The following is a 114118-nucleotide window of genomic DNA, read 5'->3' as shown; positions in this document are numbered from 1 at the left end:
GCGCCCACATTACTAAGGAATTACATGGTTCACACACAACCGCACAGTCGTTTAGAGGAAACTGTCGCTCCTTTTCCCCCTCAGGAGGCTGAAAAGATTTGGCATGGGCCCTCGCATCCTCAAAAGGTTCTACAGCTTCACTATCAAGAGCCTCTTGAATGGCTGCATCACCGCTTGGCATGGCAAATGCACTGCCCTCGACTGCAAAGTGCTACATCCAGGACTTCTCTATCAGGCGATGTCAGAGGAATGCCCCCAAAAAAAGCCTAAGACTTCAGCCACCCAAGCCTTAGACTGTTCACACTACTACCGTCCGGCAAACGGTACCAGTATGGGCTCACGGAACAATAGGCTCCGAGACAGCAGTTTTATGGCTTGGGGTAGAAGCTAAATAGTTTATGAAATGGTTATCCAGACTATCTGCATTGACCCTACGAGAACAGGACACGAGGAGTATGCAAGGAGATCTTCCCATACACTATATACAGTACATTTGGAAAGTATTCAGACCCCTTTGGACTTTCTCAGAATTTTGTTGTTACAGCCTTATTCTAAAATAGATTTTTTTTTAAATTCCTCCCTCAATCTACACATATCCCATAATGACAAAGAAAAAAAACAGGTTCAGAAATTGAAGCAAATGTATAAAAAATAAACATTGAAATATCACATTTACATAAGTATTCAGACCCTTTACTCAGTACTTTGTTGCAGCACCTTTGGCAGCGATTACAGCATCACGTCTTCTTGGGTATGACGCTACAAGCTTGGCACACCTGTATTTGTGGAGTTTCTCCAATTCTTCTCTGCAGATGCTCTCAAGGTCTGTCAGGTTGTATGAGTGTTGCTGCACAGCTATTTTCATGTCTCTCCAGAGATGTATGATCGGGTACCATCCTTATGGTGATGCATGGTGGTTGGCAGGGACTGGGAGACAAGTCAAGATCGAGGCAAAGATGAACGGAGCAAAGTTCAGAGAGATCCTTGACGAAAACCTGCTCCATAGCGCTCAGGACCTCAGACTGGGGCCAAGGTTCACCTTCCAACAGGACAACGACCCTAAGCACACAGCCAAGACAACACAGGAGTGGCTTCGGGACAAGTCTCAGAATGTCCTTGAGTGGCCCAGCCAAAGCCCATACTTAGGGCTTTGCCAACCACCATGCATCACCATAAGGATGGTACCAGGTTTCCTCCAGATGTGACGCTTGACATTCAGGCCAAAGAGTTCAATCTTGGATTCATCAGACCAGGGAATCTTGTTTCACGTGGTCTGAGAGTCTTTAGGTGCCTCTTGGCAAACTCCAAGCGGGCTGTCATGTGCCTTTTACTGAGAAGTGGCTTCCATCTGGACACTACCATAAAGGCCTGATTGGTGGAGTGATGCAGAAATAGTTGTCCTTCTGGAAGGTTCTCCCATCTCCACAGAGGAACAATAGAGCTCTGCCATAGGGTGACCATAGGGTTCTTGATCACCTCCCTGGCCCTTTTCCCTTGATTGCTCAGTTAGTCTGGACGGCCAACTCTAGGAAGAGCCTAGGTGGTTACAAACGTATTTCATTTAAGAATGATGTAGCTCATGGCTTGGTCTTTGCTCTTTTTTATTTTCAATGTTTTCGCTTTGTCATTATGGAGTATTGTCTATAGATTGCTGAGAAATGTATTTGATTTAATCCATTTTAGAACCCTCTGGAGAGCCTTGCGGTTGACCTCTAAGACCTCGGTGAACCTGTCCTTCATCTGCAGGCGGAAACTGCTATACCACTCCAGCAGTCTCCTCCTCCTCTCAGTCCTCTCCTCCTGGCTCATCCCCTTCTCCTTCTCCAGGAAGCCTGGCAGCTCCTTATAGTCCTTGAGAAAGATGAAGAGGGCTCCTGCAGCTTTGAGGAGACGCAGTGGGGAGCTGTGTGCAGCAGAGCACCCACCTGGAGTCACAATGTCCTCCACCACGGGCACCGAACCATAGGCACAGCCTCGTAGATGCGGTAGCACTCCATGTAGATTTCCACCGGGCAGAGGGTGAGCTCGCTTTGGGCCAGGGCTGTCTGGTACCGTCTCAGACTCTTTGCTGTCTCCTGAGGAAGCCACCTGATGCAGGAATGACTGTAAGGAATAGTGAGCAGAGGGTTAATTTGATGTATTACACATTTAAAGGAGAAGTCAATAGAGTACTAACGATCAATGGAAAGTGTTTTTTCTGTAATAGGAGATTAATGAGCAATTGGTCTGAGATGTGGGAGAAATGTGTCTATACAGTGAGCCTGAAATAGGATACTTGTTATTTGGCCATTGGCCCAGTTTTATTGCAAGGAATTGTAATTGGTCAACCACAGGCTAGGGCTAGGTTATAAACTACATCCTGTCACTTTGTTCACTGGAGAGAACCACTGAGGACAGGGGAGCATGACAATCTACCATATACCTCTCAGCATAACATCTATGATTTATCCTCTTTGAATAAACCTATTTTCATACATCTGATTTGCTTTGTAGTCTGTGTAATTAAAGAACAACATCAACTGCTAACACAAAGATCAAAAGAGTTGAACTTTATTTGAGAATGTCAGAGTTGGTATTTTATTGGTAAACAAGGCCTAATAACAAGAGTATTTCCAGTGAAGTGAGCCAGGATGCAAAAATTGGACTGAAAACCATTACCGTGAACTGAAACAGACAGCGACAGCGACATACTTCTCTCAGGCAGTAATGATGCACTATTTGTACAGTCCTGTTTTTTTTCTAGATCCCCATTAGTGTTTCCCTCAAGGAGTTCTTGTAGACGGTTCCCAAAAAGTTACAGAGGAAGGGCCTGGTGGAGTTCACCATCTGGGAGTTTGCCGTGACTACAGGAAACTGCCTGTATCTGAAAAGAGAGAGACATAGAAATCCACAGTCAAATAACGCTTTTTTTTTCTGGTACAATGGATAGGTATGGTGTACTGAAATGGATACATGAGCTAAATAAAAGGTGTATGGTGAGGGTAAAAGACAAACAAGAAGAGAGGAACTCTAAGATCATGAGAAAATAAATCTGGGTCCATATTCAAAGTGCTAATCAGTTCCCCCGTCCATATAATTATATCAAACTGATCCTAGATCAGCACTCATACTCTAAAACCTTGTTACATGGCCCCAGATCCCATAAAAGAAGACATACGTGGCTACTCCAACGGGCCACTGGAAGACATCCTTGTCATTGACCCAGGGGCTTCCATAGACAAGGAAGAGCAGGTCCACGAAGACCCCATGCCTCCTCAGGTAGATGCTGATCCAGTCCTTTGTGCAGCGCTTGCTGCATAGCAGTACCACAGCTAAACAGTTTACCTCATTAACCCACATGAGGGTCTGGATGTGCTGCAACCACCGGGTAGCGCAGGGGATCTTCTGTTGCTCCTGGCCATTCAGCACCAGAACCACACTGTCTGTGTCCAAAGGAACGTGGCCCTGGATCACCGCTGGGCCTGTGTAGAAACTATAGACAAAGAAAAGAAAAAGGTAGAGAAAGAGATAGATAGAGAAAGGGTGGGGGGGCAGAATAACTGACATCAGCAAGATCATATGTATCTTTTATTATGACATAAGTCTAATTTGTGATGCCTTACGTGAAATCTATCTCCCCCTCTCTCCACTATGCTTGTTACAGTATGTTGGTGGGGTTGACGGGCCCTTCTAAAATATGTTCCCAAAGGTAAAGTCTTGAAAGAAGAGAGGAGTTACTTCGGTGTGACAATGTCCATAATAATTTGTGTTTTACACCATCATGTAGCTTAACTGTTACTGTAAGAGGAGATATCAAGCAATACTGGACAACTTGTCACAGAGCATCACTAAAAAGGCATGGCTTACCTATGGCAGCTTTCCCCCTGATTTGAACTTTGTATCTCTTGGGCCTGTTCTTGTCAATGAGCTCCTGGTATATTGTCTGAAAGCCTCCCTCCGTTTGAGAAGAGCAGAGATATCATCAGCCTGCTCATCCTCCGAAGGGTTCCACTCCTCATCCCCATTGTATGGAGCCACAACACCATCACCTGTAATCACCAAAACAACAGAACAATAACAATATTAGAGCTAGCTAGCTTTTGGCCTTCAGTAGCCAATTCACATGACCTGTCCAAAACCATCTCCAGGTATTCACGTGTTGTTTTTATAATTTTATATACAGTACCAGTCAAAAGTTTGGACACACCTACCCATTCAATGTTAAATTATTTATTTTTTTACTATTTTCTACATTGTAGAATAATAGTGAAGACATCAAAGCTATGAAATAATACTAATTGAATCATGTAGTAAGCAAAAAAAAGTGTTAAATTAAAATATATTTTACATTTGAGGTTCTTCAAAGTAGCCACTCCTTGCCTTGACAGCTTTGCACACTCTTGGCATTCTCTCAAACAGCTTCATGAGGTAACATGTAATGGATTTAATTTAACAGGTGTGGTGTGCCTTGTTAAAAGTTAATTTGTGGAACTTCTTTCCTTCTTAAATGTGTTTGAGCCAAACCAGTTGTGTTGTGACAAGGTAGGGGTGGTATACAGAAGATAGCCCTTTTTGGTTACATACCAAGTCCATATTATGGCAAGAACAGCTCAAATAGGCAAAGAGAAATGACAGTCAATCGCAGATTTTGCTGCGAGGAGGCAGAGTCATTAAATCATTTATTTTGGGACTGTCCATATGTCGCTCGTTTTTGGTCACAGGTCCAGGAATGGCTTAAGAATTGCAACAGTGAAGAGGTGACTCTGGGATACTGGCCTTCTAGGCAGAGTTGCAAAGAAAAAGCCATATCTCAGACTGGTCAATAAAAATAAAAGATGGGCAAAAGAACACAGACACTGTACAGAGGAACTCTGCCTAGAAGGCCAGCATCCCAGAGTCGCTTCTTAACTGTTGATGTTGAGGCTGGTGTTTTGCGGGTACTATTTAATGAAGCTGCCAGTCGAGGACTTGTGAGGCGTCTGTCTAGTTTGAGAAACACTCTAATGTACTTGTCTTCTTGCTCAGTTGTGCACCGGCGCCTCGCACTCCTCTTTCTATTCTGGTTAGTGCCAGTTTGCGCTGTTCTGTAAAGGGAGTAGTATACAGCGTTGTACGAGATCTTCAGTTTCTTGGCAATTTCTCACATGGAATAGCCTTCACATATCAGAACAAGAATAGACTGCAGAGTTTCAGAAGGAAGGTCTTTGTTTCTGGCCATTTTGAGCCTGTAATCGACCCACAAGTGCTGATGCTCCACATACTCAACTAGTCTAAAGAAGGCCAGTTTTATTGCTTCTTTAATCACGACAACAGTTTTCAGCTTTCGGTTTTCAGCATAATTGCAAAAGGGTTTTCTAATGATCAATTAGCCTTTTTAAATTATACACTTGGATGAGCTAACACACCGTGCCATTGGAACACAGGAGTGATGGTTGCTGATAATGGACCTCTGTAAGCCTATGTAGATATTCCATTTAAAGAATCTACCCGTTTCCAGCTACACTAGTCATTTACAACATTAACAATGTCAACACTGTATTTCTGATCAATTTTATATTATTTTAATGGACAAAAAAATAATAATATTAAAGCTGATCCACCCCCTAAAAAAAAAGAAGCATAAATCCCGCCTATTTATGCAATTTATACTCTTAAACGTGATCAACCTAACCACACTGCTAACCTTATGGCTAACCTTAAATAATAAGACCAAAAAATCACATTTTTGTTTAAAGGGTTTGTTACGATATAGCCAAAGATGAACTAACTACTGTATCTGCGATATAGCCATACGATACTTTGTGGCTGTAGTATCTAGCTAGTGGAAACATTCATAAAGCGACTGTTTACAGTTCAAGGACCCAGCTCAAATGCTGGCATAAGAATTGCCGGAGAAAAATTAGAAACTTTTTGGAATTAATCTACGTGAAGCATCTTTTTATTACGAAATAAGTCACCTATTTTATATTTTGATAATTAATGCGACTATTGAGGCATAATGGTAGCTAAATACTAAATAAATTGCTAACAGTATCCTAAAATATACGTCAGGATTTTACGCAGGCCGATCGACCTGCCAATAAATGGAGGAACTCACGGGTCTTTTCAAAGGTCGGTGTGTCCCCCAACCGAGTTAAATTACTGGTTCGGATAAAGATGCTGTCCTTAGCCGCTCGTTCTGGGGCTTTGTCCCCGTACTTGCAGGCGACCAATGTAGCTGTGAATGGATCCCTCAAAGCACTGCTCCCTGGAGCGGTGAAGGGAGATTCACTGCTGAAATCCAGCTCACAGAAGACGTCCGCTATTTCAGTTTGCGTTAGTGGTAAGGTCGCATTCAGAAAAATAGCTTGCTAACTGCTGATCTTGGGCAATGTATATTGTGATTTTTAACCCGCCTCAATGTCAGTGATTACATTTTTTTTGGGGGGGGGGGGGGTTGTCTCAACCAGACCTTTTGGTACTTTGCTCCTTGGCTTTAGTTTATATGGTTCGTCTTGTCAACTTCATGTTGTGACCAAGACATGGCGCCCAGAGTGGACTTGTCAACATCCTGTATAAGAAGCTTAACTATTACATATGAATAGAAACTCCTCGTAAAATCAGCTACATTATACATATCAAACGTTGCACTGAGGCAGCAGAGCCGACCGCCTGAGTCTAGGGGTAATAGACTTCCTGTGTAGATTAAGACACCGCGGTGCGGACGGGAGCTATGGCTCAGAAAATGTACCTCAATTCAGGGATGATGTTTCTCTCAGAATTATCCCAACTGATACACCGAGCAAAAAAACACTTAACTGTAATTTTTGTCTTCATGCTATGAAGCAGAAGCCACAGTAGCCATTTTGGAATGGCAGTGTCCGCCAATCCGCTCCTTTGTTGTTCAACGTGACGTTTCTCCGTAAAGGCTGCTGTGGCTTCTGCAAGGTCCGGAAATTCCGGAGGATGAGGGTCAAGGACCGGAATGGTCTGTAGTGGCAAGACATAGGAAGAAGAGATCATGATACCGAAAGCAGTGGAGCATCTAGTGAAGAAGGCCATGGTAGGAAGCAAGTGTAATGATGTGGTGATTGTTTGAGGCCACAGGGCCTCACTCACACCCTATTCGACTCACTTTTATTTTATTTTTTATTTTATTTAATCTTTTATTTAACCAGGTAACGTTAAGCTAGTTGAGAACTTGTTCTTACTTACAACTGCGACCTGGCCGAGATAAAGCAAAGCAGTGCGACATGCTGTAGCGAAAGAGGTAGAGGAAATTAGCTTGGTTCATTGGAAATTGTGGTAGCCAGGGTCAGCAAGAGATTATAAAAATGGATGTGCTTAATGGGAAGAAGATTAAAAACCATGTCCCTGGTGTTTATGCTAGATTGAGGGGAGTCCTCACTGGGCTCCCAATATGTCTGTAGACGATATTAAATAAAATGTCAAGGGAGAGAGCGATTGAGGCCAAAAGGTTGATCAGTAGGCAAGGTCAGGTGTGAAAGCCTATCAGTGCTACAGAGGTTTGAGGAGGTTTTGCCTGGGAAAGTACAGATATAATTCCTTAGTTTCAATGTCAGGATTTATCCCATCCCCATTGCAGTGTTTTAAATGTAAAATAATGGTACATGGAGCAGTTCAATGTAAAGGAAGGAAAAGATGTGCCAAGTGTGGAGGGAACCATGGTTAAGAGGAATGTGGGAGCAATGTGAAGGTTGTGTTCTAATTGTGAGGGGGGCGTAGTGCAGCATTTAGTTGACGCCAGGTGCAGAGACAGGCTAGAGAGGCTCCGAGATATAGAGCAAGTCATAATGTATTGTATGCAGAGGCTGTAAAACAGATTGGTGGAACTACACTGGCATGATGAAGCTTCCATAGCTGTTCCTTTAGTAAGTGGACCTAATGTCGGGGATGGTGTTTCTGCTGGTCCTGGCGTGGTTTGGCGGTTGCGCTCATGAAAAATTGCACTCATGAATGTGCAGTGTCAAAGGGCACTTTGATGATAAAGTTGACATCATAGCTTTTATTGGTAAGGTTATCAATATGACTCCGGTTGTGGAAAGCAGAAATGCCAGGTTGAAGGTTGTGGAGATGGAAAAAGAGATTGGGGCTAACGGATATTACTGTTAGGATTGTTCTGCATGTCAACAACCATTAAGGGTGGAGTGTTTCAGCATGATAAAGTGGGAGGATGACAGAAGTTAGTAGGGATTTAGTTTTATTTTCATGTTAATTCAGAATTGGGCAGATCATGATTGATCGTACATTCCAGCACACTAGGTGGCTGCATGCACTTAAATTGTTTGCGGACTGCCATGATATCCTAGAAGAAAAATAAGTTGGCTAGCAAGAGGATGAAAATGGCAGTTTCTTGAAACGGTTGTTCAATCCCTTGGTGTAACAGTTGGGGCAATTTTGAAGTACACTTTCTTTGTCAACCCTGGATTGGGTAATGTTTTCTGAGCCATATCTCGTGCCGGGTCTGGGGTGTCTTAATTTACATAGGAAGTCTGTGCGACCCTAGAGCAGCTGTAAGCAAGCGGGTCAGCTCTGTTGGCTACACTGTCTGCATGATCTCAAGTCACACAGCTTTGATTGTCATCACTCTTATGTATAAAGAACCTGTCTAATAATGTGAACTATATTAAGTGTGAACATAATTTTGCATATTATATTTCTCATATGTAGCCCCTGGTGGAATTCGCATGGCCCACACAGACATCAAGGTCCCAGACTTCTCTGACTACCGTCGTCCTGAGTTGCTGGACCCCAAGAAGTCCTCCCAGGAGAGCAGCGAGTCCAGGAAGACCTTCTCCTACCTGGTCACTGGGGCCACAGCTGTGGTGGGCGTCTACACAGCCAAGACGGTGGCCACCCAGTTCATCTCCTCTATGAGCGCCTCAGCCGACGTGCTGGCCATGTCCAAGATTGAGGTAAAGCTGGGAGAGATCCCAGAGGGCAAGAACATGACCTTCAAGTGGAGGGGCAAGCCTCTGTTCATCCGCCACCGAACTGAGAAGGAGATCGCCACCGAGGAAGCTGTGGATATGGCCATGCTACGTGACCCCCAACACGACAAGGACCGCGTAGCCAACCCGAAGTGGATCATCGTGATCGGTGTCTGCACCCACCTGGGCTGTGTGCCCATCGCCAATGCCGGAGACTACGGAGGATACTACTGTCCCTGCCACGGCTCCCACTACGACGCCTCGGGGAGAATTCGGAAGGGACCCGCACCTCTCAACCTAGAGGTGCCCTATTACGAATTCCCAGACGACGACACCGTTGTTGTGGGATAATGTTTGCGCTCCATTACTTCCCTCGCTAGTATATTTATTTGTTCTTTCAAATGGGTCTGTCTGAGAACTTAGGTTAAAGAAAGGTTCCTAATAAAGGGGCATTTTAAAATAACCTGAAACATGTTTTTGTGTATTTGTTCAAAGGTAAGATAAAACCAGTTAACATTGGATCCAGCGCTTTGCTCTCAGGTTACCTGCTCTGGGTAGTCTGTTAAATCTCTTGCCAAAAATGGTTACTTTCTACATTTTGTCTGCAATGCTCTGAATTCTCCTGAAGAGTTTTAGGGCCTCCAGGATATCTTGGTAGGCTATAGTGTCAGGAATGAGGGTGGTTTGCCTCACTGAACTGGAGGAACATCATTCTAACTGCTGCATATCAACACAAACATTCCCGTTGCCTTTAAATTGTCGAAAATGTACCTTTCAGATTGTAGGCAGCAAACAGCAGTAGTATTCAAATTTGGATTACTCCATGTCAAGGGGTGGTGATATTACCATCAACACGGGTAAGATGGGTATACACTGGCCTATTGGTATACATCGGTGTGAACGTCAGTTTGTCAACATATAAGTTGAATGCATTCTTTATGGCACCGACTCAATAAAAGGACTGGTGTCAGTTTAAACCAAACCCTGAAGAAGGGTTAGGCCCCTATATTCTTAATATTTAAACATGCAGAGCACACCAGTCTAGAAACAACTGACTTGATAAGTGGCAGCTTTCACAGTATGAGTGACTTCCAGAAGGACATAATTAAATAGGTATATTTTTTCACAATTCTTAATTTGGGTAGTCCAAACAAAGGACAAACCTCTTGAAATAACAGTAATTTCATGAACTTGTTCTTTCAATCAGTGTCTCCTTCCCTTCTCATGGACCATGGAGGTTTTCTTCCTTCAGTGTACAGCCCCACTATTACTAGTGTCTTGTCCTTCATTTGAAAATCTGCATTTGAGATAGTTCAAAATGGCATACCAGCATAATTACCTTTGAAAACCCTAAAGAGATGTGTTCTCTGAACTCCCCTCAGAGGCCTTGTCAGTCTACATACTGCACCTCTGGCTGGTGCCCCTTGTTCACATAACCCTGGAGGGTAGCAGTCACCTGCTGCTGTAGGGTGGTGTTGCCCATGACCAGGGCAGTCAGCTGGGCCATGTTGGTCAACTGGACATCACCCATGACGTCAGAGTTTCTGACGATGCACCGGGGTAGGGAGATATGTCTGAAATAAAGCATCAGTTAAACAACCGTTTTAAATGTTACAGACCACAAGCCATTGTTCTCTACGAAGTTAGTTTGTGCACAATTCTTATGATTATTTTGAAGTGTATGGTCTGAGTGATCTCACCCTTTGACATGGAGCATTATTCACAGTTGGCTACTAACAATACTAAGGAATTTTCATTGAGCTGACAAGCATTCTTTTCATTTTGATAATCCCCAGTGAACTTGAGTTTCAAATTCCTTTGTGTCCACATCGCCAATGAACTATCATGGTTTAAACACACAGAGACCGTCGTGAAGACGGCACGACAACGCCGTTTCCCCTTCAGGAGACTGGAAAGATTTGACATGGGTCCCCAGATCCTCAAAGTTCTACAGCTGTACTGTCAAGAGCATCCTGACCAGTTGCATCACCGCCTGGTATGGCAAATGCTCTGCATCTGACCATAAGGCGCTACAGAGGGTAGTGCATACGGCCCAGTACATCACTGGGGCCAAGCTTCCTGCAATCTATATACTAGGCGGTGCCCCCCCCCCCCCCTTTATTTTACAGTGCTGCTACACAGTTTTATCTATGCATACTCACTTTACCCCACCTACATGTACAAATTACCCCAACTAACCTGTACCCCCGCACATTGACTCGGTACCGGTACCCCCTGAATATAGCGTCATTGTACTTTTAGACATTTCATTTTTTTGTTATTTAGTAACTTTTCTTAAGCCTATTTCCAGAAATGCATTGTTGGTTAAGGGCTTGTAACTAAGCATTTCATGGTAAGGTCTACACCGGTTGTATTTGGCACATGTGACATAACATTTGATTTGAATAGCAATGCCAAAAGGGGGGCCTCCAACCAGTCCTCTTGCAAAGGCAAAGTATAATTTGCTCTCTGACATTGCATGTGAGCTACACAGTGATAAGATACAAATACTGCAATATAAACTAATAGTCAAACTACCTTGCTGATGAACTAAAATCCTTATTAAACTGTATGCTTGCTAGATTTATTTTAAGGTTCGATGCCAGTCAAAATTAGTTATTTTTGTTTTTAACAATGTGCATATATCTGTCATTGGTTTTAAAGCCTCATTCTTGATTTCCATTGAGCTTTGTCACAGTCGTTTTGCATGGCCCGGTGCCCAGGGTAAGCGGAATTTTAGACTATTCCATTGTTCCTTAATTGAAATCTCCACTCACCGGGCCATGCAAAATGCACTGGCCCAGTGCTTCATTGGATTGGTTAATTTCATCTAAAGCCACTACAGAGGGCGATGAGCGAAGCGGTCTGAAACGTGTTTATAGTTTTTCATTTGGTCTGTTTTTGGTCTGTTTTTCCAATAATATTTAGTCATTCCCATATTGGGAGTCATGAGTTAATCATTAATTACCACATGAAATTAGCATACATCTCTACATTTGATAAATATTGCTGGTAGAGGTTCTCTTTTTAATTGAATATTATTAACCTTTTATTTAACTAGGCAAGTCAGTTATGAACAAATTCTTATTTACAATGACGGCCTACCAAAAAGTAAAAGGCCTCCTGCGGGGACGGGGGCCTATAAAAATATTGGACAAAACACACATCACGACAAGTGAGACAACACTACATAAAGAGAGACCTAAGACAACAGCATGGCAGCAACACATGGTAACACAGCATGGCCACAGCACAAAACAGGGCACAAACATTATTGGACACAGACAACAGCACACAGGACAACAAGGTAGAGAACAATACATCACGCAAAGCAGCCACAAGTGTCAGTAAGTGTCCATGATTGAGTCTTTGAATGAAGAGATTGAGAACTGTCCAGTGTGTGTGTTTGTTGCAGCTCGTTCCAGTCGTTTAGCTGCCTCGAATGGAAAAGAAAAGCTTTGGGGACCTTTAACAGAATGTGACTGGCAGAACGGGTGTTGTATGTGGAGGATGAGGGCTGCAGTAGATATCTCAGATAGGGGGAAGTGAGGCATAAGAAGGTTTTATAAAAAAATCAACCAGTGGGTCTTGCAATGGGTATACAGAGATGACCAGTTTACAGAAGACTATAGAGTGCAGTGATGTGTCCTATAAGGAGCATTGGTGCCAAATCTGATGGCTGAATGGTAAAGAACATCTAGCTGCTTTAGAGCACCCTTACCTGCCGATCTATAAATTACGTCTCCGTAATCTAGCCTGGGTAGGATGGTCATCTAAATCAGGGTTAGTTTGGCAGCTGGGGTGAAAGAGGAGCATCTACGATAGAGGAAATCAAATCTAGATTTAACTTTATAGCCTGCAGCTTTGATATGTGCTGAGAGAAGGACTGTGTACCGTCTAGCCATACTCCCAAGTATTTGCATGAGGTGACTACCTCAAGCTCAATCGAGAGACGCTAACGGAATCGGTGCAGCCAGCTGGTTTCTTCACGCATCGCGCAGACAGAAACAAACATCTTTCTGGTAAGGAGAGGGGTGGGGCGTATGCCTTATGATTAACGAGACATGGTGTGATCACAACAACATACAGGAACTCAATTAGAAAGTGCATTGACGATGTCGTTCCCATAGCAACGATTAAAACATTCCCAAACCAAAAACCGTGGATTGATGGCAGCATTCATGTGAATCTGAAAGCACAAACCACTGCTTTTAACCAGGGCAAGGTGACCAGAAATATGACCGAACACAAACAGTGTAGCTATTCCCTCTGCAAGGCAATCAAACAAGCTAAGCGTCAATATAGAGACAAAGTAGAGTCACAATTCAACGGTTCAGACACAAGAGGTATGTGGCTGGGCCTACAGTCAATCAAGGATTACAAAAAGAAAACCAGCCCCGTCACGGACCAGGATGTCTTGCTCCCAGGCAGACTAAATAACTTTTTTGCCCGCTTTGAGGACAATACAGTGCCACTGACACGCCCGCAACCAAAACATGCGGACTCTCCTTCACTGCAGCCAACTTGGGTAAAACATTTAAACGTGACTTTAGTAAAACATTTAAACGTGTAAACCCTCGCAAAGCTGCAGGCCCAGACGGCATCCCCAGCCGCGTCCTCAGAGCATATGCGCAGACCAGCTGGCTGGTGTGTTTACGGACATATTCAATCAATCCTTATCCCAGTCTGCTGTTCCCACATGCTTCAAGAGGGCCACCATTGTCCCTGTTCCCAAGAAAGCTAAGGTAATTGAGCTAAACAACTACTGCCACGTAGCACTCACTTCCATCATCATGAAGTGCTTTGAGAGGCTAGTGAAGAACCATATCACCTCCACGCTACCTGACACCCTAGACCCACTCCAATTTGCTTACCGCCCAAATTGGTCCACAGACGACGCAATCTCAACCACACTGCACACTGCCCTAACCCATCTGGACAAGAGGAATACCTATGTGAGAATGCTGTTCATCGACTACAGCTCAGCATTTAACACCATAGTATCCTCCAAACTCATCATCAAGCTCGAGACCCTGGGTCTCGACCCCGCCCTGTGCAACTGGGTACTGGACTTCCTGACGGGCCGCCCCCAGGTGGTGAGGGTAGGTAACAACATCTCCACCCCGCTGATCCTCAACACTGGGGCCCCACAAGGGTGCATTCTGAGCCCTCTCCTGTTCTCCCTGTTCACCCATGACTGCGTGGCCATGCACGCCTCCAACTCAATCATCACGTTTGCAGACGACACTACAGTTGTAGGCTTGATTACCAACAACGACGAGACGGCCTACAGGGATGAGGTGAGGGCCCTCGGAGTGTGGTGTCAGGAAAATAACTTCACACTCAACATCAACAAAACAAAGGAGATGATCGTAGACTTCAGGAAACAGCAGAGGAAGGTGGAAAGTTTAAAGTTCCTCTGTGTACACATCACCGACAAACTGAAATGTTCCGCCCACACAGACAGTGTGGTGAAGAAAGCGCAGCAGCGCCTCTTCAACCTCAGGAGGCTGAATAAATGTGGCTTGTCACCTAAAACCCTCACAAACTTTTACATATGCACAGTTGAGAGCATCCTGTCAGCCTGGTACAGAAACTGCACCCTCCTCAACCGAAAGGCTCTCCAGAGGGGTGGTGCGATCTGCACAACGCATCACCGGGGGCAAACTACCTGCCCTCCAGGACACATACAGCACCGATGTCAAAGCTGGGACCAAAGAAGCTGTTTTACAGTCTCATCTCAAGGCCATCAGACTGTTAAACAGCCATCACTAACACAGAGAGGCTGCTGCCTACATACAGACTCAAAACATTGGCCACTGTAATAAATGGATCACTAGTCACTTTAAATAATTCCACTTTAACAATGTTTACATATCTTACAGTATATACATGTATTTTATACTATCTATTGCATCTAGCCTATGCCGCACGGCCATCGCTCATCCATATATTTATATGTACATATTCTTACTCCATCCCTTTTAGATTTGTGTGTATTAGGTAGACTACTGGTTAGATATTTCTGAACTGTCGGAACTAGAAGCACAAGCATTTCACTACACTCACATTAACATCTGCTAACCATGTATGTGACCAATAAAATTTGTTTTGAGTGTAATGTTTACTGTTTTAAATGTTTTGTTTATTTCACTTTTGTTTATCTATTTCACTTGCTTTGGCAATGTAAACATGTTTCCCATGCCAACAAAGACCCTTAAATTGAAATTATATTTGAACAACTGAATGCATTCAACTGAAATGTGTCTTCCGGATTTAACCCAACCCCTCTGAATCAGAGAGGTGCAGGGGGCTGCATTAATCGACATCCACGTCATTGGCACCCGGCGGTTAACTGCCTTGCTCAAGGGCAGAACGACTTTGTCAGCTTGGGGATTTGATCCAGCAATATTTTGGTTACTTGCGCAATGCTCCTACCCGCCAGGTTACATGCCACCCTGATGGGGTGTGGCTTGATGCGGACATTACTGTTTAAAGGACAGCGGTACATTTGGAACCTGATCCCACAACCTTTTTTAAACAGGTCGTTTAGAACAGCACCATTTCCGTTTAATTGAATGCTTATTGCTTGTTTTCGTACGCAGCCCTGAGCTTGTGTGACCTTTTCCTGAGATGTTGCCATTTGAACTTACAGTATATTTAGCAAAAGAGACAGATAACTGATCTTCCCAACTATAATGCTGTCCTCTATCTGGCAAATTAATGATATGTGCATCTTGGTGCAACATAAGTAGAAGATTCGATCTTGCACAATGTTTTAAAAACAAACATAATTACAGTAATTTTACAACCTCAATCTATCATACTTTATGGAATAAAGTTTTAACCAATGCTCTGTAACTACAGTGAATTTACAACAATTTTATATAATTTGCAAAGTATGTAAATGTATGCACTCGCTACTGTAAATCGCTTTGTATAAGAGCGTTTGCTAAATGACTAAAATGAAAGTGCAAATATAAACTAACGCTCTGGGTTTAAAATATTATGGCATTTAATGGAGGGGGGGTTGGAACTAATCACACAATATATACAGTCAATTTACCTCACGGAATGTGGAAAGAGACCGTTTGTAATATGTTTAATCTAACAATTTTGCGAGAAAGGGAAAAGTGTCTGTAGCCTATTGTTTACAATATGTAATCATTTTTCATGCATTTGCAACATTGTTGTGCTTGAGAGCAGTTTACCCAGAGTACACCGGGAAACGGGCAGAGGAACATGGCGCAGGGTCGATGAGGAGGACGCTGAACAATTGAGGATTATATTCCGTGGATATTTCGGAGATCATGCTGAAATCCTAAAATGAGAATGTGAAATGGTTTCACTTCCGAAATCTTGGATATCTACCACTGCCCCTTTGATGAATAATAGGAAAACGCCTCTCAGGAATACCTGCAATTGCATTCATAAACATTTTTTTAGGACTTACAACCCCTGAGCATTGTTTTTTATTTACAAACGTCACATTTTCATCTAAATATTACATGGGAAAATGGCTGAGAGAAATAAAATGATTATAGAGGTCCCGCAAGGAGTTGATAGACTTCGAGTGGAGCATAAAAAGGTAAAACAATGAATTAGCTTGCTACTGTAGCTAACGTTACCTGGCTAGCGTGAGCTGTGCGTGTTGATCATTCACGCGGTCGACAACAGAATTTTGCAAATCGTTTTGCATTTTCGTGAGATGAGACCTAACATGCATTCTCTTTCAGCAGGTTGCATATTCATTTATGCGCGCGTGGCCTCTTCGACAGATCATTTATCGTGGACATTTTCTAAACCTTTTTTTTCTAGAAGCTTCCTTGAGGTAGCGGTCACGTGTTGCTTGTTGTTTATTTCAGCGTGGATCCTGGACAAGACATGTTGTGTACAATCATCGAGTATGCATAATCAAGTTTGTCAATTTCTCTGATATTGACCCGTGTTTATCTATTTCAGCAAGTACAAAGCATGGAAAGTAAACAAATTAACCATGCACGTAACAATACACAAGAATTTCCTTGTGCGGCCGGCCTACTGCCCATTAAAAATTAACCTAGATTCAACATCCATAACTAACTACTTTAATCTTATCTAAATGTAAAGCGAATATCAATCCAAAGTGTAGGGCATTGATGACTGATGATGTTTAATAAAAGGCATTTACTGGCAATGCAAATGCAGTACAGGATAACAGTGAAGAAAGAGCCAGCTAGCGAGCTACTGTTAGTCAGTTGGCAAAGTCATGTTCTTGTTGTGTTACATTAGAATTGGAGTCATGCAGTATGCAATGGAGGGTGCAACGTTATGCCTTTCAAATAGAAACATAGGCCTAATGTGTTGGGACATGCTTCTACCCAAAGTGTAGTACTGTAGTAGACTACTTCCTGGTATGACATTCATTGCAAAGTATGCACATGCCCCTTCCTGCCCCCAGGTTGGTGCTCCTGTGTATGTAAGTATATACTCTGGGGTTCAGAAAAGCTTTTGATCCTTTTACATTTCGATACAATTCATCTTTGACAGCTGTTTAACCAAAATACTCTAAACTTCCCGATAATTTGCTTCTGTGTTGTTTTCCCCCAATGAGTAAGTGTAAACAACTAAAATGGAGGGGGTTCTTCTGACAGTTTTTTTTTAGGGAGAATAGAAATGCAAAGTTTGACCTAAATAATTGTCACTCTGTTAACAACAGGTGGTGCAAGGCTGTGAAGGTCAGATCCAGCACTGGTGAGTTTGTGTAGCGATTCCATGTAGTGACTGGCATTGGAGTCAGCCACTACCACTCATACACACAGCATCTTGTGAGTTATGGTGCTACTGTGCTTCTAGATAACATTACTAGTTCCACCACGAGTCACTCACTACATCCTTGATAGTACATAGATAGATAGGCTAAACACAATATCTATGTGTCCTTTCAGGCATAACCTGTAGATCAGGAAGGGCATGTGTAATGTTTTGTTTGTGTGCCATTTTTTAACTGAAATTAAAAAAACTTTGGACTTTCAGGGCGAAGGTAAAGGGTGACTATGAAACCCTCGAGGATCGACTCAAAACTCTTCCAGATCAGGTGTCCTATGACATCATGGTACGTTCCATTCTCTTATCAAATCAAAGTTTATTGGTTGCTCACACAGATTTGCAGATGTTATCGCAGGTGCAACAAAATGCAATAACAATAGACAAACCCCCCCACACAATAAAATCAATTATTAAGAAATGTCAGAACGAGCAATATCAATAAAAGAGTCCAGAGTCCAGAGCATATATATAATATATATACAGTATTCAGACCCCTTCACTTTTACCTCATTTTCTTACGTTACAGCCTTATTCCAAAATGTATTAAATACATTTTTTCCATCAGTCTACATACAATATTACATCATGACAAAGCAACCTTTGTGATGAGATTTGAAATTGAGCTCAAGTGCATCTGGTTTCCATTGATCATCCTTGAGATGTTTCTCCAACTTGATTGGAGTCCACCTGAGGTAAATTAATTGGACATGATTTGGAAAGGCACACACCTTTCTATATAAGGTTCCACAGTTGACAGTGCATGTCAGAGCAAAAACCAAGCCATGAGGTCAAAGCAATTGTCCATAGAGTGCAGAGACAGGATTGTGTCTAGGCACAGATCTGGGGAAGGGTACCAAAAAATCTCTGCAACATTGAAGGTCTCCAAGAATACAGTGGCCTCCATCATTCTTCAATGGAAGAAGTCTGGAACCACCAAGACTCTTCCTAGAGCTGTCCGCCCAGCCAAACTGATCAAGCAGGGGAGAAGGGCCTTGATCAGGGAGGTGACCAAGAACCTGATGGTCACTGACAGCTCTGGAGTTCCTCTGTGGAGATAGTTGCCCTTCTGGTAGGTTCTCCTATCTCTGCAGCACTCCACCAATCAGGCCTTTATGGTAGAGTGGCCAGACGACGCCACTCCTCAGTAAAAGGCACATGACAGCCCGCTTAGAGTTTGCCAAAAGGCATCTAATGACTCTCAGACCATGAGAAACAAGATTCTCTGGTCCTGATGAAACCAAGTTTGAACTCTTTGAGTCATGTCTGAAGGAAACTTGGCACCATCTCTACGGTGAAGCATGGTGGTGGCAGCGTCATGCTGTGGGAGGTGTTTTTCAGCGGCAGGAACTGGGAGACTAGTCAGGATAAAGGGAAAGATGAGCAGAGCAAATTACAGAGAGATCCTTGATGAAAACAAGCTCCATAGCACTCAGGACCTCAGACTGGGACGACACTTCACCTTCCAACATGACAATGACCCTAAGCACACAGCCATGACAATGCAGGAGTGGCTTCGGGACAAGTCTCAATGTCCTTGAGTGATCTAGCCAGAGCCCGGACGATCAAACATCTCTGGAGAGACCTGAAAATAGCTGTGCAGCCATGCTCCCCATCCAACCTGACAGAGCTTGAGAGGATCAGCAGAGAAGAATGGGATGAAATTCCCAAATACAGGTGTGCGCAGCTTGTAGCGTCATACCCAAGAAGACTCAATTGCTGTAATTGCTGCCAAAGGTGCTTCAACGGAGTACTGAGTAAAGGGTCTGAATACTTTTGTAAATGTAATATTTCTGTTTTTAATAAATTTGCTAAAATGATTAACCTGTTTTTGCTTTGTCATTATGGTGTATTGTGTGTAGATTGAGGGGGGAAATGTAAAAAATAAAAATAAAAAACAATTTTGTGTTAAGGCTAACTTTTTTTTAAAGTCAAGGGGTCTGAATACTTTCTGAAGGCACTGTGTGTATATATAATGTATGGACAGCATATGATTAGAAAAAGGTGTGTATGGCATTAGTTGTACAGGATGAGCCATGACTAGAGTACTATATATATCCTAACCGTAGCAGGTAGCCTAGCTAACTAGGTGAAACATCTGTCTGTTCCCTTGAGCAAGGCGCTTAACCCTAATTGCTTCAGGGTTGCCATTGATAATAGCTGAGGGTTTCTTAGCTATTATCAACAGCGACAAATACATTAACAATTCAAACTTGTACATGTGTGAAATAGGATAAATGTAAGCACCCATATACAAAGTGGATAAAACAAACATTTTTTTCAGCAGTATGAAATTATACTGGAAACTTTCTGAACAAATGTAAGAAATAATACAAAAATGTGAAATGCAAATTTGGCTAGAAAACAGGGTGACTGTGTCTGTCGGCGCCATCTTGTCCAGTCAAATGCAGTAAATGCACTGGGGAGTGAGTTTCCATAGCAGGGTATTATTTACAGTTTATTATGAGGTGTGTCGAGTGAATTCCCAAACCATTGTCCCCGCTTGATCTGGAGCAAAAACACAGCAGTTAATACAGCGAGATGGGTGCTTTTGAGATGTTTACACATGGTGTGTTGTAGGGAAGGCCTTATCTTTCCCTATCAGTTTCTATTCTCCTTTTCTTTCAGCTATTCAGGTTCACTTTTAGTTTGTAAAAAAAGTATCCAGAACCATGTTTAAATTGCCCTAATATACAGTGCCAGTCAAAAGTTTGGACACACCTACTCATTACTCATTCTCGGTGCTAGAGGCATCACTACAGAACCTGGTTCGATTCCAGGCTGTGATTGGGAGTCCCATAGAGCGGCGCGCAATTGGCCCAGCATCGTCCGGGATAGGATTTGGCCAGAGTAGGCTGTCATTATGAATAATATTTGTTCTTAACTGATGTGCCTAGTTAAACATTTAATAAATAAAACGCATATGGAATCATGTAGTAACCAAAAAAGTGTTAAATCAAAATAGATTTTAGATTCTTCAAAGTAGCCACCCTTTTCCTTGATGACAGCTTTTCACATTCTTGCCATTCTCTCAACCAGCTTCATGAGGTAGTCACCTGGAATGCATTTCAATTACATTGTAAAAAAAAATCTTTATGACCCCTTTCTCAATACTTTGGTCACTTTTTCAAAACTCTTCACACAGTTCTCCTAACCAACTTTCAGCTTGGCACAGCAGTTAATTTCACATCCAAAATTCACTAAAACTACCAAAACACTCCATACATGTCTCAGATTAACTCATTATTCCATAACACTCACAAAGTTTGTCACCCAACAATAATACTTTGTCACACGAAAAACAATGACCTAAAAACACTAACAACAGGTAGCATTACCAAAAAAGAATGACACCTCTCTACTGTTTAGAATTCACTGCAGTATATGTTACAGGAATGAATCAGATATGATGCAATATGCTTCAATATGTTTTATGTAATTTTTTGGCATTGAGTGATTCCAAAATACAAGAACTTGTATATACACCATCTACAGATACAGTAGAAATGCTAGTCCACAGGTTCTCCTCCACATCACATCTTATGTCATCTTGGGCAATACACCTAGGAAATAATATTTTGGCATTCCTGTTCCATCCCTGGCAATCTTCTGCAGATATGTCCAGGCATCCAGCATTCATTGCGTCCAGGAGGGACATTTGATCATGTGGATGGTGGTCATAAACCTTCCACCTCCATGAGGAAAATAATTCCTCTATGGGGTTGAGGAATGGAGAGTAAGGTGAGAGGAAAAGGGACACCATCCTGGGATGAACTGCAAACCACTTTGTGACTGCACGTGAGTGGTGAGATGCCACATAGTCCCATACAATTACAAACGTTGGCCGATTTCGCCTCACTGCAACACTTTTCTCACCTGGCACAACCCTTCCATAGATGTCATCCAGGATTGAAATGCTCTGTGTTGTATGGCCCAATTACGGTTTGTGTAACAACAATCCATCAGAGGATATTGCTGCACACATTGTGATATTGGCACCCCTCTGGCCCGGGACATCCACTGTGGCTCTTTTCCCAATCACATTCCTTCCTCGCTTCCGTGTTTTAGCCAAGTTGAAACCAGCCTCATCCACAAAGATGAATATGTGGGGTGTTTGCCTGGCTTCAATCTCCATGACTCTCTCAAATAAATCCACAAGGTAACATAAGAGTTAAGCTAATACGGTAGTTTACATTATACAGTGCCTTGCGAAAGTATTCGGCCCCCTTGAACTTTGCGACCGTTTGCCACATTTCAGGCTTCAAACATAAAGATATAAAACTGTATTTTTTTGTGAAGAATCAACAACAAGTGGGACACAATCATGAAGTGGAACGACATTTATTGGATATTTCAAACTTTTTTAACAAATCAAAAACTGAAAAATTTGGCGTGCAAAATTATTCAGCCCCCTTAAGTAAATACTTTGTAGCGCCACCTTTTGCTGCGATTACAGCTGTAAGTCGCTTGGGGTATGTCTCTATCAGTTTTGCACATCGAGAGACTGAAATTTTTTCCCATTCCTCCTTGCAAAACAGCTCGAGCTCAGTGAGGTTGGATGGAGAGCATTTGTGAACAGCAGTTTTCAGTTCTTTCCACAGATTCTCGATTGGATTCAGGTCTGGACTTTGACTTGGCCATTCTAACACCTGGATATGTTTATTTTTGAACCATTCCATTGTAGATTTTGCTTTATGTTTTGGATCATTGTCTTGTTGGAAGACAAATCTCCGTCCCAGTCTCAGGTCTTTTGCAGACTCCATCAGGTTTTCTTCCAGAATGGTCCTGTATTTGGCTCCATCCATCTTCCCATCAATTTTAACCATCTTCCCTGTCCCTGCTGAAGAAAAGCAGGCCCAAACCATGATGCTGCCACCACCATGTTTGACAGTGGGGATGGTGTGTTCAGCTGTGTTGCTTTTACGCCAAACATAACGTTTTGCATTGTTGCCAAAAAGTTCAATTTTGGTTTCATCTGACCAGAGCACCTTCTTCCACATGTTTGGTGTGTCTCCCAGGTGGCTTGTGGCAAACTTTAAACGACACTTTTTATGGATATCTTTAAGAAATGGCTTTCTTCTTGCCACTCTTCCATAAAGGCCAGATTTGTGCAATATACGACTGATTGTTGTCCTATGGACAGAGTCTCCCACCTCAGCTGTAGATCTCTGCAGTTCATCCAGAGTGATCATGGGCCTCTTGGCTGCATCTCTGATCAGTCTTCTCCTTGTATGAGCTGAAAGTTTAGAGGGACGACCAGGTCTTGGTAGATTTGCAGTGGTCTGATACTCCTTCCATTTCAATATTATCGCTTGCACGGTGCTCCTTGGGATGTTTAAAGCTTTGGAAATCTTTTTGTATCCAAATCCGGCTTTAAACTTCTTCACAACAGTATCTCAGACCTGCCTGGTGTGTTCCTTGTTCTTCATGATGCTTTTAACGGACCTCTGAGACTATCACAGTGCAGGTGCATTTATACGGAGACTTGATTACACACAGGTGGATTGTATTTATCATCATTAGTCATTTAGGTCAACATTGGATCATTCAGAGATCCTCACTGAACTTCTGGAGAGAGTTTGCTGCACTGAAAGTAAAGGGGCTGAATAATTTTGCACGCCCAATTTTTCAGTTTTTGATTTGTTAAAAAAGTTAGAAATATCCAATAAATGTCGTTCCACTTCATGATTGTGTCCCACTTGTTGTTGATTCTTCACAAAAAAATACAGTTTTATATCTTTATGTTTGAAGCCTGAAATGTGGCAAAAGGTCGCAAAGTTCAAGGGGGCCGAATACTTTCGCAAGGCACTGTACCTAAAAACATGCCATTGTGTGCCTCTGCCCTGTTTGGTTTTTCAAAACCAGTTCTGTATTTTATAGTCATCTTACCTGGACATATTGGTTCCTGAGTTGCTTGACTCTTTCAGAGTTCCTCTCAAAGGGGACAGTATACAACAACAACAACTACTGCTTCATCCCAAATTGATGTTGTTTCAGGACTCTAGAAATAGATGTTATGCTTACATTGTGAATATTTCCAAATGTAATGTTCTCTGCAAACACTCTGTCCCGAATCTCTGTGAGTTTTATGCCATTGTTTCTGATGACCATATCAATGATTACAGTTTCCTGCACAGCAGTGAAAATCCTACCTCTCCCGCCTGTGGGATGTAACCGTTGTGTCATAGGCAGAAATACAAAACCAATTACACACAAGTGGGTTTGGAGGCTTTGCTCAATTTACTTTTGAAATGTGCAGAATGTGCCCTTGCAGAATGGACATCTTACGTGTTGTTTTGCCAGAAATTTCTCACAATAGATTCCACTGTTGAGCGTTGCAGATTTGGCTGCACTCTCAGACCAGCCTCTCTCATTGATAGACCATGATTTATTACATGATCAATTATAGTATCCCTAATCTCATCTGAGACTACAGCTCTTGGTTTTCCACTCAGTCTTCTTCCACATGTACTCCTCTCCCTCCCTCTCCCAGCCACTTCTCTATCTCTGGCTGGGTCCATGTTTACATTACAGTCCAGCATTATTCATATGATGACCCTCTTTGTGTAGATGGTAATGAAATTGAAAGACTAACACCTGAGTAGGTGTTCAGCTACAATGGGAATCAGCTGTGGTTGGTCTAATTGTTTTGATAGTATTTAATTGTTTTATACTTGGAATATATTTCAATACGCTATTACTGTAGAAATGTAGCATATTGATGTCTTATTCAATTTTGTGTTATGTTAGGTTTTGAACTTAAGTTTAACAGTTTTGAAAAGAGTACGTAAACATTTGCAAATTGGCCTGTAGGTACATAGAGTTTTGGTGGTGCTTGTGTCTGAGTGAGAAAATAATTCATGAAATTTGAAAGATTTAGTGACCTAAGTATTGAGAAATGGGTTCTAGCGATTGTTAAAAACTGTAATATTTGTGGATTTTTTTTCCTTTAATGCGTATTAGCCAATCAGTTGTGACAAGGTAGGGGTGGTATACAGAAGATAGCATATTCGGTAAAAGACCAAGTCCATATTATGGCAAGAACAACTGAAATAAGCAAAGAGACAGTCCATCATTACTTTAAGACATAAAGGTCAGTCAAGGAGAACAGATGATCTCTGCATGTGTGGTTCCCGCCGTGAATCATGGAGGTATGGGGGTGCTTTGCTGGTGACACTGTCTGTGATTTATTTATAATTCAAGGAACACTTAACCAGCATGGCTACCACAGCATTCTGCAGGGATACACCACCCCATCTGATTTGCGCTTAGTGGGACTATCATTTGTTTTTCAACAGGACAATGACCCAACACAGTTCCAGGCTGTGTAAGGGCTATTTTGGAGGAGATTGCTGGGCCAATTGTGCGCCGCCCTATGGGACTCCCAATCACGGCCGGTTGTGATACAGCCTGGAATCAAACCAGGGTCTGTAGTGACGCCTCTAGCACCGAGATGCAGTGCCTTAGTCCGCTGCGCCACTATTTAATAGTTTTGATGTCGTCACTTTTATTCTACAATGTAAAAATAAAGAAAAACCCTTGAATTAGTAGATTTATCCAAACTTTTGACTTGTACTGTCGCAAGACCCAGTGGTTGATGCTTATTTATAAACCCTCTTAGGTTTCACTCCTCCCTATCTGAGATATTTACTGCAGCCCTCATCCTCCACATACAACACCCGTTCTGCCAGTCACATTCTGTTAAAGGTTCCCAGAGCACACACATCCCTGGGCCGCTCGTCTTTTCAGTTCGCTGCAGCTAGCGACTGGAACGACCTGCAACAAACACTCAAACCGGACAGTTTTTTTTATCTCAATCTCTTCATTCAAAGACTCAATCATGGACACTTACTGACACTTGTGGCTGCTTTGCGTGATGTATTGTTGTCTCTACCTTCTTTCCCTTTGTGCTGTTGTCTGTGCCCAATAATGTTTGTACCCTGTTTTGTCATGTTACCAAGATGTGTTGCTACCATGTTGTTGTGTTGCTACCATGCTGTGTTGCTACCATGCTGTGTTGTCATGTGTTGTTGCCATGCTATGTTGTTGTCTTAGGTCTCTCTTTATGTAGTGTTGTCTCCTCGTGATGTCTGTTTTGTCCTATATATTATTATATATTTTTTAAAATCCCAGCCCCCGTCCCTGCAGGAGGTCTTTTGCCTTTTGGTAGGCCGTCATTGTAAATAAGAATTTCTTCTTAACTGACTTGCCTAGTTAAATAAAGGTACTGTATATATAACAAAAATTCAATAAAAACGATTGAAAGTCAAGTTGAAACTTGAACTCAACTTGAATAATGCAAGTTGATCTCCTTCTCCTCTGCTGTAACAGGTGCCATTTGGCCCTCTGGCCTTCATGCCTGGGAAGCTGGTCCATACCAATGAGATCACCGTGCTGCTGGGGGACAACTGGTTTGCAAAGTGCTCTGCCAAGCAGGCCCAGAAGCTCGTGGAGCACAGGAAGAAACGTGCGTTTGTTTTGGAAGCCATTTTGAATTTTCTCAGATACCATGGCACCATGCCCAACTCTGACACCCACATAACTAATATTATTTTAAAAAACGAGAGAATTCCTCAATTGTATGCCTATATATTGTTTTGCAATGTATGCTAGTGATAATTCTTATTGAGAAAGATTGAGGTCATGTTTTGAATGTCTTCTCAACACTACCACGGTTCATCCAGCATTGTTGTCATGGACTTGCTGTCAGACAAACCGAAAAAGAGGTGATCACTCAGTTCAAACTAAAAGTTGAATGGCTACTTATTTTGTGAATACTTGGGTTGTTAGAATGTTTGATACATTTTTTCTGATGGACCATTATGTATCAAATTACAATTGCATTAGCAAATAAGTAATAACACACAGTCATCTTGGTCATAATTTGCAATACTGCAAATTTCTATTGAAAATGCGGAATTATGTTCAGATTGCTATTTGTTGGTTACTCATCGATTTTGGCCATCTGCAATTATTTTGTCACAATATGTCCAGACTTAAACCCTCCTGCCAAATATAGTTTTTTCCCCTTCACTCCCCTTTGGTATTCACTCTGCACCCGAAAAATCTCTTTAATATATAGCGTCAGATGGGCCTAAATAACAATGTGTGATGATGATGCGGCCATTATTAGACTGGTGTTTACCTGAAGCGTGAATGTGACATAACCTCCCTGACCCTGACCCTGCCCAAGCCGCTTTTACATAACTAAGTGCCATAATGCAAACATGGATCGCTGAGATCTGTCAAACAGCCCCGCTGAGTTGTCAGGCCGTCCGCGTTTGACCTTTCCCCAACGTTTCGAGACGTACGGCTGAAGGCTCGCTGTTGCCATAGCAACGGTGCCCCTGCTGCCATTAGCAAACGGGGGTTTAATTGTTGTGAAGATTTAATGATCCGAAGTAGCACCGAGGGCATGCGATGTTATGAACTGTTTGTCATAATTTTCCCTTTTTTTTTTTTTTTTTTACTGTGTTAAGAGTTTAACCCCTTGCTGGCGGATTTTTCTATTCCATCACACAATATTTGTGCTTTGTTTTTTAGATGTAAATAGTGCGCTGGATGACTTGCACAAGACGAGGAAGGACTTTGAAGCCAGAGTTGGGTTTACAGAGGATCTAGAAAAACTCTCAGGCGTAAGTGTAATTACAGTGATAATAAAGAGTTTTTAGGATCCTCTTCAGCCAGCTTATCTGATAGACAACTCCCTGTGCAGAAAATCTATTTATATGATCAAATATTTTAAACACACACACACACTTATACCCTTCTCTGTTTCCTCAGGCTAAAGGGGACTATGTGGACATCAGAGAAGAGGTTGGAAGTATTGAAGAAATGGTCAGCAAAGGAAAGCTGCGTGTGGCTCTTAAGCCCCACTCTAAGCCCAAGATGGAGGCTGTTGTGAAGATAGAGGAGGAAGAGGAGGAGGAGGACGAAGAGGGCAGTGGAGAGGGAGATGGAGGGAGCAGGAGAAGAGTGCTGTCCGAGGAGGAGCTATGGGCCAGACTGGATGAGCTGGAAGCGCAGGAGGAGCAGGAAGAGGAGCATCACCGGTAGAGTTAAATACACACACACACGAAATGCATAGATGTTCAAATTGAGGAGTAATTCAGCGCCACTCTATCCACCTTCACACCTGTGTTTCATTACAAAATATAGTGAAGATTAGATTTCTCCCGGCTTGATACTTTGTTTCTATTGTTTTCAGACGGTTTGACAGTGCAGACACCAATGGCAACGATGACACAACATCCTCTGAGGAAGAGAAGGAGGGAGATAGCGGCAGCCATCATCGTGTCAATGGACATGATGAGAGGAGCAAAGGCAGGGCGTTTGTGCCTTACAACGGCAGCCAACTCAACAGTACAGCTCAGTCAACCAGGGAGGGGGAGGAGGAGGAAGATGAAGCAGAGGAGGAGGAAGGCGACTGTTTGCCTACCATCTATTTCTCTCATACGGTGGAACCTAAGAAGGTCAGTGTGTATGAAGCGTATTAATCTCATCGCAGTCAACCATTATGTTATTTGAGCTATGTAAATCAATGTACTTCACCTCCCTCTGTCTCTCCAGGTGAGGATAAACACAGGGAAGAACACCATGTTGAAGTTCAGTGAGCTGAAAGAACAGAAGCAGCAAGCCAAGAGGAAAAAGAAGAATGGCACCACCAATGGTCACTCTCACCACGGGCTCCACAACATCACTACGCCCACAGACCTCTACAGGTACACACAGGCTACACATCAATCGTTAAATGTTTGGTTGGTATGAACTTTTGGCAACATTTTGGATCAAATGTAAAAATGGCATATGGAATGGTGTTTACTCTGAATGTTTCCAGATTTCTTTATTATGATTTGGTATGGTGTCTGTCTATTAACAAGTTCTGTGATCTGATTGGGTATAATGGCTGACTGGGTGTATGTTTGTGGCCTTTTGTCAGGTTGTTTGTGGATGTGAAGAACGGCGAGCCCATCCCCAGAAAGTCAATCCTGAAGTCCCGGAGCAGAGAGAGCAGTGTCTGTAGTGACACCAGCGAGAGCAGCGCTGCTGACTTCGAGGAGCGGCGGACGTTTGGACGCACTCTGAGCCATGACGAGAACACATACAGCGACACCAGTGACGGCATCACGGAGGAGGACAGCCCCACCGGGGTCCTCCTACATCCCACCAGCAGCTTTCAGGTAAACTCAGCTGGTCCTGATTCAATACTCCATCAATATTCTAATACTGTAAAGATCTTCAATTCAGTGCCAACAACTTTATTTGTCCTTTTAGGGAAATTCTTATTACAGCAACAGCCGTGCTTCAGACACATACAACAAACCGGCACAGATACAATAAATAGACAAGAAACATGAGAGATAATGATTTGAATGTACAGTGCAATAAAGACAATCATCGGTATAAAACGTGCAAGAGACAGGGGTGATTAGTTCACAATTTCTATGAACTTAAATAAATGCTTAGAGCAGGAGTGGTCTATGTCCTGCCAAGTTTACAGCATCACATTAACCGCCATCTTATTCTTTGTCATTGATCCAGGCCTTTTCAGGCACGGTGGTTGAGAAGGAGCCCATTCCCTTGTCGACACCCCAATTCACCATCGCTCTGCCAGTGCTGCCCACCATCCCAGAGAGGAAACTGGAGGAGGTGGCCCCCGAGGCCCCCCAAGAGGCCCCAAAGAGGGTGTCCAAGTTCAAAACTGCCCGGCTGAAGCAGAAGTGACCCAGAAGAGCCAGTCTCCAGGATCCACACTACGGGCTCCTTTTTTAACATTGATTTTCTATGCCAACACTTTTTTGAGTTGGACAAACCGTGAACCCACCCTATGATCTGCCATCCCTCTTCTTTTTTTGGCATCACTCTTCAAGCCTCTCTTCTTCTCTTTCATAATGCTTTTCCTGTTAGTACACATTGCAATATAAACAATTTGCCTAACTTTGTTTCTCAACAAAGCATAACTTTGTTGAGAAAGCAACCCAACACACTCACGCTTAACCATTTACCTGCCTTGTATAATAGAACATCAAGCTTTTTAGCAAATAACCCCATTATTTATGAATTAGTACTTCACCGCAATATGTTTTTAAGTAAAGAGGTCGTTTATTTAGAGCCCTCATCCTCCAACATTATGGCCCTACATTAGTCAACACTGCCTAGGTGCACATTTTATCGTGGTGGATCTTGTGTCAGTGTCTTGACTATACTCTGACAAAGCCAGTAGTTTACAACTCTATTCATTTTTTGATCCATGATTTTGCCTGCTATGCTAAGACGACATACTCTGCATCTCTTGCCTTTTCCTTTCTTAATTATTCTACGACAGGGTCAGATGTCAACTTCCCTTTATTTCCTTAAATCCCTTTGTACCTGCCTATTGAATGTATGTCCACCTCTGTGACCAGCTTTATGTCAAAAATAAATATTGTTGTAAACTGGAATTAAAATAAAAGATTTTTGGGTAGATTTTTCTTATTTCCAATCCTCACTAAGAACAAGACAGAACAACAGAAAAGTTGTACGTACGCAGTAGAAAACCTGCTGAGTGTGAACTATTCAACATGCACAATTGTCGGGAAATAACCAAGATGACGGCTGATGTTCTATGGTCAGATGTGATAGGATGGCCATCCACTGCTGATGTACGTGTTGGTCTGTCCTGTCCATGACACAGGTATGACACATGTATTGACAATGTTGAACCACAATGACCAGCAATAGATCATCTCTCCTATGTAAAATGACTTGCCAACTCTATTTTTGTACCACCTTTTCATATGGCTGCTGTGTCGGCTGGGAATTCTGCATCTGTGAGCTCCATCCTTCCAGATTCGCTGTAATTAAAGTTGCACCTTGTGAGTTTGAAAAGCTATCACTAGCTGCTCGCTAAGTAGCGAGAGTGCAGGGTTCGATAAGCAGCTTTTAAACTGGTCCTTAGTTGATTCCCCCTCGTCAGGATTAGGGCTGCAATAGGAAAAATCTATCCAGGTAGCATGAGACAGATTAGCTAATGCTTAACATGGTTGGGCGCTGGCTAGACACAGATCATTGGACTTAAAAAGCTTTGAAGGTATATGTTGGAACATGTACTTAACATTTCAAAGAGATCTAGAGGAACACGTTAATAATTGAAAACAACAGAGAGATCTACATTGCAGGGTTTAAAGAGGATTTAAGAGTTAGGTCATTTAGGATCTCCTTGCAGAGACGAGCAGGTATTGTTGATCAGACAGATGCTCAGAGAAGAGGCTCTTGCTCCCTGCTACAAATGTCATGGGGCATTAAACTGTTCCTTGCTGTACACCTGGGCCGGTTTCATGGACCGAAATAAAGCCTACTCCTCCTTCTTAAAACTATGTTCTATAGAGAATTGCTGCTTTTAAATGTAGTTGTGCATAATCTTGGTCTATGAAATATCCCCTGAAGTATTAAATCAACATGTTTCTATACTATACGTATGCACACACTCACTTGTTCTTGAATCTATTTAACATTCAAACAATCTTAGGTCAAATAGTTCATTTGAAATAAAGACCTCTGTAAATGGTGTCAGAGTGCACCAGCAGCTAACAAAAACTAACGTCAGTACATTGAGACTATACATTTTCTATAATAAATAAGTAGAATGCCTGAGGATGTATGCACAATTTGTGCATATATTGTGAGTGTGGTTATTGTATAAATTAACTCCCTCCCTCTATTTGAAAATAATCCAGTGAGAAAGTCATTGGGATGACAGCAGTGTGATGGATGTTACACGCATCCAATTAAGATTTCTGAAAAGAAGCCTCTGAGCACTCTAAGCACTTATACAGCTGAATCACAAGTCAGAGCTTTCCCGATCGCCTGAAACAATTGCAAAGCATCAATCCTGCATTATTCATTATGTTTTACAAAGGGTCAGAGTGGCTGAAATCCTCATTATAAATATTTGGAGAAGGAACAATCTGAGGTCACAGGGCTACATTTTGGATATTGACTTATTACAAGGGTTTAAGGAGCAGGATCCACGCACGCACGCACGCAAGCACACACACACACACACACACTGGAGAGAGTAAGATGAAAAGGTGGTGGGCCATATAACACAGTTGCACCAAACCTCTTCCTGTGTCTGTCACAAGAGTTTGCCTAAAATAATCTAGGCCAGGTCTACTAAATGTGACGTTTTTACAGTGCACAAATGTACAGAATGTTGGTGCATAGTGAGTGACAAGGCCTAATTTAAAATAACCCACTAAAATGTGACGTTTGTACAGTGCAAAAATTAACAGAATGCTATGTGCATCATGATGACTAGGCCTAATTTAAATAAAAGGAGTAGTTGATCATCTTGGATTTGGAGACGCAAATAACCTATGCGTAATTTACGCAGGAACAGGAGGCCTACAATGCTTGTCAACTACCAGATGGGGGAGCCCACGCACATCTCGAAGTGGTCATATCCCCTCCTTCCCACAGAAATTAAACTATAAGCTCATATGCTTCCATACTTTATTTCGAACGCATGCATGAATAGTTGAAGGATGCTGACGGAGATCTGATTTGATTGTTATCCTTTAGCGCAGTATCACAGGAAAAGTCAGACACAGCTCATCACTCGTCACTGACTGAACTTAAGCTGTACTTCGAGTCCAATACGCGCTGCGGTTTTACACCCTCCGATCTGAATACCCAGGTAAGGAAATGTATATATCAACAAATATTTAGAATCTCCTGCAACACTTAACTTTCAGTTTCTCCGAATGATGATTTCTCAGAATAACATGGTTTCTCAGAATATATTTGTATGCATGCATAAACCCTTATGTGAGGTTGGCTGCCCCTGGTAATGCCAATGACAGTAGGCTATTAAGAGAAGGGAAATATCGTTAAAAAATTAAGAAAAGTATAGGATAGTGTAGGCCCATGTAAAGTGAATGTTTCATAAGTCATGTTGAATGGATAGAATAGGATTGTATATGGTGGTTGAATAGCAGGTCCTTATGCATGTCAAAATATACTGTTTATAGGCTGATGTTTTTTTTTCTCTCTCACTCTGTGATATAGTGTAATGACAGCCTGCTGTGATCTTTGCATCCAAGATAATCTGTTGCAGTAAATACTCATTTCAATACGCCACATATCAAATGATCCACAGTAGTAATTGAGTTGAGGGCTGTGGCTGACGGACTGTTGGATATAAAGACGTTTTTTCAAGGATGTTTGTCAGACTTCTGATATCTATAATAATGTGTGTAACGTGAATGGTGATATGCAGAGGTTATGTGAGTGTGTACTGTAAATACATTGATAAAATATCATCTCTTGTCACTGTAACCTGGATAGAGAGGTGAAGCGATGATGCCCCATCTGTCATATGTGAGCTAAGAGAGTCCATGATGCTCTGCTTCTCTCCATTCCAGAGTTCTCCTCTCTCAGGCTCCAAGGGGACAGGAGGAGGAGCAGGTGGGTGGCAGCCAGTATGATCAATCAACATTAAATATTCAGCCTTGGAATTTACACATAATTTAACCGCAATGCACTTTATTAGAAAAACAAAAACTGGAGCTAGTTGATAAATGTGTTTGTTGTTGATGAGAGAATAAGCAAGCTGTGAAAAGCAATACATGTCTTGATTTGAAAAAGTTTGCAGTATTATCTGTTCATTATGATGGGGCCGGTATACCAGAGTTTGTCAATTCCCTAAAGAAGTTGTCAAGAGAGCAGAACACAGACTGGCACCCAGGCTAATGGAATTGTGCTTATGTTAGAAAAGCATTTAACTCACTGCTATTTCTATTATGATGCAGAATCCAAGTAGGGGTATTTTTTCATCAAATGCAAGTAAATGTGCGTGAAGCAGGAAGGAGAAAATCAGAGTGAGGCTGAGTGAAGCTGAAATCAATGTCAAGTCATGTGCTCGTATCTTATTCTCTTTACTATGCTACAAGTGCTGTTAGAGGACCTACATGGCAACTTTCTGATGGAATCACTTGTTTGAACACCAAGCACCTGATTTGAACATCTATAATCCAAGCTCAACTGAACAGCCCAAATTAGCTTTTTGGCCCTTTCTTGCCATCATCATAAGTCGGATTTTCTCCCAAAAATTCTAAGCTGTTTTCTGGTTGGCTTAAATCACTCTGAAAAAGTGCAGCAAAAGTATTTTGAGGTGTTTGTCTGGACCCTCTGGTCCTCAGCAGTACAGTGGCCAAGCTGTTATCCAGTCAGAGGAGTTCAGAAAGCGCAACCATCCAATCTGTTACTCTTTTCTTAACAGTTACTTTTATCTTAAGATAGTGAAGTTTCATTTTAATACCTGGTTTATGATTAACAACACTCTCTAAGCATATTGCCAGTTCCATGGCCTTAAGTCTGTGTGAACTATGAGGCAATGGTATGAAAAGCACAGCTCCCTCAAGGATACTAAACAGTGAATCATTAATAATCTTTCTCCCAAACCCAGGAAAACAATAGTTTTGCATAGGAACAGAGAACTCATTTAACAGGATAAAAACACTCCTGTCAGCTTGAACAAATTGTGGAATGTATGAGTGTGACAATCTTAGGCGTAGTGGGTGCGGAGTCAGGTGCAGGAGGCAGAAAGTTCTGAATAGCGCTTTATTCAGCACCAGCAAAATAGTATATATAACGAAACTGAGCGTCATAAAACAAATGCCCAAAACAGGAACCAAACCAAGATCGCACGACCACACATACAAAGTGGGAATAAACAAGCCCGCACGAAGAGCAGGCGGGCCTACCGATTTAAATAGCCAAATTAAAAGTCTAAACAAGAAATAGGTGAAACAAATCAGACCAAACCAACAGAAAAGGGAAAAAGGGATCGGTGGCAGCAAGTAGGCCGGTGATGACGACCGCCGAGCACCACCCGAACAGGAAGGAGAGCCACCTTCGGTAGGAGTCGTGACAGTACCCCCCCTGACGTGCGTCTCCCACAGCACGCCGACACCGGCCTCGAGGACGACCTGGAGGGCGAGGCGCAGGGCGATCCGGATGGAGGCGATGAAAATCCCTCAACATTGACGGATCCAAGATGTCCCAAACCGGTACCCAGCACCTCTCCTTCGGACCTTACCCCTTCCAGTCCACGAGGTACTGCAGGCCCCTCACACGGCATCTCAAGTCCAGAATAGCACGTACTGTGTACGCCGGGGACCCCTCAATGTCCAGAGGGGGCGGAGGGACCTCCGGCACCTCACCTTCTTGCAGGGGACCAGCTACCACCGGCCTGAGGAGAGACACATGAAACGAGGGGTTAATACGATAATAGGAAGGGAGTTGTAATCTATAACAAACCTTGTTTATCCTCCTCAGGACTTTGAAGGGCCTCACACACTGCGGCCCCAGCTTCCGGCAGGGTAAGCGGAGGGGTAGGTTTTGGGTCAAGAGCCAGTCCCTGTCCCCCAGTACGAACACGGGGGCCTCACTGCGGTGACGGTCAGCGCTCCTCTTCTGCCTTCCACCTGCTTGCTTGAGGGATTCCTAGACGGCCCTCCAGGTCTCCTTGGAGTGCTGCACCCACTCCTCCACTGCAGGAGCTTCGGTCTGACTCTGATGCCACAGCGCCAGGACCGGCTGGTAGCCAAACACGCATTGGAATGGTGACATGTCCGTGGAGGAGTGGCGGAGTGAGTTCTGGGCTAACTCCGCCAATGGTACGTACCTTGACCACTCCCCTGGCCGGTCCTGGCAATACGACCGCAGAAACCTACCCACCTCCTGGTTCACTCTCTCCACCTGCCCATTACTCTCGGGGTGATAACCAGAGGTCAAGCTGACCGAGACCCCCAGACGTTCCATAAACGCCCTCCACACTCGGGACGTGAACTGGGGACCCCGATCAGAGACGATGTCCTCCGGCACCCCGAAGTGGGTAAATAGAGCCTCCGCAGTCTGACGGGCAACGGGAGGAGACGGCAGGACTTAGAAAACCGTCCGTTGTTGAACGGGGAGGGACTGTAACTTCCCTCTAGGAAGTTGCCTAGGAGCCTTACTCTGGGCGCACACCGAACAGGAAGAGACATAGAACCTAACGTCCCTAGCCAAGGTGGGCCACCAGTACTTCCCCCTAAGACTCCCACCGAATCAATTGATCACGAGCACCAAGCGGCACTACTTACGACCTGTAGGACATTGTTGGAGGTGCAGGTTCCACCCGTAACGGCCGCTCAATGTCTGTGTCCATCTCCCATACCACCGGTGCCACCAGCCTAGATCGATGGGCCGATCCTCCGTGTCATAGAGACGGGACAGCGCGTCGGCCTTAGTATTCAGGGAGCCTGGTCTATACGAGATGGTTAACCTAAATCGGGTGAAGAACATCAACCACCTTGCCTGACGCGGATTCAGTCTCCTAGCTGCCCGGATATACTCCAGATTCCGGTGGTCAGTCCAGATTAGAAAAGGGTGCTTAGCCCCCTCAAGCCACACCTTCAGAGCCTTTACCACAGCTAACAACTCACGGTCCCCCACATCATAGTTACGCTCCACCGGACTGAGCTTCTTCGAAAAGAAAGCGCAGGGGCGGAGTTTTGGTGGCGTACCCGAGCGCTGTGATAGCACGGCACCCACCCCAGCCTCGGACGCGTCCACCTCCACTATGAACGCTAAAGAAGGGTCCGGGTGCACCAACACGGGTGCATCTGTGAACAGCGCCTTCAACCGATTGAAGGCTCTGTCAGCCTCTGCCGACCACCGCAAACGCATCGCCCCCCCCTTCAGCAGTGAGGTAATGGGGGCCGCTACCTGGCCAAAACCCCAGATAAACCTCCTGTAGTAATTGGCAAACCCTAAAAACCGCTGCATCTCTTTCACCGTGGTTGGAGTCGACCAATTACGTACGGCCTTAACGCGGTCACACTCCATCACCACCCCCGAGGTGGAAATGCGATAACCCAGAAAGGAGACGGCTCATTTGGAGAACACACACTTCTCAGCCTTGATGTATAGGTCATGCTCCAGCAGTCTCCCAAGCACTTTGCGCACCAGAGACACATACGCGGCCTGTGTGGCGGAATAGATCAGGATATCATCGATATATACAACCATGCCCTGCCCATGCAGGTCCCTGAGAATCTCGCCTACAAAGGATTGAAAGATGGCTGGAGCATTCTTTAACCCATACGGCATGACGAGGTACTCATAATGGCCCGATGTGGTACTAAACGTGGTTTTCCACTCGTCTCCCTCCCGAATACACACCAGATCCTGAGGTCCAGTTTCGTGAAAAACCGCACCCCGTGAAATGATTCCACCGCCGTAGCGATGAGAGGTAGCGGGTAACTAAACCCCACCGTGATGGAATTGAGACCTCTAATCAATACACGGACGCAAACGTCCCTCCTTTTTTCAGAAAAAAGAAACTCGAGGAGATGGGTGAAATGGAGGGCCGAATGTACCCCTGTCCCAGAGATTCCGTGACATATGTCTCCATAGCCAACGTCTCCTCCTGTGACAATGGGTACACGTGACTCTTGGGAAGCGCAGCATTTACCTGGAGATTTATCGCACAATCCCCCTGTCGATGAGGTGGTAATTTAGTCGCCCTCTTCTTACAGAAAGCGATAGCCAATCCTGGGATTGTGACTGGCCAGCCAAGGAACCCCCAGCACCACTGGAAAGGCAGGTGAATCGATAAGGAAGAGACTAATCCGCTCCTTATGATTCCCCTGCGTTGCCATGTCCAGTGGAACAGTGGCCTCCCTGACCAGCCCTGACCCTAATGGCCAGCTATCTATGGAGTGCACGGGGAAGGGGGGATCTATCGGCACCAGAGGAATTCCCAGCTTGAGGGCGAGTCCGTGATCCATAAAGTTCCCAGCTGCACCTGAATCGACTAGCGCCTTATGCTGGGAAGAGGGAGAAAAATCAAGGAAAAAAATGTATACAAACATGTGACCAACAGGGGGCTCTGGGTGAGTTTGATGCTGACTTACCTGGGGTGACTGAGAAGTGTTCCGCCTGCCCTCTCGACTCCCAGACGGACTCCTCTAGCACCGGTCGACCGTGTGTCCTCTCCGACCACAACTGGTGCAGGAGGAGCCCCCCCTAACTCCATAGGAATGGGAGCGGTAGGGCTAGGAGGTGTAACTGACAGGACCCTTTCTGAACGCCCGCGGGCAGCTAGCAGATTGTCCAGCCGAATAGACATGTCTATAAGTTTGTCTAGGGAGAGTGGTGTCCCGACAAGCTAGCTCCCTGCGGACGTCCTCCCAGAGGCTGCAATGGTAGTTGTCCATCAGGGCCCTGTCGTTCCACCCGGCCCCAGCGGCCAAGGTCTGGAACTCCAAGGGTGGTCGAATACAGGTGAATACGGGTGAACTCGGGATAATTCTCCCTCGCGGAGTCTGGGCCATTCCAGACAGCATTGGCCCACTCCAGAGCTCGGCCTGTCAGGCAGGAGACGAGGACGCTCACACTCTCCTCCCCAGAGGGAGTCGGCCTAACGGTAGCCAGGTACAACTCAAGTTGGAGGAGAAACCCCTGGCACCCAGCCGCCGTTCCATTATACTCCCTCGGAGGCGCAATACGAAGTGCGCTGGAGCCGGACACTGGGGGTGGGGTAGGTGGTCCCATTGGAGGAGCCGGAGGTGAAGTGGGGAAGCCACTCCTCTCCCATCGGTCCATTCTCTCCATCATCTGATCCATCGCTGACCCTATCCGATGGAGGATGGTGGTGTGATGGAGAATGCGTTCCTCCATCGATGGAAGGGGGGTGGCCGCTGCTCCTGCTGCTGCTCCTGCTGACTCCATCGGTGGTGCGGGCTTCTGTGACAATCTTAAGCGTAGTGGGTGCGGAGTCAGGTGCAGGAGGCAGAAAGTTCTGAATAGCACTTTATTTAGCACCAGCAAAATAGTATATATAACGAAACTGAGCGTCATAAAACAAATGCCCAAAACAGGAACCAAACCGAGATCGCACGACCACACATACAAAGTGGGAATAAACAAGCCGGCACGAAGAGCAGGCGGGCCTACTGACTTAAATAGCCAAATTAAAAGTCTAAACAAGAAACAGGTTAAACAAATCAGACCAAACCAACAGAAAAGGGAAAAAGGGATCGGTGGCAGCTAGTAGGCCGGTGACGACGACCGCCGAGCACCACCCGAACAGGAAGGGGAGCCACCTTCGGTAGGAGGCGTTACAATGAGACTCCTTTGTCGTTGCGTTTGTTGTTCTCTTTTTCCCTTTACGAGCAGCCATAGCTTTGCATGTCATAATTTAGAAAGTGCATTTCATGTGCATGTGTGTGTGTGCCTTGTGTGTGCGTTGCGTGACCATACCTCTTAGATTAATTAGAATCCGTTGAATCATCGACTTTTACCTGATGGCAGGAATGAGGGATGTTGAGTGGAGAAGGGGTGCACATACAGTATGCAGAAAGCTATTTGGACAGGCGTCTTCTTGGCTGTCAGCTTCGATTAAGAGGCGAGGTGTCATCTCGGTAACACAGCTGAGTGCAGATGGCAGAGAGTATAAGAGGGCTCACCAACTTAAACAATGATTAATGAACAGAGATGGAAAACAAATTGCATTGGACTATTGGAGGCAGAGAATTGTTTTTATGGAAATGTTAATTGTTTCTGCCAGGCCGATACTGGGTGAGGGGGATGGGTGAGGGCAACAACAGATCCAAGGGGATCCGATATGAAGTCTACTACCCTCCCTGCACTGATTATCAGGGTTCCTCACACATTATGCACTGTCAATACCACAACACCATGGCTGAAAGACTTCTGACTAGATATTGTGAAAACCAAAGCAGGTATTTTATGATGAATCCCATTAAGAATTCCATAAATGAAGGTTAATTATAATTGAAGTATAAATGACATTACTGTGAAAAAAAACATTAAATAACTTGCGGGTGTTGATATAAGCTTTTCGTATGCACTGCTTATGAATGGGCTATTAACGGTATATGAATGTCTTATGTAGGCACTCAAATAATGTGTTACCATTGTCGAATACTGTATTTACAGACCTGCTCCACTCAGCATTAGATCTTTTCTTTACAAAGTTTTTATTGACCAAGCTTCCAATTTACATTGTCATCTTTAGCCCATATAGTGATGCCATAGTCCCACAAGGAAGCAGCCCCAGTCTGTATGACACTTCAATATCTTGTCCATTGTTCATTAACTGCCGTGGTGTTATCATTATCTAAATGTCCTGTACCATAACGATGTCCAATGTTCAGCAATATTGTAATAATAATAGTGTTATTTTTATCCAATTAAGAGGGTGTCATCATTGTCTTATGCTGAGGGCAGCATCATAGCCATTGTGCATGGATAGCATACCTGAATATGGAGCCAGTCAAATAAGGGATAGTCTGTATCTGTTGTTTCATCTCCTTGTGTGTTGGGCTTGATGTGCTTCTCCAATAAGTCTTAAGCCTCCTTGGCAGTGGAAAACATGTGTTGTATTCGGGAAGGTCAAGATGAGTTTTGCCCGGTGATTGAAGCCGCATCTCAGGTTTGGCTTGTGTGGCTGGGGTCTCACCTCGTTGTAGGTCGCCCTCTGTTTCAGCAGCTCTGCACTAAGATCTGGCTAGATGCTGATCCTCTTCTCAGCATAGGTCAGAGCCCCCGATTCTGCTGTGAGGAGAACAATTTGCTGTTCAACTTCAAAACATTGGATTCGTACAATCATACACCAGGATCCGTTGCGGAGAAGACACGGGCGTGCAGTGCTCAATGTTTATCAGCAGCATGGGACCCAGCTTCTCCTGCCCAAACAGTACATAGAAAATATTGCTCATGAAGGAAGTTGGGTTGCCCGCTTCCACACAAGTTTCAAGTCCTGTGACCAACATATTTATTTTATTGGAATGATTTTTGAGTGATTATTTTTGGGGGGGAGATTGATTTCCCCTTCTAGCTTATTTCGTGTTGTTTCCATATCATTGAGTCGACCCTCTGTCACATTGGCCACTGTCTCCAAACTTTCCACTTTAGTTGAGTAGGTATCCACTTTAGAAGTGAGCAGTGCAAGAGATTAATTTACCGGTTTTAATTGCAAGTCGAGGTAATGTCCTCACGAACAATCTCTCGGATAGTAGCTGCCAATGCTTTCTGTTGTCGGGTGTTGAGAGCTGCCATGTTCCCACAGGTGAATTTGCGAGCAGACAGATTATGCTAGCTGCTGGAGCAAAATAGATCTGCTAGTTTTTACTTGTAATACAGTGAATATGGTGTTATATATTGATAACTATTTGGTCAAATAAGTAGTTATTTTGCAAAAAAAATCCACGAGAAAGCCATGCGTTTCAATGCATGCCAACAGAAACCATGATTTCACTCAGCATTGTCTCTTATAATAATAAGTGATTATAAGGTATGATAGAAGGCACCCTGCTCTATTTGTAATTATTGCAGGCGGTGCAGCTGCAGTACTTAGGGAGATAATAATTATTTTGCAACATTTTTTTCATTGCAGGGTGATCATTTAAGAGCATCATCCACTCATCAGAGTAATCAGGGTAGAGTGATTAGTGAAAATCCAACAGCTGCCTCATTAAACTATTGGCTTTATTGGCAACACATGGTGACAGCTAGCTGCCTCATAGGACCATGAAAGAAAAATGACTTCACTTTAGGAACGCAAGGTGACAGGCAGTCTAGACTGGAGATTATGTATGGCCAAATATGCATGAAGAAAATCCTTTGCAACAAATGGCCCTTACTGTTATTCAATGTATCAAGCTTGACCAAAGTGTAAGGTCATTGTCATAGTGCACCGAGGAAAAGTTTAACCTGAAATCTGGAAATGCTGGTTACATCCATTCTACTTAGCCACACTGCAATGTGTTTATACTCCACAGTGAAGGTGGAGCTTAATAGCTAAACGTGCGGACCACAATCTCTAAAATCTCAATCGCAAATATTGACACGCCCATGTTTTTTTGTGTGTGTGTGATCTATCTAATGCACAAATTAGCACAATAAAGTAAAATGAGAAGTTAGCCTCATGGCAGCAGTAGAAGGGTACATGTAATAATGTTTGCTAAAATAAAGGCTAATTCTCTGAGCCCAGTTGTTCCCTGAGCACAACAAGCACAACACAGAGATCCTACTGGGTTGATGAGCTCAATCAGTGAAATTATGAAAATATGATTTGGTCACTAGGATGACAGTATGTAAACTACTTAGCCAGTATTGTAAAATAAGTCATTTTATAATTACAACTGCTACACCATAGTCTAATGGTGGATGTTTTGTTTTGAGATAAGTAGGCCTGCTGTGATTTTGTGATGACTCGGTTAATTACTTTTGTTCTAGTGCTTCTGAGAACTGCTGTGTAAACTGCTGTCAGCGCCTCCTTCTTGGAGTCTTATGGTGCACTGTAGTATGTATCACAGTTGATGCCAAATCAGTGCCAAGTAAGACATTATGTGTACTAAATCAGAAAGTAAAGTAAAGTAAAGTAAAGTAAAACATCAGGTACACTGACTAGAATCTGTTCAGAGCATTCATATTACAGTACTTCAAGTTCAGTGTGTGCTTCTTTTATAGTGATCACATCCGTGTAGGAAAATGTGATCACTGTAAGTGGTTGATCACTAAAACCCACATTCACTATAAATGGAGTTCACTTTCTGAAGAGAACACTATGGAGGATGTCCTTGTGAAATGACATGGTGGTTGGTGAGCGTGAAGGATTTGGCCACGGTATCTGGACTGATGCTGTTCTGAGCTGCGTTGGAGATGGTTGGAGAGTGCTGCTCCCCTGCAGAGTCTAACCATCTGAAGAGGAATACACCATGTGGATACACTGATGCACTGCTCATGTGCAAGACATCCCCTCCCTGTCTGTCCAACACTTCCCGTGATATAAGCCAGAGCTTTGTTTGTGTCCAGAATGAACAGTTGGTCTGTGCAAACAAGAGCAACTGTTTACACAGTAGTGATTTAATATCAGTGTGTGTGTTTCCTGATGGTGCTGTGTACACATGCCTCATGTGTGCACACACTGAGTCAAAGCCATGTTAAACGTGTGTAGCTCAAATCACACAGTGTGTGATTGTCATGCCAAAACAGATCACCATGATCCCTGTCTCACTGTCTTGCATTTTTGGGAATGAAGGCATTGTTTGCCTCTGCCTCCTTTATTTGACAATTTATATATTGTTTGCTAGAATAAGCTACATGAAATGTTGATATTTCCCACCAAAAGAGTGGTACATACACAATAAATGCATGTGCCTTTATGAATCTTCTCTATTGCTCACGTGTGCAGAAAGAGACTACTCATGAGAAGGGTTGCAAAAATGTGTGCTCTTTCTATGCACCGTAGTGGTCCAGTAAGTAGTGGGGCTGGTTAGGCCGTTCTGTCTCAGGGTTTCAGGATGCCTACAGCGAAGCTATAGGTTCTCATTAATCCCCTTGTCAAAAGAGCTGTGTGTATATTTGTGTTATCTTCTGTCTAGGGCTAGATAAGCCATGGTGGGGTGGTCAGGGTGCATTATCATTAAATGACTAATTTAAGTTATTTTGAGTCCTTTTTATGTCCATAGAAGTTTTAAATGTGACATTTCACTTCAAGGATTGAGAACATTATTTCTTTGGTGATCATGATGACACAAGGCTAACCAAGGAATCTGGGTTATTCAGTCATGTGGGCCAACTACTGTATCTGCAGTTTTCTTTGCTCTTTGTTTATGTAAAATGACTTTAGTATATAGGTCACAACATTACTGTGGTATTATGTCGGTATTGGACTTGGCTTAGGTCACTGTTAGTTGTGTATGAAAAGCAATTGCAGGCTCAGCAAATGTGTGGTATTTTCTTTTACCACAGTTGCACTGCTGAAAAGGTGCAACATTGCATCAAAAACCATACCCATACTTGAAATTAGAACATGCTGGAATCAGAATCTTGTTTACAATTGTTTTTATATCTGTCCAATGTCTTGGATATCTGTCCAATGCTCTAGGACTGTTAAATGGTTGATATGGGCAGTTGGTCAATGAGCAAACCCACCCAACAATGAATAATCAAAATACATAGCATTAGCATGTATATGGCCACATCTGGGGAGCCCAATCATGTGACACGAGGCTTTATACAATCACCCTCTTTCTCAATCTCCCCCTGGAAGAGTGTACTTCACTCTGAAAGATGGTACCTGACAGGTCTGCCTATTAGCTTCCCTAGCAACCGTCTTCCTCCTCCACCACCCAGCCTGCCATATTAACTAGCACCTGATCATGGTTCTAAGTCTTGTGATTACACACTTAGATGATCAGAACAACACCTTAAACAAGTGGTGGATATCTTTCAATGTTTCTCTCACACCTGTCAAATATGCTTAGCTTCAGGAGGATTAGGTTGTATATTTAAGGGCATGTATTCAAAATGTGAGTAAGATTTCTGATCTGGGATCAAGTCCCCCGCTGTCCATATAATGTTTTGTTCATTATAATCTAAAAAGCTAAACTAATCCTATACCAGCACTCTTTATGAATACAGGCCCTTTTTACATTTGTTTTAATTTCACCTTTATTTAACCAGGTAAGCTAGTTGAGAACAAGTTCTCATTTACAACTGCAACCTTGCCAAGATAAAGCAAAGCAGTGTGACACATACAACACAGAGTTACACATGGGTAAACAAAAGTACAGTAAATTACACAATAGAAAAATCTATATACAGTGTGTGCAAATGGAGTAAGGAGGTAAGGCAATAAATAGGCCATAGTAGCAAAGTAATTACAATTTAGCAATTTAACACTGGAGTGATAGATGATGCAATGATGATGTGCATGTAGAAATACTGGTGTGTAAAGAGAAAAAATTTAAATAAAAACAATATGGGGATGAGGTAGGTAGTTGGATGGGCTATTTACAGATGGGCTGTGTACAGCTGCAGCGATCAGTAAGCTGCTCAGATAGCTGATGCTTAGTTAGTGAGGGAGATATAAGTCCCCAACTTCAACGATTTTTGCAATTCGTTCCAGTCTTTGGCAGAAGGAAAGGTGGCCAAAGAGGTGTTGGCTTTGGGAATGACCAGTGAGATATACCTGCTGGAGCATGTGCTACGGGTGAGTGTTGTTATGGTGACCAGTAAGCTGAGATAAGGAGGAGCTTTACCTAGCAAAGACTTATAGATGACCTAAAGCAAGTGGGTTTGGCGACGAATATGTAGCAAGGGCCAGCCGACAGGAGCATACAGGTCGCAGTGGTGGGTGGTATATGGGGCTTTGGTGACAAAACGGATGGAACTGTGATAGACTGCATCCAATTTGCTGAGTAGAGTGTTGGAGGCTATAAATGACATCGCCGAAGTTGAGAATCGGTAGGATAGTCTGTTTTACGAGGGTATGTTTGGCAGAGTCAGTGAAGGAGGCTTTGTTGCAAAAGAGGAAGCCGATTCTAGATTTAATTTTGGATTGGAGATGCTTAATATGAGTCTGGAAGGAGAGTTGACAGTCTAGCCAGACACCTAGGTATTTGTAGTTGTCCATATATTCTAAATCAGAACCATCCAGAGTAGTGACGCTAGTCAGGCGGCCGGGTGCGGCAGCAATCGGTTGTAGAGAATGCATTTAGTTTAACTAGCGTTTAAGAGCAGTTGGAGGCCACGGAAGGAGTGTTGTATGGCATTGAAGCTCGTTTGGAGGTTTGTTAACACAGTGTCCAAAGAAGGGACAGATGTATACAGAATGGTGTTGTCTGCACAGAGGTGGATCAAGGAATCACCCGCAGCAAGAGCGACACCGTTGTTATATACCGAGAAAAGAGTCGGCCTGAGAATTGAACCCTGTGGTGCCCCCATAGAGATTGCCAGAGGTCCGGACAACAGGCCCTCCAATTTGACACACTGAACTCTATCTGAGAAGTAGTTGGTGAACCAGGCGAGGCAGTCATTTCAGAAACCAAGGCTGTTGAGTCTGCCGATAAGAATAAGGTGATTGACAGAGTCGAAAGCCTTGGCCAGGTTGATGAAGACGGGTGCACAGTACTGTCTTTTATTAATGGCGCTTATGATATCCTTTAGTACCTTGAGCTTGGCTAAGGTGCACCCGTGACCAGCTCGGAAACCGGATTGCACAGCGGAGAAGGTACGGTTGGATTCGAAATGGTAGAACTGCAGGGCAGGATGGATATAGGTCTATAACAGTTTGGGTCTAGAGGGTCAACCGCTTTGAAGAGGGTGATGACTGCGGCAGCTTTCCAATCTTTAGGAATCTCGGACAATAGGAAAGAGAGCTCTAACAGACTGGTAATAGGGGTTGTAACAATGGAGGGGGATAATTTTAGAAAGAGAGGATCCAGATTGTCTAGCCCAGCTGATTTGTACGGGTCCAGGTTTTCAGCTCTTTCAGAACATCTGCTATCTGGATTTGGGTGAAGGAGAAGCTCGGGAGGCTTGGGCAAGTAGCTGAGGGGGGTGCGGAGCTGTTGGCCGGGGATGGGGTAGCTAGGAGGAAAGCATGGCTAGACGTAGAGAAATGCTTATTGAAATTCTCGATTATTGTGGATTTATCTGTGGTGACAGTTTCCTAGCCTCAGTGCATTGGGCAGCTGGGAGGAGGTGCTCTTATTCTCCATGAACTTTACAGTGTCCCAAAACGTTTTGGAGTTAGAGCTACAGGATGCAAATTTCTGTTTGAAAAGCTAGCTTTCCTAACTGCTGGTTAAGAGAATGCCAAGAGTGTGCAAAGCTGTCATCAAGGCAAAGGGCGGCTATTTGAAGAATCTCAAATATAAAATATATTTTCATTTGTTTAACACTTGTTTGGTTATAACATGATTCCATATGTGTTATTTCATAGTTTTGATGTCTTCACTATTTTTCTACAATGTAGAAAATAGTAAAAATAAAGAAAAACCCTTGAATGAGTAGGTTTGTCCAAACCTTTGACTGGTACTGTAGATCAGACATGGGAACAGAGTACTGTTTGGACTTAAGCTCGCAGGGTAGCTCTTTATCTGTGTGTTACAATATACATCCTTTTCATTACTGAGGTTTGAGCCCTAGATGATGTAAGCCTGTGTTAATTCTGTGTGGACAATGCATGCTTTGTTCCATGCCCTTTGGTACTGCACTAAAGCACTGTATGTTCTAATATGTGACCTCTACCATTGTAGAGTGTTGAGAATTTGCCTCTTTGTTTGTTAGTATAGAGCAATGGAGAGTGAGTGGGTGGAGAAGAGGAGAGGAGGTTATGTTTAAATTCCATTTGAACAGATTTTTAGATTTCTTCTCCTTGAACTTTTATTTGTACCCGTTTCTTAAAGTTACCAAGTTCCCTCGTTACTTATGTTGAGCACCGAGGGTTGTTTCAAAGGAACCACTGGACCTGCAGCAAAGACTGTTAAGCATTGTAGCTACTTACTGTCCGTCTAAAAGGAGATCATAGTAGCAGATCATAGTAGAGTATCATCATAGTAGAGTAGATATATGGAGAGGAAGACTGTGGTTAGAAGTAATCAGCATTTTAGCATCCTTCAACAATAAGCTGAGACCAAAAATATACTAAAGACAGGAAGAAGAGACACGCAGCATTTGTTTTACTCTGCTTGATGACCTATTTCAGGTGCATTAGTTCCATGCAAAAATTATCAAAGCATGTTAACAACGTACATATTTGATTTGTCAGATACAGTGCCTTCGGAAAGTATTCAGACCCCTTGACCTTTTGCCCATTTTTTTAAGTTACAGCTTTATTCTAAAATTGATTAAATTGTCACGATCATCGTTGGAAATATTCTCGGACCAACATGCAGCTTGATCTGGGTTCCACATCTTAATTTCGTGAAACTTACAAAACAAAAAAAGAAACAAACAACTGGGCCTCGGCGCAGAGGAGGGTCCCGGCCATGGAGCTGTGTTGAACGCCGCACCCGGACTGGATACCGGCGACAAAGAGGGCTCCGGCCTTGGAGCGGGACTGGACGCCATGCCTGGACTGACACCGGCGCAGAGGAAGACTCCTGCCATGGAGTGGGACTGGACGCCGTGCCTGGACCGGGCTCCGGCGCAGAGGAAGGCTCCTAACCTGGAGCGGGACTGGACACCGTGCCTGGACTGGGCATCGGCGCAGAGGGAGGCTCCTGCCATGGAGCGGGACTGGACGCCGGCGAAGAGGAAGGCTCCTAACCTGGAGCGGGACTGGACGACGTGCCTGGACTGGGCATCGGCGCAGAGGGAGGCTCCTGCCATGGAGCGGGACTGGACGACGTGCCTGGACTGGGCATCGGCGCAAAGGAGGGCTCCGGCCTGTGGACCGTCATAGAAGGTTCCGGACTGTGGACCGTCATAGAAGGTTCCGGACTGTGGACCGTCACAGGGAGGCTCTGGACTGTGGACCGTCGTCGGGAGGCTCCGGACTGTGTACCGTCGCCGGGAAGCTCCGGCCTGTGGAGGCGCACTGGAGGCCTGATGCGTGGGGTCGGTACAGATTGCACGGACTGGTGACACGATCTTCAGGGCGAGTGCGAGGAGCAGGCACAAGATGTACCGGACTGTGGACGTGTACTGAAGGTCTGGTGCATAGAGCCAGCACAAATTGTCCCGGACAGGTGACAGACTCCGCACGGCGAGTGCGGGGAGCTGGCACAGAACGTACTGGGCTGTGGAGGCGCACTGGAGGCCTGGTGCGTAGAACCGGCACAAATTGTACCGGAACAATGACATACTTCGCACGGCGAGTGCGAGGAGCTGGCACAGGACGTACTGTGCTGTGGAGGCGCACTGGAGACCTGGTGCGTAGAACCGGCACAAGTTGTACCGGAACGGTGACACACTTCAGGGCGAGTGCGTGGAGGAGACACAGGACGTACCGGACTGGGGAGGTGCACTGGAGGCCAGATGCGTGAAACTGGTGCAGATGACACGGGACTGGTGTCACGCTCCTCAACACGCCCACTCTGCAGCACTCTCATCGCCATCACCTCTCTCCGGAATCTTTCATTGAGTTTCTCCTTCGACTCCCTGACCATCTCTGGCTCATTCCTCGGCTCTGCCGACCACCCCGTGTGCCCCCCCCCAAAAAACAGAAAAACCTTTACATAAGTATTCAGACCCTTTGCTATGAGACTCGGAATTGAGCACAGGTGCGTCCTGTTTCCATTGATCATTCTTGAGATGTTTCTACAACTTGATTTGAGTCCACCTGTGGTAAATTCAATTCATTGAACACGATTTGGAAAGGAACACACCTGTCTATATAAGGTCCCTTCATTTGACAGTGCATGTCAGAGCAAAAACCAATCCATGAGGTCGAAGGAATTCAAATCAAATCAAATACAATTGTAATTGTCACGTGCCGAATACAACAGGTGTGTTATTACGTGAACTGCTTACTTACAAGCCCTTAATAAACAATGCAGTTCAAGAAATAGAGTTACGAAAATATTTACCAAATTAACTAAAGTAAAAAATCTAATAAAAAGTAACACAATAAAATAGCAATAATGAGGTAGACAGGAGGTACCGGTACCGAGTCAATGTGCAGCATGTAGTGTAGCATAAACAGCGAGTAGCAGCACTGTAAAATAAATGGGGTGGGGGGGGTCAATGTAAATAGTCCAATTGTTCAGCAGTCTTATGGCTTGGGGCTTGGGGGTAGAAGCTTCTAAGGAGCCTTTTGGACCTAGACTTGGCGCTCCGGTACCACTTGTCGTGCGGTAGCAGAGAGAACAGTCTATGACTTGGGTGACTGGAGTCTTTGACATTTATTTATTTTATTTTATTTTTTCACCCCCTTTTCTCCCCAATTTCGTGGTATCCAATTGTTAGTAGTTACTATCTTTTCTCATCGCTACAACTCCTATACGGGCCCGGGAGAGACGAAGGTCGAAAGCCATGCGTCCTCCGAAACACAACTCAACCAAGCCGCACTGCTTCTTAACACAGGGCACATCCAACCCGGAAGCCAGCCGCACCAATGTGTCGGAGGAAACACAGTGCACCTGGCGACCTGGTTAGCGTGCACTGCGCCCAGCCCACCACAGGAGTCAGTAGTGCGCGATGAGACAAGGATATCCCTACCGACAAACCCTCCCTAACCCGGACGACGCTAGGCCAATTGTGCGTAATTTTCCCACCTTATGATGCCATCTATATGGTGAAGTGCACCAGTCCCTCCTGCAGCCAAGCAACCCCACAACATGATACTGCCACCCCCGTGCTTCACGGTTGGGATGGTGTTCTTCGGCTTGCAGGCTTCCCCCTTTTTCATCCAAACATAACGATGGTCATTATGGCCAAACAGTTCTATTTTGTTTCATCAGACCAGAGGACATTTCTTCAAAAAGTACAATCTTTGTCCCCATGGGCAGTTGCAAACCGTAGTCTGGCTTTTTCTATGGCGGTTTTCTTCCTTGCTGAGCAGCCTTTCAGGTTATGTCGAAAGAGGACTTGTTTTACTGTGGTTATATATACTTTTGTACCTGTTTCCTCCAGCATCTTAATAAGGTAATTTGCTGTTGTTCTGGGATTGATTTGCACTTTTCGCACCAAAGTACGTTCATCTCTAGGAGACAGAACGCATCTCCTTCCTGAGTTGTATGACGGCTGTGTGGTCCCATGGTGTTTATACTTGCTTACTATTGTTTGTACAGATGAACGTGGTACCTTCAGGCGTTTGGAAATTGCTCCCAAGCATGAACCAGACTTGTGGAGGTCTACAATTTTGCTGATTTCTTTGGATTTTTCCATGATGTCAAGCAAAGAGGCACTGAGTTTGAAGGTAGGCCTTGAAATACATCCACAGGTACACCTCCAATTGGCTTATATGATGTCAATCAGCCTATCAGAAGCTTCTAAAGCCATGACATAATTTTCTGGAATTTTCCAAGCTGTTTAAAGGCACAGTCAACTTAGTGTATGTAAACTTCTGACCTACTGGAATTGTAATACAGTGATTTATAAGTTAAATAATCTGTCTGTAAACAGTTGTTGGAAAAATTACTTGTGTCATGCACGAAGTAGAGGCCCTAAAAAAACTTGCCAAAACTGTAGTTTGTTAACAAGAAATTTGTGGAGTGGTTGAAAAACAAGTTTTAATGACTCCAACCTAAATGTATGTAAACTTCCGACTTCAGCTGTACATGTGAGATGAGTAATGAGAGCTTTGTAAACATTCTTAAAGTGGCATTATTAAAGTGACTAGTGTTCCATTTATTCAAGAGGCCAATGATATCAAGTCTGTAGGTAGGCAGCCACCTCTCTGTGCTCGTGGTGGCTGTTTAACAATGTGATCGCCTTAAGATAGAAGCTGTTATTTAATCTCTCTGTCCCAGCTCTGATGCACCTGTACTGACCTCGTCTTCTGGATGGAAGCGAGGTGAACAGGTAGTGGCTCGGGTGATTATTGGCCTTGATGATCTTTTTTGCCTTCCTGTGACATCGGGTGTTTTAGGTGTCCTGGAGGGCAGGTAGTTTGCCCCGTTGATGCATTGTGTAGACCGCACCACCCTCTGGAAAGCCCTGCATTTGTGGGCAGTGCAATTGCTGTACCAGGCTGTGATACAGCTCGACAGGATGCTCTCATTTGTGCACCTGTAAAAGTTAGTGAGGGTTGTTGCGGCTTCTTAGCCACACTGTCTGTGTGTGTGGACCATTTCAGTTTGTTGAGGAACTTAAGACTTTCCACCTTCTCCACTGCTGTCCCATCGATGTGGATAGGTGGGGGGGGGGGGGGGGGCTCCCTTTGCTGTTTCCTGAAGTCCACGATCATGTCTTTTGTTTTGCTGACGATTAGTGAGAGGTTATTTTCCTGACATCACACTCCGAGGGCCCTCACTTCCTCCCTATAGGCTGTCTCGTCGTTGTTGGTAATCAAGCCTACCACTGTAGTGTCGTCTGCAAACTTGATGATTGAGTTGGAGGCGTGCATAGCTACACAGTCATGGGTGAACAGGGAGTACAGGAGAGGGCTGAGAATGCACCCTTGTGGGGCCCCAGTGTTGAGGATCAGCGAAGTTGAGATGTTGTTTCCTACCTTCACCGCCTGGGGGCGGCACATCAGGAAGTCCAGGACCTAGTTGCACAGGGTGGGGTCGAGACTCAGGGTCTCAAGCTTAATGATGAGTTTGGAGGGTACTATGGTGTTGAATGCTGAGCTGTAGTCAATAAACAGTATTCTTACATAGGTATTCCTCTTGTCCAGATGGGATAGGGCAGTGTGTAGTGTGATGGCGATTGCATCGTCTGTGGACCTATTGGGGCGGTAAGCAAATTGGAGTGGGTCTAGGGTGTCAGGTAAGGTGGAGGTGATATGATCCTTGACTAATCTCTCAAAGCACTTCACGATGAAAGAAGTGAGTGCTACGGGGCGATGGTAATTTAGTTCAGTTACCTTAGCTTTCTTGGGAACAGGAACAAACATCTTGAAGGATGTGGGGATGGCAGACTGGGATAGGGATTGATTGAATATGTCCATAAACACACCAGCCAGCTGGTCTGCGCATGCTCTGAGGACGCGGCTAGGGATGCCGTCTGGGCCGGCAGCCTTGCGAGGGTTAACATGTTTAAATGTTTTACTCACGCCGGCCACGGAGAAGGAGAGCCTACAGTCTTTGGTAGCGGGCCGTGTCGGTAGCACTGTATTGTCCTCAAAGCGCGCAAAGAAGTTGTTTAATTTGTTTGGGAGCTAGACGTCGATGTCCGCAACGGGGCTGGTTTTCTTTTTGGTTTTCAGTTTGCATAAAGTCCAGTGAAGTTCCTTGATGGCCGTCTTGGTATCCGCTTGCAGGGTGATATACACGGCTGTGATGATAACCGGCATTTGATTGTGAGGAATTTTAGGTCAGGTGAACAAAAGGACTTGAGTTCTTGTATGTTACAATTACACCATGAGTCGTTAATCATGAAACATACATCCATGCCCTTCTTCTTACCAGAGAGATGTTTGTTCCTGTAGACACGATGTGCTGTACGGACTCTGACAGCATGTCCCCAGCTAGCCATGTCTCTGTGAAACAGAGTATGTTACAATCCCGGGTATATCTCTTTGGAAAGCAACTCTTGCCCTGGACATTAGCGAGTTATATACTCAGAAGCAGTGGGTGATGTGCGCTCATCCGAAGCCTTACTAGAAGACCGTTCCGGCACCCTCTCCTCCGACTCCGTTGTTTTGGGTCGGCCTCTGGAATCAGTTCAAATGCCCTGGGAGGTGTAGACAAAAGATCCGCTTTGGGAAAGTTGTATTCCTGGCCGTAGTGCTGGTTGTGCTGGTAAGTTGACATCTCACTGATATCCAATAGTTCTTCCCAGCTGTATGTAATAACACTTCATTTGTCTGGGAGCTAGACGTCGATGTCCGCAACGGGGCTGGTTTTCTTTTTGTAATCAGTGATTGTCTGTAGACCCTGCCACATATGTCTCGTGTCTGAGCCGTTGAATTGCGACTACACTTTGTCTCTATAATAACGCTTTGCTTGTTTGATTGCCTTACTGAGGGAATAACTACACTGTTTATATTCGGTCATGTTTCCAGTCGCCTTGCCATGAATAAATGTGGCGGTTCGCGCTTTCAGTTTAATGTGAATGCTGCCATCAATCCACTTTTTCTGGTTTGGGAATGTTTTTATAGTCACAGTGGGTATAACATCTCCTATACACTTCCTTATAAACTCGCTCACCGAGTCAGTGTATATGTTAAGGTTATTGTCTGAGGCTACCCGGAACATATCCCGGTTGACGTGATCAAAGCAATCTTGAAGCGTGGAATCCGAAGCGTGGAATCTTCCTGTTTTAGTTTCTGCATATAGGAGGGGAGCAACAAGATGGAGTCATGGTCAGATTTGTCGAAAGGAGGGCAGGGCCTTGTATGCATTGTGGAAGTTAGAGTAGCAATGGTCGAGTGTGTTACTCACTCATGTACTGCAATCAATATGCTGATAGAATTTAGATAGCCTTGTTCTCAGATTAGCTTTGTTAAAATCCCTAGCTACAATAAATGCATCCTCAGGATATATGGTTTCCAGTTTGCATAAAGTCCAGTGAAGTTCCTTGATGGCCGTCTTGGTATCCGCTTGCAGGGTGATATACACGGCTGTGACGATAACCGGCATTTGATTGTGAGGAATTATAAGTCAGGTGAACAAAAGGACTTGAGTTCTTGTATGTTACAATTACACCATGAGTCGTTAATCATGAAACATACATCCATGCCCTTCTTCTTACCAGAGAGATGTTTGTTCCTGTAGGCGCGATGTGCTGTACGGACTCTGACAGCATGTCCCCAGCTAGCCATGTCTCTGTGAAACAGAGTATGTTACAATCCCGGGTATATCTCTTTGGAAAGCAACTCTTGCCCTGGATATTAGCGAGTTATATACTCGGAAGCAGTGGGTGATGTGCGATCATCCGAAGCCTTACTAGAAGACCGTTCCGGCACCCTCTCCTCCGACTCCGTTGTTTTGGGTCGGCCTCTGGAATCAGTTCAAATGCCCTGGGAGGTGTAGACAAAGGATCCGCTTTGGGAAAGTTGTATTCCTGGCCGTTGTGCTGGTAAGTTGACATCTCACTGATATCCAATAGTTCTTCCCAGCTGAATGTAATAACACTTAAGGTTTTCTGGGCTAACAATGTAAGAAATAATAGATAAAAAAACGAAATACTGCACAGTTTCGTAAGGACTTAAACGATGCTGCCTCTCTATCCTCGCCATCTTGTGCTTAAGCACACAGCCACAATGCAGGAGCTTAAGAGGATCTGCAAAGAAGAATGGGAGGGAAAAAACCAAACACAGGTGTGCCAAGCTTGTAGCGTCATACCCAAGAACACTCGATTGTGTGTAGATTGATGATGGGAGAAAAAACAATTCAATGAACTTTAGAATAAGGCTGTAACGTAACAAAATGTGGAAAAATTCAAGAGGTCTGAATAGTTTCCGAAGGCACTGAAAGTTTACTGGGACATTTCCATCTAATCTTTTTGTTGTTGTTGTTGAATATTTCATATTTTTTACTTTGAGTTTTCTTTAAATGTACGTAATATGAGGGCTCTATTGCACTAATTGTTCATGTGCATGCCTTATGTGTCTTTTTCCTTTCTGTCTTTTAGGTGGAAGTCTCTATTATATGTGAAGGTGTCTCCAACTCCCCTCTCTGAGGAAAAGGTGTCAAAGGTTGCTATACCATCAACCACAAGCAGAACCTTCTGAAGGACTCTGGGACATCCAATCCCTGACCTCCACACTGTAACAGTCCACAGATCCCTGAGTATAGAAAGCCACCACGCCATTGGACGAGGGCAGTCACACTTAAGGGGCCAGATGGCACTGCTAGCCAATCAGCTGGTGGATTCAGCCAGGGTTCTAAATGGCATCAATGGGAGGGTGGATCACCTTCCACAGTTCCTGAGGGTACAGAACCAGGGTCACATGACCCATGTCAACGTCACCCAGGAAGACACGCACAAGAACAGGAAGTACCCGTGCCCACTGTGTGGCAAACGCTTCCGCTTCAACAGCATCTTGTCACTGCACATGCGCACGCACACAGGCGAGAAGCCCTTTAAGTGCCCTTACTGTGACCACAGGGCAGCGCAGAAGGGCAACCTCAAGATCCACTTACGCACTCACAAGCAGGGAAACCTTGGGAAAGGTCGTGGCCGGATCAGAGAGGAGAACAGGCTGCTCCATGAGCTGGAGGAGAGGGCCATCCTTAGGGACAGGCACATCAGGGGTGGTATAGGTCGTCTGACCCAGCCACCACCACCCCACATCCCCCATCCCCAGCTCCAGCAGCCCCAGCCTGCTTCTACCACCACCCAGCTCCCCTTGACTTGCACAGGCCCTGGCCCTGTGGAGACCCTTTCACTGCCATCTGTCTCCCCCAAGATGACCACCACAGGGCAGGAGGATCACACACAGGCGCAGCCTTCCGCAGGGTTCCGCTGCTCCTTCTGCAAAGGAAAGTTCAGGAAGCAGCAGGAGCTGGAGCGCCACATCCGTATCCTCCACAAGCCATACAAGTGCACCCTGTGTGAGTACGCGGCCTCCCAGGAGGAGGAGCTCATCAGCCACGTGGAGACGGCCCACATCACCTCCATGTCAGCCCAAAGTCAGAGTTCCGCGGTGGGCAGTGGTCGGGGCTTGAAGCCCCCTGGTGGGGAGTTCCCCTGCAAGGTGTGTGGTCAGACCTTCAGCCAGGCCTGGTTCCTCAAGGGACACATGCGGAAGCACAAGGACTCATTCGAGCACTGCTGCCAGATCTGTAGCCGGCGCTTCAAAGAACCCTGGTTCCTCAAGAACCACATGAAGGTCCACCTCAACAAGCTGTCTGCTAAGACCAAGCAGCTTCCTGCTGACCCTCAGGTATCTGTTAGCATGGCTAGAGTATCCCAGGACGCCCACTACACAAACCTCTACTCCCAGTACATCTCAAGCCTCCACAGCAGGTTCCTCTCTGCAGAGAAAGCGGGCCAGTCGGAGTTCCAGCAGATCCTTGCCACAGCAGGCATCGGGATGAAGGTGAAGGAGATGCTGGGTAACATGCTGGCACCAGGACACGATTCACCGACAGAGGGTGATAATAATCACTCTCTGTTGGGTTTGAATCATCTGGTGCCTCCCCTGAATTCGAGCAATGTGGAGTATCAACCACAAGCTCCTGCCAATGAGAGAAACGACCTCAAGAGCTACCCAGGCTGGCAGGTCATAGCACCAGGACTGGCTGTAGATCAGGGGGACCTATACACAGCTAAAGAACAGCAGCGGGCCTACCAGGCTGGGTGGAGGGTGTCAGATGAGCGACGAGCGCCTGTGTGCAACCCAGACACCCAGGCTATTAGTAGGAGTAGTAGCCCAGGACTGAGCCATATCTTGGAGGATAGCTCTATAGGACCAGGACTCTCTCAGACTGGCAGTACCCAGGATAACAGCAGCCTACCCTCCTCAGTCTCAGGTACATAACCGTCTTTCCTTACAACTCAATGGTTGCATATTGTTTTAGATATTGTTGTTTCCAGTTTTCTCAATTATTTATCATAGGTCCATCTAATATGTGTATTCTATATTCTATGGTCAATATTCTACAGTAATTGATGTATCCTCAGATCCATGGTCAATGTCAAATGGATGACCAGCACATGATGACTTGGGCACATTTATATCGATAGGATGTTTGAGAACTTCCATAAATATGCCATTAGTTTCAGATGTAAACAATTTGTTATCCCTCCCATGCACAGACTAGCATGGAATAAAACCATGCTGTTCCATCAGGAGATAAAACTATGCATTTGGCTAAACTTCACTAATGTACTCAGGTGGACTTGCCTTGAAGCACAGGGTCAGTAGATCAGCATATCCAAGCAACAAATATAATCGGTTATATTTGTTGCTTGGATAAAGGCCTTTCTTTTCTTATTAACTTTAATGCTGTCATGTTGAATGCTACAGATAATTAGCCTCCATTATTTTATATCAGTCCCATCGCCACCCCAACCCTTGCCTATGGGGCACAAGATGTTAATGCATGCCATCTGGTGTTTTTAATGATTTGATATATACCACCTGGTATTTTTATTGATAGTATTCTGTTCCACCTGGTGATTTTGATGATTTGACTCCCTGGGCACATGCTTTTCTTGTCATAGCATCCTGTTAACACATTGTCTGGATTATAAATAGCTGCCTCACATGGAGAAATACTAAATGTTACTATAGAATACTGTAGTAAACTGTAGAATGCTATTCTACACACTGCAGTATCCCTCAATCATGTGTAGTACTTACTATAGAATGTTGTAGTATACTGTAGAATACTATAGTAAATACTGCAGTATTATCAGCAATAAAAACACTGTAGTAAATACTACAGTAATGTCCGCAAAAACACTACAGTCTGAAAAAACACTAACTTTTTTAACTACAGTAAATACTACAGTGTTCAATTTGCATATACTCTGCACATTCCCCTCCCCCATATCTCAGTTTGTGCCATCCATAAGTGAGAAACAGGTTTTTAGAAATGTTTGCAGATTTATTAAAAATGCAAAACAGAAATGCCTTATTACATAAGTATTCAGACCCTTTGTTATGAGACTCGAAATTGAGCTCAGGCACATCCTGTTTCCATTGATCATTCTTGAGATGTTTCTACAACTTGATTGGAGTTCACTTGTGGTAAATTCAATTGATTGGACATGATTTGGAAAAGCACACGTCACACCCTGATCTGTTTCACCTGTCCTCGTTATTGTCTCCACCCTCCAGGTGTCACTTATTTTCCCTGGTGTATTTATCCCTGTGTTTCCTGTCTCTCTGTGCCAGTTCGTCTTGTATGTTTCAAGTCAACCAGCGTTTTTTTCCCCGTACTCCTGCCTTTGCTATTCTCTTTTTTCTAGTCCTCCCGGATTTGACCCTTGCCTGTTTCTGGACTTTGTACCCGCCTGCCTGACCATTCTGCCTGCTTTGACTACGAGCCTTTCTGCCACTCTGTACCTCCTGGACTCTGATCTGGTTTTGACCTTTTGCCTGTCCATGACCATTCTCTTGCCTACTCCTTTTGGATTATTAAACATTATAAGACTCCAACCATCTGCCTCCTGTGTCTGCATCTGGGTCTCGCCTTGTGTCATGATACACACCTGTCTATATAAGGTCCCTCAGTTGACAGTGCATGTCAGAGCAAAAACCAAGCCATGAGGTCGAAGGAATTGTCCGTAGAGCGCAGAGACAAGATTGTGTCGAGGCACAGATCAGCAGCAGGGACTGGGAGACTAGTCAGGATCGAGGCATAGATGAACGGAGAAAAGTACAGAGAGATCCTTGATGAAAACCTGCTCCAGAGTGCTCTGCATGTCAGAGAGGGGCTAAGGTGTACCTTCCAACAGTACAACGACCCTAAGCACACAGCCAAGACAACGCAGGAGTGGCTTCGGGACAAGTCTCCGAATGTCCTCAAGTGGGCAAGCCAGAGCCCGGACTTGAACCCGATCAAACATCTCTTGAGAGACCTGAAAATAGCTGTGCAGTGACGCTCCCCGTCTAACCTGACAGAACTTATGAGGGTCTGCTGAGAAGAATGGGAGAAATTCCCCAAATAAAGTTGTGCCAAACTTGTTGCGTCATACCCAAGAAGACTTGACGCTGTAATTTCTGCCAAAAGTGCTCCAGCAAAGTACTGAGTAAAGGGTCTGAATAGTTATGTAAATGTGATATTTAAACTTATTTTTAATACATTTGCAAAACTTTCCAAACCTGTTTTTGCTTTGTCATTATAGGGTATTGCATGTAGAGGAAGGGCATATTTTGGATACTACAGTTTTCTTTTACTATTGTATAGTTAACTGTAAATAATACAGTACACTACAGTATCCACTGTAGTGTTTTTGCTGACCTTTAGCTTAAAGCATACATTTTACTCTTTTCCTCCCTAGCTTAGAATGTTGGATCTTCCACAGACCTGGGCTAAAATACTATTTGAAATTATTTAAAATACTTTAGCTGTTCTCGGTTGAGCTTTCTTGTTGCACTGGAACCAATAAAAAAAGTACAAACTCCCAACAGGCTCAGGAGCACTCTAGGCAGACTAAAGTAAACACTCAAAGTATTGGAAAGATTTCAAATAGTCTTTGAACCCAGGTTTGATCTTCTAGCAGGCATGGTGAGAGTCAGCGTCTCTGACACGGTTTTGGAGGATTTGATCCACCGTGAAAAAGAGATAAATGGATCAGGTCTAATCTTGTTAAATGTTTTGTTGACATATTGTCTACTTATACTTGTATTTACATGTTTATACCAGTATTTTAAGGTTAATCCTTGCCAGCCCTTTACAAAACAGCTACAATCATTGGTACTTTTCAGCTTCTCCTGTTCCCCACTTCCCAGCCCATATACCCAGCCGATACTGCAGGGATATGTTTATAAAAGCTAGCTGAGAATGAATCGGATGAATTCTGGGCTGCCACATTCGGTATCAGAGTGTAATTTGAGTCGATATTAAGCATGGAAACTAATTCATTTTAAAGGTCAGGCGTCAGTGCTTCTTTATATGTTGGATCCCAGCTCGCCTCTCCTCCTCTTGTTCCTGTGTAATGGAGGACTCACTCAGGGGCTTAAGCACTGCATTGTTTTGCTCTGACAATATATCCCAGAGACCTCTGCAGCTGCTCTCCACGACAGATTAATTAACACAATCACACGCTGCTGGCCCCAGCTCAACACACAGGTCTGCTGCGGGACAGATAGGTAAATCCTATACATATGGAGAACGTACAGGCACTAAGTGCAAGTCTTGATGAGGGGTTTTAGGAATGGGATAAGTTTACTGTGCCTGTATTACAGGGGCTGGAGTAGTTTTAACTCAGGAGATAGTGAGGAATTACCATTGTTGCCAGATGTTTCAGTTTAAGACACATTGATTACGCCTGAACAAGTGGCTGATTTTATTCCTAGCCAAACAGAAGTCATTAAGTTATTATATTGTTGTTCCCAGTATGGATAGTGACTACAGTTCAGAGTTAGTGACTGCTCTGCTACATTTTAGTGAATTGGTAGATGCTTTTATCCAGAGCGACTTACATATATTTTCATACCCCCCTCCCCTTCTGGACCCCTTGGGAATCGAGCCCACAAACCTGGAGTTACAAGCACCATACTCTACCAACTGAGCCCCGCGTGACCGATAGATACAGTGTCGACGTGTTAGATTATGGTCTCTTTACTCATATGGCTACTAGCTAGTGTTGAAAATGCTGCTCTTAAAATCTAATCAAGACAGATTAAAAAACTTCCTGACTGTAATTCTAATCTTAGATCATGAATAATGATGTGCTTGTTAGAGGCCCCTGACCGACACCAGAGTGTCCAGATTTAAATTGGGAACACAAACATGCCTGAAATCCTCTGACAGTTATTCATTAGTCCTATTCAAACTCTTAACCCCAAGGTCAATGAGCAGACACCATGTAATGATGTCATCCTCACTTAGTCCTTGTTTCCTTCTCCAGCCTTCACACTACTTCTACTGTACAGATGTTACAGGTTACGAGTGCTTACAGAGAGACGAGGAAGGATCATGTTTAGGGGGATAGAAATCAGTGTAACTATTTAATCGTTCTAACTTCTAGTTCCTACAACCCTTGGCATCTGATGATTCTTAAATGGATAGTTCAGCAAAAGCACATGTTTATAAAACATTTAAATATGTAATTTCGCTAAACAATCCCTTTAAGTTGTAGCATGTCTGTTTTTATTTCAACACACAAACTGGGCCTATATACGTAAGTAGATTTGAACACTGCTGATTTCTGATTTATAAACCGGATTACCTGTTGGCTTGACTTCCCCATCTCATTTTTTTGTCCCCTAATCCTCTTTTTAATTATTATTGCAGATATGAGGTATGAGGCTCAAACTAAGCTCAAAATGCTTGTTTTCCTAGCTGCTGATAAAAAGATTTACCCTGGGAGTTGTGAACACCTGCCTTGAAATATTGTTCCACGTCTCCTGAATGCCATTTGGCTTAATTGACTTGGAAACGTCCCAAATGCGTCATTGACGATGTGGTCTAATTAATATTAATAATATGCTATTATAAACATCAAAGAACATCTGGTGCCCCTATTTTCTCTCTCCCCAGCAGTCTTGGGTGTGAATATCCCTCTCAGGCGGTTTCATCTTAAAGCAAACCACCTAGGTTTAGTCATTTAGGTGCTTTAGTTTATACTGCATGCACACTGTTACAATATAACAATTATGTGTGTGTGTGCATGTGTGGGTATATGCGCACATGTGTGTGTGTTTACATGGGTGGTGAACAGATTGAATAAAGAGTGCATTTCCATATGAAATGAATCACTTTCCCTACCAGCTGTATGCTTTGCCACAGCACAGTATCAGACGTTTTCTTTTGCATTTCTAATCACAGGTTGGATAACTCATATGCATCTCTTCATTATCTGATTGTCTGTGTTAGGTGAGAGAAGCAGGGCCCTGTAATGATACAGTAATTTGAGTTTGGTTGATAAATCTAAGCACTAAAATTACTCATAATGTGGGTCTCGTCAGTGTAAGTAAATCTAAAACTGATTAAGTTAGCATGAACCAGGCAATCAGAAAGATGGCACCCATCCAAAGACAGAAGATGAGTCGGGGCTTGAGTCTTTTTGTTGTTTCGCTGCTCTGGGAGATATTGGCGAGCAAATGTGTTTTTGAAAGAGACAGTGGCCAAAGATGAGGTCAGATAAGTCTGGGTTTTTTTGCATTTCAGACCTGCCGGTAATTTCATGGTAATGTAAACCACTGATTAATTGAGATAGACAGTGTATCTATGCCTGCATTTACAAAGGCAGCCCAATTCTGATATTTTTTACGCAAATTTTGTCTTTTGAGAAATCACATGTGATCTTTTCACATCAACTCTTGTTCTGATTGGCCAAAATATAAATTAGTGAAAAAAAGATCAGAATTGGGCTGCCTGTGTAAACGCAGCCTAACTGTCTGAAATACTGCCATTAAGCAGGCGTTTTTTTGTGACTAAAGACAATGGATGTGGTGTTTCTGAGGAGGCTCTTTAACACTCACTGTCTGTTTGAACACATGCATACACACAAATTATTGTTGACTGTGTTGTTGAAGGTCATTAATATGTGACTCCAGCTGTGTTTCTACCTCACTATGGCTGTGTTTAAAGGCAGCACAATTCTGAACTTTTTCCCCCGGTAATTGGTCTTTTGACCAATCAAATCATCTCTGAAGAAGGTCTGTGAAAAGATCTGATGTGATTGGTCAAAATACCAAATTTGCATAAAAAATATCAGAATTGGGCTGCCTATTTGTGTGATGTTTTATGATCTGCTCCATTCAATACACTTATTTTCCTCTCTCCTCTAGGTATATTAAGTAGTTTAAAATTCCAATATTTAAACAAAGGCTATTTTTCCATATCATTTATCTCATTAAATGACGGATGGTGTTGGTATTAAAGTTGGAGACAGCATAACAAACAACTTTAGATCATTAGATTGAGAGATTTACTTCAGGGAGAATTACCTCAGGGTCAGATCTGATCTCAAGGTGTTATGAAATTGATTTTTCAGCCGAGGGGAATGAATCACTGTTGTAAGTCAGATATTAATCCATTAAAGAAGAACAATAAGGCATCAATATGCACAAAATTAAATGAATGCCGCTGTAACTTTATCTCGCCATCCCAGACGCCACGTCCCTAAAAGACCCAGTATAATGTATGCCCTGACCTTCAAATGCCAGGAGAGTGTTGGACAATAAACTGCCAATATTTGTGGCTTAATAGCGGCAGATGACTTTTACAGTAATTGGAATGGCACCAAAACAGCTGGGCTGCTTAAAGAAGGTGGAATGCAAAGGGTGTGTCTCAAATAGCACCCTATGCCCTATATAGAGCACTACTTTTGACCAGAGCCCTGGTTCAATGTGGTGCCATTTGGGACACATTCAAGGGTCTCTCAGACAAGCACTAACTCAACATGGTGGCACTGTATGTAAACCCTATAGGCAAGGCTGTTATAACACAGTTCAACCTAACATGACTCCTGGAGTAGAAGTGTTCATGTATACGTTGTCGATATTGACAGATGTTTCATGGACATGTGACTTTGGCCTAATATGGACACCGTACAGGTGAGAAGTCATTCCAACTTGCTCACCAAGTTTATGGGGATAAGCCAACAATACACATTTATTTGCTGCTAACATCTTTGAGTATATTCCTTGCGTATGGTGTTCTATACCCCATGCTGTGCGATGATGTATCACCTGTGCTGAAAGCTGATTACAAGCCTGATTTACTGCGGAGCACAACTTAAATCATTCAACTCAGCATTGTGTGGCTCTGCACACATTATTCATGTTTAGAAATGGCGGCCATATGTACACACACATTTCCCAAGTTCACAGAGATGATCCAATCGCTCAGGTTCTTTAGGTTGGTTCTCAGTATGCCAATGATTTAGTTGTACAAGTCAGACAATTGTTTTTGAAATATAACATGTCTACAGCTATCCAGAGAAACTTAAATGTGAAATACTGGTATGGAGATGTCTGGTTCACGCTGCGCTGTTGTTCTGTCTTGGGGCTCTAACAGGTAAGGAGAAGTTCTACAGCTGTCCCTCCAGTGACTACATCAGTGCCCAGTCAGCCTCTCTCAGTTACCATCTAGAGGGCTACCACCCCAACCAACACCCCCAGTGGAACCAGGACACCATGGACAACAGAGCCGCCTCGTCCCCACAGACCCCAAGCCCCAAGGACTGGAGCCCTACTTCTGGCCTCTACAGTGGGATGGAAGGCACAGATGAGAACCGGAGAAACCCAGGTACACTGCCAATGGACAGGCCTCCCAACCTGCCCAACCCTTCCAACCTGAACCTACACCGAGCCTATGGAGGACCTCCAGCTATGGAGGAGAACAGTGTGAACCCACAGGGTCTTCATCAATCCATACAGACCTTCATCAATGGCCTGACATCCAGCATTCTGAGAGGTGGTAGAAAGAGGAGAGCAAGGGGAGGGAGGGTCAGCCCTCCCGGGGGAGGACAGGGGAGCTCTGAGGGGGAGTATGGTGTTAGAGTCAGGGGGAGTGACTGGGACAGTGAGGGGGAGGCAGGTGCTGGTGGCTCTGCAGTCACACCCAGGACCAGGAAGTCCCAGTATGAGCCTCTGGATTTGTCGCTCAGGCCAGACTGGGTGCTGTCGTCACAGCCTGGTTCAGGGGGATTGACTGGGTTATTCCAGCAGCACAGCTCCCTCTCCTCCAATAGCAATGGGCTGCAGGCTGGACAACACACAGCCCGGTCTGACACGGGTAGTGACCTGGAGTTGCCTATAGATCAGGAGGACGCACACACCTATGACTCATCAGCTCACAATGGGGAGTGTACACTGGAGAGACCTGTGTTTAACAAAGAGGAGGAAGAAGAGGACCTCAACAAGTGGAGGATGATGAAGTGTAGCAGCAACGAAGCAGGGCTGAGTGAGGAGATGACAGAGATGATGGTTGGTGTTCCCCAGGGGCCCAGTGAGGCCCCTCAGTGTACCCAAATGAAGCAGAGCCAGTGGGGCAAGTCGGTCATCCAGCCTCTCCTCTCTCCTCTGGAGCTGTTGAAGCCAGGGAAGACTCCTCACCACCACCTCCATCCCCACAGGAACCTCTCAGTCCTCTGGTCCTTCAGTGGCCAGAATCACACGTTCCTCAATGACAATGAAGAGAGATTGAATGGTGGAGAGGGAGGGCCAATGGAGAGAGCAGATACTTCAAGTGAGTGTCCCTCTCTCTGCCCAATGAATGATGTCAACTGTACCTCTGGTTCCTAACTCTTTTCCACATTACACGAGAGTATAATGCCATCTAGAGGACAAGTAGTGATCCTGCCCCCTTATATCATCCTTTCCTATACTGTCCTATCCTATATGTTTGGATATTTAGTACACTCTCTCTCACTAAAAAAAATAGGCTTACCCCAGCAGACAATTTATCAGAGGAAATTGACGAACTCTAGTTAGTATGAACACTTGTGATTGTGAAACTCAGAAGAACTAAAACAAGGGTACTGGAGTCACAGGTGTGTGGCACTGATTACATCCGCACTTAGAGGACGATGCAATTTCACTATCTGATAGGTAACAAATAACCCTGGCAATGGAGAAGCTTAAATCTTGTGTGATACGCCTGCCGAAAGCAAGATTTAATTACCTGGCTCGAGAGAGAGTTCTTTCAGACACTTGGGATCCTTTGATATGATATACATGTATTATGAGTGCAACTTGATACCCCGTCATTCTGATCCATCTGATGCAGAAACATTATATGAAACACACAATATTCTCGTATGAAAGTGTCTGTCAACTCTGTTTGGGCACAACATGTGTTTTGCTCATTGATGGTTCCTGTTGGTAAAAGTACAGTTTGTCAGAATAATTGTTTTCTTAGATATACTAGATGCATATCACAACTTCCTGAAGTGACGTATATTTCTGCACTCATCTCACCTCTTCAGGTCATGCATATTCAGGGTTTACAATTTTTTTTACTTATCTTTGGTCACTTGTACAATTTTTTACAATAAGTTACATCGCTAGTATAGTTTGGTATTGAAATTATGAAAGAGGATAACTAAGTAAACCCACTGTAAATGCCTTACCCCCCACCCCCCCTCAGTACTGCACTCTAAAGTAGGGTCTATCATTAGCTAAGATGGAAAGCCATCAGTCAAAGTTGACATAATTGACATTGAGCCTAGCAAGTGCCCTCTAACTACAAACAACAAGCAGGTGGTCAGTCAGACATTATTCTCATCACAACAACTGCTTCTGCCTGCTCTGTTTTGAATATTGGCCAGGTGGCATTGTCAAGGACCTGCCTCCTGTCCCTATGTCCCCATACTGTACGTCTAGGTCTAGTCACTCAGTGACATATTGCTGGGCACCGTGGACATGGAGTGATGTGTGTGCAATGACAGTTCAGGTCGGACACAGTGTGCCAACGGTGGTAATTGGCCAGATGGTGACCCCTGGATGAACCAGTCTGTATGCTCATTTGTTTTATATCGAGCCCTCCCTCATGGTTAATGTCCTGCAACTGCATCTCCCAATCGCAGCCGCTAGATGGTGATACAATCCAATTATTTTTCAGAAAAAAAACGTGAGACCTGGAGAATATGAGTAGATCAATACAGAATAGATTATCTAAGAATGAAAGAAAGAAAAAGAAAATACCTGATTTGAAAGAGAGAAGAGTCATTACCTCATTGTCTGAGTGCATACCCTATACTGAAAGGATGAGAGACAGAGAGAGAGTATAGATGGAGATAGATGGAGCGACAGAGAGGTGAAAGAAGAAGGCAAGTGTGGCTGTCTCTGAGCAGATGTCGTTTGAGGGCAGAGAGAGGGCAGGCCGAGCAGGCTGCCATTGTGCCTGGGTCTCCCCATAGAGATAATGAAGGGTGGAGTGCTGGGAAGGATGTGCAGTCATCACTCACTGTCTCTGTGCCATCAGAGCTCAGTGCTGTGTCATCCGTCACCATTCAGCTCCTCTGGCCCCCACAGTCCCGCCACTGTCATCATGGTCATTATCTCTGCCTGAAACACACAAGCACACACACACACACACATACACACACACACACACACACACACACACACACACACACACACACACACACACACACACACCTAAACACCGAGATTGCACACACACACACTCCCTCTCCCTCCCCTTCCCACATCCTTTCTTGTTTCCTGGTAAATGTGTGTGTGAGCTGGTCTGGTTTGAGGCTGGTGTTTAGCCTATGAATGGGTGATCATGTGTTGGGGAGATGGATGGCTCTGGGCCCAGTCCTGTCTCCTCTAATTGTAAAATATTAGTTAGATTAGACTGTGGCCTGTGAGTAATGGAACTTATTTGGAGGTTTCCCTCTCCTGGACCTCACCTCTCGTCCATTGGGAGGGAGATATCAGGAAAAAAGAATGTACAAGACAGGAAGAGGAGAGAGAAAGAGGGGAGAGATAGGGCAATCACTATACGTGTAGAGATTTGACTTGCTTTATATTATATTATTTGCTGAATATGCTTAATTTGTAACACGTTAAAAAGATAGCTTACATTTTGTAATGGCTCTAAGAAGAAAGGAGATTTGGTAAGATATTTTAAGTGTAATTTCCTTTTCTTGAAACAAATGGCTTGCCGAGTGCACTGTCCTGACCTGTTCCAAAATATTTTATCCTGCATTTAGCGATGTATTACACCCTGCCAAGTGAGGGTTGATTTTTCCCCTTCTTACAATACAATAGGGAAAGCCTTTAATTTGCAGACAATACTATGGCTGACGCTGTTAAACAAAACATTTCACTGCACCTATCCGGTGAATGTGACCATAAAACATACATATACAGTACCAGTCAAAAGTTTGGACACTGCTACTCATTACAGGGGTTTTCTTTATTTTTACTATTGTAGAATAATAGTGAAGACATCAAAATGATGAAATAACACACATGGAATCATGTAGTAACACCATTTTTTTTTAAAGAAATCAAAATATATTTTATATTTGAGATTCTTCAAATTATCCACCCTTTGCCTTGATGACAGCTTTGCACACTTGTGGCATTCTCTCAATCAGCTTCATGAGGTAGTCTGGAATGCATTTCAATTAACAGGTGTGTTTTGTTAAAAGTTCATTTGTGGAATTTATTTCCTTCTTAATGCGTTTGAGCCAATCATTTGTGTTTTGACAAGGTAGGGGTATACAGAAGATAGCCCTGTTTAGTCAAATACCATATTATGGCAAGAACAGCTCAAATAAGCAAAGAGAAATATAGAAAATAGTAAAAAATAAAAATCGTAGAATGAATGAATGAGCATCCAAACTTTTGACTGGTACTAATATATATAATATATATATAAGTCGAAAGTTTACGTACACCTTAGCCATATACATTTAAACTCAGTTTTTCACAATTAATCCTGTCTTAAGTCAGTTAGGATCACCACTTTATTTTAAGAATGTGAATAGTCAGAATAATAGTAGATACAATTATTTATTTCAGCTTTTATTTCTTTCATCACATTCCCAGTGGTTCAGAAGTTTACATACACTCAATTAGTATTTGGTAGCATTGCCTTTAAATTGTTTAACTTGGGTGAAACGTTTCAGGTGCCTTCCACAAGCTTCCCTTGCTTGCACATGCTTTTTCAGTTTTGCCCACAAATTTTCTATGGGATTGAGGTCAGGGCTTTGTGATGGTCACTCCAATACCTTGACTTTGTTGTCCTTAAGCCATTTTGCCACAAATTTGGAAGTATGCTTGGGGTCATTGTCCATTTGGAAGACCCATTTGCGACCAAGCTTTAACTTCCTGACTGATGTCTTGAGATGTTTCTTCAATATATCCACATCATTTTCCTGTCTCATGATGCCATCTATTTTGTGAAGTGCACCAGTCCCTCCTGCAGCCAAGCACCCCCACAACATGATGCTGCCACCCCCTTGTTTCACGGTTGGGATGGTGTTCTTCGGCTTGCAAGCCTCCCCAATTTCCCTCCAAACATAACGATGGTCATTATGGCCAAACAGTTCTATATTTGTTTCATCAGACCAGAGGACATTTCTCCAAAAAGTATTATCTTTGTCCACATGTTCAGTTGCAAACCATAGTCTGGCTGTTTTATGGCGGTTTTGGAGCAGTGGCTTCTTCCTTGCTGAGCGGCCTTTCAGGTTATGTTGATAGAGGACTCGTTTTACTGTGGATATAGATAGTTTTGTACCTGTTTCCTCCAGCATCTTCACAAGGTCCTTTGCTGTTGTTCTGGGATTGATTTGCACTTTTTGCACCAAGGTACGTTCATCTCTAGGAGACAGAACGCGTCTCCTTCCTGAGCGGTATGACGTGGTCCCATGGTGTTTAAACTTGCATACTATTGTTTGTACAGATGAACGTGGTACTTTCAGGCGTTTGGAAATTGCTCCCAAGGATGAACCAGACTTGGCTGATTTCTTTTGGTTTTTCCCATGATGTCAAGCAAAGAGGCACTGACTTGGAAGGTAGGCCTTGAAATATATCCACAGGTACACCTCCAATTGACTCAAATGATGTCAATTAGCCTATCAGAAGCTTCTAAAGCCATGACATCATTTTCTGGAATTTTCCAACCTGTTTCAAGGCACAGTCAACATAGTGTATGTAAACTTATTATAAGTTAAATAATCTGTCTGTAAACAAATGTTGGAAAAATTACTTGTGTCATGCACAAAGTAGATGTCATAACCGACTTGCCAAAACTATAGTTTGTTAACAAGAAATTTGTGGAGTGGTTGCAAAATAAGTTTAATGACTCCAACCTAAGTGTATGTAAACTTCTGACTTCAACTGTATATATATATATACATATAATAGCCTTCTTGCCAATTGTAATTTATATTTTTACTCCCAGAGCGTCAGTAAGACAGGTCAGTGATATTCAGACAGGTCAGTGATATTCAGACAGACAGGTCAGTGATATTCAGACAGACAGGGTAGTGATATTCAGACAGGACCAGGGAGTTTGCTGAAAAACAGTAGGTTTTTAGGGCTGGGATAATAACCTTCTTGCCAAGTAAAAATGACTGACATGCCAGATTCAGACGGGACTAAAATGACTGATGTGGTGATTTATGCTCGTGCACATAATTCTATTACCTGAGCTCCCCCAGTTAAACGTATCCCATCTGAATAGGGCAATGGTGTGTGTGTAAAAGTAAAAACATTAGAGTATAACCCAGCACAAATGAGTCAAATTATTAGTTGATGGGAGAGAGAGAGATATATATAGAGAGAGAGATGGAGGTAGGGCTCAGTGTAGCCAGCTGCAGACGTCTCTCATTCCTCAGCCCAACACTCATCACCACCATGAGCCCAGGGTGCATGTGTGTGTGTTTCTGTTGTTTTTTTGTGTGCATAAAATGAGAAGGGAAGGACTTCAAAATCACAAATGAAGTAGTATGTTTCATGTAGTACTAGTCAGAGGTGGAATTAGATGGGGAACGCATGGGGTTGTTTTTCCATGATTCCACCAGGGTTATTATCATTTCGTCCACAATATTTTATGACTACCACTAGAGAGTTGGCAGTATTAAACACAATGAAGTATAATCAGTAGGGAGGGCTGGGAGGTTGATTTGTCTAAAGCAATGCTTTCCTCTCTGCCAGGGGGGAAGCCTTTCCAGTGCAGGTACTGCCCCTACAGTGCCACCCAGAAGGGGAACCTGAAGACTCATGTCCTGTGTGTCCACCGCAGGCCCTTCGACAGCAGCCTGTACCCAGACAGACGCCTCCGACGGCCCCGTGCCAACACCCCTGTGACACCCTACACCTCCCAGGAAGGTTTTGCCCCCAGGCCTACACCCACTGGGAGAGATATCACCATGGCATCATTGTGTGGGACTTGATGTTGCTATGGCAACTGCATATAACCATAGGGTGTGTTCGAACATTTTATCTGGAGTGCCAGAGTGTGCTCAGAGTGCATTCTGGGCGTTAGAAAATTCTGAAAGTTGTCAGATTGTCAGTTAGTAAATTCAGAGTTTCGCTATCGGAGCGTTCAGAACGCACACTGGACGCTCTGGCCGAGGAGTAGGGTTGATCTGAGTGTTCAGACCTCACATTGGCAGTCAGGCACCCAAGCTAACTGCCTAACGATGGCTAGCTTGCTAGCTGCTTCCAGACACAAATGAGAAAACACCTTTACTTGCCCTAGCAGAGCTGGTTAGGCTGTTTTCATGTTATCCAGAGCGTTGGTGACTGTAACTGTAATGCTGGCGATAATTTAATTAAGATTTTTTGCCGTGGTTTAGTACTTTAGTTTCAGGTGTGGAGGATGACAGAGGGAGGATAGGGTTATGTTATTGGAGATGGAAAAAAAAACTTGATGTACATTCTAGTGTGGACTTGAAAATATATTTATCTGTAAGAAACAAACTGCCTATAATAAAGTGTATTGTGGTGTGTGGAGTACAGAGAGATTGAGTGCTTTTTACTTAATGTATACTCAGTGTCATAATGATTTACATTCACCCACATACATCCTTCAGCTCAACACTGACTAATTGTCTGATCGTGAGCAGGCACCAAACTAACTTCCCCCAAGCTCTTTCATGCACTATAAATGTCGGTGTTTTCGTAAATATCTCCTAATATGAGTTCTTCAGAACAGTTATCAGTCAGAATCCTATGCCAGATGTTCAGGGTGTAATCCTGGCAGATGTAATGGAGTAGAATGCCTTCATTTGTTCTGTATTCCATTCGGGGGGGGCACCTTTCACACATATCATTATCTCCCATTAACAATGTGAACAATATTCATTTAAGGGGAACCAAAGACATGGAAAACTACATATATTCATTTATATCATGGAGGAACTAAAATGAAATACAAATCAATGATGACAACCATCCATACTGTAGGTGTACAGTGCCTTCGGAAAGTATTCAGACCCCTTGACTCTTCCACATTTTGTTAGGTTACAGCCTGATTCTACAATTGATTCTTTTTCTGATCAATCTACATACAATACCCCATAATGACAAAGCCAAAAGAGGTTTTTAGAAAGTTTAGCAAATGTATTAAAAATACAAAACTGAAATATCACATTTACATAAGTATTCAGACCCTTTACTTCAGTACTTCGTTGAAGAACCTTTGGCAGCGATTACAGCCTTGAGTCTTCTTGGGTATGACTCTACAAGCTTGGCACACCTGTATTTAGGGAGTTTCACCTATTCTTCTCTGCAGATCCTCTCAAGTTCTGTCAGGTTGGATGCGGAACATTGTTGCCCAGCTATTTCAGGTCTTTCCATAGACTTTGTATTGGGTTCAAGTCTGGGCTCTGGCTGGGCCACTCAAGGACATTCAGAGACTTGTCCCGAAGCCACTCCTGCATTTTCTTGGCTGTGTGCTTAGGTTGTTTTCATGTTGGAAGGTGAACCTTCACCCTAGTCTGAGGTTCTGAGTGCTCTGGAGCAGGTTTTCATCAATGACCTCTCTGTACTTTGTTCTGTTCATCTTTGCCTCAATCCCGACTAGTCTCCCTGTTCCTGCCGCTGAAAAACACCCCCAAAGCATGATTTTGCCATCACAATGCTTCACCGTAGGGATGGTGCCAGGTTTTCTCCAGACGTGACGCTTGGATTTCAGGCCAAAGAGTTCAATCTTGATTTCATCAGACCAGAGAATCGTTGTAATTTTTGCAATTTTATCAATTTTAGAACAAGGCTGTAATGTAGCAAAATGTGGAAAAAGTCATTGGATCTGAATACTTTCTGAAGGCACTGTATATGAGCCTACTGTATATCAGCCCATTTGTAATAAAGAAAGCCTAACACACACACGCGCACACAAGTAGTGGCCATCTACGGTAATGTTAGCATGATCCAGGCAGGCAACTGCTCGACCGGTGTGCTAACATTCCGCCAGTAGAACAAGAGGTCACCTTGGGCAGCTGTGTGTCTGTAGCCGGCCCGCAGTAACCACGGTGATGTGTTTGATTGACAAATGGCCTGATAACTCCATTCTGCCAGCCACCTGCTAGCTGTCAATCAGGGCAGCCATCCCAGGGCTATTGACAGAGCTGTCAATCTGGGTGAGACGTGTCTGTCAAAGGTCTCCTCTCCCGCTCTCCCGCTCTCTCCCTTGCTGCCTGGGCAGTCCACACTATCCTCCTTGTGAAGGCTCTCCAACTCACCTAGTACAGTATGAGGAAATGATTTGTGTCTATATATTTAATGTTTGTGCTGTATGTTGTCATTGGTGATGAATCTAATCCTTTCAAATCCCCTCCTGCTTCTCTTCCTCTCTGCCTGTCTTGTCCCTCTCCTCCTCCTCTCCTCCCTCTCTTTCCTCCCTCCTCCTGCCTCTCTCTGCTCACTCATCCCTCCATCTCTGTACCTGACAGGTGACAAGGCCCAGTCCTCCAGCTGACTGGGTAATCAGAGACCTATCATACAGCATCTGTCTAAAGTCTGTCCAGGCCATGCCAAAGCCGTGCTGTACCCTACCCTACCTGCCTGGGGTGGTGGGTGACAGAGGACACAGGATAGAGAGTTTAGAGGTGCTACTAAACCCCACGTCTTTGAACTCTGTCACCCCCCCACGCACACACACACAGACACACATACACACTCACCTGTGTGCATTGCCTCAAACCTTGTCATGTCAAACTCTTAATTACACACAGTTTCCTTAAAGCATACCCCATTAATTAACGCATTAATTAATTACCCCTGATCAAGATGAATGTTTCAGTTGTCATCTCGCACCATAGCCAATGTGATACGGAGAGGGGTGCACTATTCAGTTTAACAGAAGCAGAGGATACGGAAAACCTGGGTCGTATTCACTAGGAACAATATGGGGAGGAAGGCCTACTATCTGAACTTGTGCAATCAGAAACGTTTGGATGTCCTCCGATCTATCAGATCTCTTAGCAGGAACTGACATGTTGTCCATCCAATCAAAGGGTCAGAGAATGAATCTATTAATGAAAGAATATGCTACAGCTAGCTAACACTGCAGTGCATAAAGTGTGGAGAGTAGTTGACTCAAAGCGAAGAAAGACAATAGTTGAAAATTAAGGAGAAGCTGCAGAGAGAGAAGGAGATCTTTCATTGTATTTGTTTCTTCTTCTTAGTTTATCTTAGCTAATGCAGACACTTTAGCCTCTCAACAACCTGACTCAAACAGCTAAAAACGCTATTTATGTTAGCTCTTCCAAGTCAAGGTAAGCTTTCGGTTTTATAAATGTATTGGCACTGGGGCCCGCCAGTGTGTAACTGCTTAACTGCTTGCTGTACACTGTACTGCATGATTGTACACATTGATTGGATTGTGGGTTTACTAATGCTTTCGTTAGAGTTTGTTGACTATGATGTAGGCCATGTAGTGGTCAGGGGTTATGGTATAAAGATTTCACTTAAAGAGATTTTTGTGCCTGGTCACAGATAGCTGTTGTGTTATGCACTGAAGTCCACAAGCAAAATGGAAAAGGTAAGAGGAGGAGAGTATATGCGAGAAGGAATTATAGAATGTGCAAAGTGATGATGCTGTATGTGGTTGCTATGGAAATTAACTGTGTGTGTAGGTGATCAGGGGTGTTTTAATTCCACATATTATTTTACAAAACGTTTGCTAAACGAAAGCAAATGGAACGAAACAGAGATGGACCTACCTGAATTTGTCCAAAATAAACTCTTGTTTGGACTGATGATTACACCTCAGATAAGCTAGGTGCAGGCAAGAGTGTGCAAGGTGGTATTGAATGCATGACCTCAACTGATTACTCCAATTTGTCTCTCGACCTGTTTACCTACATTACACATTTTAATTTGTAGGCTAGGTTGAAGCACCTGATGATGAGTACAGGGCAAATTCAAGAATCATGTAGTAGCCTGAACTTATCGATGTTACATTGAACTGGGTGAATGGAATATGAATGACATTCATCCAATATGTTGTATTAGAAATGAGGACAAGCTCATGCCAGTGGCGGAAAAAGTACCCAATTGTCATACTTGAGTAAAAGTAAAGATACATTCATAGAAAATGAATCAAGTAAAAGTGAAAGCCACAAAGTATTTGTTTTTAAATATACTTAAGTATCAGAAGAAAAAGTAAATGTCATGTTCTGACCTTAGATCCTTTGTTATGTCTTTGTTTTAGTATGGTCAGAGCGTGAGTTGGGGTGGGTAGTCTATGTTCTTTTTTCTATGTTGTGTTTATGTGTTTGGCCTGGTATGGTTCTCAATCAGAGGCAGGTGTCGTTCGTTGTCTCTGATTGAGAATCATACTTAGGTAGCCTTTTCCCACCTGTGTTTTGGGGTGATTATTTTCTGTCTCGTGTTTTCTGCACCTTTCAGGACTGTTTCGGTTTTTGTTTTTTTCACGTTGTTATTTTGTATTTTGTTGTTCAGTCAATAAACATCATGAACACATACCACGCTGCGTATTGGTCCGACATTTCATACTCCTTGGCAGAGGAGGACGAAGAATTACGTTACAGTAAAAGTATTAAAAAAATTAAAGTTCCTTCTATTAAGCTATCCAAACGGCACAATTTTATTTTTGAAATTTTATTTACAGATAATCAAGGGCACACTCCAACAGTCTGACATAATTTATAAATGAAACAATTGTATTTAGTGAGTCTGCCAGATCAGAGGCAGTAGGGATGACCAGGGGTGTTCTCTTGATAAGTGTGTGAATTGGACACTTTTCCTGTCTTGTTAAGCATTCAAAATGTATGGAGTAAAAGGCACATTATTTTCTTTAGGAATGTAGTGGAGTAAAAGTAAAAGTAGTCAGAAATATAAATTGTAAAGTAAACTACAGATACCCCCAAAAAACGACTTAAGTAGTACTTCAAAGTATTTTTACGTACGTACTTTGCACCACTGCAAGTTACTGACAGGTTTATAAAATTGACCACACAGCCATGCAATCTCCATAGACAAACATTGACATTAGAATGGCCTTACTGAAGAGCTCAGTGGCTTTCAACATGGCATTGTCATAAGATGCTACCTTTCCGACAAGTCAGTTGGTCAACTTTCTGCCCTGCTAGAGCTGCCCTGGTCCAATGTAAGTGTTCTTATTGTGAAGTGGAAACATCAAGGACCAACAATGGCTCAGCCACGAAGTGGTAGGCCACATAAGCTCACAGAATGGGACCGGCGAGTGCTGAAGCACGTAGCGCGTAAATATTGCATGTCCTCGGTTGCAACACTTACTATCGAGTTCCAAACTACCTCTAGAAGCAACATCAGCACAAGAACCGTTCGTCGGGAGCTTCATGAAATGGGTTTTTATGGCTGAGCAGACACACCCAAGCCTAAGATCACCATGCGCAAGGCCAAGCATCGTCTGGAGTGGTGTAAAGATCGCCGCTATTGGACTCTGGAGCAGTGTAAATGCGTTCTCTGGAGTGATGAATCACGCTTTACCATCTGGCGGTCTGACGGACAAATCTGGGTTTGGCAGATGCCAGGAGAACGCTACCCGACCAAATGCATAGTGCCAACTGTAAAGTTTGGTGAGGAATAATGGTCTGGGGCTGTTTTTCATGGTTCGGTCTAGGCCCCTTAGGTCCAGTGAAGGGAAATCTTAATGCTACAGCACACCATGACATTCTAGACAATTCTGTGCTTTCCTGTTTCCTGTTTCAGTGCACAAAGCGAGGACCATACAGAAATGGTTTGTCGAGATTGGTGTGGGAGAACTTGACTGGCCTGCACAGAGCCCTGACCTCAACCCCATTGAACACCTTTAGGATGAATTGGAACAAAGACTGCGAGCTGAGCCTAATCGCCCAAAGTCAGTGCTCAACCTCAGTAATGCTCTTGTGGCTGAATGGAAGCCTCTGCAGCAATGTTCCAACATCTAGTGGAAAGCCTTTCCAGAAGAGTGGAGGATATTATAGCAGCAAAGGGGGGACCAACTCCATGTAAATGCATCTTGCACAATCAACTTGCACAATTGGTGGCTGACTAAATACTTTTTTGCCCCACTTTGTATATACATGTATATATATATATATACACATGTATATACAAAGTGGGGCAAAAAAGTATTTAGTCAGCCACCAATTGTGCAAGTTCTCCCACTTAAAAAGATGAGAGAGGCCTGTAATTTTAATCATAGGTACACTTCAACTATGACAGACAAAATGAGAAAACAAATCCAGAAAATCACATTGTAAGATTTTTAATGAATTTATTTGCAAATTATGGTGGAAAATAAGTATTTGGTCAATAACAAAAGTTTATCTCAATACTTTGTTATATACCCTTTGTTGGCAATGACAGAGGTCAAATGTTTTCTGTAAGTCTTCACAAGGTTTTCACACACTGTTATTGGTATTTTGGCCCATTCCTCCATGCAGATCTCCTCTAGAGCAGTGATGTTTTGGGGCTGTTGCTGGGCATCACGGATTTTCAACTCCCTCCAAAGATTTTCTATGGGGTTGAGATCTGGAGACTGGCTAGGCCACTCCAGGACCGTGAAATGCTTCTTACGAAGCCACTCCTTCGTTGCCCGGGCGGTGTGTTGGGATCATTGTCATGCTGAAAGACTCGGATCAGTCGTCCTGGTCCCTTTGCAGAAAAACAGCCCCAAAGCATGATGTTTCCACCCCCATGCTTCACAGTATGTACAGTGCCTTGCGAAAGTATTCGGCCCCCTTGAACTTTGCCACATTTCAGGCTTCAAACATAAAGATATAAAACTGTTTTTTTTTTTGTGAAGAATCAACAACAAGTGGGACACAATCATGAAGTGGAACGACATTTATTGGATATTTCAAACTTTTTTAACAAATCAAAAACTGAAAAATTGGGCGTGCAAAATTATTCAGCCCCCTTAAGTTAATACTTTGTAGCGCCACCTTTTGCTGCGATTACAGCTGTAAGTCGCTTGGGGTATGTCTCTATCAGTTTTGCACATCGAGAGACTGAATTTTTTTCCCATTCCTCCTTGCAAAACAGCTCGAGCTCAGTGAGGTTGGATGGAGAGCATTTGTGAACAGCAGTTTTCAGTTCTTTCCACAGATTCTCGATTGGATTCAGGTCTGGACTTTGACTTGGCCATTCTAACACCTGGATATGTTTATTTTTGAACCATTCCATTGTAGATGTTGCTTTATGTTTTGGATCATTGTCTTGTTGGAAGACAAATCTCCGTCCCAGTCTCAGGTCTTTTGCAGACTCCATCAGGTTTTCTTCCAGAATGGTCCTGTATTTGGCTCCATCCATCTTCCCATCAATTTTAACCATCTTCCCTGTCCCTGCTGAAGAAAAGCAGGCCCAAACCATGATGCTGCCACCACCATGTTTGACAGTGGGGATGGTGTGTTCAAGGTGATGAGCTGTGTTGCTTTTACGACATTGCATTGTTGCCAAAAAGTTCAATTTTGGTTTCATCTGACCAGAGCACCTTCTTCCACATGTTTGGTGTGTCTCCCAGGTGGCTTGTGGCAAACTTTAACCAACACTTTTTATGGATATCTTTAAGAAATGGCTTTCTTCTTGCCACTCTTCCATAAAGGCCAGATTTGTGCAATATACGACTGATTGTTGTCCTATGGACAGAGTCTCCCACCTCAGCTGTAGATCTCTGCAGTTCATCCAGAGTGATCATGGGCCTCTTGGCTGCATCTCTGATCAGTCTTCTCCTTGTATGAGCTGAAAGTTTAGAGGGACGGCCAGGTCTTGCTAGATTTGCAGTGGTCTGATACTCCTTCCATTTCAATATTATCGCTTGCACAGTGCTCCTTGGGATGTTTAAAGCTTGGGAAATCTTTTTGTATCCAAATCCAGCTTTAAACTTCGTCACAACAGTATCTCGGACCTGCCTGGTGTGTTCCTTGTTCTTCATGATGCTCTCTGCGCTTTTAACGGACCTCTGAAACTATCACAGTGCAGGTGCATTTATACGGAGACTTGATTACACACAGGTGGATTGTATTTATCATCATTAGTCATTTAGGTCAACATTGGATCATTCAGAGATCCTCACTGAACTTCTGGAGAGAGTTTGCTGCACTGAAAGTAAAGGGGCTGAATAATTTTGCACGCCCACTTTTTCAGTTTTTGATTTGTTAAAAAAGTTTGAAATATCCAATAAATGTCGTTCCACTTCATGATTGTGTCCCACTTGTTGTTGATTCTTCACAAAAAAATACAGTTTTATATCTTTATGTTTGAAGCCTGAAATGTGGCAAAAGGTCGCAAAGTTCAAGGGGGCCGAATACTTTCGCAAGGCACTGTATGGTGTTCTTTGGATGCAACTCAGCATTCTTTGTCCTCCAAACATGACGAGTTGAGTTTTTACCAAAAAGTTATATTTTGGTTTCATCTGACCATATGACATTCTCCCAATCTTCTTCTGGATCATCCAAATGCTCTCTAACAAACTTCAGACGGGTCTGGACATGTACTGGCTTAAGCAGGGGGACACGTCTGGCACTGCAGGATTTGAGTCCCTGGCAGCGTAGTGTGTTACTGATGGTAGGCTTTGTTACTTTGGTCCCAGCTCTCTGCAGGTCATTCACTAGGTCCCCCCGTGTGGTTCTGGGATTTTTGCTCACCGTTCTTGTGATCATTTTGACCCCACTTTGGACACACCTACTCATTCAAGGGTTTTTACATTGTAGAATAATAGTGAAGACATCAAAACTATGAAATAACACATATGGAATCATGTAGTAACCAAAAAAGTGTTCAACAAATCTAAATATATTTTATTTTTGGGATTCTTCAATGTAGCCACCCTTTGCCATGATGACAGCTTTGCATATATTTGGTATTCTCTCAACCAGCTTCATGAGGTAGTCACCTGGAATGCATTTCAATTAACAGGTGTGCCTTGTTAAAAGTTCATTTGTGAAATTTATTTCCTTATTAATGCGTTTGAGCCAGTCAGTTGTGTGACAAGGAAGGGGTGGTATACAGAAGATAGCCCTATTTGGTAAAAGACCCAAGTCCATATTATGGCAAGAACAGCTCAAATAAGCAAGAGAAACGACAGTCCATCATTACTTTAGGACATGAAGGTCAGTCAATGCGGCTAAACATTTCAAGAACTTTTAAAAAGTGCAGTCGTAAAAATCATCAAGCACTATGATGAAACTGGCTCTCATGAGGACCGCCACAGGAAAGGAAGACGCAGAGTTACCTCTGCTGCAGAGGATATGTGCATTAGAGTTAGCAGTCTCAGAAATTACAGCCCAAATAAATGCTTCACCGAGGTCAAGTAACAGACACATTTCAACATCAACTTTTAAGAGGAGACTGCGTGAATCAGGCCTTTATGGTTGAATTGCTACAAACAAACCACTGCTAAAGGAAACCAATAAGAAGAAGAAACTTTCTTGGGCCAAGAAACATGAGCAATGGACATTAGAGCAGTGGACACTAAATTTTTGATTTTTGGTTCCAACTTGCGTATCTTTGTGAGACGAAGAGTAGGTGGTTCCCACCGTGAAGCACGGAGAAGGAGGTGTGATGGTGCTTTGCTGGTGACACTGCTGGTGATTTATTTAGAAATCAAGGCACACATAACCAGCATGGCTACTACAGCATTCTGCAATAATACACCATCCCATCTGGTTTGCGCTTAGTGGGATTATCATTTATTTTTCAACAGGACAATGACCCAACACACCTGCTTTTCCTTCACTCTGCGGTCCAACTCATCCGAAACCATCTCAATTGGGTTGAGGTCAGGTGATTGTGGAGGCCAGGTCATCTGATGCAGCACTCCATCACTCTCCTTCTTGGTCAAATAGCCCTTAAACAGCCTGGTGGTGTGTTGGGTCATTGTCCTGTTGAAAAAGAAATGATAGTCCCACTAACACAAACCAGATGATAAGGTACTGATCTCCCCCACATCACCCTCCAAAAAAAGAAAAAAAAAGAAAGTATTTTTGTTTGGTTACCAAGGCAACAACTGTAGCTAATTAACTTGCTAACTACTTCAGTGGATGTTTAACACATTTCTACTGTCAAATGAACACATTTCAAGTGGAAAATGTGTTAAATTATAGCCAAAAGGGATAATCAACTCGGGGCTCTATGCATTCTCTGAAAAATAATGCAACTCTTTGGAAGGTCAGTCCCACTCCGCTAGCGCTTCGTCGATGAACACACCTTCCACGTCGTTCATTACTTTCCATAGAATGCATAGCCGCTCTTTGATTATCTCTTGCATACTGTAGCCCAAATCAAGTGTATGTCTATTATTTTGCTCAATCCAAAATAGGCAACAGATATCAACAAGAGACAATACATTAATTGCACTATAATGGTGACAAACGGTGCCCACAAACTGTTAAGGCCTACATAAAGCTCTCCCGACAGCAGTCGCAACACCTTACCACTGTTACACCTGGCTATCAGTGGAGCTTTGTCTGGCAGCAAAATAATTCATTCAGCCTCATTTACTGCCTTTAAAAAATCTTAAACTTAGCTGATATGGCTGACTTGCTTAAACAGATGTGGTTTCTACTGACAATTGAGATGTACAAACTACGGCAGGACGGACAAAGTCAATATAATTATTTGTTCAGCACTTTTGAAATGTACAGCAACAGAATTCAGAACATGGGCCATTCTTACAGTATTCTCCCTGTACACCAAGTCAGAACCATAGGATAAATAAAGGGGGCAAATAAGCAGACAATGAAAGCTCTTACAATATTCGATGATTGCATTTCTCTAAAACAGGTTATAGGCTGCATGTGCACCATCAAATCACAACAGCAGGTGAAATTAAGAGAGGAAAGGGACCAAATGATTAGGGTGAGGAGCATGGACAACTAACAGATACAACATACGCTTAGTATTCCTTTCTTAGCAACAGTATATATACAGTGCCTTCGGAAAGTATTCATACCCCTTGACTTTTTACACATTTTGTTACGTTACAGCCTTATTCTATAATGGATTTTTAAAAATCCTCAGCAATCTACACACAATACCCCATAATGACAAAGAGAAAACAGGTTAAAAAACGTATTTACATGCGTATTAAGTCCCTTTGCTATGAGACTCGAAATCGAGCTCAGGTGCATCCTGTTTCCATTGATCATCCTTGAGATGTTTCTACATCTTGATTCGAGTCCACTTGTGGTAAATTCAATTGATTGGACATGATTTGGAAAGACAAACACCTGTTAATATAAGGTCCCACAGTTGACAGTGCATGTCAGAGCAAAAACCAATGCTTGAGGTCGAAGGAATTGTCAGTAGCACTCCGAGACAGGATTGTGTCGAGGCACAGATCTGGGGATGGGTACCAAAACATTTCTGTAGCATTGAAGGTCCCCAAGAACACAGTGCCTCCATCATTTTTAAATGGAAGAAGTTTGGAACCACCAAGACTCTTCCTAGAGCAATCGGGGGAGAAGGGCCTTGGTCAGGGAGGTGACCAAGAACCAGATGGTCACTCTGACAGAGCTCCAGAGTTCCTCTGTGGAGATGGGAGAACCTTCCAGAAGGACAACCATCTCTGCAACCCTCCACCAATCAGGCCTTTATGGTATAGTGGCCAGACGGAAGCCACTCCTCAGTAAAAGGCACATGACAGCCCGCTTGGAGTTTTCCAAAAGGCATCTAAAGATCCTCAGACAATGAGAAACAACATTCTCTGGTCTGATGAAGCCAAGATTGAACTCTTTGGCCTGAATGCCAAGTGTCACATCTGGAGGAAACCTGGCACCATCTCTACGGTGAAGCTTGGTGGTGGCAGAATCATTCTGTGGGGATATTTTGTGCTACATTCATCGAGGCAAAGATGAACGGAGCAAAGTACAGAGAGATCCTTGATGAAAACCTGCTCCAGAGTTCTCAGGACCTCAGACTGTGGCGAAGGTTCACCTTTCAACAGGACAACGACCCTAAGCACATAGCCAAGACAACGCAGGAGTGGCTTCGGGACAAGTCTTTTAATGTACTTGAGTGACCCAGCCAGAGCCCGGACTTAAACCTGATCAAACAGGAGAGACCTGAAAATAGCTGTGCAGCAACGCTCCCCATTCAACCTGACAAAGCTTGAGATGATATGCAGAGAAGAATTGAAGAAACTCCCCAAATACAGGTGTGCCAATCTTGTAGCGTCATACCCATGAATACTCGAGGTTGTAATTGCTGCCAAAGGTGCTTCAACAAAGTACTGAGTAAAGGGTCTGAATACTTATGTGAATGTAATAATTAAGTTTTTTATTTTTAGTAAATTAGTAAAAATGTCTAAAAACCTGTTTTGGCTTTGTCATTATGGGTTATTGTGTGTAGATTGATTAGGGATTTAAAAAAAAACAATTTTAGAAAAGGCTGTAACCTAACAAAAGGTGAAAAATGTCAAGGGTTCTGAATACTTTCCGAAGGCACTGTATCTCTCTGGCATATTACATAATTTACGCAGCTGCATACAGTAGATTTTTGGACTCCTCATATTGTGCTGTGCGCACTTGAACAAGAAGGTGGCGCGGTTGTCCTTTGTGGGCAAAAACAAGGTTGAACTTTGATGATGTCAGTGATCTTCAGGTCACAGCTCTAGAAAGAGGCCCGAGTTCCCTAGAAAGAGGCTCGAGTTCCAGATGTACAATTCCGAGTTGGATGACCGTTCAAAACGTATTTTCCCAGTCGGAGCTCATGTTTTCCCCTAGTTCCCAGTTGTCTTGAACTCACTGAAGTCAGATTTCAAGTTCCGAGTTTTCTGTTGTTTTGACCGCGGCAGAAGTCATGCTGGATTGACAGCATAGCCAATGTTGAATGTTTATCATTTTAAACTTGGAAAATAGACCCTTAAACCCAGATTTGAGACCACACACCCACTCCACTGAATAGCAGGCTTGTGATTGCTTTTCAATGCTTGCATTTAGCCACTCATTCCTTCCAAACCACTCATAGTTGAATTTGCGATTTCCAACTTGTGTAATGTTAATGTCCAATGGCCGATGAGCATCGATACGTTTTATCTATCTATAATTTCTCTTCATTATTTCTCTTCTTATGACAAGGATTAAAAAGGATTTGCCAGTAGATTTTCGACTTGATTCATGATGATGACTGCCAACTAAGAGTTTGAAAGTATGATGTTGACATGATCAGTCCAATCAAAGTTACTGTAGATATAACGTGATTTGACGTTATTTTATCTGTGGCCAATGACATTGAGACTTCTTGGTATAATTTTTGTGCTCTACCCTTAGATTTGGCGATGACGTAGTGTCCCCATGATTGACAGAACATTGAGCCAATCATGATGCAACTAAAGAGCATTACCAACCTCTATGTTCCGTGTTTTCCGCGGTCTGCCCCACCACTACAGAAAGCACTGAGCTAGGTTGAAACACCTGCATTTTGGAGCTGCCTTACTCAAGAAAGAAAAAAATAGACGCCTACCCACATCTGCACACCACTACTAACACTCATCACCAGTGTGCCGGCATGCGGGAGATATAAAAGGCATATGCAGGCAAGAATCTGGTCAAAATGGGGATGTTTACAAGGGGGTCATATAAACATTGCACAATTTCTTTTACAGGCAAAATACCATAAATCCAATGTGAAAGCAGCATTACTGCAATATCTACATTCCAAACATCTCTTTACAAATTGTCCTCCACAGAACTAAGGTTAAAGTTGAAGTTTGCCAAGATTAAGTTGATGAAGGTCAGCACTCTCATAACTGTGTTTTCAAGTGTAATACACTCAACCTTTCATCCACATATCTTTCCAAATGGCTTCCACAGAAGTTCTAAGAGGCAGATCATGTTGAGCCAATCAGCCTGTCTGTAGGAAGTAAAGGAAACAGTGTGACAGGAGAGGTAATGAGAACTAATAGACACTAATCACAGGCTGCATCCCAAATGGCACCCAATGCCTAATTAGTTCACAGAGTCCTATGGGCCCTGGTCAAAAGTGTGCATTAAATAGGGAATAGGGTGCCATTTGGAATGTAGACACTGTTACTCACGCTGTACATGAAAAATGCATGCTTATTAGCTTGCACAGATGTGAAAACAATATTGAAAACTGTTGGCAATTGCGACATGGTGCCACAGTTTTAACATGTTTTTCTCCCCTGACAGTTTACAACCTTAGACATCTCTCTCGGATTGAATCCCAAAGAATTGTGGACTAAAAAACACCCTCCAGTGACATCTGATGAATACAGAAATAGTTGGCAGGTAAAGTAGATTGTGCGATCATGAAACCATGTAGAATATACTCACATTCTCCATGTCAGATCTTAAAGAGTAGGGAAATCTTGTAGAGGTACATCTATTAGAACAATTCAGGGATATATCGTTTGCCATGTGAACATGACTCTCCGTCTTCTACACGTTTGACTGACAGACATGCAGGCCAGGTGGGGCAGGGACTGAGTGAAGAATGCTTTTGACAGCACTCATGTTTGACAAGACCGTGTGAGACTCAAAGTACAGCATCCAGTCATGGCCTGTCAGTCAAAAATGAAACAGGCTCCCACAGAACTGAGACGTGCAAGTTCAGTCACTGTTACAAAGAAACTAATGCCCGTTAACTGCAACTAGGCACACATTTTGGCTCAACAGCCCCGCATGTCCCGAGGCAGGGATTGAATGCTTGCCAAAGAACATAAGCTCAAGATATAAAAATAATTACAAGGGGACAAATAAAACATGAGGATTATGTCAGTGTGAGAAATGGAGACTTGGTCATTCTCTGTGTGTACGTTCCTCTCCTGTTACAGTAGCTGCAGGGCTGCAGACTGGAGCTCCAAAGTCCTGCACCTGTGCTCCAAACATCCAGTGGGATTTAGAGACAGGCTGGAAAGAGGGATGATGCTTTGATGTGTGAGAGAAGAGAGGGGGAGGGGGGAGGGAGGAAAGACTGGGGGAGAGAGAGAGAGAGAGAGAGAGAGAGAGAGAGAGAGAGAATACGCCAGTATAGGGCACTGAGATGTAAACTTTGCTTGCTTGGATTCCAAAACCCATGAATGTATTTTAAGCATACATTTGGGGAGATTAACCTCATCTACATACATACAGATCTAGGATCTTAATTTGAGCCAGTTTGCTACAACAGGAATAATCCTGCAGCAACAGGAAATGTGAATTATTATGTGGATTATAATCAATGCACATTTTTGTAGGGGTTGATATATTTTTCATTATGTCAAATCGAGTCAGAAATTTCAAAGTGGAAATTACAGACTTTAGAACCCTTTTAAAAACTAAAATATACAAAATGTTTGCATTTCCTGCCATGCAGGAGAATTCTCATCAACAAAAGAGTGGTCAAATTAAGATCCTATATCTGTACATACATGCACAGAAATTGAATTGGTTAGGTTCAAACTCGTACTTGGAGTATCAGTGAAATGCTCAGCCAATCGTGTCTGATTACCTCTGAAGTTCATTTGGGTTTGAGGCCTCCTCTCTGCTATATGCAGATAAGACCTGTCTTGAGTTATAAATGTCGGCACCGCTGCAAACTCCATTATAAGCACTTCATTGGGATGTGATGTTGCTTTCAATTACCACTAATTTAAATCTATTTTACCAGATGATAGAGTGCAAACAGACAATACAGAAGTTAGGATATTTACTAGAAATGTGTTATGGCTTGACCCTCAAAACCTTTTATTGTATTTTATTGTATCTTTACCATTTCAGAACGGTCTGAGGACGTCCTAAGGACTCATTTTAGTTTTAGTTTGCAGGGCTTCTGTGTGTCAGGCAGGTAGAATAGGTGTGGACTGGTCAAACCCTGTCTAGGTTTGATGAATTGGTCTGTCTGCCCCCCCCCCCCCCCCCTATCTTCTCTCTCTCTATGTCTCCCTTTCCTCTCTCTCTACCTCTCTCTCACTCACCCTTTCTTTCTCTCTGCAGTGGCAGATTTGGGGGAGTGGCTGGTTATGGGGACTGAGGGAGGGGGTGGGTGATGAGCTGCTGCAATAATAAGCAGATTTGAATGATTTACTATAAATCAGCCACAGTGGCGTCTGCTGGAGCAGACTGAGGGGGATGACAGCTCCTGACTCACACACCTCGCAAATGCCTCACTGATGATGTGTATGTGCTTCAGATCATCAATCATTGGGCTTAGTGTGCAAGAGTGAATCAGCCACACACACACACACACACACACACACACACACACACACACACATACACGTACTTTATGCATGCAGGCATGCGCGCACACACACATAAACACATGTATGCACTCACCAACGCAATCATGAACACACACACACACCGTGCCACATCATGTTTCCTTTCCTGTAATGTCTCCTCTGTTGAGACAGGGGACAAATCAATCATGGGTACATACGTTCAAGGGGGTAAGAGATTGTCTGGTCGGTTTTTCCCTATTCTATTGATCCCATTTTACTGGCATCAACACCAAGCTGTCTATCAAACCCTGCGACAAGGATGGATTGAAAGTGGATGATTGAAAAAGGAGAGGAGGGTGACATTCACTGTAATCTCCCGTCTCACTTTGAATGACATCGAAAGTGCCAACAGTTTTTGGGATGTTCAAACGATAACACAACAGATTGAATCTAACCTGGCATGCAGATGTATTTCAGTATCTGGTACTAAAGAGCTACACATAGTCTTTTCTCCTGTCTCTCTGCATAGCTTCACTAGATGTCATGTATCTGACTGAAGGTGTTGGTGCCATCTCTTGTGCCATGAGTTGATGGGAAAAACGTTGAAGTGAACCCTTCTCGACAGCCCACCTATAAGTATTGATGGAGATGTAGAGAGCGGTGACACAATATGTTACTTGTTGCAGTGGAGACAAGGATATGGATGTATGCTCTATTTCCCCCATCCAGGTACTTATTGCCATCTTTCTTCTCTTTTTCGAACAAGTGAACGTGATGGTACACTCCTACAAAAAAAGGTGTGACAGTGCCTTCAGAAAGTATTCACACCCTTGACATTTCTCTAATTTTGTTGTATTACAAACTGGGATTAAAATTGATTTAGTTATATATTTTTTACCCAACAATCTACACAAAATACTCTAATGTCAAAGTGACAGAAACAATTCTAGCATACTGCATGTAAAAAAAGAAAGAAAATAATAATTTTAAAAAATCATTTTAAATTCAGGCTGTAACACAACAAAATGTGGAAAAGTCAAGGGGTGTGAATACTTTCTGAAGGCACTGTATCTAGAACCAAATGGTTATTCGGCTGTCCCCCTTTGTAGAACCCTTGTTGGTACTGAATAGAACCCTTTTGGAACCCTTTTTTCTAAGAGCGTATATTCCCTTATATAATAGATACTCTTTAAAGCTGGAATCCTTAATGGTGAAACAGCCACGTCCATTTGCAATATAACAACAATAAGTAAGTAACTGCAAACAACAAACTCTGTTTTTCCCCTCTGACGTCATTGCACGCAGGATAGAAGAGCACAATCCATTCCATTATACACAGACCCGTTAGTACTTCCTGTAATAAGTATTATTACTGCCTGTTTTGGATTATTACTGTTGTACTTCTTCTTAGAGGTCAGGCTCGTCATTAGTTCAACTGAAATGAAAATAATGTATTTCTTTATCAGGTCATGAATGACATTAAATCTTAGATAAACAACTTTAATTACATATTGATTGATATGCTATTAATCTTGAGTGCATTTGATGTAACTAAAATGATAAAATGTCATATTTAATATAGGTGGGAGCTCATTTTTGTATTTTTCAATGTTCTCCTCTATTATAAACTGTGTGGTTTGAGCCCTAAATGATCATTGGCTGAAATCCGTGGTATATCAGACCTTATACCACGGGTATGACAAAACATCTATTTTTACTGTTCTAATTACGTTGGTAACCAGGATATAATAGCAATAAGGCGCCTCCGGGGTTTGTGGTATATGGCCAATATACTACAGCTAAGGGCTACGTTGTGCTAAAGAGCAGTCATTAGGCGTGGTATATTGGCCAGAAATACACCTCCTCGGGCCTTATTGCTTAAGTCTATATACAGTATATAAGTACATTTTGTCTGCATGATGAGTTGGTTCTCTGACTTTGCACCAACTCTAAATAATCTGTGCTTTGCTCTCTCCATAGAGGTCAGGGAGTTTGCACATCTCAAATGGGACAAATGTTAACATAAAATAAACCACAAATCATAAAATAAATCTTCTGCAAATAAATTCACTATTTGAAACCAGGGGATAAAAATCTATCTGAAGATAGATTTCAAAACATGCCCTGTGTATTGGACTGATTTTATCATCATCATGAACCTCATCATAATGTCTCCCTCATCTCTGTGTGGTATCATGGGATCCCTTGTAAGTCTTCTCCATTGTGAAATATCTGCTTAATCACTGGCCAAGCATCACATAAAGCCTCGGCTCACACATCATGCATTGTTTATTGTGTTTTCATTGTTCCCTTGCAGTCCCCCAGTCCCAGCGTCACTCCTATAGGCTGGGTCAGTCTCAGGTTAGTCCCAGCATCACTCCTATGGGCTGGGTCCTTCTCAGGTCAGTCCCAGCGTCACTCCTATAGGCTGAGTCAGTCTCAGGTCAGTCCCAGCGTCACTCCTATAGGCTGGGTCAGTCTCAGGTCAGTCCCAGCATCACTCCTATAGGCTGGGTCAGTCTCAGGTCAGTCCCAGCATCACTCCTATAGGCTGGGTCCTTCTCAGGTCAGTCCCGGCGTCACTCCTATAAGCTGAGTCAGTCTCAGGTCAGTCCCAGCGTCACTCCTATAGGCTGGGTCAGTCTCAGGTCATTCCCAGCGTCACTCCTATAGGCTGAGTCAGTCTCAGGTCAGTCCCAGCGTCACTCCTATAGGCTGGGTCAGTCCCAGCGTCACTCCTATAGGCTGAGTCAGTCTCAGGTCAGTCCCAGCGTCACTCCTATAGGCTTGGTCAGTCTCAGGTCAGTCCCAGCATCACTCCTATAGGCTTGGTCAGTCTCAGGTCAGTCCCAGCATCACTCCTATAAGCTGGGTCCTTCTCAGGTCAGTCCCAACATCACTCCTATAGGCTGGGTCAGTCTCAGGTCAGTCCCAGCGTCACTCCTATAGGCTGGGTCAGTCTCAGGTCAGTCCCAGCGTCACTCCTATAGGCTGAGTCAGTCTCAGGGGTGTCCCAGTGTCACTCCTATAGGCTGGGTCAGTCTTAGGTCAGTCCCAACATCACTCCTATAGGCTGGGTCAGTCTCAGGTCAGTCCCAGGTCACTCCTATAGGCTGAGTCAGTCTCAGGTCAGTCCCAGCATCACTCCTATAGGCTGGGTCAGTCTCAGGTCAGTCCCAGCATCACTCCTATAGGCTGGGTCCTTCTCAGGTCAGTCCCAGCGTCACTCCTATAGGCTGAGTCAGTCTCAGGTCAGTCCCAGCGTCACTCCTATAGGCTGGGTCAGTCTCAGGTCATTCCCAGCGTCACTCCTATAGGCTGAGTCAGTCTCAGGTCAGTCCCAGCGTCACTCCTATAGGCTGGGTCAGTGCCAGCGCCACTCCTATAGGCTGAGTCAGTCTCAGGTCAGTCCCAGCGTCACTCCTATAGGCTTGGTCAGTCTCAGGTCAGTCCCAGCATCACTCCTATAGGCTTGGTCAGTCTCAGGTCAGTCCCAGGTCAGTCCCAGTGTCACTCCTATAGGCTGGGTCAGTCTCAGGTCAGTCCCAGCGTCACTCCTATAGGCTGGGTCAGTCTCAGGTCAGTCCCAGCATCACTCCTATAGGCTGGGTCCTTCTCAGGTCAGTCCCAGCGTCACTCCTATAGGCTGAGTCAGTCTCAGGTCAGTCCCAGCGTCACTCCTATAGGCTGGGTCAGTCTCAGTTGTGTGTGTGTGTGTGTGTGTGTGTGTGTGTGTGTGTGTGTGTGTGTGTGTGTGTGTGTGTGTGTGTGTGTGTGTGTGTGTGTGTGTGTTTCTGTCTCTCTGTGTCTCTGTCTGTATCTACACATACAGTACAGTTTGTTCATTATGTCACTGAGGGGTCGATCAGTTTCACGTCCCAACCCCGGAGACTGGAAGACATTCCTAGTGAGAACAAACCTTTAATTGTTTGCCCTGTCTCCATGTAAGGGAAATGATGCGTTCTATTGCATCATCACTCTCCCACCAGTCCCCCAGATGACCCCTGAATCAATGTTCCAGCTTAATGGGGCTATTGTTGTATCAAGTTTTAATCTCAAACCTTCAGACAGTTAGCCTGAGTCCCAGATATGTTTGTGCTGTCTAGCCAATCCCATGACAGCAATGAAGTTGTCAAAACAGCACAAACAGATATGGGACTCAGGCAATCAGACAATCATTGTCAAACAGACGCTACTTTGTCTTGTGTCTAAAACACCCTGTCCTCCAATAAGATCTTCAGTTTGACAATCCATGAGGAAGTGTATCTGCTTTTGGGAATTTAGGGTGGTCAATCAGAAAAACTTAAAATATCAGAGCTGTAGTACATCATGTTACACATGGTATAGCATCTATGAAGTACTGCATACACTCCACTGGGACACCCCTGAGACTGACTCTCACCTTCAACTCTAACTCAATTACTATTCAACCACCCAAGAGAGTGCAAGTTTGGATCAGTTACTAGTGACATGCACATCCGGGGAGCTGTGGAATGAGGGTCGGAAAGAGGGTGTAGTGGTGGCATGTTTTTTTATTATTTTACCTTTTTTTTTTACCTTTATTTAACTAGGCAAGTCAGTTAAGAACAAATTCTTATTTTCAATGACGGCCTGGGAACAGTGGGTTGCCTGTTCAGACAGTGACTGCCTGTTCAGGGGCAGAACGACAGATTTGTACCTTGTCAGCTCAGGGGTTTGAACTCGCAACCTTCCGGTTACTAGTCCAACACTCTAACCACTAGGCTACCCTGCCGCCCCGTGTTAGTGGTGCTGCTGTTTTGGTAGGTGCTATGGCATAGGGATAGATATACAGTACCAGTCAAAAGTTTGGACATACCTACTCATTCAAGGGTTTTTCTTTATTTGTACAATTTTATACATTATAGAATAATAATGATGAAGACATCAAAACAATGAAATAACACATATGGAATCATGTAGTAACCAAAGAAGTGTTAAACAAATCAAAATATTTTATATTTCCTTCTACGTAGCCACCCTTTGACTTGATGACAGCTTTACATTCAACCAGCTTCAGGAGGTAGTCACCTGGAATGCCTTTCCAACAGTCTTGAAGGAGTTCCCACATATGTGACCCGTTTCAGGAAATTAGGCGTATATTGCGGCTCACTACTTGACAGGAGAGGCGTTTGAACATAAAACATTTTTTGGCAGAAATGCCTTCTCAAACATGTGAACTTTCATGTGCCTTAATAACAAACTTGTATGCCATCTGTAAATACGAATATTGAAAATTGTCAAATTACGAGCCTAGTTGGTTTAGACAAAGAAAAAGTGGCAACATTCCCGTTAGCCATGATTGGCTGAGATAATGAGTGGGCTGTACATAAGATTGGATTGGTCTGCCATATAGCAGGCTTCTGTCTATTTGAGATGGTCAGTATGTCTAGGTAATCCTGTCTAATGCAGCTTTTTAAAAAAAATGTACCGTGTATTAAAACTGCATAAGTGTTACTCTCCACTTTCTGGAGGACTGAGTTTTAAAATCAGTGGAATTCGAGTATGGTAGCTTCGGGATTACATCTTCAAACTAAGTGCAACCATGGCATCCGACAGGAGACGGGTCCAACCTGAATGATGTATACAGGTACGATAGTCTGGCTAAATACATTATCAGATATGACATGTTTCTAATTTTGACAGGAAGAGCCATTTACTTGGCTAGCTATAGCCTAATGTTAGCTAGCTAACATTGAATCTGGTTGGTTAGTTACCTGCAGATTCATGTAGGGCAGTAACATCATGAGTTGTGATTATGATTCATTGTTTACCTAGCTAGCTAGCGAGCTAGCTAATGTTATGTGTATGACCTTATTATTCATATCTCAGAGCTATTTGCTTAGCTAGCTATAGCCTTATGTTAGCTAGCTAACATTGCATCCAGTTTGTTAGCTACCTGCAGATTCCTGCAGGGTAGTAAAGTCAAGAGTTGTGATTTTGGTTCACTGTTGATCTAGCTAGCTAGCTAACGTTAGCTAACTCGCTAGCTAACATTACGTGTATGACCTTATTATTCATATCTCAGAGCTATTTGCTTAGCTAGCTATAGCCTAATGTTGGCAAGCTAACATTGCACCTGGTTGGTTAGTTACCTGCAGATTCATGCAGGGTAGTAACGTCATGAGTTGTGATTATGATTCATTGTTTACCTAGCTAGCTAGAGTTCGTAAATTCAGTCTGGCCATCTACTCTGATTTCAGAGCACTCTCGTCTGAGTGTGCCAGAGAGCGCAGAATAACTGATTAATTAACGAAACTCTCTAGTGTCAGTAAACGTCAGTAAACTATTGGAGAGCCCTTCTTTGTCTACACCCATTCAGCACCGTGCACACCCTCTTTAAGCTCATTTGTTCTCTCTCACTTAGACGTCTGGAAGTAGCTAGAAAGTTAGCTTGACTGCTGTTGTTAGCACATTCAGATCAACCCCTGAAGAGATGGGTGGGGCTAAGGCTTAAGAGGGTGTGAACGATGCTGAATGGGTGTAGACAAAGAAGGGCTCTCCAATAGTAGTACCAAATCATTCAAAGGCCATTTTCTCAAAAGTGAGTTTACAAGTTCATCAACTTTCAAAGCAAATTACTTTCTGGTTACTATATGATTCCATATGTGTTATTTCATAGTTTTGATGTCTTGCCTATTATTCTACAATGTAGAAAATAGTAAAAATATAGAAAAACCATTGAATGAGTAGGTGTGTCCAAACTTTTGACTGGTACTGCACACATAATGTTACATATAGTACAGAACAGTAGACATCTAGCACACCATAGGCTATAGGGACAATATTAATTGAATCAAATCTAATATAATGTGTCAGCCAATGACATACTGCCGTAGAGACTGACTATTTCCTTTCTCTTAACATGCTATACATTAGGACAGATATTGGAAGACTAATTAGGCATACAGAAAGACTACCCATTCTTTTCAGAATTCTGAGACATTGTTGAAAGGCAACAACGCGCCAGTGAGTGAAGACATTGTAACATTGCATTCTTCGAAAAGAAAATACATTGTTTGGCCGACCTTATTGATTTCACGACCAAAGGCGGAGATCAATGAAAAGAAACAGGCTGAGACAAAGAATGGCATTTAAGGAGGGGGAGAAATAGCTGACATTTTCCCCATCACTGTCATAACCCTCCCCCATAAAGCAGCCGCAAATATTAAAACATTTCTCATCTGCGCGGGAGTATTGGCAGCAGAAATAGTTTTCTTCTCGGTGTGATACTGTGCCTGAACTCCCGGAGCGCTCCCTAGAGACGGCAGATTGGTGCCTGTGACATATCAGCGGTAGCATTTACACACACCTGCCACTCATCCTACTCATCCCTAACAGCTTTGGTTAGAGTCTGGAGAGTCTGTAGAGGGCAGATAGGAGGAGCACAGGATGTGTGTCTGTTGGATGTTGGACTGACTTCAAGATGGTTGGGTGTGGCTGTATTGTACTTGAGCCTAGGTACTCTCTGAGGCCGACGTGAGTAAGTATTTTAAATGGGTCAACACTCGTAAGGCCGCAGGGCCAGACGGTATTCCAGGGCGTGTCCTCAGAGCATGCGCAGAACAACTGGCTGGCATCCTCATGAAAATGTTCAACCTCTCCCTGTCTCAGTCTGTAATTCCCATGTTTCAAGCTGACTAACCATCATTCCTGTTCCCAAGAACTCTAAGTCAATGTGCCACATTGACTACCGCCCTGTAGCATTCACATCAGTGATCATGAAGTGCTTTGAAAGGCTGATCATGGCACACATCCACCCTGGACCCAATTCAATTTGCATACTGCTCCAACAGATCCACAAAAGACACAATCTCAATTGCACTCCACTGCCCTCTCCCACCTAGACAAGAGGGATACCTATTTGAGAATGCTGTTCATCGACTACAGCACAGCGTTCAACTGCCAGGTCGCAGTTGTTAATGATAACTTGTTCTCAACTAGCTTACCTGGTTAAATAAAGGTTAAATAATAAATAAATAAAAACTATTGTGCTCTCCAAGCTTGTCACCAAGCTCGGGACCCTGGGACTGAACACATCCCTCTACAACCAGATCCTGGACTTTCTAACGGCTGACCCCAGGTGGTGAGGGTAGGCAACATCACCTCCGTCAAACTGACCCTCAACACGGGAGCCCCACAGGGGTGTGTGATTAGTCCCCCGATGAGACAGCCTACAGGGAGGAAGTCAGAGACCTGGCAGTGTGGTGCCAAGACAACAATCACTCCCTCAATGTCAACAAGACGAAAGAGGTGATCGTGGACTACAGGAGGCTGAAGAGATTTGGCATGGCCCCTCAAATCCTCAGAAACTTTTACAGGTGCAACATCGAAGCATCCTGAATGGTTGTATCACCGCCTGGTATGGCACTGCTCCATGCTCGACTGCAAGGCCCTACATAGGATGGTGCTGGCGGCCCAGCGCATCACTGGGGGCAAGCTCCCAGACATCCAAGACAATCATGCCAGGCGGTGCCTGAGAAAGCCCCGAAAAATTGCCACCCAAGCCATGGAGTGTTCACTCTGCTCCCGTCCGGTAGGCAGTACCGGAGCATTGGGTCTCAGACCAACAGGCTCTGTGACAGCTTTTTTCTCCAGGCCATAAGACTGTTGAATAGCTAACTACCCCTGCACTCCTGCTCTCCCACAGACTATCTGCACTGACTACCTCCACGGACTGTATGCCCATCCTCGGGTCTCTACCACTCAGACACACACACCTACACTGACACACTTCACACTCACGCATACCCACATACACATACACTCATGCACCCACACTCACTATTGACACCTCACACATAGACTCACATTCACTCATTACCATGCACACGCAACATATGCTGCTGCTGTAATTGGTTGATTGGAGTGATTAATGGGTTGTTCCACAAATTTGTGTAACTTGATCCAAAACCAACTCTGATTTTACCCATATTCACCATTCTGCCACTTCCTCCCTCCTCATGACTTCCTCCCTCCAGGCTGTCTCATTGGGGGACTAAGCACACACCCCTGTGGGGCCCCAATGTTGAGGGTCAGTGTGGCGTAGGTGATGTTGCAACAGGGTTGACGTGTTACACTGTATATACAGAAGTATGTGGACACCCCTTCAAATCAGTGGATTCTGCAATTTTAGCCACACCCGTGACAGATGTGTAAAATCGAGCACACAGCCATGCAATCTCCATAGAGAAACATTGCCCGTAGAATGGCTTTATTGTAGAGCTCAGTGACTTTCAACGTGGTACTTTCATAGAATGCCACCTTTATAGCAAGTCAGTTTATCAAATTTCTGCCCTGCTTGAGCTAACCCAGTCAACTGTAAGTGCTGTTATTGTGAAATGGAAACGTCTAGGAGCAACAACAGCTCAGCCCCGAAGTGGTAGGCCACACAATCTCACTGAATGGGACCACACAAGCTCACAGAATCGCCTGTCCTTGGTTGTAACCCTCACTACCGAGTTCTGCTTCTGGAAGCAACATCAGCACAAGAACTGTTCGTCGGGAGCTTCTTGAAATGGGTTTCCATGGCTGAGCAGCCACACACATGCCTAAGATCACAATGCGCATTGCCAGGCGTCGGCTGGAGTGGTGTAAAGCTCGCCGCCATTGGCCTTTGGAGCAGTGGAAACACAATCTCTGGAATGACGTATCATGCTTCACCATCTGCCAGTTCGACGGACGTATCTGGGTTTGGCGGATGCCACGAGAACACTACCTGCCCCAATGTATAGTGCCAACTGTAAAGTTGGTGAAGGAGGAATAATGGTCTTGGGCTGTTTTTCATGGTGCAGTCTAGGCCCCTTAGTTCCAGTGAAGGGAAATCTTAACGCTACAGCATATTATGACATTCTAGATGATTCTGTGCTTCCAACTTTGTGGCAACAGTTTGGGAAAGGGCCTTTCCTGTTTCAGCATGACAACAGCCCCATGCACAAAGCGAGGTCCATACAGAAATGGTTTGTCGAGATCGGTGTGGAAGAACTTGACTGGCCTGCACAAAGCCCTGACCTCAACCCCACCTTTGGGATGAATTGGAACGCCAACTGCGAGCCAGGCCTAATCACCCAACATCCGTGGTGGACCTCACTAATGCTCTTGTGGCTGAATGGAAACAAGTCCTTGCAGCAATGTTCCAACATCTGGTGGAAAGCCTTCCCAGAAAAGTGGAGGTTGTTATAGCAGAAAAGGGGGGACCAACTCCATATTAAGGGAAAGGGAAAAGGGGATACCTAGTCAGTTGTACAACTGAATTGAAATGTTTCTTCCGCATTTAACCCCTCTGAATCAGCCCATGATTTTGGAATGAAATGTTGGACGAGTAGGTGTCCACATACTTTTGGTCATGTAGTGTATGCTCCACCACAAAATACCAGAAAATGGCCAAAAAGAGTAGGACCAGCTCACCTGATTTTACAAAAAAAAAATGAATATTAGATTATTTCGAAAATATGAATTTAATTCATGCAACAGGGCTGACCCAAAAATGACTGACAGACGTAAAGGAATCACTAATGACATAAAATAAATAAGAATCTCCAGAAATGACTTTGTCAAAGCAACAAAATAACTAGGGCTTTACAATGATGCTGACATTTTGAGAAATGTTGGGATTAACCTTTTACTGCAGTGGGCTAAATCGGGGTCACACAGAGTGATTCTTGGTAGTCTTAAACCAATCTTCTTTGAAACAACAGTATACACCTCACACAAGTGGTTATGGGCTTAAAAAAAAGACACTTGTACCATATCAAATATAGAGGTGAAATGTATTACATTTTGAGTTTTCATCCCAATACTAAACTTACAGAAGACTGAAATGGAAAGGACTATGTGGGTTAAAATCTTACTAGACATGACAAAATGCTTAATTTGGGCACTTTAACAAAAGTTTAAAAAATCAAATGTATTTAATGTTCCATGTAGTCTATATTAAAGGTCACTTAATTTTATATAACAGGCTTTTAAATGCAATATTGGTGCACAATTTCTACTTGAAATATCAAAGGGACACGAAAGGCACACATTTCATGGAAAGACCATTATCTAGAGTTTACAAAATGGTACAATAGAGATAAATAATTATACACAACAAAGAATGACATCTGCCCACATGATCAAATTGATGTTGGGGTACTGTGTAGAGACTGATCTGTCCTTCAGGGTTGGGCAGTGGCAACCCACTTACAATTATGGCAGTGAACAAAAATATCCATCGACCATTACCATTCGATGCTGCTATTTTGATTATTGCGATTATCATTATCATTAGTATTTATCCTGCTACCAGCTACTTTTACCCCTGTTTACGTGTACATTCCTTCCTCAATCACTCCAGTACCACTACACATTGTAATAACAGTACTAGCACTGCACTGACCTCTATATAACTGCATTCACACGTTTCTCTACTTTTCTTTTTTTCTCCTTATCTGAACAAACATAAACGCAACATGCCACAATTTCAAAGATTTTACTAAGTTACAGTTCATATAAGGAAATCAGTCCATTGAAATAAGTTCATTAGGCCCTAATCTATGGATTTCACGACTGGGAATACAGATATGCATTTGTTGGTTTAAAAAAAAAGGTAGTGGCGTGGATCAGAAAACCAGTCAGTATCTGGTGTGACCATAATTTGCCTCATGCAGCGTGACAACTCCTTCACATAGAGTTGATCAGGCTGCTGATTGTGGCTTGTGGAATGTTATCCCACTCCTCTTCAATGGCTGTGCAAACTTGCTGGATATTGGTGGGAACTGGAACGCTCTGTCGTACACGTCGATCCAGAGCTTCCCAAACATGCTCAATGGGTGACATGTCTGGCTTCTTGATATGCCACACCTGTCAGGTGGATGGATTATCTTTGCAAAGGAGAAATGCTCACTAACAGGAATGTAAGCAAATTTGTGCACAACAGTTTAGAGAAGTAAGTTTTTTGTGCCTATTGACATTTTCTGGGATCTTTAATTTCAGCTCATGAAACATGAGACCAACACTTTCCATGTTGCGTTTATATTGTTGTTCAGTGTATATTATTACCTTTATTGCATATTGTTGGGAAAGACCTTGCAAGCATTTCACTGTACTGTTTTACACCTGCTGTATCCTGTGCATGTAACAATAAATCTTTAAATGTGTGTGAACTCGTGCAAATGCCTACACGTGCACATATGTGTGTGCATGAACCGCTCTTCCTGCACTCTGTCTTGAACTCTGCGTGACACAGGGGTATTGCAGGGTCATTATGTCTATTTGTGAGGATAAATGACGCTGCTCTGCTCTAAGAGAATTACATAGAGGATGTTCTCTGGAGTAGTCCTCAGTGATCACTCATAGTTACTCTGTGTTCTTTACAGGCCCTCCATGGCCATCTATGGCCAACTTCTGGTCTATAAGGTGTGTTTAATGGGTCCTAGTCACCATCTCCATTATGGGCCTTTCTTAGATACTGAGAGAAAGGGGAGAGAGGGAATAGGAGTGATGATAAGAGGAGAAGAGAAAAGCGGAGAGGAGGTATATGACTGTTCATCTGGGTAGCAGTTTTTTCTCTCTGCATCTCTTTCCCTATGTGTAAATTATCAGCCCTCTCTTCCTCTCCCTCTTTCCCTCCCCCTCTCCCTTTCTATCTTGCCCCTCTCCTTCACTCCCTCCCTCTCCCTCCTTCCTTTCTACCCCTCCACCTCCCCCTATCTCTCAGTGATGTTTGTATAACTCAGGGTGGATGCAGGAGACCACACAGCAGGTGAACCCTGTCTAATACTCCACTGTACCATCTGCTGTTGGACCTCTCCGCCAACCCGCTCTGCCTTCCATGACGCCCCATCAAAGTCTGACACACCCATCAGTCAAAACCAGGAGAGAGCAGTCAAAAGAGAAAGAAGCATATTAAGGGAAAAATAAACAACTTTCCGCCACTCTAAGGTCTTGATAGGGAGCGAGGAACACGTTCAATTAGCACGCTGTTAACCACAGGAAATGATTTCTGTCAAAACTGTCCTTACTGCAATTAGGCTATGTTAATCATGTATTTCATTAAGCAAAGTGGATTAGGGGTTGTGTTGGTAAAATCATGCAGGGGCCTGCTGGAGGATCAGCTATAGAGGACAGAGAGGATGGCAGGCATGTAGGGTTGGACTGATGTCTCTGTCACTTGTCAGTCACACTGTTCTACACCCTGTCATGCGCTTACAAATACTGTGGTTTTACCCATCCAGGGGTCATTGCACTCATTCATATTTACAATTGTTTGTTGTTTGTCTACATTTTACTAGCTGATGCTACTGTACTGCAACTGTACTGTATGTACCTATATTGGACTAAATTTAATCGAGGTCAAATGAATTAAGGAGGACATACATCCAAGAGTGAGACGTTTCATGTACATGTCCTCTTATTTCAGAAACAGTCCAGTTCATTACCAGGTGAAAACAACAGCACAGGATGCAGAGCACATTTCCCATCTCTATCTCCCACACACTCTCTCTCCATCCCTTTCTCCCTCATCCCTCTCTCCCTCGAATTCTCTCCCCCTCTTTCTCTGATGTTTTATTTGATATCCCACAATAAAGCCTCCCTTTGAACTGCCATCAATTGTGTATGGATTTTCCCTCCAAGGAGGAGAAGCAGAGAGCTGTCTGAAAGGCCTCCAGTCCCCCAGGCTGCCTGCCCGGCTTCATATTGATGCAGAACACCACTGCCATCCTCATTGCTGGATCAATCAGTCACGTCACTGTTGTTTTATGGCAAGGGCCACTTCACAGAGGAGCAGTCTGAGAACATGACCACTTGGGTTGCTGAGGGTTGCTGAAAACGCTAGAGGAGGAAAAGGAGGGGGGATTCAGATTCCAAACTTGCCATACAATTGTTGTGTCTGTCTGTCTGTCTCTGTCTCTCTGTCTCTCTGTCTCTCTCTCTCTCTCTCTATATATATATATATATATGTATGTGTGTGTGTGTGTGTGTGTTGGTCGCCCAGGCCTGGTTTAGCCTAGACTACAGCTTGCAATGGTAAAGCACTAAGCGGTAACACATCAGACACCACAGGATGTCCTGACCTTACCTTGTGATACTGCCTACCTACATACATACATCTTTGGTCACATCGCCTGGGGGACTGCAGGCACAGCTGTGGGGGAGTATCTCACTCACTGTGTGTGTGTGTGTGTGTGTGTGTGTGTGTGTGTGTGTGTGTGTGTGTGTGTGTGTGTGTGTGTGTGTGTGTGTGTGTGCGTGCATGTGCATTCTCTGCCTGGGAGAGTTGCAGCAGAGTGAACATGGCAGAGGAGAGCAGACACCAGAGCCCCTCACTATAGCCATCACTCATCCTCTCTCACTGCTGAACTCTGTGTGACCTTCCCCTTCTCTCCCCTGGAAGGAACAGTTCACTATTTGGCACCTCAGTGTTTCACCTTAAAGTGACAGAAACCTATTTTCTCTACACTCCCTTTTTAATCAGCTTGAACCCTGTTTAAGGATTGGGATTGAAACAACTACCTGTAAAGATGAACGAACAGTAATTTGGTTCCTTTGTCTAGCTATGTGTTGTCCTCTTCCCCAATCCCTGTAATTTCTCTCCCTGACAGAAGGCAATAGTTGCCTGGAGGAGGGTCAGGACACCAGTTGGCATGAATAGACACATTTTTGTCCCAGCTCCAACTTTCTCTGCTCTGTATGCCTGCTTCCCTCCACTCACTGTAACATCTCACTTTTTCCCTCCCTGCTGCCCTCTAAGTCACAGCAGTCATTCTTTACATTTACTGGCAGCTCTCTTTGACTCAACAATGAATAGAAGACATTATGCCAAAGCACAAACATGTATAAAGCTGTTCTTTAGAGTGACATTTAGAACAACAGATAGGTCTATAGATCTATAATTGTATTGATTTGTAAACTCAGAATGACTGCATGCAATGACCTGAGAAAGTAGCTTGAAGCCGTTCTATCTTCATGTGGCTACTTCAGAATATATTACATTTCCATTGGGCTGAGTGAATAAAATTGGCTTATTCTGGTAATAGCTTGAGGCGATATATAAATAAAAGAGAGAGAGAAAGAAAGAGAGAAAGAGAGAGCGAGAAAGAGAGAGAGGGAGTGAGAGAGAGAGAAAGAGAGAGAAAGAGAGAGAGAGAAAGAGAGAGAGATAGCAAACTTGACCTGAGGGGACAGAGTTGAATGGAAACCAGAGTCTGGACACATATCACTTTGAATCTGATTTGTATTGGTGAAAGTGACTCATGGCCAGCTGAAGTGTTATTAGGGATACTCAGAAGGAGAAAACAAAGACATTAAAGCAGAGGAGGGGGAGTGACAAACTTGATCCCCTCTAAAGTTAAAAGCCTTGTCAACACAAACATTAAAATAAACAGTGCCTTCAGAAAGTATTCATACCCCTTGATTTATTCCACATTTTGTTGTGTTACAGCTTGAATTTGAAATTGATTCAATTTAGATTTTTTTTTTAGCACTGGCCTATACACAATACCCCTTTTTGTCAAAGTGGAATCATTTATTAAAGATTAAAAGCTGAAACGTATTGAGTCAATAAGTATTCAACCTCTTTGTTATGGCAAGCCTAAATAAGTTCAGGAGTAAAAATGTGCTTAACAAGTCACATAAGTTGCATGGACTCACTCTGTGTGCAATAATAGTGTTTAACATGATTTTTGATTGCCTTCTTTAAAAATTATACAATTATCTGTAAGGTCCCTCAGTCGAGCAGTGAATTTCAAACACAGATTCAACCACAAAGACCAATGCCTCGGAATGAAGGGCACCTATTGGTAGACGGGTAAAAGAAAAAGAAGCAGACATTGACTATCCCTTTGAGCATGGTAAAGTTATTAATGACACTTTGGATGGTGTATCAATACACAAAGATAGAGGCGTCTGTCCTAACTCAGTTGCCGGAGGCGAAGGAAACCATTCAGGGTTTCACCATGAGGCCAATGGTGATTTTAAAATAGTTACAGAGTTTAATGGCTGAGGATGGGTCAACAGTGTAGTTATTCCACAATACTAACCTAATTGACAGAGTGAAAAGGAAGTTTTTTCAGAATACAAATATTCCAAAACATGCATCCTGGTTGCAACAAGGCACTGAAGTAATACTGCAAAGAATTTGACAAAGCAATTCACTTTTTGTAATGATTACAAATCCAATACAACACATTACTGAGCACAACTCTCCATATATTAAAGCATAGTGATGGCTGCATCATGTTAATGGTATGCTTCTAATCCTTTAGGACTGGGAAGTTTTTCAGGGGGAAAAACAAACGATATGGAGCTAAGCAGAGGCAAAATCCTAGTGGAAAGCCTGGTTCTGTCTGCTTTTCACCAGACACTGGGAGATTAATTCACATTTCATCAGGACGGTAACATAAAACACAAGGCCAAATCTACACTGGAGTTGCTTACCAAGAAGACAGTGAATGTTCCTGAGTGGACAAGTTACAGACTGACTTAAATCTACTTAAGAATATACGGCAAGACCTGAAAATTGTTGTCTAGCAATGATAAACGACCAATTTGACAGAGCTTGAAGAATTTTTAATAGAATAATGGGCAAATGTGGCACAATCCAGGTGTGGAAGGCTCTTAGAGACTTACACAGAAAGACTCACAGCTGTATTCGCTGGCAAAGGTGCTTCTACAAAGTGTTGACTCAGGGGGTTGAATACTTATGTAAATTTGATATTTCGCTATTTAATTTTCAATAAATTTTCAAAAATGTCTAAAAACATGTTTTCACTTCATGGGGTTATTGTGTGTAGATGGGTAAGGTAAACTCTAGCTGTAACACAACAAAATGTGGAATAAGTCAAGAGGTATTATAAGGGTACAAGGCAAGGCCCAGATGCAGACACGGGAGGCAGATGGTTTGAATCTTCGATATTTATTATAATCCGAAAGGGTAGGCAAGAGAATGTTAGTGGACAGACAAATGGTCAAAACCAGTTCAGAGTCCAGGAGGTACAGTGTGGCAGGCAGGTTTGAGGTCAAAGCAGGCAGAATGGTCAGGCAGGCGGGTACAAAGTCCAGAAACAGGCCAGGGTCAAATCTGGGAGGACTAGCAAAAAGAGGATAGAAAAAGCAGGAGTACGGGGAAAAACACGCTGGTTGACTTGAACATACAAGACAAACGGGCAAAGAGAGACAGGAAACACAGAGATAAATACACCGGGGAAATTAAGTGACACCTGGAAGGGGTGGAGACAATCACAAGGACAGGTTGAACAGATCAGGGAGTGACAGGTATGAATACTTCTTAAGGCAGTCTATGTGTTCAATTTGCCTACTTAAAAGCTGCGACCTACTCAGTTGGGCCTCTTGTTTATCTAGGAGGGGATCTGGGTACAAATAAATAAAAAATACATTATTTGGTATGTAATTGAAAGGCAATGATGTGAGAGTCCTCCCTTTATTGACTCACTATCATCTCTCAAATAAAGAGATAAATTAGGCCAAGTAGATAACATATAACCATGCCCAGATAATACACAACGACTGTGGAGGCATTCAATGGAGTTAACATGACAAATAAAGAGATAAATTAGGCCAAGTAGATAACATATAACCATGTCCAGATAATCCACAATGACTGTGGAGGCATAACACGGAGTTAACATGACAAATCAACAAGTATACATACATCCAGTATTCCCTTCACACTGTGATGAGAAGTAGGCATTGGGTTCATGTGAATGGCTTTTTCTAGCCATCTCTCTCACCCAGACAGGCACTAGCCCTGGTACTGATCTTGACTGAATGGCTCTGCACTACAGTAATGACAGTCAGAAGGGATGGCTGGACGCGGAGACACATGTCTGTTCTGGGCTCTTCAAACGTCCACTCTAAACTCCCACTACGTGTGAATAAAGAGGACAGGAAGTGGCAGTTTGGCAGCTCCAACCAGGAGTGTCACTCTCAATTGCGTCCCCTGCCAACTCCAGACACGTCGCATGGCCGAGGAGGTCACGGCGCTGGCTCCGCTCTCTTGCTACTTCTTTCAGGCGCTCCGTCTCCTCGAGAGGTTGGCAACGCCACCTACACGACACCACGCATTCGGGATGAGACAGACTGACATACGGAAGACGCAGAGGGAGACCGACGGCCCATTTTTGAAAGCTCTGATAAAACATGAGGATGTCTTGTTGGATTAGCCTGACGCACTGTGTCAAAATGTCTGCCGTGTCTAACCACTGTGTCTGGATTGCAGAGGAGAGGAAAGGATGTCCTGAGCTGGCCTTCTTACCTTCTCTGTCCAGAAGCTGAATCCTCATCCTAAAGGACGTTTAAGATGTTTTCAGATGGAAAAAATACATTCTCAGTTTAGCTAAAAAAAAGCCTTTTTAGCTTTAAGGAGTGACTTGACTTATCCAAATATTGGTCTCTGTATGCTCTCTCTGTCTCTGGTATACATTAATGTCAAGATACTGTAAATGTTCATTTTACAGAATTTGTAAGGCCTCTTTTGTTTATACATGTCTATTTTTGACCCATATAAATCTTGTATGCATCTGTGCAGTAGGCTACAATGTGTGTGTGGAGGGAATAAAAGCCACATTATACTGTAAACACATGCCAACAGCATCCCATTGTTGAACTGTAACCCAAAATGTTATCTGCTAAAATGCTTCATAATACAGAGGCTCAAGAATGAGGATTTCAAATTCACAGCTCCATGTGTAAATTGTCTCAAACAGCGTATGATTCTTGAACGTAATAATCCCTTGGCAAATAGAAGGCTTGATAAATTCAATTAACGCTTTATTAGGATAGTCCATCTGTAGATGCTCTACAGACTATCTACAGTAAACATGTCAACTAACTATCTACGAACCCTAACCATAGCCCTTAACCCTTCTCCTAACCCTAAACTTAACCCTAGTCCTAACCTTTATTTTAAACTTAACCCTAATTGTAACTTTAGCAAGCAGTTGCATATCAACAGATAGTTTATTGATAGTATGACCATCTGCAGATGGATAATCCGGACTATCCAAATATAGTGTGGCCTAAACTGATTTAGATTTGGGCCAAATCATTCATTTGCTTTCACACTAACGTAACTTGATCAGAGCCTGTCCAAACCATAATGACAGTTGAGATTAATTTTGTCAGCCTTGTAATCATACCTTATTGATGTGGTTGCTCTGAAATGGCACATTGGAAAAAGCAGTCACCACTACAGGCAACAGTTTCATATAGTGGCCATGTCACTGGACATTCAATTCTATTGTGTAATGTGGATCTGTTGCAATAATTGTTTTACACACGTACAAACGCACGCACACACACACGCACGCGCACACATGCACGCACGCGCACACACCCACCCACCCACCCACCCACCCACACACACACACACACACACACACACACACACACACACACACACACACACACACACACACACACACACACACACACACACACACACACACACACACACATACACACACACACACACAAACAGGTGCGCTTGCATTAAGCTGATTTATGGAAGGGTAATGCAATTATTCCTATGCCTTAGCTGGAGGGTATTTTTATCCACAAAAACTCATCAGAAAAACATGATAACAAATCAAAAGTGATTTACCAGATAGTTTAATAAAGGTGGCATCAAAGAGGTATCTATCAGAGGGGTGGCAGAGTGTGGACGTGGTGCCATGTGGGCAGCGTGGTGCCAGCCAGGCGAGGTGCCAGTCGGTCCGAGATGTATTCTCCATGCCAGCGCCCTGAGGGGGTGTCCTCATCACAAGGACAGGGAGGTCGTTAGGACCAGCTGTACTAAATCACCCCCCCCCCCCCCCCCCCCACAGGCCCACTGACTGTCATAGTCGACAGGGCAGGAGAACACAAAGACAGAGCCTGCATCCCAATAATCTGTCATTTCTCAGTGTTTACTTCCCTTCGTGGATTTGAAAAGAAATGACTGGTATAAGTAATATGGTGGAAAGTCCCTACTGTAACTATTTTTTAAATTGTGGTAAGCAGTGTACAAGAGGACGCTTCAGAAAGGACAGATTATTGGGATGCATGGAGGGAGGGAGAGCTACAGAGCAATGTGCAGGGTGAGTCAGTGGACTCGTCAGAGGTTTGGCTCGCAGACTCTAAGATATGATGGTGTCATGACACCTCTCCAGTTTTTGAAAGCTCATAGTATCAACAAAGCTTTAAATCGAGTGACTTATATGCCTTAAATGCATTCTAGGCTTTCGCACATTGTTTACTTTCCAGTGCGAAGTAAACAATGCCAGCCATTATCTAGATGTATTGTTCATGTTTCTTCCAGTGCCTCTCTAAAAAAGACAGCATGGTGAGCTGAGGTAGATTTTCCATTCAGTCAGCACTTCTGTACTGCTGGAGAGATTTCTTAAGGTACCACTTAATGTGCTAGGAGACAGGATCTAATGGATTGATACACAGGTTTTGACATGCTATTTGAGCATGGAGCTCACTATAATTGGTAATGTCATTGTGCATTAAACTAACGATATAAAGAGTAGTGCCCTGAGAAGAGTGTCTTTAGTAAATCTGTCAGATATCAGAGCAAAACGCTTCTGACAGCTATCTCAGGATGGAGGTGTCGTGCCGGGCCTCACTGCAACTCAGCAGCATGAAACCCTTCCCGCCAGTCACAGGAAATTTGTTACATCTGATTTTTTTTCTCCTCTTTGTCTCTTTACAACATTCTCCTTTTTCGTTCACCTCCTTGGCTTGTCCTTTAGGATAACTCATGTAATACGCTAAATCTTGACTTTTTAACATTTTCAGGTAAAGCAAAGGGTTAGGTGTTACAAAGGGTTATGTGTAGTAAGGGACAGGCCATTGACCATGACACCGGCTGTCATCATAGGATGTGTTGATCCCTTTCTTTCAGAGGACACAGAGGTCAAGGGGCAAAGGTAAAGCCATCTCAGCACTACCCATGATTCCATCTGTACTGTCATTAAGCATCATGTCACCTCGGATGGAGTGGCCGCAGTGCGAAGAGACACCATCCTAAGAAGCACGCAAGGGTTCTAAGAAACTCAAAGATCAGAGTGGAGTATGCGATACAGTTGATAATCAAAGTAATCCGGAATAAGATTAGACATATGAGTTGTTGTGTCTTTCTCGTAAATCCATTGTTCTTGTCACCAAGTAATCGTAGGTCATCAATTTTATTTTCCAATGATTGCACGTTAGCAAGAAGAACGAATGGCAGTGGATACGAATGGCAGTGGATTCCGGATTCTCAGGAGGCTGCCCGATCTGCGGCCCCTTTTCCGGAGTCTTTTCTTCATGCCAAAGGATCTGGGCCTGTTCCAGTAAAAGCGTTTACTCACCACGAACTGGAAGAAACTTTTTCCTTTAACGAGTCCGACGAGAAGGATATCCTGCTTTCACTGGAACAGGCCCAGACCATCCTACCAACGGGACATTAAAAACTGTAACATGTTCCCTTGAGACATGGCTGAACGAAGATATGGACAATATAGAGCTAGCGAGATTTTCCATGCACCGGCAGAACAGAGACGCTACCTCTGGTAAGACCAGGGGTGGTGGTGTGTGTCTATTTGTCAATAACGGTGCACGATGTCTAATATTAAAGAAGTCTTGAGGTATTGCTCGTCTGAGGTAGAGTACCTTATGATAAGCTGTAGACCACACTACCTACCAAGAGAGTTCTCATCTGTATTATTTGTAGCCGTCTATTTACCACAACAGAACGAAGCTGGCACTAAGACCGCTCTCAACCAACTCTATAAGGCCATAAGCAAAGATGAAAATGCTTTCCCAGAAGCGGCACTCCTAGTGGCCGGGGACTTTAATGCAGGCAAACTTAAATCAGTTTTACCTAATTTTTACCAGCATGTCACATGTGCAACCAGGGGGGGAATCCTAGACCACCTTTACTCCACACACAGAGATGCATACAAAGTTCTCCCCCACCCCCCATTTGGAAAATCTGACCATAATTATAACCTCCTGATTCCTGCTTACAAGCAAAAACTAAAGCAGGAAGTAGCAGTGACTCGTTCAATACGGAAGTTGTCAGATGACGCGGATACTACACTACAGGACTGTTGTGCTACCACAGACTGGAAATATGTTCCGGGATTCAATGGCATTGAGGAGAACACCACCTCAGTCATCGGCTTCATCAATAAGTGCATTGACGACATCGTCCCCACAGTGACTGTACGTACATATCCCAACCAGAAGCCATGGATTACAGGCAACATCGGCATTGAACTAAATACTAGAGCTGCCACTTTCAAGGAGCGGGACACTAATCCGGACACTCATAAGAATTCCCGCTATGGCCTCAGACTAACCATCAAACAAGCAAAGCGTCATTACAGGTTTAAGATTGAATCGTACTAGCTGCCCAGTGACGAGAGCCTACCAGATGAGCTAAATGCCTTTTATGCTTGCTTTGAGGCAAGCAACACTGAAGCATGCACGAGAGCACCAGCTGTTCTGGATGACTGTGTGATAACGCTCTCGGTAGCCGATGTGAACAAAACCTTTAAATAGGTCAACATTCACAAAGCCGCTTGGCCAGACGGATTACCAGGACCTGTACTCAAAGCATGCACGGACCAACTGGCAAGTGTCTTATCTGACATTTTCAACCTCTCCCTGACCAAGTCTGTAATACCTACAAGTTTCAAGCAGACCACCATAGTCCCTGTGCCCAAGGAAGCGAAGGTAATCAGCCTAAATGATTACCACCCCGTGGCACTCACGTCGGTAGCCATGAAGTGCTTTGAAAGGCTGGTCATGGCTCACATCAACAGCATCACCCCGGACACCATAGACCCACTCCAATTCGCATACCGCCCCAACAGATCCACAGATGACGCAATCTCAATCGCACTCCACACTGCCCTTTCTCACCTGGACAAAAGGAACACCTATGTGAGAATGCTGTTCATTGACTACAGCTGAGCGTTCAACACCATAGTGCCCACTATAGCTCATTACTAAGCTAAGGACCCTGGGACTAAACACCTCCCTCTGCAAATGGATCCTGAACTTCCTGACGGGCCAGCCCCAAGTGGGCCGCCCCCAAGTGGCCAACATCATGTCTGCCACGCTGATCCTTAACACTGGGGCGTCTCAGGGGTGTGTACTTAGTCCCCTCCTGTATTCCCTGTTCACCCACGACTGCGTGGCCAAACACGACTCCAACACCATCATTCAGTTTGCTGACGACACAAGAGTGGTAGGCCTGATCACCGACAACGATGCGACAGCCTATACGGAGGAGGTCAGAGAACTGGCAGTGTGGTGCCAGGACAACAACCTCTCCCTCAATGTGAGCAAGACAAAGGAGCTGGTCGTGGACTACAGGAAAAAGCGGGCCGAACAGGCCCCCATTAACATTGACGGGCTGTAGTGGAGTGGGTCGAAGAGATTTAAGTACCTTGGTGTCCACATCACCAACGAACTATCATGGTCCAAACATACCAAGACAGTCGTGAAGAGCGCATGACAAAACATTTTCCTCCTCAGGAGACTGAAAAGATTTGGCATGGGTCCCCAGATCCTCAAACGGTTGCATCACCGCCTGGTATGGCAACTGTTCGGCATCTGACCGTAAGGCACTACAGAGGGAAGTGTGAATGGCCCAGTACATCACTAGGGCCAAGCTTCCTGCCATCCAGTACCTATATAATAAGCGGTGTCAGAGGAAAGCTCATAAAATTGTCAGAGACTCCAGTCACCCAAGTTATAGACTGTTCTCTCTGCTACCGCACGGCAAGTGGTACCGGAACGCCAAGTCTAGGACCAAAAGGCTCCTCAACAGCTTCTACCCCCAAGCCATAAGACTGCTGAGCAACTCATAAAATAGCCACCGGACAATTAACATTGACCTCCCACTTTTGTACACTGCTGCTACTCGCTGTTTGTTTGTTACCTATGCATAGTCACTTCGCCCCCATCTACAGTGCCTTGCGAAAGTATTCGGCCCCCTTGAACTTTGCGACCTTTTGCCACATTTCAGGCTTCAAACATAAAGATATAAAACTGTATTTTTTTGTGAAGAATCAACAACAAGTGGGACACAATCATGAAGTGGAACGACATTTATTGGATATTTCAAACTTTTTTAACAAATCAAAAACTGAAAAATTGGGCGTGCAAAATTATTCAGCCCCTTTACTTTCAGTGCAGCAAACTCTCTCCAGAAGTTCAGTGAGGATCTCTGAATGATCCAATGTTGACCTAAATGACTAATGATGATAAATACAATCCACCTGTGTGTAATCAAGTCTCCGTATAAATGCACCTGCACTGTGATAGTCTCAGAGGTCCGTCAAAAGCGCAGAGAGCATCATGAAGAACAAGGAACACACCAGGCAGGTCCGAGATACTGTTGTGAAGAAGTTTAAAGCCGGATTTGGATACAAAAAGATTTCCCAAGCTTTAAACATCCCAAGGAGCACTGTGCAAGCGATAATATTGAAATGGAAGGAGTATCAGACCACTGCAAATCTACCAAGACTTGGCCGTCCTTCTAAACTTTCAGATCATACAAGGAGAAGACTGATCAGAGATGCAGCCAAGAGGCCCATGATCACTCTGGATGAACTGCAGAGATCTACAGCTGAGGTGGGAGACTCTGTCCATAGGACAACAATCAGTTGTATATTGCACAAATCTGGCCTTTATGGAAGAGTGGCAAGAAGAAAGCCAATTCTTAAAGATATCCATAAAAAGTGTCGTTTAAACCTGGGAGACACACCAAACATGTGGAAGAAGGTGCTCTGGTCAGATGAAACCAAAATTGAACTTTTTGGCAACAATGCAAAACGTTATGTTTGGCGTAAAAGCAACACAGCTCATCACCCTGAACACACCATCCCCACTGTCAAACATGGTGGTGGCAGCATCATGGTTTGGGCCTGCTTTTCTTCAGCAGGGACAGGGAAGATGGTTAAAACTGATGGGAAGATGGATGGAGCCAAATACAGGACCATTCTGGAAGAAAACCTGATGGAGTCTGCAAAAGACCTGAGACTGGGACGGAGATTTGTCTTCCAACAAGACAATGATCCAAAACATAAAGCAAAATCTACAATGGAATGGTTCAAAAATAAACATATCCAGGTGTTAGAATGGCCAAGTCAAAGTCCAGACCTGAATCCAATCGAGAATCTGTGGAAAGAACTGAAAACTGCTGTTCACAAATGCTCTCCATCCAACCTCACTGAGCTCGAGCTGTTTTGCAAGGAGGAATGGGAAAACATTACAGTTTCTCGATGTGCAAAACTGATAGAGACATACCCCAAGCGACTTACAGCTGTAATCGCAGCAAAAGGTGGCGCTACAAAGTATTAACTTAAGGGGGCTGAATAATTTTGCACGCCCAATTTTTCAGTTTTCACATCATGATTGTGTCCGACTTGTTGTTGATTCTTCACAAAAAAATACAGTTTTATATCTTTATGTTTGAAGCCTGAAATGTGGCAAAAGGTCGCAAAGTTCAAGGGGGCCGAATACTTTCGCAAGGCTCTGTACATGTACAGATTTCCTCAACTAGCCTGTACCCCCGCCCACTGACTCGGTACCGGTGCCCCCTATATATAGCCTCGTTATTGTTATTCTTATTGTGTTACTTTTAATTATTACTTTTTATTTCAGCCTACTTGGTAAATATCTTCTTAACTCTTCTTGAACTGCTCTGTTGGTTAAGGGCTTGTAAGTAAGCATTTCACTGCACATGTGACAAATAAAGTTTGATTTGATTTGATTTATGTCAGTCCCTCCAGGACTACCAACAGTCCACTCTATATTATGTGACGGCTTGCAAATTTGACCAATCACTGCACTATTTGCGCATAATACAGTAACATCATCGCAATGTTATCACATAAAACGGACCCATCTCCGCAATACAAACAGAGGGCTTGCAATTTCAACCAACCACCTCACATTAAAGTCAGCGCCTTTTCGCGATGAATTTGACAAAATCATTGCATATTGCCATGCAAAATGTCAGAATTGCCCAGTAACATCAAGCATTTTTGCTTGCAAATCTCACAAAAGATCCCTGCAAAATCCTGAAGGGACTGATATAAATATTTTAGTGTTACTTGGCCCAGATAATAACAACACATTCATTGAATCTATGGCCCACAATGTATTTGGTTTCAAGAATGATTTAGACATAGTTTTATCTCTATGGATTTAGACATAGTTTTATCTCTATGGATTTAGACATGCATATATACAGAAAAATAGACCAAGTATTTTACACTATCACTAGCATTTTGACACCGGTGCAGTGTATCCATGGCTCGATCCAAATCAACCCCCTGAAACAACGGCAGCCATTTTGTTTTCCTAAAACACTGAGCTGTCTGCCCTGTCAGTCAGCCTCTCTGTTCAGATTGGTGTGATGGCTCTGATGCTCTTCTTTCATTAGTCTGGGCCTGTCCGTCCGCCACACTAACACAAATCACATTGACATCCTAACTCGTCAGATACACACAGAGCAATTTAACTGATATTCATTAGAGAGATGACAAGAGCTGATGGGCCTCTCTGGAGGAGGAGAGGGGACTCATTTCTCCCTCTCTATCTCTCCACCCGCCTGCACAACGCTGAGTGACTTTGTTTTGGGATCAGTGAGGCGTGGCATCGGCTGTCCCTTTCCTCGGCTCGGGTATCCTCGAGACAAAGAAGAGACATCTCATCTGAATTACTTTCTACAATATAAAACCATCTAGAATTATTCTCCTCAATCTCCTGACATCTCCTGAAATGTCACTTTTCAAGGGCTAAGGCAGTTGCTTAGCCTACCTAACGGTCTGTATTAATGCTCATTCAAACAGAAGTCCAATAATTTAGGACTTTCTCCTCAAGCCCCTCATTAACCCCCATAGTGTCAACTATCTTATCTTCGCCCCAAAAATCTTAGCCGTGTTCCCCAAGAAGTCAATACGATTCACTCACCCATCAATTCCTAAGGCGTTAGCAACAAACACTTAGATTCAGGGCTATACCTTTAAGTCACAGAATACTGTATACATGTTCATGTCCTCAGTCGTATGTTCTGCACAACAGTGTTGTCAGCTGAACTATACTATAATCAATGACGTGTTACGCCCCATCTTTCAATGGTCAGTCTTTATTAGCTAGAGGCTTTACTCAGCTAGTCTGAAGTGACTGCTCACAAGGTCCCCATGCAACATTATCACAACATATTCCAAAAGTCTGAGGCGGTAATGAGTTTGTGTGAGAAGACAGGTTCAGGACAGTGTGTGTTAATTCATGTGTTACCGGATGAGAGGAACTGATGCG

At 43.6% G+C, this 114118-nt stretch overlaps 3 protein-coding genes and 1 pseudogene across 4 annotated transcripts; 3 read left to right on the top strand and 1 right to left on the bottom strand.

The window, feature by feature from the left end:
• Positions 1 to 788: 788 nt before the first annotated feature.
• On the bottom strand, positions 789 to 4194 carry LOC139378196 (ribitol-5-phosphate xylosyltransferase 1-like; annotated as a pseudogene).
• Positions 4195 to 6051: 1857 nt separating this feature from the next.
• Positions 6052 to 11292, top strand: LOC139373920 (cytochrome b-c1 complex subunit Rieske, mitochondrial-like). The gene is made up of 2 exons (XM_071115011.1): positions 6052 to 6301; positions 8650 to 11292. The coding sequence occupies exons 1-2, from the start codon at positions 6136 to 6138 to the stop codon at positions 9258 to 9260; spliced, it is 777 nt and encodes a 258-aa protein (XP_070971112.1). The 5' UTR covers positions 6052 to 6135; the 3' UTR covers positions 9261 to 11292.
• Positions 11293 to 15898: 4606 nt separating this feature from the next.
• Positions 15899 to 30184, top strand: LOC139373902 (unconventional prefoldin RPB5 interactor 1-like). Of its 2 annotated transcripts, XM_071114997.1 has the most exons (10): positions 15899 to 16497; positions 17608 to 17642; positions 17925 to 18003; positions 26046 to 26181; positions 27258 to 27349; positions 27498 to 27766; positions 27922 to 28186; positions 28284 to 28435; positions 28654 to 28894; positions 29256 to 30184. In XM_071114997.1, exons 1-10 carry the CDS (start codon positions 16426 to 16428, stop codon positions 29436 to 29438), a joined length of 1524 nt encoding a protein of 507 aa, XP_070971098.1. In that variant the 5' UTR covers positions 15899 to 16425; the 3' UTR covers positions 29439 to 30184. The 2 variants fall into 2 exon arrangements, with proteins under 2 accessions (XP_070971098.1, XP_070971105.1); XM_071115004.1 differs by lacking the exons at positions 15899 to 16497; positions 17608 to 17642; positions 17925 to 18003 and adding an exon at positions 25404 to 25938 and having other exon boundaries at positions 29256 to 30179.
• Positions 30185 to 54951: 24767 nt separating this feature from the next.
• Positions 54952 to 56592, top strand: LOC139378180 (zinc finger protein 536-like). Its single transcript, XM_071120559.1, has one exon. The coding sequence runs from the start codon at positions 54952 to 54954 to the stop codon at positions 56590 to 56592; it is 1641 nt and encodes a 546-aa protein (XP_070976660.1).
• Positions 56593 to 114118: the final 57526 nt, after the last annotated feature.

This window comes from Oncorhynchus clarkii, chromosome 2 (genome assembly GCF_045791955.1).
Source record: "Oncorhynchus clarkii lewisi isolate Uvic-CL-2024 chromosome 2, UVic_Ocla_1.0, whole genome shotgun sequence".
Taxonomy (NCBI): domain Eukaryota; kingdom Metazoa; phylum Chordata; class Actinopteri; order Salmoniformes; family Salmonidae; genus Oncorhynchus; species Oncorhynchus clarkii.
Note: the sequence above shows the minus strand (reverse complement) of the source record. Positions and strands in the feature narration are given on the sequence as shown.

Coding starts and splice junctions, on each gene's coding strand:
- LOC139373920 (XM_071115011.1), top strand. CDS start 6,136: ATGCTGTCCTTAGCCGCTCGTTCTGGGGCTTTGTCCCCGTACTTGCAG. Junction 6,302..8,649: donor TATTTCAGTTTGCGTTAGTG/GTAAGGTCGCAT, acceptor TCTCATATGTAG/CCCCTGGTGGAATTCGCATG.
- LOC139373902 (XM_071114997.1), top strand. CDS start 16,426: ATGGCTGAGAGAAATAAAATGATTATAGAGGTCCCGCAAGGAGTTGAT. Junction 26,182..27,257: donor CGTGGAGCACAGGAAGAAAC/GTGCGTTTGTTT, acceptor TTTGTTTTTTAG/ATGTAAATAGTGCGCTGGAT. Junction 28,436..28,653: donor ACGCCCACAGACCTCTACAG/GTACACACAGGC, acceptor GCCTTTTGTCAG/GTTGTTTGTGGATGTGAAGA.
- LOC139378180 (XM_071120559.1), top strand. CDS start 54,952: ATGGCACTGCTAGCCAATCAGCTGGTGGATTCAGCCAGGGTTCTAAAT.